We start from the raw sequence: 144,179 nt of genomic DNA, 5'->3' as shown, positions 1-144,179 counted from the left end.
TGAGCTGTGCTCCTTTGCCGGGGGCAATGTGCTCTTATTTTTTGAATTTCCAGCTTTTCTGCCCTGCTTTTTCCCCATCTTTGTGGTTTTATCTGCCTCTGGTCTTTGATGATGATGGTGACGTACCGATGGGGTTTTGGTGTAGGTGTCCTTCCTGTTTGATAGTTTTCCTTCTAACAGTCAGGACCCTCAGCTGTAGGTCTGTTGGAGATTGCTTGAGGTCCACTCCAGACCCTTTTTGCCTGGGTGTCAGCAGCAGAGGCTGCAGAAGATAGAATATTGCTGAACAGCGAGTTTACCTGTCTGATTCTTGCTTTGGAGGCTTCCTCTCAGGGTTGTACTCCACCCTGTGAGGTGTGGGGTGTCAGACTGCCCCTAGTGGGGGATGTCTCCCAGTTAGGCTACTCAGGTCAGGGACCCACTTGAGCAGGCAGTCTGTCCCTTCTCAGATCTCAACCTCTGTGTTGGGAGATCCACTGCTCTCTTCAAAGCTGTCAGACAGAGTCGTTTGCATCTGCAGAGGTTTCTGCTGCTTTTGTTTATTGTGCCCTGTCCCCAGAGGTGGAGTCTACAGAGACAGGCAGGACTCCTTGAGCTGCTGTGAGCTCCACCCAGTCGAGCTTCCCAGCTGCTTTTTTTACCTACTTAAGCCTCAGCAATGGCGGGCGCCCCTCCCCGAGCCTTGCCGCGAGATCGCAAACTGCTGTGCTAGCAATGAGGGAGGCTCCATGGGCGTGGGACCCTCCCGGCCAGGAGTGGGATATAATCTCCTGGTGTGCCTGTTTGCTTAAAGCGCAGTATTGGGGTGGGAGTTACCCGATTTTCCAGGTGTTGTGTGTCTCAGTTCCCCTGGCTAGGAAAAGGGATTCCCTTTCCCCTTGCACTTCCCAGGTGAAGCGATGCCTCGCCCTGCTTCAGCTCTAGCTGGTCTGGCTGCAGCAGCTGACCAGCACCGATTGTCTGGCACTCCCTAGTGAGACCCAGTACCTCAGTTGAAAATGCAGAAATCACCGGTCTTCTGTGTCACTCGCGCTGGGAGTTGGAGACTGGAGCTGTTCCTATTCGGCCATCTTGCTCTGCCCTCCTGAAATTACTTTTGTCAAGGTCATCAATGGCTTTCACATGGCTCAATACAATGGTCAATTTTTAATCCCTCATTTTGAACTATCAGCAGCATTTGGCATAGTTGATAAGTGAGTTCTTCTCACTTCACTTACATCGCGTGGCTCCCAGGACACTGCACTCTCCTATTTTCTCCATCCTCACTAGCTCTTCCTCTTCTCCCAGACCTGTTTAAATGGGAGTGACCCAGGACTCAGTCCCTGTTCTTCTACTCATCTCTATCTACACTTCCCTGGTGATATCTCCCAGTCCAATAGCTATAGAAAACATTTTTATGTTAACAATTTCTATATTCGTGTCTGCAGGCCAGATCTGCATCCTAAACTCCAGTCTGATATATACAACTGCCTACTCAGCACCTCCATTCAGATGTCTTATAGACATCTCAAACATAAAATGTCACAGACTAAACTACTAATCTTTTTTCCGAAACCCACTCCTCCCACAGCCTTCCCCTTCTCAATTGATGGCAACTCCATTATCCATATGGTCATGTCAAAAATATTGATATCATCCTTAATTCCTCCCTTTCTTTTACAGTACACATCCAATCCATCAGGAAATTATTTTGGCTGCACTCAAAATGCATCCAAAATTCAACCACTTATCATCTCCATTTGTATGCATAAAGTCTAATCCACCATCATATCTCATCTGGATAACTGGAGTAGTTTTTGGCAGGTCTCTCTACTTCAGCTCTTGCTCCCTAGTTTTTGTATTCTCAACATAGAACATAAAGTGATTATTTTAAAAATATAAGTCAAGTCATGGTGCTCCTCTACTCAAAGTCCTGCAAAGGCACCTTATTCTCCTCAGAGTTAGAGTCAAAGTTCCTAAAAGGCCCCACATTTTCTGGCTCACCATCATTTCTCTAACCCATCTATCTACTCTCTTCCTCACTCACTCTGCCCCATCCATGGCCTCCTTACTATTCCTAAAGACCAATGACACTATGAAGAAACTGCATCAACTGGTGTGCAAAATAACCAGATAGCATCATGACGACGGGATCAAATTCACACATAACAATATTAACTTTAAATGTAAATGGGCTAAATGCCCCAATTAAAGGACACGGACTGGCAAACTGGATAAAAGGTCTAGAAGCATTGGTGTGTTGTATTCAGGAAACACATCCCACATGCAAAGACACACATAGGTTCAAAATAAATGGATGGAGGAAAATTTACCAAGCAAATGGAAAGCAAAAAACGCAGGGGTTACAATCCTAGTCTCTGACAAAACAGACTTGAAACCAACAAAGATCAGAAAAGACAAAGAAAGGCATTACATAATGATAAAGGGATAAATTCAACAAGAAAAGCTAACTATTCTAAATATATATCCACCAATACAGGAGCACCCAGATTCATAAAACAAGTTCTTAGAGACCTACAAAGAGACTTATACTCCCACACAATAATAGTGGGAGACATTAACACTCCACTGTCAATATTAGATTTATCAACGAGAGAGAAAATTAACAAGGATATTCAGGACTTGAACTCAGCTCTGGATCAAGTGGACCTAATAGGTATCCACAGAACTCCATCTCAAATCAACAGCATATACATTCTTCTCAGTGCTGCATGGCACTTATTCAAAAATCGACCAGATAATCGGAAGTAAAACACTCCTCAGCAAATGCAAAAGAACTGAAATCATAACAAACAGTCTCTTAGGCTAGAGTGCAATCAAATTAGAACTCAGGATTAAGAAACTCACTCAAAACCACACAACTACATGGAAATTGAACAACCTGCTCCTGAATGACTCTGGGTAAATAATGAAATTAAGGCAGAAATCAAGAAGCTCTTTGAAACCAACTTGAACAAAGAGACAACATACCAGAATCTCTGGGACACAACTAAAATTTCCCAAAAGAGGGAAATTTCTAGCACTAAATGTCCATGTCAGAAAGCTAGAAAGATCTCAGATCGATACCTTAACATTACAACTCAAAGAGCTGGAGAAGCAAGAGCAAAAAAACCCCAGAGCTAGCAGAAGACAAAAATAACTAAGATCAGAGCAGAACTGAAGGAGATAGAGTCACAAAAAACCATTCAAAAAATCAATGATTCCAGGAGCTGGTTTTTTTGGGGGGAAAAAACACAGATAGACCACTAGCTAGACAAATAAAGAAGAAAAGAGAGAAGAATCAAATAGACACAACAAAAGAATGATGAAGGGGTATCACTACTGTGACAGAGAAATACGATCTACCATCATAGAATACTATAAACACCTCTATGCAAATAAACTAGAAAATCTAGAAGAAATGGATAAATTCCTGGAGACATACTCTCTCTCAAGATTAAATCAGGAATAAGTTGAATCTCTGAATAGTTCAATAAAAAGTTCTGTAGTTGAGCCAGTAATTCATAACCTACCAACCGAAAAAAAAACCCCAGGACCAGACACATTCACAGCAGAATTCTACAAGAGGCACAAAGAGGAGCTGGTACCATTCCTTCTGAAACTATCCCAAACAATTGAAAAGGAGGGACTCCTCCCTGACTCATTTTATGAAGCCAGCATCATTGTGATACCAAAACCTGGCAGAGACACAACAAAGAAACAAAACTTCAGGCCAATATCCCTGATGAACATTGATGCAAAAATCCTCAATAAAATACTGGCAAACCGAATCCAGCAGCATACCAAAAAGATTATCCACCATGACCAAGTGGGCTTCATCTCCAAAGTGCAAGGCTGGTTCAATATATGCAAATCAATAAATGTAATCCATCAGATAAACAGAATCAATGGAAAAAAAACACAGTATTATCTCAATAGATGCAGAAAAGACTTTTGATAAAATTAAACATCCCTTCATGTTGGAAACTCTCAATAAACTAAGTATTGATAAAACATATCTCAAAAAAATAAGAGCTGTTTATGACAAACCCACAGCCAATATCATACTGAATGGTCAAAAGCTGAAAGCATTCCCTTTGAAAACTGGCACAAGACAAGGATGTCCTCTCTCACCATTCCTATTTAACATAGTATTGGAAGTTCTGACCAGGGCAATCAGGCAAGATAAAGAAATAAGGGTATTCAAATAGGAAGAAAGGAAGTCAAATTGTCTCTCTTTGCAGATGAAATGATTCTATATTTAGAAAACCCATCGTCTCAGCTCCAAAACTCCTTAGACTGATAAGCAATATCAGCAAAGTCAAAATCAATGTGCAAAAATCACAATAAATCAGTGTGCAAAAATCACAAGCATTCCTATACACCAACAATAAACAAGCAGAGAGCCAAATCATGAATGAACTCCCATTCACAACTGGTACAAAGAGAATAAAGTACCTAGGAATAAAGCTAACAAGGGAAGTGAATGACCTCTTCAAGAGAACTACAAACCACTGCTCAAGGAAATAAGAGAAGACACAAACAAATGGAAAAACAGTCCATCCTCATGGATAGGAAGAATCAATATCGTGAAAATGGCCATACTACCCAAAGTAATTTATAAATTCAGTGTTATTCCCATCAAACTACCATTGACATTCTTCACAGAATTAGAAAAAACCTAGTTTAAATTTCATTTGGAACAAAAAAAAAAGAGCCCTATAGCCAAGACAATCCTAAGCAAAAAGAACAAAGCTGGAGGCATCATGCTACCTGACTGCAAACTATACTACAAGGCTACAGTAACCAAAACAGCATGGTCCTGGTACCAAAACAGACATATAGACCAATGGAACAGAGTAGAAAACTGAGAAATAACACCACACATCTACAACCATCTGATCTTCAACAAACCTGACAAAAACAAGAAATGGGGAAAGGATTCTGGGAAAACTGACTAGTCTTATTCAGAAAACTGAAACTAGCCCCCTTCCTTACACCTTATACAAAAATTAACTCAAGATGGATTAAAGACTTAAATGTGAAACCCAAAACCCTAAAAACCCTTGAAGAAAACCTAGGTAATACCATTCAGGACATAGGCATGGGCAAAGATTTCATGACAAAAATGCCAAAAGCAATTGCAACAAAAGCAAGAGTTGACAAATGGGATCTAATTAAACGGAAGAGCTTCTGCACAGCAAAAGAATCTATCAGCAGAGTGAACAGGCAACCTACAGAATGGGAGAAAAATTTTGCAATCTACCCTTCTGACAAAGGTCTAATCCCCATAATCTTCAAGGAACTTAAACAAACTTACAAGAAAAAAACAACCCCATCTAAAAGTGGGCAAAGAACATGAACAGACACTTCCCAAAAGAAGACATTTTTGTGGCCAACAAACATATGAAAAAAAAGCTCAACATCACTGATCATTTGAGAAATGCAAATCAAAACCACAATGAGATACCATCTCACGCCAGTCAGAATAGCAGAATGGTGATTATTAAAAACTCAAGAAACAAGAGATGTTGGCGAGGCTGTGGGGAACTGGGAAAGCTTTTACACTGTTGGTGGGAATGTAAATTAGTTCAACTATTGTGGAAGACGTTGTGGCAATTCCTGAAGGGTTTAGAACCAGAAATACTATTTGACCCAGCAATCACATTACTGGGTATATACCCAAAGGAATATAAATCATTCTACTGTAAAGACACATGCACATGTATGTTTATTGCAGCCCTATTTACAATAGCAAAGACATGCAATTAACCCAAATGCCCATCAATGATAGACTGGATAAAGAAAATGTGGTACATATATACCATGGAATATTATGTAGCCATAAAAATGAATGAGACAATGTACTTTGCAGAGACATGGATGAAGCTGGAAGGCATTATCCTCAGCAAACTAACGCAGGAAAAGAAAACCAAACACCGCATGTTCTCACTCATAAGTGGGAGTTGAACAATGAGAACACATGGACTCAGAGAGGGGAACAACACACATAGGGGCCGGTTGGGGAGTGGAGGTCGAGGGAAGGGAACCTGGATGGTGGGTTAATAGGTGCAGCGATGTCTGATCCCTCTGGAAACAGTGCTCTTTCCAGGATAACCACTTGTTTAAGTTCTCTTAATATCTTAAAGGCTCAAATTTCACAGTTTTAATGAGACCTACCTGAATCTATTTAATATTGCCACCTGCCAACCCTGTTTCTTCCATCCCCTCACCCTACTTTGCTATTTCATTTCAGCAGTAAATGTTCCACTATTAAAACATAAGATTCATGAGGGCAAAGATCTCTGTTTTGTTCACCTATCCCATGTACCAAAGACTGTGCACACAGTGCAGATTTGTTAAATGAATTATTTTCTGGTGATATTGCATTACAAATTACATTATACTATGCACAATTTCTACAACTTGCTTTTTTCACCCAATGTTATGATGACTTAGATTTAGCCATGTTTTACTGTTACACATAGAAGCACATTTATTTTAATTTCTATATAATATTCCATTATATGAATACACCATAGTTTACTTATATATTCTCATTCTTGTGAACACTTTCACTGCTTCTATTTTTTTGTGTTACAAACAGTGCTATAATTAATATTCTCGCAATTTCTTCCTATTAGTCTATAAACATGCCTCATAAAAGGGACATTTCTAGATTACAGAATATGTGCATCTTCAATCTATCTAGATGTGAATTGCCAAATAGCTTTTCACAGTAATTGCACTAATTTATACTCATATTAGCTGCGGTGAGCAGTTCGTCTTTTCCTGCATTCTTGCCAATATCCAGTTTTTCCAGACTTCTTTTTGCCAATCTAATGGGTAAAAATTAGCATCACTTTAGTATTTTTTGTTTGTTTGTTTGTTTGTTTGTCTTTTGAGATAGAGTCTCACTCTGTCACCCAAGCTGGAGGGCACTTGCACACTTTCTGCTCACTGCAACTTCCTGGGCTCAAGCAATTCTCCTGCCTCAGCTTCCTCAGTAGCTGGGACTACAGGCGCATGCCACCACGCCTGGCTAATTTTTGTATTTTTAGTAGAGATGGGATTTCATCATGTTGGCCAGACTGATCTCGAACTCTTGACCTCAAGTGATCTGCCCAACTCAGCCTCCCAAAGTGCTGGGATTACAGGCGAGAGCCACCACACCCGGTCCTCCCTAGTGTTTGAATCTGCATTTCCCAGATTATGTCATGAGAGTGAACATCTATAGATTTTGTGGCTCTACATAATTCCTCTTCTCTTAACAGCCTTTCAATATATTTTGCCCCCTTCTTTTTAAGTTTCTTGTCTTTATGGTATTGCTTCTTATGGGCTTCTTATGTATTCTGTATTCTAATTATTTGCATGTAATACGTTTTGCAAAAAATATTCTCCAAATCCATTGCTGGTCTTTGTTTATGTATTGCATGTACATTTTGTTGGTTTATAATAAGTATAACTGGAATAAACTTGTTTGCAGAAAAAAAAATTTGATTTCTGATCTGCATGCAGGTACCTCAGTTGATGAAAGCCATATATAAAAAATGTACCCTACTAAACAGTTTTTTAAAACATTTTACTTAAGTAAAATACATATATGGAAAAGTAGATATACTTAAAAGTGTATCTTGAATGTTCGCAAAGCGAGGACACTCATATAACCAGCCCCCAGATCAAGACACAGAACATGATTAGCCCCCAGAAGCCTCTTTTGTGCTGCCTACCAATCACTATTCCCAAGAATGATAACCACTCTTCTGAGTATTAGTTTTGCTTCTTTCATGCTTTAAATAAATGGAATCCTTCAGTATATATTCCTCTTTGTCTGGCTTCTTTTGATCACCATTAAGCTTGTGAGATTCATCCATATTGTCACATGCATTTGCAGCATGTCTGTTCTCCTTTCTGTACCACATCTTAGTGCATAAATATACCACAATGTATTCAATCTACTGTTGATGGGTGTTTAGGTTACTTCTGGTTTTGAACTATTATAAATAATACTGTTATGAGCATAATTATGCATATATTTTCATGCACATGAGCATTTTTTGAATATATACTGAGGAATTGATCGGCATAGGGTACACATATGTTCAGTTTTAGTAGATGTGGCCTATTAGTTTTCTAAAAAGTTTGTATCAATAGATTCTGGACTTCTAATTTTAACTGTTTCTTATATCTGTTTTTGTAACAGATTTATTGAGATATAATTCACATACCATACAATTCAAATATTTAAAGTATACATTTCAGTTTTTTGGTATATTCACAAACTTGTGTAACCATCACCACAATTGATTTTAAAATAATTTTATCACCCCAAAGAGAAATCCCATAGACTCCAACTATAGTTCTTCAGTGTTCCAACCCCTCATCCCTGGGTGACCACTTAGATGCTTTCCATATTTATAGATTTGCCTATTCTTGGTATTTTATGCAAATGGAATCATATAACATGTGGTCTATTATGACTAACTATTAATGCTTAGCATAATGTTTTCTAAGTTTCATCTATGTTTTAGTATATCTCAGTACTTCATTTCTCATTAAGGTCAAATAATAACCCATGTATTGCAATGGTGTGTACTGCATTGTATTTATCCATTTGATCTCAGGTTTAGGCACCAAAAAATATCAATAGACATTCGACTTATTTCCACCTTTTGGCTACTATAAATAATGTAACTATTAACATTCCTGTAAAAGTATTTTTGTACGTCAATGTTTTTATTTATTTTCAGTACATGCCCAGAATTGGGATCTGGGGGTCAATTCATAACTACATTCAGCTTTTTTAGGAACCGCTAAACTGTTTCACAAAGTGGAAATGACTGCACCACTTTTTATTCTCCCTATCGGTCTATGAGGGTTACAATTTCTCACATCTTGAACAACACTTTTTATTATCTGACTATATGATCTTAGCCATCCTTTTCTGTGTAAAGTAGTATCTCAATATGATTTTTATGCCTTTAATAATGATGTTGAGAAAGCTAGTGAGGGTACTAATGATGTTGAATGCGTTTTCATTTGCTTATTCGTTATTTGTATATCTTCTTTGAAGAAATGTCTATTCAGATCCTTTGCCCATTTTTAATTAAATTAGCTGTCTTCTTACTATTGAGTTATGAGTTATTTGTATATTCTAGATATAAGTCCCTTACCAGATATATGGCTTGTAAATATTTTTCTCATTTTGTGGGTTGACTTTTCACTTGCTTGATAGTGTCTTTTGACTCAAAAAGTTTTAAAACTAGACAAAGTCCAGTTTATCATTTTTCCTTAGTTTCTTGGACTTTTCATGTCATATATAAGACTCCATGACTAAATTCAGGATCACAAAGGTCTGTCCCTATGTTTTCTTCTAGAATTATATAGTTTTAGCTCTTATATAAGGGTATTTGATACATTTTGAGTTCACTTTTGCCTACGTATTAGGTAAGAGTCCAACTTCATTCTTTCGTATGTGACTATCAAGTTGCTTCAACACTACCCATTAAAAAGACTGTTTTTCGTTGACAGTGGGGTGTTGAAGTCTCCCATTATTATTGTATGGGAGTCTAAGTCTCTTTGTAAGTCTCTAAGGACTTGCTTTATGAATCTGGGTGCTCCTGTATTGGGTGCATATATATTTAGGATAGTTAGCTCTTCCTGTTGAATTGATCCTTTTACCATTATGTAATGGCCTTCTTTGTCTCTTTTGATCTTTGATGGTTTAAAGTCTGTTTTATCAGAGACTAGGATTGCAACCCCTGCTTTTTTTTGTTCTCCATTTGCTTGGTAGATCTTCCTCCATCCCTTTATTTTGAGCCTATGTATGTCTCTGCATGTGAAATGGGTCTCCTGAATACAGCAGACTGATTAGAATGGCAATCATTAAAAAGTCAGGAAACAACAGGTGCTGGAGAGGATGTGGAGAAATAGGAACACTTTTACACTGTTGGTGGGATTGTAAACTAGTTCAACCATTATGGAAAACAGTATGGCGATTCCTCAAGGATCTAGAACTAGAAGTACCATATGACTCAGCCATCCCAATACTGGGTATATACCCAAAGGATTATAAATCATGCTGCTATAAAGACACATGCACACGTATGTTTATTGCGGCACTATTCACAATAACAAAGACTTGGAATCAACCCAAATGTCCATCAGTGACAGACTGGATTAAGAAAATGTGGCACATATACACCACGGAATACTATGCAGCCATAAAAAAGGATGAGTTTGTGTCCTTTGTAGGGACATGGATGCAGCTGGAAACCATCATTCTCAGCAAGATATCGCAAGAACAGAAAACCAAACACTGCATGTTCTCACTCATAGGTGGGAACTGAACAATGAGATTACTTGGACTTGGGAAGGGGAACATCACACACCGGGGCCTATCATGGGGAGGGGTGGGGGGGAGGGATTGCATTGGGAGTTATACCTGATGTAAATGACGAGTTGATTGGTGCTGACGAGTTGATGGGTGCAGCACACCAACATGGCACAAGTATACATATGTAACAAACCTGCATGTTGTGCACATGTACCCTAGAACTTAAAGTATGATAATAAAAAAAAGACTGTTTTTCACATTCAAAAGCTAGCAGAAGGCAAGAAATAACTAAGATCACAGCAGAACTGAAAGAGATAGAGACACAAAAAAACCCTCCAAAAAAATCAATGAATCCAGGAGCTGGTTTTTTGAAAAGATCAACAAAATTGATAGACCACTAGCAAGACTAATAAAGAAGAAAAGAGAGAAGAATCAAATAGACGCAATAGAAAATGATAAAGGGGATATCAACACCGACCCCACAGAAATACAAACTACCATCAGAGAATACTATAAACACCTCTACGCAAATAAACTAGAAAACCTAGAAGAAATGGATAATTTCCTGGACACTTACACTCTCCCAAGACTAAACCAGGAAGAAGTTGAATCCCTGAATAGACCAATAGTAGGCTCTGAAATTGAGGCAATAATTAATAGCCTACCAACCAAAAGAAGTCCAGGACCAGACGGATTCACAGCCAAATTCCACCAGGGGTACAAGGAGGAGTTGGTACCATTCCTTCTGAAACTATTCCAATCAATAGAAAAAGAGGGAATCCTCCCTAACTCATTTTATGAGGCCAACATCATCCTGATACCAAAGCCTGACAGAAATACAATAAAAAAAGAGAATTTTAGACCAATATTCGTGATGAACATCAATCCAGAAATCCTCAGTAAAATACTGGACAACCGAATCCAGCAGCACATGAAAAAGCTTATCCACCACGATCAAGTGGGCTTCATCCCTGGGATGCAAGGCTGGTTCAACATACGCAAATCAATAAACATAATCCAGCATATAAACAGAACCAAAGACAAAAACCACATGATTATCTCAATAGATGCAGAAAAGGCCTTTGACAAAATTCAACAGCCCTTCATGCGAAAAACGCTCAATAAATTCGGCATTGATGGAACATATCTCAAAATACTAAGAGCTATTTATGACAAACCCACAGCCAATATCATACTGAATGGGCAAAAACTGGAAGCATTCCCTTTGAAAACTGGCACAAGACAGGGATGCCTTCTCTCACCACTCCTATTCAACATAGTGTTGGAAGTTCTGGCTAGGGCAATCAGGCAAGAGAAAGAAATCAAGGGTACTCAGTTAGGAAAAGAAGTCAAATTGTCCCTGTTTGCAGATGACATGATTGTATATTTAGAAAACCCCATTGTCTCAGCCCAAAATCTCCTTAAGCTGATAAGCAACTTCAGCAAAGTCTCAGGATACAAAATCTATGTTCAAAAATCACAAGCATTCTTATATACCAGTAACAGACAAACAGAGAGCCGAATCATGAATGAACTCCCCTTCACAATAGCTTCAAAGAGAATAAAATACCTAGGAATCCAACTTACAAGGGATGTAAAGGACCTCTTCAAGGAGAACTACAAACCACTGCTCAGTGAAATAAAAGAAGACACAAACAAATGGAAGAACATACCATGCTCATGGATAGGAAGAATCAATATTGTGAAAATGGCCATACTGCCCAAGGTAATTTATAGATTCAATGCCATCCCCATTAAGCAACCAATGACTTTCTTCACAGAATTGGAAAAAACTGCTTTAAAGTACATATGGAACCAAAAAAGACCCTTCATTGCCAAGACAATCCTAAGCCAAAAGAACAAAGCTGGAGGCATCACACTACCTGACTTCAAACTATACTACAAGGCTACAGTAACCAAAACAGCATGGTACTGGTACTAAAACAGAGATATAGACCAACGGAACAGAACAGAGCCCTCAGAAATAATACCACACATCTACAGCCATCTGATCTTTGACAAACCTGACAAAAACAAGAAATGGGGAAAGGATTCCCTATTTAATAAATGGTGCTGGGAAAATTGGCTAGCCATAAGCAGAAAGTTGAAACTGGATCCTTTCCTTACTCCTTATACGAAAATTAATTCAAGATGGATTAGAGACTTAAATGTTAGACCTAAAACCATAAAAACCCTAGAAGAAAACCTAGGTAATACCATTCAGGACATAGGTATGGGCAAGGACTTCATGTCTAAAACACCAAAAGCAACAGCAACAAAAGCCAAAATTGACAAGTAGGATCTAATGAAACTAAAGAGCTTGTGCACAGCAAAAGAAACTACCATCAGAGTGAACAGGCAACCTACAGAATGGGAGAAAATTTTTGCAATCTACTCATCTGACAAAGGGCTAATATCCAGAACCTATAAAGAATTCAATCAAATTTACTAGAAAAAAACAAACAACCCCATCAAAAATTGGGGAAAGAATATGAACAGACATTTCTCAAAAGAAGACATTCATACAGCCAACAGACACAGAAAAAAATGCTCATCATCACTCGCTATCAGAGAAATGCAAATTAAAACCAGAATGAGATACCATCTCACACCAGTTAGAATGGCAATCATTAAAAAATCAGTAAACAACAGGTGCTGGAGAGGATGTGGAGAAATAGGAACACTTTTACACTGTTGGTGGGACTGTAAACTAGTTCAACCATTGTGGAAAACAGCGTGGCGATTTCTCAAGGATCTAGAACTAGAAATCCCATTTGACCCAGCCATCCCATTGCTGGGGATATACCCAAAGGATTATAAGACATGCTGTTATAAAGATACATGCACACATATGTTTATTGTGGCACTATTCACAATAGTAAAGACTTGGAATCAACCCAAATGTCCATCAGTGACAGACTGGATTAAGAAAATGTGACACATATACATCATGGAATACTATGCAGCCATAAAAAAGGATGAGTTTGTGTCCTTTGTAGGGACATGGATGCAGCTGGAAACCATCATTCTCAGCAAACTATCACAAGAACAGAAAACCAAATACCACATGTTCTCACTCATAGGTGGGAATTGAACAATGAGATCACTTGGACACAGGAAGGGGAGCATCACACACCAGGTCCTATTGTGGGGAGCGGGGAGGGGGGAGGGATAGCATTAGGAGATATACCTAATGTAAATGACGAGTTAATGGGTGCAGCACACCAACGTGGCACATGTATACATATGTAACAAACCTGCACGTTGTGCACATGTACCCTAGAACTTAAAGTATAATAAAAATATATATATATACTTCTCTTAAAAAAAAAAAAAAGACTGTTTTTCCCCCATTGAATGTGCTTAGCCCCTTTGTCAAAAATCAGTAAAGACTTTCAATTTTCTGTTCAACATATAAGGAGCTATATTCTTCCCATCCTCACAATACGACAAAAGTAGAACAAGCTGAAAATCAACAACTCTTCCTAGAGCCATCAGAGAATTGAGGTCACAGTGCAAACCACTGCCTGAAAAATGGGAGAGACAGGTGAACACAGGGAATCAATGCTTATCAGAGTAGAAACCAAGAAATAAAAGTGAGTCATTGAATTGTGTGCCTGGGTAGGAAAACTTTGACTACAATTGATAGGTTGCTGGAAGCTCAGTTGAGAGCAACCAAGAGGCCCAGTCATAGGGGAGCCCCCACATGTTAATGAGTTTTCCTTTCAGGTGCCTCACTGGGATCTCAGATGGCAGATCAGAGAAAAATTCCCTAATGATTTCAGCAAGAGGAAAGGAAGAGTAACTGTGTTGAAATACACCTAGTATATTCTATTTTTGTTAATAAAAGCCTTCCTTTGTGGGAAACTATTTTACCAGAGTGTATCTTGAATATTACCAGAGTCTAACCTACCTGGGGAAAGGGAAATACCTCACTACAGTCTCTTTTAGCCTTTAATGTAGGGTACCAAGAAATAAACTCCTTTGAGGTCCCATTTAGAATTTCTATCTCACTAATAGGTGAAGAGAGGAAACTAATAAACACATTTGAAGATCACAGCTTTATAACGCAGGAGCCACATCAGTAGGGCTCCTGTGTTATAACAGGGAAAGAATAGAAAGAAATCTATATCTCAGACTTTATTTAAGAAAAAGTATTTAGGGAAACTCAAAGACAATAAAACGTATAAAAATAGGGACACAAAAGGAAATTTTAGCATATTACACCTATCACTGCAGCAAAGAGTAAACATAGTCCAACTCCTAGCCAGATAAACAGAAAAGCTCATACTAAAGGCCTATTTACCTCAGTTCTTTTTACCCATGTCTGGCTTTCAACAACAATTACAAGGCATACCAAAAGACAAAAGACGCAGTTTGAAGAGAGAGAGAGCAAAAATTGAAACAAGACTTAGATATGGCAGAGATTTTGGAATGATCAAACCAGGCATTTAAAATAAGTATGCTTGATATACTAATGGTTCTAATGGGAAAAGTGGACAGCATGGAAGATCAGAAGAGTAACATAAGTATAGAGATGAAAACTCTAAGAAATGTTTTTTAAATGCTAGAAATGAAAAACACTGTAACTGAAATAAAGAATGCCTTTGATTGACTCGTTAGTAGAGTGGACACAGATAAGGAAAGAATCAGTGAGACTGAAGATAGGTCAATAGAAATTTCTGAAACAAAAATGAAAAAAATTAGAAAATAAACAGAAGAAAGAACACAAGATCTGTGGGACAATTACAAAAAGTTTAACATATGCATAATGGGCGTACCAGAAGGAAAAGAAATAATAAAGGAAAATAAGAAATATTTGAAAGGATAATGTCTGACAGTTTTTCAAAATTCGTTACAAAAACCAAACCATGGATTCAAGAAGTTCAGATATTACCAAGCAGAATAAATAATTTTTAAAGTATCCACACCTAGGTATATTGTCCTCAGGTTGCAGAAAATTAAAAACAGAGAAAATCTTGAATGTAACCAGAGGGGGAAAAAATCTATAGAAAATCAAGGATACTAATTACATAGGATGTCTCTTCAGGAACCATGCAAACAAGAAGGGAGTGGAGTGGAATACTTAAGTTGAAAGAAAACCCACACCAACATAAAATTCTGTATTCAAGTCAAGGCTATTAAACTTCCAAAATGAAGGAGAAAGACTTTCTCAGATAAGCCAAAAAAAAAAAAAAAAAAAAAAAAAGAGGGAATTTGTTGCCAGTAGAACTGCCTTGCAAGAAACGTTAAAAGAACTTGATAAAAGGAAAACTATATTGTTCAAAAACTTGATCTGCATGAATAAAAGAAGAACATTAGAGAATGAATAAAGGTAAAATAAAATATTTTAATTTTCTTATTTGATTTAAATGGCAACAATGTATTCAGCGATTACAATTTATGGGTAAGTGAAATTAGTGACATCAGTGTTATAAAGAATAGGATTGAGGAATTGGGAATACTCTGTTATAAGCTACTTGCACTATCTATGAAGCAGTATACTGTTTTTTTGAAAGTGGACTTGAATTAGTTGTGAATGTATATTACAAACTCTAGGATTACCACTTAAAAAGTTTTTAAAAAGAAGCATTATTGATATGTAAAGAGAGGAGAGAAAAAGAATTTATATAAAATGCTTACATAAAAGCAAATAATGCAGGAAAAGAGTGTAAGACAAAAAAAGAAACAAGAAGGGCAAGTATAAAAAGAGTAAAAATAGGGTAGATATTAATTCAACTATTCATATGTGATCATCAAGAAACACACTTTGTCTAGGACAAGCATAGATTGAAAATGAGGTGGGCAGAGCAACATGGCAGAATAGAAGCCTACACCATTTATCCCCACACTAGAACACCAACTTTAACAACTATCTACACGCAGAAAAGCATAGTCGCAAGAACCAAAAATCAGGTAAGCAATTACAGCACCTGGTTTTAACTTCATATCGATAAAAGAGGCACTGAAGAGGGCAGCAGAGACAGTTTGCTGCCTCCCTCATACCCAGCACCAGGTGTGCAGTGCCAAGAGGGAATCTGTACACTTTGGGTAGGAAGAGTGCAGCAACTGGGGGACTGTAAATTGAGCTCAGTGCTGCCCTGTCATAGAGCAGAATAAAGCCATACTGGTCTAAGCCAGCACACAAAGTAAGCATTTGGACCAGACTTAGCCAGAGGAGAATTGCCTGTCCCAGCAGCTAGAACTTGAGTTTCTTGGCAAGCCTCGTCACTGCAAGTTGAAGAGCTCTGGGTTCCTAGGCAAACTTGAAATGCAGTCTAGGACACAAGGACTGCAATTCTTAGGAAATTCTTAGTGCTAGGTTGGTCTTAAAGCTAGTGAACTAGGGTGGCATGTGACCTAGGGAGACACCAGCTGGTATGGCTTAAGGGAGTACTTGCACCATCCCTCCCCCAACCCCAGGTAGTACAGCTTGCAGCAATGAAAGTGAGTCCTTTCTTCTGCTTAAGGAGAGGAGAGGGAAGAGAAAAGAGGACTTTGTGACTTTGGCTTGCATCTTGAATATCACTTCAGCCACAGTAGTATAGGGCACCATGCAGAGTTGAGACCTCTATTCCAGGCCCTGGCTCCTGGATGACAATTCTAGCACACACTGGCAAAATGGGAACCCACTGCTTTGAAGGGAAGGACCCAATCCTGGCAGGATGCATCACTTGCTAACTAAGGAGCCCTTGGGCCCTTAATAACCAGCAGTGATACCCATGGAGTACACTGTGGGCCTTGGGCTCTGAGATGTGCTGGCTTCAGGGATGACCCAGAACATTCCCAGCTGTGGTGGCTATGGTGAAAGACCCCTTCTATTTGAGAAAAGTAAAAAGGTAAAAAAAAAAAAAGGGGGGGGAAGTAAAGGGGACTTTGTCTTGCACCTTAGGTACCAGCTTGGCCACAGTAGGGTAGAACAACAAGGAAGTTCTTGGGGTCACCAAGTCCAGGCCTAGGCTTTTAAACAGCATTTCTGAACTTGCCCTGGGCCAGAAGGGAGCCCACTGTTCTGAAGGGTGAGCCCAGTCCTGGCAGCATTTTCTATATGCTGACAGAAGAGACATTGGGCTTTACGTGAACATCACCAGTAGCCTGGCAGAGCCCCTGTGGACCAGTGGTGGTGGCCACAGGAAGAGGCTCTACTGACTGTGGAAAGGGGAGGGAAGAGCAAGGAGGATTTGGTATTGAAGTGTGAGTGCCAGCTTAGCCACGTAAAATACAACATCATGTCAACTGCTAAGGTTTTTGACTCCTATCCCTGGATCCCAGACAGCATCTCTGGAAATGCTCGGGGCATGGGGGAAGTTGCCACCCTAAAAGGAAGGGCCCTGGGAAAGACCTCAGTGCTGTGCTGGATTCAGATCTGACCCAGCACAATCCCAGTGGTGGTGGCCACAGTGGTGCTTGCATCACCACAGTCCCAGGTCTAGGTAGCTCAGCACAGAGAGGGAGACTCGGTTTGGAATAAAGTAAGGAAAAAGAACAAGAGTTTCTGCCTGGTGTAATACAGAGAACTTTTCCAAATCATATCCAAGTCTACCAACACAGTACCTCTATGAGTCTGAAATAAACACAGTATTATTTGACTCTAGGCCCAAGTCTCTTTGAATACCCGGAAAGCCTTCCCAAGAAGGATGGGCATGAATAAGCCCAGATTGTGAAGAATACAATAAATGCCTAACTCTCCAATACCCGGACACAGATGAACATCTACAAGCATCAACATCATCTAGGGAAATATAGCCTCACTAAGTGAACTAAATAAGGTACCAGGAACTAATCCTGAAGAATGAGAGATATATGACCTTTCCGAGAATGTAAAATAGCTGTTTTGAGGAAACTAAAAAAACTCAAGACACAGAGAAAGAATTCAAAATTCTATAAGGTAAATTCAGCAAAGAGACTGAAATAGTTAAAAAGAATCAAGCAGAAATCCTAGAATTGAAAAATTCAACTGGCATATTGAAGAATGCCTTTAATAGTAGAATGGAACAAGCAGAAGAAAGAATTAGTCAGCTTGAAGACAGGCTATTTGAAAATACACAGTCAGAGGAGACAAAAGGAACGAGAATGAAATACAATGAACTGTGTCTAAAAGATCTAGAAAATAGCTCCAAAAGGGCAATTCTGAGTTACTGGCCTTAAAGAGGAGGCAGAGAAATAGATGGGGTAGAATGTTTATTCAAAGGGATAACAATGGAGAACTTCCCAAATCAACATTCAGAAAGAATATCAACATTCAAGAACATCAAGCAGATTTAACCATAAGAAGACTATCTCAAGGTACTTAACAATCAAACTCCCCAAAATCAAGGATACAGAAAGGATCATAAAGGAAGCAAGAGAAAAAAATAGTAATAAAAATAAATAACATACAATGGAGCTCCAATATGTCTGGCAGCAGACTTTTCAGTGGAAACCTTAAATGCCATGAGAGAGTGGCATGACATATTTAAAGTGCTGAAGGAAAATAACTTTTACCCTAGAATAGTATGTCTGGCAAAAATAGCCTACAAACATGAAGGAGAAATAATGACCTTCCAAGACAAACAAAAGCTGAGGGAATTCATCAACACCAAACTTGTCCTACAAGAAATTCTGAGGGCATTCTTCAATGTGAAAGAAAAGGATGTTAATGAGCAAGAGGAAATCATCTGAAGGTACAAAACTCACTGGTAATAGTAAGCGCACAGAATATCATAACACTGTAACTGCGGTGTGTAAACTATTCAAGTAGAAAGATTAAATGATGAACCAATCAAAAATAATAAATACAGGCTGGGTGCAGTGGCTCACGCCTGTAATCCCAGCACTTTGGGAGGCCAAGACAGGCGGATCACGAGGTCAGGAGACCAAGACCATCCTGGCTAACACGGTGAAACCCCATCTCTACTGAAAATAAAAAAAAAAAAATTTAAAAAAATTAGCCGGACGTGCTGGTGGGTGCCTGTAGTCCCAGCTACTCGGGAGGCTGAGGCAGGAGAATGGTGTGAACCTGGGAGGTGGAGCTTGCAGTGATCCGAGATCATGCCACTGTACTCCAGCCTGGACGACAGAGTGAGACTGTCTCAATAATAATAATAATAACAATAATAATAAATACAACAGCTTTTCAAGATGTAGACAGTACAATAAGACATAAAGGAAAAAAAAAAGTTAAAAAGCCAGGGGATGAAGTTAAAGTGTAGAGTTTTACTGCATGTTTTTACTCATAAGAGGGAGTTGAACAGTGAGAATGCATGAACACAGGGAGGGGAACATCACACACTGGTGCCTGTCAGGGGGTGAGGGGCAGGGGAGGGATAGCATTAGGACAAATATGTAATGCATGCGGGGCTTAAAACCTGGATGACGAGTTGATGGGTGCAGCAAACCACCATGGCACATGTATACCTATGTAACAAACCTGAACGTTCTGCACATGTATCTCAAAACTTAAAGTATAATTTAAAAAAAAAAAAAAACCGGCCAGGCGCGGTGGCTCATGCTTGTAATCCCAGCACTTTGGGAGGCCAAGGCGGGCAGATCACCTGAGGTCAGGAGTTTGAGACCAGCCTAGCCAATGTGGTGAAACCCTCTCTCTACTAAAAATACAAAATTAGCCTGGCATGGTGGCGGGTGCCTGTAATCCCAGCTACTCGGGAGGCTGAGGCAGGAGAATCACTTGAACCTGGGAGGCAGAGGTTGCAGTGAGCCAAGATTGCACCATTGCACTCTAGCTTGGGCAAGAAGGAAACTCCATCTCCAAAAAAACAAAACAAAACAAAACAAAAAACAACTGCAAAATAAATAAATCAATAAAGAGTAGAGTTTTTGTTAGTTTTCTTTTTACATGTTTGTTTGTGTGTTTATGCAATCAGTGTTATCAGAAGTTTAAAATAGTGGGTAGTGTGATTGGATTTGCAAGCCTCATGATAAGTTCAAGTTGAAAAACATAAAACATACACCAAAAATGGAAAAAATTAAAGCTTACCCTCAGAGAAAAACACCTTCACTAAAAGGAAAATGGGAACAAAGGAAAGAAGGAAGACAAGACTGTAAAACAACCAGAAAAACAAATAACAAAATGGCAGGAGTAAGTCCCTACTTATCAATAACAACATTAAATGTAAATGGACTAAACTCACCAATCAAAAGACATAGAGTGGCTGAATGGATGAAAAAAAAAAACAGAACTATTACATGCTTCGCCTATAAAGACACACATAGGCTAGAAATAAAGGGGTGGAAAAAGATATTCCATGCCAATGGAAACCAAAAAAAGAGCAGGAGTAGCTATACTTATATCAGACAAAATGCATTTCTAGACAAAAACTGTAAGGAGAGACAAAGTCATTATGTAATGATGGAATCAGTTTAGCAAGAGGATATAATTGCAGATATGCATGCACCCAACAACGGAGCACTCAGATATATAAAGCAAATGCTATTAAAGCTAAAGACAGAGATAGGCCCCAGTAAAATAATAGCTGGAGACCTCAACACTCCACTTTCAGCATTGGACAGATATTCCAGACATAAAATTAACAAAGAAACAACTGACTTAATCTGCAGTATAGAACAAATAAACCCACTAGATATTTACATAACATTTCATCTAACAGCTGCAGAATACACATTCTTCTACTTAGCACATGGATCATTCTCAAGAATAGACCATATGTTAGGTCACAAAATAAGTCTTAACACATTCAAGAAATGGAAATAATGTCAAGCATCTTCTTTAATCACTATAGAATAAGACTAGAAATCAATAACAAGATGAATTTTGGAAATGATACAAACACATGGAAATTAAGCAATACGTTCCAGAATGACCAGTGGATCAATGAAAAAAATTAAGAAGGAAATTGAAAAATTTCTTGAAACAAATGATAATGGAAACACAACATACTAAAACCTATGTGATACAGCAAAAGCAGTACTAAGAGGGGAATGGATAGCTATAAATGCCTACATCAAAAAAGAAGAAAACCTTCAAATAAATACCTAATGATGCACTTAAAGAACTAGAAAAGCAAGAGCAAACCAAATGCAAAATTAGGAGATGAAAACAAATAATAAGAATTAGAACAGAAATAAATGAATTTGAAATGATGAAAATACAAAAGATCAATGAAAATGCAAAAGATCAACAAAACAAAAAGGTGGTTTTTTTAAAACTTAAAATTGACAAACCTTTAGCCAGACTCATGAAGAAACAAAGGGAGAAGACCCAAATAAATAAAATTGGAGATGAAAAGGGAGTCATTACAACCAATGTCACAGAAATTCAAAGAATCATTAGTGGCTGCTATGAACAACAATATGCCAATAAATTTGAAAATCTAAAAGAGATGGATAATTTTCTTGACATGCAGTAAAGTAAGACTGAACCATGAGCAAATCCAAAACCTGAACATATTAATCACAAGTAACAAGATTGAACCCATAATGAAAATATTCCTAGCAAAGAAAAGCCCATGACCCAATGGCTTCACTGCTGAATTCTACCAAACATTTAGAGAAGAACTAATACCAATCCTACTCAAAATGTTCCAAAAAATAGAGGCAGAAGGAATAATTTCAAGCTCATTCTATTAGGCCAGTGTTACCCTGATACCAAACCCAGACAAAGACACATTACAGAAAGAAAACTACAGGCCAATTGCCTCTATGAATATTGATGCAAAAATCTTCAACAAAATACTAGCAAACAGAATTGAACTATATTTCAAAAAGATCTTTTATCATGACCCAGTGGGATTTATCCCAGGAATGCAAAAATTGTTCCAAAAATGTAAATCAATCAATGTGATACCTTATATCAACAGAAAAAAGGACAAAAACATGTAATCATGACAATGGGTGCTGAAAAAGCATTTAGTAAAGTTCAACACCCCTTCATGATTAAAAAAAAAAAACCCTCAAAAAACTAGGGATAGAAGGAACACAGCTTAATAATAAAAGCCATATACAACAGACTCACAACTAGTATCATACTGAATGGGAAAAAACTGAAAGCCTTTCCCCTAAGATCTAGACTTGACAAGGATGTCCGATGTCAACACTGTTATTTGACATAGCGCTGTGAGTCCTAGCTAGAGAAATCAGACATGACAAAGATATAAAGGCATCCAAATTGGAAATGAAGAAGTCAAATTATCCTTATTTATAGAGGATATGATCTATATTTGTAAAATCCGAAAGACTCCACAAGAAAACTATTAGAACTGATCAACAAATTCAGTAAAGTTGCAGGATACAAAATCAACACACTAAAATCAGTAGCATGCGAGCAATTTGAAAAAGAAGTTTAAAAAGTAATCCCATTTATAATAACCACACATAAAATTAAATACCTAGGAATTGACCAAAGAAGTAAAAGATCATTATGATGAAAACTCAGTTTTTATCTGCAAATGTCTTTATTTCTCCTTCATATTTGAAGGATATTTTTGCCAGATATACTATTCTAGGGTAAAAATTATTATCCTTTTGAATAAACTTTCTATCCCTATCTCTTTCTCTACCTCCTCTTTAAAGCTAACATCTCTTTCTCTACCTACTCTTTAAGCCCAATAACTCTTAGATTTGCCCTTTTCATGCTATTTTCTAGATCCTGTAGGCATGCTTCATTGTTTTGTATTGTTTTTCTTCTGTCACTTGTGACTATGTATTTTGAAATAGACTGTCTTCAGGCTCACTAATTCTTGTGATCAATTCTGCTATTAAAGCGTTCTTCAGCATGCAGCTCCAAAATTTCTACCTGATTCTTTTTAATTACTTCAATGTCTTCGTTAAATTTATCTGATAGAATTTTGAATTCCTTCTCTGTGGTATCCTGAATTTCATTAAGTTTCCTCAAAACAGCTATTTCAACTTCTCTGTCTGAAAGGTCACACATCTCTGTTTTTCCAAGATTGGTCCCTGGTGCCTTATTTAGTTTGTTTGGTGAGGTTATGTTTCCCTGGCTGCTCTTGATGCTTGTTGATGTTGGTTGGTTTTTGGACATGGAAAAGTTAGGTATTTATTGTACTCTTCACAATCTGGGGAAGGCTTTCCAGGTATTTTAAGGGACTTAGGCCCCAAGCTCTGTAACACTGTGGTTCTTGCAGACTCGCGGAAGTAACACCTGTTGGTCTTCGTTAAGATTTGGAAGAATTCCCTGGATTACCAGGCAGAGACTCTTGTTCTCTTTCTTTTTGTTCTCCCAACAATCAGTCAATCAGTCTCTCTCTCTCTCTCTCTCTCTCTCTCTCCCCCCCCTTCCCCCCACCCAACCCATCGCCTGGAGCTGGGGGCGGGGTGACACAAGCACCCCTGTGGCCATCACCACGGAAACTGCCCTGAGTCAGACCTGAAGCTAGCACAGCAAGTGGGTCTCTCCCAAGGCAAGCTGTACCAACTACCTGGCTACCACCTGTGTTTGCTCAAGGCTCTAGAGTTCTACCATCAGTAGATGGCAAAGCCAGCCAGGCCTGTGTCCTACCCTTCAGGGTGATGAGTTCCCCAACGCCCCATGTGGATCCAGAGATGCTGTGTGATTTTGGATTTTTGTGAAGGTGCTTTTTTGTGTGCAGATAGTTGTAAAGTTTGACATTCCTGCAAGGGGAATGATCAGTGGAGCCTTCTATTCTGCCATCTTGCTCCATCCTCCAATTTCTTTTTGTTTTCTGGGGTTTTGTTTGTTTTGTTTTTTTGTTTTTACTTAGTATATATAACCTTAAATATTTAATATAATATACTTATTTTGTTGACTATGTATTACCTGTCTCCCAACTACTCCCCACCCCCATCCCAGAATGTACATTCTCAGTGACGTTTCCCAAGAATCTAGAACAGTATTTGGCACCAAGTGTGTGCTCAATTCTTAGTGGAAAGCATTAAGAATAAATTAAAAAGACAAAAAGTAAGGATAACACAAAACTCTGTTACTGAGGTTCAAATATCTGGAAGCTTAAAAAATACATACAAATATATATTTAGTAAAACAAGTTTTAAGAAAAACAGAAAAACAAGAGTAGTAAGTCCTTAACAAAGTTTTTAGTTGACTCTGGCTCCCTGTAGGTATTTCTAGTCAATTTTATTAAGTTCATTTTATTTTTATATGTCTACTGAGATTTGTCTATTACATTGTGAAAATAGTAAAAGCAAACTAGAGGGATAGAAAAAAAATATCATGAGGAGTTAAGTTGACCTAACATAAATAAATTTCGATAACTATATAATTAGAGAAATTAACAAGAAAATGACACTGTAGTCTCATATATGGTGTAAAGTAAGTCCAATACTATACTTTAAAAGACCAGAAAGATAATAACATTTCAAAAAATCTGTAAAAGTCTGAAGCACATATTATATTACTAAGTGGTAAGTGAAGACTCCTCATTTTATTCTTGTAAGTGGTTGCATCAGTCAGGATTCTCCAGAGAAATAGAACCAGTATATATTTTCAAAGAATATATATTTTCAAAGTATTTTTAATTTAAATTTATTTGAAAGAATTGGCTTATGCAATTGTGGGGGCTGGCAAGTTTGAAGTTCATAGAGCAGGCCAACAGGCTCATACAGGAGCTGATACAGTCTTGCATCAGAATCTTACTTTATCTGGGAAACCTCGGTTGTTGCTCATGAAGCCTTTCAGCTGGTTAGATGAAGCCCACTCATATTATTGAAAGTAATCTCCTTTACTTAAAGCCAACTGATTGCAACTGCTGACCACATCTACAAAAAAACCTACACAGCAATGCCTAGATTGCTGTTTGATTAAATAACTGAGTATTATAGCCTAGCCAAGTTGACACATCACAATGACTAAAATGCTCTCATCAAGAACTTTCTCTGAAGCATCATGTCAATTCCCGGGCAAACTTCTACTCAGATCTGCCCCAATGACTTTCAATGCACATATTGCCACACACTACCCTTTCAATTCTATAAATATTCATTGAATATCTACCATGTGGTAGCCACTACAGGAATATCTGTCCCCAAGGAGCTCCAGAAATTTGTTTTGTGTGTAGTAACTTTATTTGACATATCAGTAACACTTACTACTTTCAAGTGAATAAGTCAGCTTTCAAAGGATGCATCTGAGTAAGCTACTGAAAAAGTTTTACTAACAAGATTTAATAGGTTATTTGTCTATCATATCATTTAGTGTCCAGCATTAAGAGTCACTTTGTAGTCTCAAAAGTTTCCTCTACTGTGTTGATTGAAAATTTAAAGACAACTTCATCATAATGAGGACACACCATCTTCTTTATATTCTGGCCTCTTGTATGATTTATATTCCGTATCTTTTAAGTCCACCCAGTTCTGTCTGCACCTACCTTTCTTATTTTTAATACACTTTTACTACACTAGTTGGTCTTTTCTAAAAATCATAAAGTGGGATCAAAATAAGGAATTTGCATCACATAAAAGCTAGAATGTAATGGGGATGGTGTGAACTCATTATGTTGACCAATTGTAATAGCATTTTCTTTTTGGCTTATGTTACTGAAGTTGCATTGTAAGAAACAATTAGAATTCTTAGAATATTACAATTGTTGAAGTGAGAATACTTGCAATAAACTTTGTGGCTACTCTGTTCCTGCATAATTTCTGTGCTGGCAGTCAGATATTTTTGATCCTGCAACTGTGGTCCAAACTTAGGTTTAGGGTCATTGTCAGGCCACCTTTATTGTTAGTCCTCTCCTATCCTTGACCAAGTTAATTGAGCTTTTTGTCTTCCAAGTCTCAGAAATTGGCCACAGTCTTACTTCTCCATATTTTCCCCATTCTGTCATGCTGCTTAGGATTAAATTCCTTCATGAACAAGTTTCCTCCAGCTTCTTGCCAATCATCTCACGTCTGGTCTCATGTCTGAGCTACAGTTCCCTGGTGTTAGATCTCCCTTTATCTGACAGCTGACTTTCCTGGATCTTTGTCTCCTACCTGAAGCCAGAGCCACACAAAGTCTCCTCCCTAGAGGTGGGTTCTGTCTACTGAGCAGAATCCATTCTTCGCTCTTCACAAACTGACTCTTTTCTTCAGAGATTGTGGCAAAGAAGCGTCCCTGATTGCCGACTACATCCATCCCTTTGCCATGCCCTAACTATAAATCAGAGCTATTTATATAACTGCAAGTAAAAGGCAAAGATAACTTCGAAAAATATGTATTTCTTTATTGGTTTCTTTAAATTTGGCATATTATTTTATAAAAGAAATGCATGTGCCTATCAAATATGGTGAAAAGTGAACATCTCATCTTCTCTCTCCTCTGATCTCACTCCTTGGAGAAACTACAGGTAACAGTCTGTCTATCAGCAGTGGTATTCAGCCCCTGCTGCATCTTAGTATCACCTGAGGAGTTTTTCAAAATGCTGATATCTGTTCTCCACTCAGTGATCTGTTGCTAAATGTTTACCAACCAGAGCTGCAGGCTGGGAGGCTGAGTTGTAGTATTTGCTGATTTCCATGGCATAAATACTGTTTCCATGGCCAATTTCAACATACCAATGTGAGATAGTAAAGTCAATCAGTGCAAAATTCCTGAAGATTTTATGATCAAGCCTCATGATCCCGTATAAGTTGGCTTCAGCAGACCACCACCTCCACCCTCATCCCGTTCCATAATAATTAAATCAGAATCTCTGAGGATCTGTTCAAGGTAAGTTTGTCTCACACAGAGCCCTTGTAAAGTAGTGTTTGGCCGCTGGGTTTGTAACCTGTTTCTATCATTTAATAGTGGTATAATGTTGGGAAACTTACTGTGCCTCAATTTTCTTCATCTGTAACATGGGAGTATTAATTATGTCTACTTTATAGGATAATTCTGAGGATTAAAAGAATTCATGTAAGACACTTAGGAGAGTGCCCGGCATATTAGCAATTTTTACTCTCTCTTAACTCAATTTATTCATATCAGCTAGACTTCTTTGAGAGGACTGTCCAAACTTGACTCTAGCTACAATTTTTAGTGTTAATTTTTGCGTGTGTTAAGTTATCCAAAAGAACTCAGGAGTTCTGTGCTGGAAAAAATTAAAGATGACTTAGATTGAGAATTTAGACTGAGTACAAATAAGAATTTTAATTAAAACCACAACTCAAATTCATAGAATGGTATATTTCGTTCCTTACACCATAGGGTAAAGAGGGTTAGTGAACATTTGATTAGGGAGAAACATTTCCTTTTCACCAATGTTGCGACCCTAGGTAAAAGAAGCCAAAAACATACTCTTCTGAAGATGTTTCACTCCATGAACTAAATACAGGTTTGGTCATAAATAATTACCCTGAAATGAACTTCTGAAAGACAGATTAAGCACTCAGATTCACTGTTCATATCATCAAAAAGCTTAATCTCTGAAAATAAAACCTCTAAAATAATAAATAAAAAATAAAAAGCTCTATTCACTTTTAATAAACAAATTTTAGAACCTGAAATCACCTTGGAGATCATTCTCTACTGAATTAAAAGTGAAGGACTTGCTGCTAATTAGATCTGATGTATAAGCAAATTCAGAACAATCCCATGGCATTTTCTCAAATATTCTTAGGCTCTCAGTTATTCTCTCCATCAACTGAGCTTTGATTTTTTTTTTAATGCTCAAAGTTCCTGCTAACCACACTTTACCAGGACCCTTAGAACAATAGGAGACTTAGTAAACAAGAAAATAAAGGAAAAATAATAGAAGGTTATTTCTAAATAACATAATTGGACAAGCTTGGAAATGCCCTCCTGCAGCAACAGAGCTTACGAGATAATATGTAGGATTCAACTCCAGAGCAACTTGATCTAATTTATAATGATCTAGTTTGTATAAATAATCCACATTCCCACAGCTCTTCTAGATTAAACAATGTTTATAGTGGAAAGAGTAGGATAAAATTACTGTGTAGGCTAGTTTACAGAGTAGCAATTATGCTCTCAGACTTGGATATTTTAGTCTGTGGTTTTCTTTAAAAGTGCTTTTAAATTTGTATATGATGCAAAGTATCAGGGAGTAGAAGGAGGAGAACCAGCATTTTTTCCCATATATGTCTGTGTCTATTTCTGGACTTTCTATTCTGTTCCTTTTATTTATTTATCTTTGCCAATATCCAAACTGCCTTGATTACTACAGCTTTTAATAAGTCTTAGGTAATACTTGTCCTCCAATTTCATTCTTTCTTTAATAAATTTGTTTTGGTGAATCTAGGTGCTTTGTGTTTCCACATTAATTTTTAAAATTTTTTATTATACTTTAAGTTCTGGGATACATGTGCAGAACGTGCAGGTTACATAGGCATAGACGTGCCATGGTGGTTTGCTACACCCATCAACCCATCATCTACCTTAGGTATTTCTCCTAATGTTATCCCTCCCCCAGGCCCCCACTCCCTGATAGGCCCCAGTGTGCGATGTTCCCCTCCCTATGTCCACATGTTCTCATTGTTCAACTCCTGCTTATGAGTGAGAACATGCGGTGTTTGGTTTTCTGTTCTTGTGTTAGTTTGCTGATGGTTTCCAGCTTCATCCATGTCCCCTCAAAGGACATGAACTCATCCTTTTTTATGGCTGCATAGTATTCCATGGTGTATATATGCCACATTTTCTTTATCCAGTGTATCATTGATGAGCATTTGGGTTGGTTCCAAGTCTTTGCTATTGTGAACAGTACTGCAATAAACATACATGTGCATGTTTCTTTATAGTAAAATGGTTTATAATCCTTTGGGTATATACCCAGTAATGGGATTGCTGGGTCAAATGGTATTTCTGGTTCTAGATCCTTGAGGAACCGCCACACTGTCTTCCAGAGTGGTTGAACTAATTTACACTCCCACCAATAGTATAAAAGCATTCCTATTTCTCCACATCCTCTCCAGCATCTGTTGTTTCCTGACTTTCTAATGATTGCCATTCTAACTGGCATAAGATGGTATCTCATTGTGGTTTTGATTTGCATTTCTCTAATGATCAGTGATGATGAACCTTTTTTCATATGTTTTTTGGCTGCATAAATGTCTTCTTTTGAGAAATGTTTGTTCATGTCCTTCACCACTTTTTGATGGGGTTGTTTTTTTCTTGTAAATTTGTTTAAGTCTTTTTGAATATTAGTCATTTGTCAGATAGATAGATTGCAAAAATTTTCTGCCATTCTGTATGTTTCCTGTTCACTCTAATGATAGTTTCTTTTGCTGTGCAGAAGCTCTTTAGTTTAATTAGATCCCATTTGTCAATTTTGGCTTTTGTTTCCATTGCTTTTGAGAACAAGCATTTTTTAAAGTTGTTATTTCACACAGAGTACTATGGGTAGCAGTTTCCATAGGCTGTCCTATGAAGTCTCATGACAACTACAGAAGTTACGTTTTTTTGTTTGTTTTTTATTTTTGATGCAACTGAGTAATTTTTATTGCAACTGGAAGACAATACTTCACAGAAACTTATGGTAGGTCTGGGGAAAAGTGTTATTTACAAAAAAATGATGAAATAGTTTGTCTTTGGCAATATGATTACATACAAAGAATGCAAAATGCAGGTATGCATGCCTTCCAAGCAACACCATCAAGTTCCTAGAGTTTGGCTGATTGTGCCTGCCTCCATATTGTTTCTTTAGGTTCACACGAACATAATTGAACATCACATTCTTTCTCTTTTATGGTTCTCCCTTTCTATTCATGATATTGGCATGAATATCAGAAAAAAATGGCTTTTGAAAAAGTATTACTCTCCTAAATTAATTTGGCCTTGTAGGTCTATTGGCCAGCCAAGGTCAGATGACCCTAAGCATCAATAGTAAGCCTCTTGGTCTTCTCATTGCTTTATCACTTTTTTTTTCTGTAAAACAAAACAAAACTCAGAAATGTTACAGAATCAGAGTATTAAAAAATGTACAAGTGTATGTGCTTCCCAGACACACACGGATACATTTTTCCTCCACATTTTCATCATGGCAGTATTAAGTAGTGAGTGTGAATGGCACAGCATGAAACTGGTTACTGAATCAGCTATGAGCTCAGATGGCCTCCACATACATACGCAAGAAATGTTGCCTGTTTAAATAACTGAGAGTGTGCTAAATCTCATCTAATAAAAGGAGGAGGGGATTGGGGAACTCAGACCACAGTCATGTAAACCTAAGGGTTGGGCCTGAATGACGATTACTTTGCACACGTGCCTTCTAGGTGCTGAATGGTTGTTCCGGTGGCATTGACTTTGATCTTGCAGATTCAGCCACAGGTTTCTGATAAGCTTGAGGAAGCAATGGTAATTTTAGCTTTTTCGGTTTTGTCTTCAGATGATGAAAAGCTTTTGTAAAACAGCTGAGTGTCAATATGAGTTATATGGCTTCAATCTCCTTTAAAAATAAAATTCTTAAGGGTCCAAAACAAAGAAGATTAGACAAATTTAGGAGATATACCTAATGTAAATGGCGAGTTAATGGGTGCAGCACACCAACATGGCACATGTATACATATGTAACAAACCTGCACGTTGTACACATGTACCCTAGAACTTAAAGTATAATAAAAAAAAAGGGGGGGGGAGGAAAGAAAAAAAAAGAAAACCAAACCAAAAACAAAACAAGAAAAAAGAAAAAAAAAAGCTGATGTTGCCACAAATCATTCGAAATCTCCTGACATGCTGAAACCAAATGGCCGTAAGTTCAAAACAAATCAGTGACTTGTTTTTAATTTTTTTATGGTTTCCTTTTGCTCTTTCTGCCCCTTTGCCGTCTGATTGGTGATGTTATTCAAACAGGATCGGATCTCTGCTAAGTGCAGGAGCCACCCGGCCCTTCTTTCATCTCCTCATCTTCGCCCTGGTGGGGGTCCGTGGGGGGAGGGGTGATTTTCAGTGCATCTCTTTTTGAGGGGCAGTGTGTCGCTGGGGACTTTCCTGGACTTAGCAAAGTCCTGGCGTTTCTTGTGCTGGGATGCATACCCGCTGTCCCCCAGAGCATCCTTGGGCTCCTTCTGGCTGTGTTTCCTGTCTTCCTCTTCCCTGTCACTGTGGCTCTCGTGGCTCTGGAAGCTCCCCTCGCTGCCCTCATTGCCCTCTTGCCTCTCCGTGCTGGCAAACTTGCAGTGGTCGTCGACCAAGGAGGAGGAAGGGATGGAGTCGCTGGTGGGCGACGTGCTCCAGGCGTTGGAGGATTTGGCATTGCTGTAGTTGTGATCCTCCTTGGGGTCTCCGCTGACCACCGAGAAACCACACGATGGCTCGCTCTCAGTCTGCATCCTCTCCGCTAACCACCGAGGAGCCACATGATGGCTCGCTCTCAGTCCGCATCCGGCAACTGGTGATGCCATTCCTTATGACAACCGTCATCTCAATGGGACTGATTGGCAGCTGCCACCCACCGGGAAACAGTCCTCTCAGCTCAGGACCCGCGCTCTGATTTGTATCGCTCCTGGAGGAAAACCTGCTTGTATCTCAGGGGGAGTATCATGGCCCTGGTAGCATCAATGTCAGGATCTTGAGAAGGGATCCATTTATCTTGAAGAAGGTACTGCCCGGCCAGACAGGTGGACCTGATGTGCTTTGATATGCCTGAGGACAGGTGGGAGGTGTATTGAGCACGTGTGGGTATGGGTGTGGGTGATAAGGTGTCTTTTTCAAAGCCTGAGTCAGATTTTGTCTATACTCTGGGTCTATGCACCACAACGACCCTTTCCCAATACTCTGACTCCTCTCTTTGTCCACTTTCTTAAAATACTTATTCAATGACAAATTGTGTCTCACTGAGTATTTCCACGCAGTAGGTGCATTTGCAAAATACGGAAAATGTTCCGAGATCCAGTTGTAAATATTTTTCACTGGCAGGCTCTTGGTTGAAGAGTCCTCGATGACCATAAATATGAGGCAGCTAAAGGAGTAAGGGGGGGGTTGCAGTTGGGGTTCTACCTGGCATCGTAGGGCATATCAGAGTGGGTGGGGACGCGGACTGTCATCGTCCAGGTCCTGGACCCGGCTGATACTCTTGAGGATTGACTCCCCAAAGCTCTTCAGCAAGTTCTTGCTCTCATGCAACCAGCTTAGGTTGGTCAGCTCTTCATCTTCCATGGTCCCTACTTTCAATAGGATGTCAGGCAGAGAAAAGTCGAGGTCATCGTCTTTCTAAAAGGCCTTGGAGAAACCGCTGCCCCAGTAACACTGACTCAGTCCACCGCAGACACTAACTCCTGAGCTTTCTGGCATCTTACTGGGAGGCACGACGGGACCCATTTACATGAAGTCTCCTGAGTCGGAATGGGTCCAGGAAACCGAGGTCAGCATTGCTTCCGTCACAGAAAGGACAGAGGGGCCTCCATAATCACGAGAATGCTGGTCTTCTAGGGGCTTCGATCACCTGCCCCCGCGCTGCTTCTCGTGGCCGCATTGCGGGGATGCGGCGACGCTGGACTCGCGTGTGGCCCAGTCGCCGGATCGCGCAGTCTCCCAGCCGAGCTGCTGCCGGAACCCCGGCTCCTGTGCCCGGAGCCCACCTGGGCCAGAAGTTAGCTTTTTTCATTCACTAAAGGTTTAGGATTAATAGTTTGTGAAACTGTTTTACACATTTTAGGGTGACTCCAAAATTCTTCACCAATATTAGACACACGCTGCTTATGAAAATGCAAAATAGATGCAGTTTTTCTACAAGATCATTATAAGCTTATGCATTTGCCTGGCACATACTTCTGTAATTTCCACTGAGAGTGAAAATCATCAAATCTTACTCATCTTTGCATCTCTCACTAAGCATTATAGCCGGACACAGAGAGGTGCCCATTAAATGTCTGTTTACAAAATAACAGACATCAAAGGAAAGCTTTAGATCTGGAATAACTAAAAATATTCTGACATTATTTGGTATATGTTAAATAGTTCATAATAAAATTTATTATAATTTAAATAGTGCATAATAGCATTTTAAAAATCCATGCAACAAGAATGTCTCATATGATGAATTCCTAGAAATGATGCTGCAAGTTCAGAGGTCTGTAAATTATGTAAAATGTAAGTGGTGAATATTTTTCAAACAAATGTATATTGTGAAATTCAAATATTATAAACTGTTTAATTTACAAAACAAAATATAATGAAGAAAGCCATCATGATTACTTCCTTAACTCAGCAATGGCAGCAATATTCTTAATCTTCATTACTACACACAAACACACTCATGTAGTAATATGTGTTGCTCATCCTATGTACCAGTGGAATACAGGATAAGGGATGTGGCCTACCTAAGGTGCTGTAAAGAGAAATGGGTCTGTTTCTTACTCTAGTGCTCTCTCCAACAGATTAACACCTATTTATTCTTCTGAACACCTTTCCTAATTAGCCTCCAGAGAAATCAGTAGACATTACTTTTGTTGACATTCCCAGTCTTCTTAAAACAATTAAAGAATGGAGCAGGGAAATGAGCACATCAATGAGATCACTCTGTTATTATCTAACTCTTCTTCCCCAGAAGCTATTGTCTTCGAATTTGCACAACAACAAAGTTTGCTGGCTGGATGACCTGTCTAACATTATAAAGAAGGCCCCCAAAGTCAAGATCCTGAACCTCTCTAAAAGTGAGATGAGAAGAAAGGGCCAGATCAAATTTGGGTTGAGGGAAAATGGTAGTGCATATCAGGATGATAACAAGAAATAGGATCCCCAGCAGACACAGGCCAGCTCCTGGAAATGCCCTCACTGGCCAGACCACCCACTCTTGCTCTTCTTTTTCTCCTAGGAGCAGCTTGCGCAAGTACTTCAAGGATAGCGGAAATATAAAAATGCTCAAGTTTGTGATGGGGAAGACTGGGCAAGGTAAGGGGGTGTGATGGGAATAATCACAGGGGCCAAGGACCAGGGTGTGGCAGCACCCCCAACCCCAAATCCTTGCTTCTCTTCTCTACAGACCTGCGGGGGCAGTTGCTGAAGCACACAAAACATGACATTGTAGACTCCCTCAGTGTGTTGTCTGAAACTCAACATGACATCAGCTCCTTCCTGGTGGACATATGATACCAGAAGGCGAGCACCTGCTTCCTCCCTTGGACAGACCCAGAGAGCCAGAGGTGGGTAGGAGGTTAAGGGGGATCTTGAGCACCAGAGCTCTTCCCTTTCAGAAATAGATGCTCTACTTTTCCGTCTATGGTGTGTTGAAAGAAGGTGAGTGTCTGTAGAGTCCCCTCCCCAAATCCCCCACTGCTCCCTCCCCCTGGCTGGGCTCCCTCTCAGAACTCTCCCAGCTTCCCTGACCCCTTTTGTTCCCTTCCTATTCACCCTGTGTTCTTCTGTTCCCACTGTACTCCCAAAGAATTACCTGTCTTATTTCTAAGTCATAAATTTAATAAAAGTTTAGAAATACTTGCTATATTGCCAAAAGAAAAAATATTAAAATCTGAAAAGCTGGAAGAATATATTTGCAACGGTATTGCAGACTTTGTGTTAATATCCCTGTGCTAAAGGACTTTGCTTACCAGGAGAAAGTGTAACAAATATCAACAGTTAATTTCCCTGAAAAGCAAAATGATTCTATAATAAACATCTGCATCCAAACCACATTTGGTAAAGAAATGAGAATTAAAGGATGTCACAGTATGTGAAAAAATCAGTTTGCAGAAAATTATGTGACTTCAAATTCTTAAAAGAATATATATGTATAGTGTGTGTGTATATATATATATATGTATGTTTGTTACTTACAAATATTTTAAGGTAGGTAAACATCTGCCTTGCATATCTAGAAAGTGTGCACCAGATTGGTAAATAGACTACAGTGAATATCTTTAGGTCATCGTGAGGTGATCATATTGATAGAAGGTGCAGAATGACTTTATTTTCAAAATATACATTTTGTAGTGTTGAATATTTATAATTAGGCAAACTTCAGGGACAGCAAGGAGCTGGTGATTCTGCAAATAAGTTTTCTCCTCTTCCATAAAGAAATACAATGTAATGCATTGGACAGAGACTGAATAGCTGAGTTCTCTGTTTGTAACAAGTACCTGGGTCCGAGGCCCTGTGATTGTAGCTAACCAATTCTGCAAGAGTATCTCCCTTGGAAACCGCTCCCTGGGGGTTAGACTGGTAGTGAACTTAGGGGGCAGTAAGAAAAGTAAGTTCAGTCTCGTCTAGCCCCCAGAGGTCTCCTCTCTATGCCTTTGAAGAAGGGACTTCCTGTAAGGACTCCATCTTGTCCACTAACAAAGTTGCTTGGGACTTGCTCTCACCTTCTTGTGCTGCCCTCCCCAAACTTCTGCAAACCCCGAGCTCTAGACCACACAGATTCCCTTTAAGAGAGCCCTGTGAGGACATTGGTGAAAGGTCACTGCCTTAAGGACACACCATGGGTGAGTTGGTCAGCATAAAGCCTTGGCTTTAGGTTCCCACAGGGCAGGAGGGACTGAGCCCCCTCCCCACCTCCATTCCAACCCACATGACACCTAGCGGACTCTCCTTTAAATGGGAAGTAGCAAGAGCCAAGGCTGACTGTTTCCCACTCTCTTGAGGTCTTGGACCTAGTGGGTCCTGACACATCCATCCTGGCACCACATGGAAAACTTCCCCTCCTGTGGTTATGGTAATGGCTGAGCCGAGATGTTCCCCTGGTTAGGGGAAAGGTCTGAGTCATGTGATCCTCTCTGGTCCAGGATTTGGGGAGTGAGGATTGTCACCTGAGGTGAGGGATATTGGAAAATAACATTCTTGAGATTTATACTAGGGGTGGAGGAGGGGCAGGGAACCCCCCCAATAACCTCAAATTTTCAGCAGCCATTCAAAGTAGATTGTATTACCACTATAGCGTTTTTGAGGCTTGTTTTATAGGTCAGCATATAATCTGTTCTGAAATGTTGCATGTGTTGTCATATGCAGTGTTCTTTCTGTTAAGTAAATTTTGTTCATTTGTTTGTTTTTTGAGACGGAGTCTCGATCTGTGGCCCAGCCTGGATTGCAGTGGCGGGATCTCGGCTCACTGCAAGCTCCGCCTCCCAGGTTCACGCCATTCTCCTGCTTCAGCCTCCTGAGTAGCTGGGACTACAGACGCCCGCCACCACGCCCGGCTAATTTTTTTTTTTTTTTTTTTTTTTTTTTTTTTTTTTTTTGGTATTTTTAGTAGAGACGGGGTTTCACTGTGTTAGCTAGGATGGTCTCGATCTCCTGACCTCGTGATCCGCCCGCCTTGGCCTCCCAAAGTGCTGGGATTACAGGCGTGAGCCACCGCGCCCAGCCTCTGTTAAGTAAATTTTGTTAGTCATGTTTTTTAAATCTTCACCTAATGGATTTTGTGGCTGTTTTATCTGTCATTCAGTGAAGTATATTTAAGTTTCCTACTGAGAATGTGGATTTGTCCATTTCTTCATTTACTTCTGTCAGTTTTTACTGTGCATTTTTTTCTCCATTTACTTCCATCAGTTTATTGCCATGTGTATTTTGGCTTTGCACTAAAAAGTACATACAAATTTGTTTTATTAACATCTTTATGTTGAACTGAACCATTTGTCATTACAAAATATCCCTTCTTCTAGTAATGTTTTACTGAAAGTATATTTTTTCTCTTATGAATAGTTATAACAGCTTTCATTTTGGTCAGTGTTTTAATGGTACATTTTTTGCCATTTTTTTTCAAATGTCCTGTGTTTTGTTTTACGTATGTTCCTATTAAGGAGCATTTGATTGAATTAATTTTTAATTGAGTCTTATGATCTCTGCTTTTTTATTTGAAACCTTCAGTACATTACATTTAACATAATTCCACATATAATCTGGCTTAAATATAACATTTTCCTGTTTGCTTTACATCTATTTTCCTATTCTAATGTTCTCTTTTCCTTTGTAAAATTTAAAATTATTTTTAAATTATTAATTTTTGCCTCATTTGGATTGATAATGTGACGTTCTTCTGTCATTTTTGTAGTCTACCTTTCGGATTACAACATCCATTCTTGCCTCTAATGTACGTTAGTTCTTTTACATATCCTTGGACAACACAGGTACCTTCCAATATTTTAACTATTATAATACCCCTCCTAGTATATTGGTGTGCATTTTTAATTATATACATTTATATATTTAAATTCCTTTTAAAAATTATTTTTAATTATTATCTTAAGTTCTGGGCTACACGTGCAGGATGTGCAGGTTTGTTACATAGTTCGATGTGTACCATGGTGGTTTGCTGCACAGATCAACCCATCACCTAGGTATTAAGCCCAGCATGCATTAGCTATTTTTCCCAATGCTCTCCCTCCCCTAATCCCACCGCTCCGACAGGCCCCAGTGTGTGTTGTTCCCCTCCCTCAACAAACTAATGCAGGAACAGAAAACCAAACACTGCATGTTCTCACTTATAAGTGAGAGCTGAACGAGAACACATATTTAAATTCTTTAAAGACATTATCATTGTGTTATATAGTCAGTATTCATTTAGATTTTCCTACGTATTTGCCAATGTAATTATTCTTCATTCCTTCTTGTAGTTACGTGCCTCAATCTGGGTTCATATTTCTTTGGCCTGAGGATGAATCTTTAGTTTTGACTGGTGACAAATTTGCTTAGCTTTTGTTTGCATTAAAATGTCACAAGTAGGGCCGGGCGCGGTGGCTCACGCTTGTAATCCCAGCACTTTGGGAGGCCAAGACAGGTGGATCACTTGAGGTCAGGAGTTCGAGAACAGCCTGGCCAACATGGTGAAACTTTGTCTCTACTAAAAATACAAAAATAAGCTCAGCGTGATGGTGTACACCTGTAATCCCAGCTACTCAGGAGACTGAGGCAGGAGAAGCACTTAAACCCAGGAGGCAGAGGTTGCAGTGAGCCACGATCGTGCCATTTCATTCCAGCCTGGGCAACAAGAGTGAGACTCCAGCTGAAAAAAAAAAAAAAAGTCACAAGTAGCCTGGAAAACATGGCAAAACCCTATCTCGACAAACAAAAATTAGCTAGGCATGGTGCATGCCTGTAGTCCAGCTACTCTAGAGACTAAGGTCCTGAGTCCAGGAAGCGGAGGTTGCAGTGAGCCAACACCATGTCACTGCACTCCAGCCTGGGCAGCGACAGAGTGAGACCTGTCTCAAAAAAAAAAAAAAAAGTCAGAAGTGTGAAAAAAAAATCACTTAAAGTGCTTTTTTCTATTTTCTCACTCCACAACAACCATCAGCACAGAAGACTTCTGTGATCAAATGTGTGGGGGAGTTTTCCCCACCAACAAGCAAGCAATCAGCTTTATAGTAAACACCTGCTGTGTGTCCGCTAATTTAATTTTGATAGCATCAAAATTAAATTAGGTTACCTGGAGATAGCATCAGATTCCACAGGTTGGGGGCTCAGTCCCCAAGACTGGCCCCCTCCTTCAGACACCACCCATCGGAAGTCTGGGGCTCCAGAACTTCTGACTGATCGCCTTCAAGTTGGAGTTCCTATGACCCTCTTTTTGAATGTGATTAATTTGCTAGAATGGCTCACAGAACTCAGGGAAACACTTACATTTACCAGCTTATTATAAAGAATATTGCAAATAATGCAGACAAATAGATGTATGGGGCAAGGTAGCGGGAAGAGATGTGGAGCTTCTATGCCCTCTCCAGGTGTGCCACCCTCCAGGAACTTTCATGTGTTCATCCATCAAGAAGCTCTCTGAACTCTGTCCTTTGACTTTTTATGTAGGATTTTTATGTATGCATGACTGATTAATGCATTGGCCATTGGTGACTGACTTACCCTTCAGTCCCTTGAAAGTCCCAGCCCTTCAATACTGCCTTGCTCTTTCCAGTGACCATCCCCAATCCTGAAGCTACCTAGGGACTGCCAGTCTAGCATACAAAAAGACTTCACTTTGGAGTTTATAAAAATTTTAGGAGCTGTATGCCAGGAAACAGGGTTGAAGATCTAATATATGTTTTGCAATATCACAGATGTTTATTTAACTTCCATTTTTGTATCTTCCAAAAAAACCGGAAATTAAATAAACACACAATTCTAGGCCTACGGCTATTATACTTTAGCACTCTGGATATATAACATTACTTTCTTCAAGCTACATTATTTCTGTTTAAAAATTACATGTCGATCCAGTCTTATTTTGGCTCATTTGAAGATAACCCATTGTTTTGATTTTACTTTGAACATTTGCTTTTTTCTTTGGATTTCAACAGCTGTACTATGATGGACCTGGGTTTGGTTTTCCTCATGCCCCACTGTACTTGAAATATACATTGCTTCTTGCATCTGTGACTTGGTATCTTTTGTTACTTTTTGAAACCTTGAAATACTGCTTTTGCACTACTCTCTTTTCTTCCTTCTAGAACTCCAGTTAAACATGTTTGGTGTATTCACTGTATCTCCTTTAATTTTGCCCCATGTCTTTTTGTATTCTTCATAATTTTGCATCTTCATACTTCATTCTGGATATTTTCTTCAGATCCTTCTTTCCAAACCTCCTTGTTGTTCAAGGAGATGTAAAAGAACTAATATGCATTAGACTGGTAAGGCAAGAATGTACATTGTAATCTGAAGGGTAAAGACCACAAAAGTATATCTGTTATGTTATGCTGCTAATCACAAAATTGTTCTTAATTACAGTTATTGCATTTATGAATTCTAGAAATTCTGTTCATTTTAATATATTTTCCAATTCTTGGCTGAAATACTTAATCTTTTATATTCTTGACAATAATGCCATTATCTGATTATCTGGATTTTATGTGTTTTTTATTGTCCTTTTTATTTTTTATTTTTTGCTTGCTTGGTTTTTAATCATGTCATTTTTATCTCCTTCTAGATTTTTTTTCTGGGAACTATATATAATAAATTGTAGATTTATTTATTTCGGTCTTAGGATGAAGTTGTCTTGCTCCAGGGAAGTTTTTTTTTCTGTCAACTTGCTACATTGCAAGGAAAACCCCAAATCTCTTTAATCTCATTGATGATTGAGATGATTAATTTGGACTTCAGTCCCTTGGACGGTGGTCTATTTCTAGTTTACCCGTATTTACCTGACATAGCTCTTAGAGGTTCCTATCTAAGCCTGAGTGGTTTGCCAAGGTCCCCTCTCCTTGACATACCCAACTTCATATTTTATGCTCTTAGCTCTATGACTCTGTGGGAATTTGGTACAAATTCACAGCATTTTAGCATCTTACCTATATCCTCAGGAATCATCAACTGCTGCTAGAAAAAAATCAGCCCCCAGGATTGGGATTACATTCTGAGTTTCCTTTTTTCCCCTGGTATTTCCCCCATAGCATCTTATTATATCATTAGCTTTTTGATGCCTTTAAATAACTTTTAATTTTAAATTATTTTCCACACTTTTCTAGTTGTTCTCAGTTGGAAGTTTGGTGCAACTTAACTAGTCTCTCTTTCCTGGAAGAAAAACTCGGTTTATTTTTTCAAATGCTGAGTTTGGCATAGTTCTTATTATCCTCATTATCATCTTCTTTACTGTGTCTTCTCTCTAATGTTTGGAAGACAATGTCACAGGAATGGGAAAACAAATGTAATGTGCTTTCCATGAAGTTTTCCAGATGGACATATATGGCTAGCATGGATTCAGTATATCAGAAGTTTTTCTCATTTTATTGTATTGCCATTGCTCATCCTCATCTTATGCTTCCATCCTTGAGTGTTTGCCTCTTGTTTATGAGACTGTCAGGTCTCTTTCAGCCTTCAACTACTCTCTGATATCTCAGCCACTCCCCTGATAATAAATTCTAGATCCTTCTCTTCCCGCCATCCTCCTGACTAATTATGAATATATACATTGAGGGAATGTTTTTCAAAATATAAACTTTAAAAAGGGCAATTGTTTTATCAACATATACACATTTTCAAAATGGTTGGTGAACTGGTGAGAATATAAGCTCATTCACTCACTCTTGATTAACATGCAGATAAGTATAAATGTATATTTTAAATGCCACTTCTAAAAATCTCTTAAATTTGAAAGCATTCATGTTTTGACCAAAGTAATCCACTTGTAGAATTATTGCAGGAAAAACTGTAAACAAATAATAGAATGTATATATAATCCTATTCTTCACAGCATTGTTTATAGTAGCAAAACTTTGGAAAGATTTATTAAAATTTGAAATTTTATTAGTAGATTAAACTTGTGACAGATTTTTTTTTTTTTTTTTTTTTTTGAGACGGAGTTTCGCTCTTGTTACCCAAGCTGTGATCTCGGCTCACTGCAGCCTCCACTTTCTGGGTTCAAGCGATTCGCCTGCCCTAGCCTCCAGTGTAGCTGATATTACAGCCATGCGCCACCATGCCAGTCTAATTTTGTATTTTTAGTAGAGACAGGGTTTCTCCGTGTTGGTCAGGCTGCTCTTGAACTCCCAACCTCAGGTGATCCACCCTCCTCGACCTCCTAAAGTGCTGGGATTATAGGCATGAGCTACCGTGCCCGACCTGTGACAAATTTTAACTATAATAATAATCGAATGCATAAATTATATTAAAGTCAGAAATTGTTATTTAGATATTTTAGAGAATATGAAAAAGGTAAACTTTGAACTAATCCTATTTATTCTTTCCTGAGCTTTCAGCTCAATGAGATTCAACCATCAGTTCTTGCTCTGGTAAACAGGTGACCTTAGCTTTAATTTCCACAATGTCTTTAAAGGAAAGCATATTAATTTGATAAATAATAAAAATCAATTAAGTATTATTTCTGAACATGCAATGATGTAAAATGTTAACTGAAAGAGTAAGTTACAGATATTTTTACAATATGATTGCAGTTTGAAAATATATCTGTGTATATATAACATATTCAATAGCATACAAGCATACAGCAGCAAACATATTCACTTATCACCTCTCTCTCTGTTTCTATCTCTCAGTCTCTCTGTCTTTCTCCCCTTTCTCAAATTATTTGTTAAAGAAACTGGGTCTTTTGTCATACATTTGGTTCATTGCCTATCCACAATGATGAAGTCCTAAATTGCTGCTGAGGCCTGATCAGATTCAGGTTTAATGTTTGGCAAGAATATTTCATAGGTGGTACCCATAACAAAGTACATGATATCTGGTTATTTCCCTTTTTGTGATTTTTACAAGGCATTAATGATCACTGTATAAATTCTTTATTTAATTAGAAGTTTTTGAATGACGATAGTCAAATTCTATCTTGCCTTCTTCATATATTAGCTAGAATATTCCTATAAAAATAAAATTTCATCAACAATTGGCTATCTTTATGTACAGCTTGCACAGGAAAGGCAAAAATAAATATTTGATTCTTCCCTTTTATTTACAAATTTTCATAAATATAAGTTGGTTTCCTGGCATTCTACAAATGTCATCAATAAGGATCTTCTTGGTTGCTGTTTTTGAGTATCATTATGAACTCATGGCTTTTTAACATATTGATGGGATTCAAACCCTTGTTATAAGATTTTTGAGCAGGGGAATGAGAAGATTTGACTTATGCTTCAAAAAAATCACTCTCCCTGCTATGATGAAAATGTACGGTGAGGGAGCAAGTGTAAAAGCAGAGGGACAAGTTGGAAAGCAGTGTAATCCAGGAGATAGATGTTGGTGACCTCGCCAGGGTAGTAGCAATGGAGGGAATGAAAAGGGGCCAGACTCTGGATATATTTTAAAGGTAGAGTCAAGAGACTTTCCTGATCAATTGGATGTGAAATATGAGAAAAAGAGAGCACTCCAAGCTATCATCAAATTTTGGGGACCGAACATTTCTGGATCAAATGCTCTAACCCACATTTAATTTCACTTCCAGGGCCATACAGGGAAAGTTCCAAAGGTTGTGAGTAACAAGACTGTCTTGACCATGGGTCACACAGTGAAAACAATGACTTTTCAGAGGAGTTCATCTGAGGCCTGGTCATAATAAGTATATTGTAAAGTGATCAGGACTGAATAGAATGTTTACTCGCAAGTATGTCCTGAGATAACATGGAGTAATTAATATATAATACATATAAAATACAAACTTATGGACGGGCACAGTGGTTCATGTCTGTAATCCCAGCACTTTGGGAGACCGAGGCAGGCAAATTTCTTGAGCTCAGGAGTTTGAAACCAGCCTGGGCAACATGGTGAGACCCCATGTTTACCAAAAATTTAAAAAAAAAAAAAGCCTAGCATGGTGGTGTGCACCTGTGGTCCCAGCTACTTGGGAAGCTGAGGTGGGAGGATTCAGTGGAGCTCAGGGGGTGGAGGTTGTAGTGAGCCAAGGTCATGCCTCTGCACTCCAGCCTAGGTGACAGTGTGAGACCCTGTCTCAAAAAAAAAAAAAAAAAAAAAAATATATATATATATATATATATGTGTGTGTATATATATATATATATAAAAAATAAAATACAAACCTAGAGAATCTTAAATTTAAATGCTAAAAGGAAGTTGGCTTCACATAGTCTAATTTCCTTAATCCCCACCTCCAAAACCACTAGCATTACTGTTGTTTCAGTTGAATGTGATAAAAATAAAATATCCTTTGTGAATACGCTTATGGGAAAGATAATTGATACTATCTTGTAGATGTAAATTAAACTTCCAAATCTTGCCACATGGTGAATTGAACATGTTGGTGGGGAATACGGAGGGTGAACAAGGAAATTCCTAGGAGTAAATACAGTGTGAAATATAACTGAAACACTTTATAAGCATTCCTGAGTCCACAATTATTTGATAAAGTAGACTTGCTAGCAAAGAAAACCAATAGAAACAAAAAGAATATTACATAATGATAAAAGGATCAATCCACCAGGAAGACAGAATGATCCTACTTGTGTACACACCCAAACAGCAGAGGCTCAAAATACATGAAAGAAAAACTGATGGAGCTGAAATAGCCAAGTCCACAGTTATCATTGGGGCATTCAACATCCCACTCTTAGCAATTGATAGAATTACTATATAGAAAATCTACAAGGTTATAGAAGATCTGAATAGTATAATCAATACAATAACCAGATCTACATGACATATATAGAACATTTTACCCAACAACAGCAGAGTACACTATTTTTCCACATGTCTTGTAACATTCATGATAGACCATGTTCACAGACATAGCCCATGTCCTGGGCCATCAAACAAACCTCAATAAATTTAAAAGAATGAAAGTCATACAGAGTATTCTCTCTGATGACAGAAAAATCGCTAAACACTTGGAAACTATAGTTGACACCATTTCTGATCATTGTTCAGCTCCTTGTTATAGAAGAGTGGAGGTTAGAAGCATTGTCTTCTCAGCTGAAAGGCATTTTAGGCTCAGCAAAAAGAAAGCTCACTCTGTGTATTTCCAGAAGAGTATTGTTGAGGTCAAGGCTGGAGGCAGAGAGACAGTTTAGCAGGATGATGCATCAATCCATCCTGTCATGAAAGCTTGCACTAGAAAAGACAGTACAGCTTGCTGATTGTTAATAAAATCAATTTGGTGGCTGATTGCATTTGGGAAGTGTGAGAGAGGTTGCCTATCAGGTTTTGGTGAGGTTGTTAGACTACAATGGCATAACAGAAGGCAACATTTGGATCCTTCCTGGGGTTTGGTTGATGTCCACTCTAATCCATGAACATTCACACTCTGTTCTCTATAAATCATGCTCCATTTTCCAAATAGTTCCACACGGTTACCTCCTCCTTTAAGATCTCTTCCCTAATTATGTCATTTGTGAGAAAAGGCTCTCCTATCTGGACAGGTAGAGGAGTTTGCTTTCTGGGGTTTGTGTGACTGCTCTATTAGGGCAGGTTGGCACTTTGCTTGCCTTACTATTATGTTAGGCCAAGAAATGGTACATGGTATATGACCACTGATTTGTCTTCGAACTTTTATTTTTGTTCCTAATTTCAGAACAGAGTGATGGTAGCAGCTCTCCTCAAGGAGAAAATAAAGGTGGAGATTCTTCCCAGGGGAATTTTGGAAAGGAGAACTTTCATGATGAACATGATGGGTATGAGCTCCCACCTCCCCACCTTCAGAAGGAAGATGAAAATGTAGAGGTGGGGGATATCCACGAGGACCCCCAAATAAGAAAGTAAGTGACCAGGCAGGCTGGTTTGCACATAGCAGCCCCTGGGACTTTGTAATTCTTTCACTCTCTGTAGTTTTATTTTTCCTCTCCTTGAAAAACTGAAGAATGCTAGAAAGTGAAGTAATGGCTGAGAAATCCTAATTGCAGACCTGGTTTTAAGTGAGTTGAGGGTGTATGAAAAACTGTGTCACATTTCTATGCATTTCTATACATTTATAGACATATATTTTTATCCATTTCCCTACAGCAACCCCTCTACCTTACAACCCAATAGTAGGAGTGTGGAATGCCGTAGTGAATACCAAGATAGAATTCCTCCAGAGAGAGAAGTGGAGAAGAACACACAGAATGGAGACCTGGGGACCTGGTTCAAGGTCACAGTGAGTGTCCTGAGAAAATGCAAAAGTTGTGCAGGAAAGGTGGGTCAGGGAGAGTTGTGTTAATCACACGTAGAAATACTAGATATTTTTCTGAGGACGGGGGCAGTTAACATCTAAGCACAGGTTCAGAAAAACAATGTAAAGGGAACAGGCTGACTGCAAGAGGACACAAGAGGTTGTCTAAATGCAAAGGTGGAAACTACTGCCAAGAAGATGGAGCAGCTCTCCACAAGATGCCTCATGGCTCAAGCTAAGTGCAGCAGTGTTGAGTTTCTGGAGTTCTTGTCAGAGGTGCAGGCTGGATCTTCCATAGGTAGAATCTCCTAGCACCTTAAAAAAAAAAAAAAAAAAAAAAGGATCATTTAGAACATCTGAATTTTATTATCTGGGAGGTACATTTGGAATAGAGAGAAAAGGACAACTAGGAAATCCATGTCTGGCAAAAAAAAAAAAAAAAAAGGTTGAAATCATGTTAATGGTCCCTATCTTAGAAGTCTTTTAAAGCTCCATTAGAAGGTTAGAATAAAACACTTAGTTGGATTATTTTCCAGACTTAATTCCATGTTGTCTCTCTTCTATCCTATCCCTTCTTCTCACCATTAGATTCCCTATGGGATAAAGTATGATAAGACTTGGATAGTGAATTCAATCCAGAGCCATTGCAATGTCCCCTTCACTCCAGTCGCTGTAAGAGAAGATGGTGAAGCCAGATGAGTGGGCACAAGGGAGGGGGAGACGCCTGACTCAGCAGGAGCCAATGACCTCTGACACTATTGCTCTTGCCTTTATTCCCTGTAGTTCCACTACAACAAAAATCAGGCCCACTTCTTTGTTCAGGATGTTAGTGCTGCCTGTGCATTAAAGAAAGTCAACTGCAAGATTCATGATGAGAAAAACCAAAAGGTATATGTCAACAACACTCCCTATATGTAGTCTCTGGGAAGGAGGACAGGCCAGGGGCTAGTCTTTGTCTTTTTGAGATTAGAGGTCCTGGTGCTTACCTTGCCTTGCCTTCTTGCAGGTGTTTGTTTTTGTCAATCTTTCTACTAAACCCCAGTCTATGCAGAAAATGTTGAAACCAAAAGAGATGGCACAGCTACAGGTAATACATACTCAAGGCACCTCTTCTTCCCCTGCACCTATATTTCCCTGTCATGACCACCACACCACCAGAGCCTCAGAGCTGCTTTCTTCGTCTCTGTCTCTGCAGTTGACCCTGAACAAACGATATGATGTCTCCCAGCAAGCTCTTGATCTCCAGAGGCTCCGCTTTGACCCAGGTATGGCTGACAGCAGCAATTCTAGGGCAAGTAGGGGAAGAACAGTCCGCCTGGGAGGGAGATTTATATGGATGGCAACTTTGGGAGGGGTTGGTGCTGGTGCTGATCCAGTCAGGCCCCTCAAAGCCTTCTGCTTCCCTTCTCTTGGCTTCCTGGAGACTTGGTGAAACATCATATTGATATAATCCTGAATCGAAGAAACTGCATGGCTGCCACTCTGAAGATCATTGAAAGGAATTTCCCTGAGGTGAAGCCTTAGGCCCAGTGCTAGTATTTAATTAGAGGGGTGGAAGAGATGGGGTGAAAGGCAGATTTGTCTCCAAGCCTCGAGATAGTATCCATCACTCTAACTGTTCTTACCCAATAGCTATTATCTTTGAACTTGTGTGACAACAAACTGCACCAGCTAGATGGCCTGCCTGACATTATAGAGAAGGCTCCCAAAGTCAAGACCCTGAACCTCTCCAAAAATAAGGTGAGAAGGGGGAGCCAGAACAACTTTGGATGGAGGGTGGATGGCAGTACACACCAGGATAATGGCAACAAGCAGGCAGAGGTACCTGTGGGTGACTGTGAGAGCTGGGGGAATTCGGGACCCACGGTCCCAGGTGTCTCTCTTTCCCTGGCCCTCCTTCTCCAGTTTCCTCCCCATCTTTCTTAGCTGAAGTCAGCATGGGAGTTGGGCAAGGTGAAAGGGCTTAAGCTCGAAGAGCTATGGCTAGAAGGGAACCCCTTGTGCAGCACCTTCTCGGACCAGTCCGCCTATGTAAGGTCAGTGGCAACCCCTGTCGCCCTTCCTGGGCACCTTTGCTACCTGGGTGACTGAGCTGTGTCTGAAAGTGCCCTTCTGTGGGAAGGAGCGGCCTTGGTCCTCTGGGAGAACCACAGACCTCCCCTCCTACTCTCTCTCTCTCCCCTCTCTCTGTGTTACTCACTCATCTGTGCTTAGAGGTCTCCTTTCCTTCCTCTGACATGCTCCCCTTTTCACCTGCTCTGGGGTGTGTTTCCCCCAGCGTGCCCTCCGTAAGTGTGCTCCAGGAAGCGGGGCTCTCCCACCTCCCCAGGACCAGCAGTATTGAGATGCTGGTGCCCTGGACCGAGAAGACTCCTTTAGTCCAGGGCCTCATGCTGAGACAGGCCTTCCTGCCTCCATGCTGAGATGGGGCTTCCCTCCCCTGTCCCAAGAGGGGTTCTCCTCTTGCTCCAAAAATGTCCCCCCACCTGTCCTGGGCTGACATTGGGGCTTCCCTGCTTCATACTGAGGGCCGAGGCCCTGGGTGGCTGCTGTCATGTCATCTCTTCCTCTGGCCCAATGCCAGGAACTGGGCCCTCCTTGAGGAGAAACCTGGGTTTCCTGAGTCAAGGGACCAGAAGCGGGCCACGTTCCTGAGGCAGAAGTGGAAGGCAGAGGGCCGAGGAGGTTGAGGAGACAGAAGGACAGACCTCTCAGGGCACTGCCCCTCCTTCCCTCCACACTTCACATCGTCCTGCCTGGGCCCTCAGAGGAGCCCTGGGTAGCCTGAGACAGGTAGCATTTCTCAGTCAAGGTGCCAGCACAGAGGGGCACAGGAGTCAGGGACCATCAGAAGAGAATGCAGTGGTTGGGAGAGTGGGTCCCCAGACTCTGAACCCCATGCTGAGCTGGGGCCTGACCCTTCACTCCTCCTGGGAGAAGGTCTCCTGTCCCCGTGGCTGCTCTGTTTCCCATGCGCAGCTCAGACTGAGCTCACACAGGTGAGAAAGGCTCCAGCTGCACCCAGTGGGCCCCAGCCCAACAGGTGCATGTTTTCCTTTCCTGCCTCGGTCCCCAGGGCCAGCTGGGGGCAATGAGGGAAAGGGCTGCAGCAGGGGAGCCCTTTTCTCCTCTATACCTCCCTGAACTCCACCTCCACAGTAGAGCATCTTTCCCTTCCCTTTACTTTGCATCCTGTTTCTCCCTTGTCTCTCCTCTCCTACGTCTCACCTGTCTCTCCCTCCCCTGCCTTCACCCCATTTCTGTTGTCATCCCCCTGCCTTACCCTTCCTGTCTCCTGAGCCCAGCCTCACTCAGCTACCTATCCCAGCATCCTGGGCATCCCTAAGGGCTGACCTGGTCTTGGCCAGGGCCAGGCCAGGCAGATTGATGGACAGCCAGTGGGGTAGCAGAGCCCTGCGCTCCCACTCCATTTCCTGCTCCCTGCGGAGCCTTCTGTCGGGATTTGGACAAAGGGGAGGGAGGGAGGGGGATGAAACCCTGGAGCTCCCAATGCTGCTTCTTGTGGCACTGGAGAAGAGAGTCGGGGCAGTCTAGGTGGAAGCTAACCAGGAGGAAGGAGAGGGAGGAGAGTCAGAGGGGGAGGCAGAGGGGGAGGGAAAGGGAGAGGGAGAGGGAGAGAGGCTGTGCAACTCTGAATTGTCAATCACTTCATTCTATTTTTTGTTATGGACAGTACCATCCGGGAATATTTCCCCAAGTTGTTACGCCTGGTAAGTATTCACTGTCATCATTGTCTCCTCTTACTCAAGTACATGACCTCCATGCCTGCCCTCAAGTCCTTTGACTGTTGCCTAGATTACATGTTTGTATCCAACCCTCATCCACTTTAGAGGCATAGATTCCTGAAAAAGACAAGAATATTCTCCCTGGAATAAAATGTCCTTGAATACACACAGGCACTCACACTCACTAATTCACACAAAAGTTGCATCTAATAATACAGATGCTTCCAAGACCCACTGTTGAAGACTCCAACTGTTGTCTTGCTGATAGAATTTTGAGGGGGCAATTTCACGCCTCACCTCTAACCCTTTTTCCCTCCGGGCCTGTTCATCTCCTTGCTCATCCAACTCTACCTCCCTGGTATGCACTGCTGACTGCCTCTTTCCTTGCTCAGGATGGCCAGGAGTTAGGATCTCCAATTATAATTGGCATTGAAGCCCCTGAGATACTAAAACCTTGTAAGGTAAGGAGGGACCAGATTTGAGATATTGTAAGGGACGTTTTTTAAACCACATAGTTTCAAGATGTCTTTTGATTCCAGGAAAGCTATAAAGGATCTGAGACCATAAAGAGTCTGGTACTTCAGTTCCTGCTTCAGTAAGTACCCCAGAATCCTAAGGCAGTGGAAGGCTGAGACAAGACAGGCCACCCAAGAAAATGTCTATTCATGGATTTAGGAAGTCTTCAAGTTTCATTTGGGGGCCCAGGCCACAGAGATAGCCTATCCCCACTGCTCTTTCACAGGTATTACTTGATCTATGACTCTGAAGATCGAAAGGGTCTCCTCAGTGTTTACCATGACAAGGCCTGCTTCTCCCTGACCATTACCCTCAACCCTGAGGACCCAGAACCGTGAGTGTCACAGCTCTGACTCTGGTCTGGGGCCATGTGGCTCCCCCGAAAAGGCCAGTTCCTGGAAATGTCTGCACTACCCAGACCACTCACTCCTGTTCCTCCTCTTCTCCTAGGAGCAGCTTGGAAAAATACTTCAAGGATAGCAGGAATATAAAGAATATCAAGGACCCTCGTGAGTGTGTGATGGGGGAAGATCAGCATGGGAAATGGGGTGGAAAGTCAATAATAGGGTACAGGGTATAGGGTGTGGCAGCCCTCAATGCTTCTCTTTCTCACACAGGCCTGAGGGTTCAGTTGCTGAAGCACACAAAACGTGAGATTGTGGACTCCCTCAGTGTATTGCCCAGAACTCAGCATGACCTTAACTCCTATGTGGTAGATTTGTGCATCCAGACGGTGAGCACCTGCTTCCTCCCTCAGTCAGGCCCAGAGAGCTGGAGTAGGTAGGAAGTAGGTAGGTGGGTAGGAGGATCATGAAGGCTCTAGTTTTTTCTTCTTCCCTTTCAGGAAAGGATGCTCTTCTTTTCTGTCAATGGAGTATTTAAGGAAGGTGAGTGTCTATAGAGTCTTCTCTCCACATCACTCATTACTCCCTTCCCCAGGCTGGGCTTACTCCAATAACGCTCTCAGCTTCCCAGGTTGCTCTTCTCCCCTCCCCTTGCATTCTTCCTCTCCATTTGTGTTCTTCCTCTCCTGGCAACTTTCTGTTATCTTTGTGTTCTTTCCTTTTTGTTCCCTTCCCTTTGTGTTCTTCCTCTCCCCCAATTTTGTTCCCAAACATCATTACTTCCTGACCTACATCCATACCTGTCTGCACCTGCACCGCTCAGGTGTTAGGGACACAGTCTGTAGAGTTTGATGGTTCTCATCCCAGGTTGTTACTTTGTGAACTTGGAACATTGTCCTGTTACCTAACCCCTCAGTTTCCTCATTTGCAAAATGGGGTTGGTAAGCTCATCTCCTGGGCAACCGTGTAAAATGAATCAAGCGAACTTATGTTTGTCAAGAGACCTGACACATGTTATGGGGTTCTATCCCTGGGAGCTAATTGTTCCTATTGTTGCCCTCTCAGTCCCTGAAACCCCCTCCTGACTCTCAATGAAAAGTTGTCCCAGCCTGGCTCCCTTCAGGGTGCAAAAAGATTATCTCCCTGACTGGAGAACCCTGTATGAATTTGTAAAGCATATGCAACTGTAAGGAGGTATCATTGTTTGTTGTTTTTAAAGTGGAAGGAGAGTCTCCAGGTTCTGTTCTTGCCTTCACCCGAACTTTCATCTTGACTTCTTTCAGCAATTCCAAGTAAGTGCTGTGTTGTGGGTGGGAGTACCCATCCTGTCCTGGAGCCAGTGGTGTGGTAATGTGGTGGTGCAGTCCTCAGGATGTTCTCAGTACCATGGAAAGCCAACTGGTAGATCCAAGGAGAGGTCTAGATTATGAGAATACCAGATTCTCTTCTTGGCCACAATACTTACTAATTAGCTGTGTATCTTTTTGTCCAGTTATAAGACTTCTCTGTGAAACAGTCCTTTTCTGAAAATGGGATGTCTACTTCTTTTGTAAAATGTAAATGCATTGGGGTTAAATCTACAAATCTAAGGAAACTGGTAGACAATCTCTCCAAAGGTTGACTCTGCAGCAGGGGTAAAGCCTACCAGCCAAGGAATCTGAAAGGTGGGCAGAGTAGCGGCTTGGAAGGAATCTGGTTCCTCAGTGGCAGTGGAAGTAGGATTATTGTTGAAAGTGTGGGGTTGTCCATTTTTCCAGTTGTCTGAGAGCTTATATTTCCTTCAGTCTGTATATTGTGAATGACAAGCTGATTGTGAGGAATGCCAGCATGAAGGAGACCCAGAGTGCCTTCTCCATCCCAGTGCCTGCACCTTCCTCCAACTCCTTGCCTACCCTCTCCCAGGAGCAGCAGGAAATGGTGGAGACTGTCTCCATCGAGTCTGGGATGAAACTTGAGCAGTCTCAGAAGTGAGTGCTGGGAGTCTTTCAGGATAGATGTGAGCTGGGAAGAGTGGGGAGTGAAAAACGGAAACTTTCAGTTAATTTGTAAAAATAACTATTTAGATGTTGTGTTTCCAAAAATGAGTGGGCTCCTAAAGTATATACATTAATTGTGATAATGAAATTAATTTTTAAACAATATAGAGTTCAGATCACATGACATGATCTTGTATATATAAAATCCTATGGAAACCACTTAAAAACCCGTTAAAATTAATAAACAAGTTCTGCATTGTTTCAGGATACAAAATTAATATACAAAAACCAATTGTATTATTATATACCTGTAATGAACAATAAGCAAATACAATTAAGAAAACAGTTCCACGTACAAAAGCATAAAAATAACATAGGAACAAATTTAACAACAAAAAAATCCAAAACATTTACTTCGAAATCTACAATACATTATAGAAAGAAATTAAGGAAGACCTAAATAAATGGGATGATATCCCATGTCCCTGGATTGGAAGAATTAATATTGTTAAAATGTCAATACTCCCCAAATTTATATATAGATTCAATGCAAATGCAATCCATATCAAAATCTCAGCTAGCTTCTTTGTAGAAATTAAGAGGTTAACCCTAACATTTAAATGAAAATACAATGAATGCAGAATAAAAAATAATTTTGAAAAAGAACAAAGTTGGAGGACCCACTACAAAGTTACTGTAGTCTTACTACAAAGCTACAGTAATCAATCCATACTGAGTGATACAGACCTAAGAATAGACGTATAGATCAATGTAATAAAATGAGAGTCCAAAATAAACCAGAATCCTTACCTTTATGGTCAATTGTTTTTCTACCAGAGCGCCAAGAAAAAAAGTCAATGGGTAAAGAAAGAATAGCCTTTTCAACAACTGGTGCAGGCACAACTGGATATCCACTCACAAACAATGAATTTGTACCCCGTCATATGCCATATACAATAATAAATCAGAATAGCCAAAGGCCTAAAAGTTAGAGCTAAAACTATAGAAATCTTAGAAGGAAACAAAAGAGTGAATCTTTGTGACCTTGAATTAGACAATGGTTTCTGGCATATAACAAAACACACATACACACACAAAATTAGATAAAGTGGACTTTTCAAAATTTAAAACTCGTTTTGCATCAAAAGGCACTATCAATAAAGTGAAAAGACAACCCAAGAATCAGAGAAAATATGTGCATTATTATATATCTGATAAGGGACTTGTATTCACAATATATAAAGAACTCTTGGAACTCAACCATAAAAATGAAAATAACCCAGTTAAAATCTAAACCACACTGAGGTATCACTTCACACACAGCAAGATGGCTACCATTTTTTGAAACTGAAATAACAAGTGTTGATAGGAGGAAAGCAATAGGGAGAGCTGTGTTAAAAGATACAAAATTACAGTTACATAGGAGGAATAAGTTCTAGTGTTTTACAACATTGTAGGATGACTATAGCTAACAATAATATGTAGTTTCAAATAGCTAGAAGGAGGATATTAAATGTTCCCAACACAAAGGTAAATATTTAAGATGATGGATATGCTAGTTACATTCATCTGCTCACTGTACATTGCATGTATCAAAGCATCATTATGTACCCCATAAATATGTATAATTATTATGTCAATTAAAAAATTTTTTTAATGTTGACAAAGCTATGGATAAATTGGAACCCTCATACATTGCTGGTAAGAATGGAAAATGATGCAGCCACTATGGAAAATAGTTTAGCAGTTCTTCAAAATGGTAAATATGGAATTACTATATGACACAGCAATTACACAAAGAGTGATGAAAACTTGTGTTCACACAAAAACTTGAAAATGAATGTTTATTGCAGCATTATTCATAATAGTCAAAAAGTGGAAACAATCCAAATATTCATCAATTTATGAAGATAAATGTGATATAACTACATAATGAAATATTACTTGGCAATAAAATAGAATGAAGTTGTGATACATGCTATAACATGGATGACCCTCGAAAATATTATGCTAAGTGAAAACAGTCAATCACAAAAGACTACATATTGTATGAGGTCGTTTATATAAAATGCCCCAAATAGGCAAATCCATAGAGACAGAAAACAGATGAATGGTAACCAGGGTCTGGGCAAAAAGGGGAATGAGGAGTGACTGCTAACAGGTAAGGAGTATTTTTTTTAAGGTGGTGGAAATGTTTTGGGTAGATGAAATTGTAATGGTTACACAATCTTGTAAATATACCAGAAAAATCACTGAATTGTACACCTTAAAATGGTGAATCCTGTCTTATACCACAATTTTAAAATTGGAGGATAATTTTTAGTTTTGAATTTCTATTCGTTATTGAACATCTTTTTTTTGTCAATATGTATTAAGCCCTTGTTCATTTGAACAACCCGATTTTTCTGCTTTGTATTCTAGTGGGCAAGAATGTCAGCAACAGGCATTTTGGTTTTCCCTAGGCCTTTATTCATTGTTACAATAGTGCTCATATTGGTACATGTGTCCCAGCAAAAAGTAGCATAGATGAAGGAGTGGTATTGCATAGTCAGTGTGTTGAAGATCACCTGTTCTTCTCCCACCCCAGGTGCCTTCAGGACAGTGAGTAGAACTACACCAAAGCTGACCAGGTTTTCACTATGCTCCAGGTGAGATCTGGGAATCAAGTGGGTAAAACGTGGATGTTTCCTGTATTTCAGAAAGGCCAGAAAATTGAGGCCAGGTGGTCTGGGTATGGAACCCAGGGCATCTGGCTCTTTGGACGTCCCAACTCCTTTTCTTTAGTTCCTCTAGACCGAGAGCAAGATCCCAGTGGAGGCCTTCAAGCAAATCCCCTAAAAGGAGCCCTTTGATGTCTTCTTTGTCTTCATTCACATCCTCTTTGTTTCCTCTTTTTACCAGCCTAACTAAGGCCATGCCCAGGACTGGGGTTGGCGGCCTGGCTCACCAGAAAGCCAAAGTTAACTTGCAGGCGAGGTAACATAACCACTCGAAGAACCAGTTGTTCTGTGTATTCGCCCCACTCATGATCACCATTTATTTTCATAATAAAGAGTGATGTTACACATTGTACACTGCATGTCCTGGATTGCTCTTCCCCTGCCCCAACCATGAGCCAGCAGGGCCAGGACTGAAAGACCCTGCATCCCTGTTCATTCCTGGCTGGTTGTAGGAGATACATCAATCAGGCTTGCATTCATAGGTAATTTGTCAGTAAATCCTGATGAGAAAGGGCACACGCTCCTTCCAGAGATGGGCCTTGGCCATGAGAGACAGTGGGACTCTGTCAGATGCTCAACCTGGAGCCCAACAGAAGCGGGCATGTTACCTGGCACAACGGGGGCTTCCATCCACCGTCCCGACCCATCCCTTTCCTGAAGGTGCACTATGCGAGGAGGAGTCTCAGGTTAGCATGTGCAGGGGGAGGGAAGATTCAGTCCATCTGCCCAGCTCATTCCTCAGAGAGCTTACACCGGGTGCTCCATGTCCATGTTCTTGAATGGGTTTAGCCACTTGTTTTCACTTCTAAGCAAACAGCAGCAGCACAGAATCTCAGGTTACGGTCATTTCGGTAGGAAATTTCTCAACAACTGGCATTTAGCAGTTCTGAATTGCAGGCAAGAGTTGAATGGGACATTTGCACAATTTATTTTCCACACTTCTGTAATACTTGCACGTTAGACAATCAGCAGGTACACTTTTCGAAATTAAAATAATAGTGGTACGACGTTTTCAAGTCACAATCCTATAGATTATTACACAGGAGAGGTACCACGAGTTTACAAATTATGCCTCCACTTTTGTGTTTGGCATATGTTATTTCCTATCAGTTGCCACTTCCCTACCACTTGCCACTTTTCAATTCTTTATGTACATGTACATTCAGGAGCCATATGTTGGAGTGTTAATCTCTTAAAACTAGGAACTAAGGGGATAGTTGCAATCACATAAAGAATAATGCCAACTTTGTTCTTCCCTGTAGTGCCTCAATACTCAAAGACAAGCTCCTGTACCTCTCTAAGCCTTGGTCCTCTCACCTAGGGAGCAGAGACCACACTGTGCACTTCTCAGCCTCATCGTGGGGACTACAGATGGTCTCACATGTTACTTATCAACCACAGTGTCTGTTCAGGCACTCAGAGCTCAGAGCTGCCTGGGTTCCTTTGTGTGCAGGAATCATGGAACCCATCACATGGCCCCTCTACTTCCTCTCTGTACACCATCAGGCTTCCACAGCCTTGACCTCCTTTTCTAGCCAGCTCAGACCCCGTGGTCTTCCAGTCTCTCATCCTCCTGCCAGTTCCCACAATTCCTTGTGGTCTCATGCTCCTGAGCAAATGCTAACCCTAAAGTCTTCTTCATCACATACAACTGTATACCCAAAGTCACAGTTTCTAAGTAGCAGAATTGAGATGTGAAACTAGACAGTGGGGCCTCAAAGTCTTGAGTATGGAATAGCTGCACACTCATTTAACCACCAGTCTTTTATTTTAATCTCCAAAACATCATGTTGCATGAGCATTAGTGCTATTCTCATTTAAAAGAAGATAAAAATTAGGCCCAGAGGAGTAACATAGTTAATACAACTCAGGATTTTGGTATGCAGTCACTCACCTGGGCGACCCTCAACTCTAACATAGATCCATACTCAATGTAAAAATATAGTTAGACCTGAAGAAGTCAGCACAAGGGAAATGACTCAACCATTTTCCTCTGGTCATGGATAGATGTGCTCTTGGAACACCCCTTTTCTTACTCCAATCTTTAGTTCGTGTGTACACTCTCTCCATTTTTAGACACAATAAGAAAACTGTGGATTTGATGTTCAACTATAGGGTGAAGCAGCAGAGACAAGAAAGAACATAGAATGAAATGAAGGTTTCCAGGGGAACATATATTAATTTACAAGATTAATTATGTTCCTATGGTTTTTCACATTTTATTTAAGTATTAATGCTCTCTATCTCTCTCACTAACCTCCCGTTCCTTGATCTCTCTAATTTTCTCCCACTTTCAGACCTTCTAGCACTTTCTTTCCCTTCCAAACTTGATTGCAGGCTCCATAATTTCATGCACAATTGAGGCAAAATCCTCAACTTCCTTGCAGTGTCAGCAGGGTCACTAAATTTTATTCATGATAATAGCCTGGGAATCAGAAATTGGTAAATGCACACTGGTGCCACGGACAGTATTTCTATAGTTAACTGCTTTCCGTTGAATTGAAACTATTAAAGTTCAAAAGATATATTCTACCCCCTTTGCAAAACAACCAAAAATTAATGGCAAGTGAAAAATTGGAAAAGTATTTGTAACGTATTTTAGTGAGAGAAGATTAATATACTGGACATATAAATAAATCTGACTTAGCTGAAAGAGTGATGTCTATGGCCAGCTATTATATATTTCAAAGAAATATTAAACTAATTCAAATATATACACATTTTAAAGTATATATAAAAAGCAAGAGATAAATACATGAAAAAGCAAATTTCAGAATATACATATAATAAAATCCAACTGATTAAAAAGAATACATATTTACATATTAACATACATATATGAATTTCATTGTTTGAAAATCATAGTAATAATAGATATTTACTTCTAGTGCTTTGTTCATGGTTTCTACAACTCTTCAGTAATACCTCTTACTTTCCTCTATTAGAAAGTATTTTCCTGTTAAATAAGGTATCAAAAGCATCAATCACAAGAAATAGAGAAAAAAATATTAGGAACAACTTGTATTTGTATGTTCTAAACTAAAATGGAACACTTTATTATCAATATTTTAATAGATAAATCTTTCAAATAAAAATACATATACTATACACAAATATATATGGGAAATATAAACTTAGTTTTCAAGAGTGGACATCTTGGGACTTGGGACATCTTGGGGCAACACAAGGGACCCTTGTAGTGATGAAACTTCTGTATCTTTATCAATATCAATACATTGCTTGTAATATGTATTAAAGTTTTGCAAGATATTAACTTTGAGGGAACCTATGTAAATACCATAAGAGATTGCTCTGCATTATTGATTACAACTGCAGAATCTACAATTATCTCAAAATAAAATGCTTAATTAAAAAAATGAAGGGGAAATAAACATGTTTGCAGTTTTTTTAAAAAAGCATAGACATCTTGTGGGAATGGGATAGGAAGGAGATAACATGGTAATTTTCTTCTATAAATACATGTCTATTGTATTAGGGGTTATATTTAGAATAAATAATGAATTTTGAAATCTGCAAAAGTAACATTATATTTTGATAACACTGGATACCCCTGCTTGCAAATCACATCCCTAAAGTAATGTTAATCATATATTTTTTAATTTAAAAAGAAGATTGCAAAAAGCTTTTCAGATTATGTATCTGTGTTTATGAATTATGTATATAGCTCATTGTGTATAATCCCATATAAATCCATAATACCCATAACATTATAGAAAGTTAATGTTAAGAAGGTTGAATACATAACACTTAATTAGATGACCTCATTTTCTCCTTACAATAATCCTAATAAGGTAATGTCCGTAATCACCCCTCACTGACAATAAACCCATTCTTTGTACTTATCATGTTTTTGAATTGCAATATCATTTTAGAAATATATGTACATATGTGTTTCTGTATCTATGTATCTCTGTCTAACTATTTATCTACTTATCTATCTATCTATCCACTCTCCTAATAAAGTTCCCATTTGCTGCTTACCTACTATGACAAAGGTCAGAGCAAAGAGGTCACGGTCATGAGTGACCACAAGGCCAGTGGCTACAATGGCATGGCCCACACGACCAAGCTATGGATGTGAGGCAGTCACCCTCCTAAAGCCACCAGGACTAGCTGTACATCATCTAGAGATCAGTCTAGAGTATTTACCTTCTAGCAAGAAGCAAATGAAGATACAGAGAAAAAACCCTGAATTTTAGAAGCCTTTGTTTTCTCCAGCGCCATTGCCCCTTTCCTCCCCGCCTCCACAATACAACTACCCATGTACCCAAAGCATCATGATAGAGAATGGTTCGGTGAAGGGGAAGGTTAACCTAAGATACTGTGAGTATTCTCAACAGGACAGACAGAATGCTGAACTAAGCAAAGCCAGATGTAGGTGGAGCCAATTAAGATGATCAAACCAGTTAAAGAGACAACGGCCCTACATATTTTTTGCACACTGGAATACATGTTGAGCAAATTTGAGTCACCGCTCAGATAAGGCCATAAATTTTTCTCCTTATCCTCAACTTAGTGCTAAATATATGAGTACATCATACTCTTCCCAGTATGCCCTTTTCTTGTAGCCACCTGAAGTAACAGGATAGAAATCCACCTAAAATCAGATTCAGATGTCAAGACTGATAATGCCACACACACAGCAAGAGGGTATGAGAAGATTTATTACTAACATAATGAGCCTTCTCAGGAGGGCACGGTGGGCCTCCCAAACTAGTCTAAAAACAGCTTGAGAGACCAAGAATAGGAGACTGACTTGAGATTTGTGTGTTGTTTAAGGGGTAGGGCCAGGGTGAGAGTTCCTGTGCACAATCAGGTGCTTGCATGGTTTGAATCTCTTACTGGTGCTGAAGGACAGAGCACCTAGACTTTCTTATAAGCTTACCTGGTGTGGGGCAGAAGGAAAAGATGCATGACTGAGGTTTAAAAGCTGTCAGCAAATACTTTAAAAAAGAGTTAGACTCTTTATTATATACTTCCACGTGGAAATTTACTTTAGAAAACATCATTCATGACAAGATTCTCCTGTAGAAATCCCAGGCATGTGTAATAGTGCTTTACACAAGTGCAAAGAGCCAAGCCTCACTTACAGCAACCCTGTCTTCAGCCTTAACTCACTACCACAGTCTAGTGTCTCTGGTTTCCTCTGGATCAATATGGTTTTCTCTAGATATTCACTGGTTCCTGATGGAAGACTAACACTCTAGACATCTCTCTGAACTGGTGACTACTGAGGTACAACTGGTCTTGTTTTTGTTTTTGTTTTCTGTGCAGGTAACTGCTTGTGCCTGTTGACCAGACTATTCACCTCTGGCCTTAAGACTCTAACAACTGCAGCCTCTTTTCCCCGGACCCAGGACTCTTACCTCAGTACAGTATTGTAGTAGGTTCTCAGTGAATGATTACATATATATACACACATATATATGTACACACATATATACACATATATAAAAAGAAATGAGTTATCTCTCACTAGAAAGATTAAGAATAATATCTATCAGAATTACAGTAAGGAGAAAATAGAGAAAGTTTGTTTTGACACATAGTAGGCCTTCAATACATGTTAGTTTTTTTACTCCTCTCTTCTGAAAATGAGGTGATGTTCACATAAATAGCATAACACTCAGGGACCGCAGGGAAATGTAAACACAAAAAGTGAAGTGTACATACTATTATATATTGTATGAGTTTTGGTGCTCTTTTGGAGTGCTATGATATGTTACCTGATGGAGGTGAGAAGAGGGATGGATATTTGGACCATTTATTTTTATTATTTCATAAACATTCCCATCTATTATTCTGTCTTTATATTTAACATAAGAAGTGCACATTTCCATCGAAGTTGAAAAATAACGGTTCACAATCCCTGAATATGCAAAATTCAGTCAAAATGTCTGCACCATTGCGTACAAGAAATAGTAAGTTATCGGTTAATAGTTTGCCGATAATAAGTTATTGGCAAAACTGTTGCATGTGTCTATTAAATGATAAAACAGAACAGTCAGTTTATAGCTTACCTTGGGATTCTGAAGTGGCATTGGCATAAATCTGTATTAAATTGACCTTTTAAAATTGTCATAACTTTCCTTGTAATAAAAGGTGTCTAGCACCACCATGAGTGTACTGAAGCTGGAAAAAAATGGTGAGAAGGCACAAGGTTTCAATTTATAGAGACCACCCTTGGGTATAAACAGAGGCCTGTAACGGACAGCCTACTAGGTAATCAGAGGAAGCCTGAGACAAAGACTGTGGCTGAACTCTGTACTAAAGGACAGTCTATTGGAAACAATTCATTTCCATATGCACAGGGCTGCCTGTGTAGACATAAGACCAAGGAACAAGGGGGATTTGAGATGTCTCAGAAGATTTCTGTTTTGACAAAATGATTCAAAGACCAAAAAGCACCTGCATGCCTTGAATCTATGAAAGACCTATGGGAACTTTACTCAGTCACATCCCCAGAAAATGAGAGCAATGTGACCAGAACATATCTGTGATATCTGCCTAACTCCACGTGGGGAATGTGATTAGACTGGTCAATGGAGACACAAGACACTGATAGGACTTCTTTTAGAAAGAAGAACATGTAAATAAAAAAGTCACTCCATGCGGTTTAAGGTAAATTTAAGATGTTCTTCCTCACACCTTCTCCTAAGATGTTTACAATCAAATCATTCTTCAAGTGTTTTAACAATTAGTAACTGTTTGTAGATATGGACCATTTTGTTTAGACCAAGGAGATGAGATTACCCATGCATATATTTGGGTCATTAAGTAGAATGTTGAAATAGGTGAAAGAAAATATTTTTGTTTGTTTGTGTTGTTTAAGCTCATTCCTGGTCACTGCAGCAGGAGCCAAGAGAAATGGAGAAAGCAGAAGAGCCTTTCCCTTTATTCTTGAGTTAATCTATACACCACAGATATCCTTTGCCAGGTGTTCCAGACGGTCCCAGGAATATCTGTCAATGTTGAGTAGGACTGTTTTACTTTTATTGGAGGTCTTGACATAAAGGTTCTGGAATTCAAAACTGCTATGGAAGTATGATTTCTCCTATACAGAAGCTTATGTTTATTGACAAGGACCTGGATTTAGCAAACAAGGGAAAAAGTACAAGAGCGCAGCCATGAAGTACACAAAGCAGAAAGAATTGCACATTCATGTGTGTGTGCATGTGCACACATACACACAGTCAACCAATTTTACGTTTGAAAATTGATCAGGTGATAATGAAAAGTGATTATTCAAATTTACATTGAAAACCAACATTATATGCCAGAGACTTCACCTGTATCAGGCATGTATAATGCTTTCAAAATTCTGTCTCAGTTGCTTCCCATGATTACAAAATATTTATATCTGTTCTACAAAATACCTTCCAAAATAAATATTTTTTTAGGCCGGGCGCGGTGGCTCAAGCCTGTAATCCCAGCACTTTGGGAGGCCGAGACGGGCGGATCACGAGGTCAGGAGATCGAGACCATCCTGGCTAACACGGTGAAACCCCGTCTCTACTAAAAAAAATACAAAAAACTAGCCGGGCGAGGTGGCGGGCGCCTGTAGTCCCAGCTACTCCGGAGGCTGAGGCAGGAGAATGGCGTAAACCCGGGAGGCGGAGCTTGCAGTGAGCTGAGATCCGGCCACTGCAGTCCAGCCCGGGCTACAGAGCAAGACTCCGTCTCAAAAAAAAAAAATAAATAAATAAATAAATAAATATTTTTTTGAGTAAGAAACTATATCGCATTTTCTTCTCTCTCTCTATTCAACCACAAGATATCCAATATTAACAGTTTGATGTGTATGCTCATGACAAATCTATAAATCTATATTTTATTCATATCTATAGCTATGTCTATATCTATTATAGATAAATATATAATGCATATGTAAGCATATTCACATACTACTGTGTATCTTGATATTTTCAATTCTATGTCATTTTTCTCATTTGCATTTCTTTAATCACTAGGACATTTGGATATATTTTCATATGTTTGATTATAATTTAAGGTTCTTTTGTAAGTAGTATACATATGATCTTTTATTCTCTCCATTGAAATTATGAATACAAGTATTAGGTTGGTACAAAAGTAATTGTGGTTTTTGCCATTAAAGGTAATATATTAGCCACATACCTACAGTATACATTATAAATATAATCTGCCAATGTTCCCTATATATCAACTTGTTTCCCACACAGAAGCTCTTCCTAAGCTTTCCTTTCGCTTTCTAATTAGGAACATTATATGGCTCATTGCGAAACAATCGACCCTTGTACTGGAGAGTATTGACCTCTGCCTGACCATCTCGATCATAAATAAGGAGATTGGCTGGGCATGGTGGCTCAAGTCTGTAATCCCAGCAGTATGGGAGGCCGAGGCGAGTGGATCACTTGAATCCAGGAGTTCAAGACCAGTCTGGCCAACATGGGGAAACTCCGTCTCTACTAAAAATACAAAAATTAACTGGGCATGGTGGTGCATGCCTGTAATCCCAGCTACTCGGGAGGCCAAGGCAGGAGAATTGCTGGAACCCAGGAGGTGGAGGTTGCAGTGAGCAGAGATCGTGCCACTGCACTCCAGCCTAAGCAACAGAGTGAGACTGTCTTAAAAAAAATGTATATAGAGATATAGATATATAGATAACCGAGGCATTTTTTATTAGTTTCATTTTTCTGCATTCTCTTCATCTCCTAGTTTAAGATTGGATTAGTTTCACTTACCATGTTCTTGAGGTTCATCCATGTTATAGCATGTATACATATTTTTACCGCTGAATAGCATTTCATTATGTGACATACCGCATTTGCTTATTCATTTACCAGTTAATAGATATTTGGATTGTTTCCAATGTGGAAGCATAATTATGCTGTTGTAAACATTCATGTAAGAGTCTTTGGGTGGGCATAAGTTTTCATTTTTCTTGGGTAGATTCCTAATAGTGGTATTGTTGGAACATATAATAAATTTATATTTAACTTTTATCTTTTCAAAATTTCTAAGTATAAAAAACTTCATAATAAAACTAGTATCTAGTTATCTTTGGATTTTTTAGAACTTTCCAATGAAGTTAAGGTTATTCACATTTGTTAACGTGTTCTAATTTATCTTTAGTAAATTGTTTTTTCACATCCTTTCTCTACTGCAGACTTCATATTTTAATTATCAATCTATATTAGCTGTTTATGCTGATCATTTTTATTGTTTTTCTCAGTTTTTTGCCTCTTAAATTTGCTTCTATTTATGACATTAGACAGTAATTTTAAAGAAATGAGAATATTTATTTTTGTGGATTTTTTCACTTTTTATCTTATAAATTATTTGTTCCTGTAAAGTTTGATAATATTCACTGTTATTTAATCATAGACATTTATCAATTACATTATAAAATTTTAACTCTTAAATTTAATTGCTATGTGTTTAGTAAAATGTCATAAGCCAAGGGTTACAAACAGAAGTCCTCACGTCCTAAAAATAATTGCCCAGAATCATTTATGGAATAATTATGTATTTTAATATTTGAATATGATAAGTCTCTTCAAATAATTTTTTTTACATTTTACTTGTTAAATTGTTTTCCAAAGTGGCTGCACAAATTTGTATTCCATCCAGTAATATATAAAGTTTCTAGTTTCTCCATAACCTCATATTTGTTATTGTCTGTCTTTAGGTTATAGCCATTTTAGTGGGCGGGGAGTTAAATCTCATTTTTGTTTTAATTTGCATTTCCCTAATGTTTAATGATGTTGAATATCTTTTAACCATATCTTCTTTCATTAAATGCTTATTCAAATCTTTTGCCCTTTTTATTTTTATTATTTGCCTTCATGTTATTCAGCTGTAGACAATCTTTTAATATTATCAATATTTCATTAGATATATGATTTGCAAACATTTTATCCCAATGTGGGATATGTCTTTCATTTCCTTAATAGTATTTTTGAAGTGTAAAATTTTTTATTTTGATGAAGTACAATTTATCATATTTTTAAATGGATTATGCTTTTGCTGTTATTCCTAAGAAATCTTCGCTTAACTCGAGGTTAAGATTTTCTCCTATATTTTATTCTAAAAGTTTTATACTTTTAGTTTGTACATTTAGGTCTATGATCCATTTTGAGGTCATTATTGTGCATAATTTGCAAGGGAAGGGTGTAAGTTTATCTTTTTACATGTGGAATTTCTATTATGCCGGCATCATTTATTTTAAAAATATATAATTTTTAAATGTCCTGGCACTATTATTAAAATTAATTGACCATAAGTGCAGAAGTTTATTTGTGAACTTTCAATTCTGATCCATTGATATACATATCTGTGCTTATGCCAGTACCATACTGACATAACTATAGCATTATAATAAGTTTTGAAATAAGGAAGTGTAAGTCCTTCAACTTTGCTCTTCTTTTTCAAGATTGTTTTGGCTATTTTGGGACCTTTGCCCTGCCATATAAATTTTAGTATCAGCTTGTCAGATTTTCTTTTCTTTTTTTTTTTTTTCCAGAAACACCTGCTGAAATTTTGATAGGGATTGTATTGGATCTGTAAATCAATTTGGGGAATATTGCCATGTCTTTTGATTCATGAGCATGAGCTGTCTGTATTCACCTGTCTCTCCAGTTTTGGGGCCAAGCATTTGTCCTGTGACCTAAATTCTCTGATGGATATGAGCAAAGTTGTTGATTTTTCAGTTTTTTTCACCCCTTTTCCTTGTTATAAGGACAAGAGTGATGACCTTCAAGCTCTTTATCTGTCAGACCAGAAAACAGAAGTCTAAATTAACACTAACTTAGTTCCAGGAAAATATAAAAACTTTGCTTCAATATATATCCATTCTTCTGCCCCTCCTTTGTGTTATTATTATCATATATATTACATTGATGTGTACTATAAGCCCCCAAAATATAGTGTTATAATGATTGCCCTATATAATCTTGCATCTGTAGAGAAGTTGAGAGTAAAAATATCTTTATCTTTTTTTACATTAACCTACACATTTATTCTTTTCATTACTCTTCATTTCTTCCTGTAGATCCTAATTACCATCTGTTGTCACTTCTTTTTTCCAATATAGTGCCATTACTTCCCCTTCCTTTGTGTTATCATTGTAATAAATATAACGTCTTTCATGTTATAAAGCTATCAATACAGCTTTATAATTATTATTTTATGCAATTGTGTGTTAAGTCATTTAAAAGGAAAGAAATAGGCTGAATCCAGATTTTGGCTCTTGTGAATAGTGCTGCAATAAACATGGGAATGCAGATACCTTTTTGATATATTGATTTCCTTTCTTTTGGATATATCAAGCAGTGGGATTGCTGGATCATATGGAATTTTCATTTTTAGTTATTTGAGGAACTTCTATACTGTTCTCCATAGTAGCTACACTAATTTACATTCCCACCAACAATGTGTGAGGGTTCTCCTTTCTCCACATCATCACCAGCACCTGTTATTATCTATTTTTTTGATAAAATACATTTTAACTAGAGTGAGATATCTCATTGTAGTTTTTATTTTAATTTCTCTGATGATTAGAGATGTTGAGCATTTTATATACCTGTTGGCCATTTGTACCTATCAAAGGAAGAATGGGTTAAAACATGTGGTTTGTATAGCCAATGGAATATTCTTCAGTCATAAAAAAAGAATGAAATACTGTCATTTCCAGAAACATGGATGGAACTGGAGGTCATTATGCTAAGTGAAACAAGCCAAGCACAGAAAAACACATTGATTGTTCTCACTTATATGTGGAAGCTAAAAAATGATCTCATGAAGATAGAGAGTAGATTGGTGGTTACCAGAGACAGGGAAGGATAGGAAGGAAGGGAGATGAAGAGAAGTTGATCAATGGATGCAGATACATGATTTGATACATGTAATAAGACCTAGGGTTTGATCAGTAGGGTAACTATAGTTTACAATAACCTATTGTACATTCCAAAATAGTTAGAAGAAAGTAATTAAAATGTTTTTAATGTAAAGACAAATATTTAAGGTGATAGATATCCCAAGTACACTGATTTGATCTTTGCAAATTATACGAATGTATTGCTATCACATGTACCTTCAAACTATGTGTATCTATTAGCATCAATGAAAATTTTTTTAAGAAGAAGAGAGAAATAATACATATATATACCGTTACATTTACCTATGTAATTATCTTTACCAGTGCTCATTATTTCATTGTATAGGTTCATATTAGCATTTGGTGTTACTTCATTTTAGCCCGCAAAAATTTCCTTAGTCTTTCTTGTAAAGACAGGGCTACTAGCAATGAATTCTTTCAGTCTTTGTTTACCTGGGAATATCTTTTTTCACACTCTCACTTTTGAAGTTTGGTTTTACTATTAGGTTGATGCAAAAGTAATTGCAGTTTTTTACTTTTAATATTCATTACTTTTAATGGCAAAAAACGCAATTACTTTTGCACCAGCCTAATAGATATGCAATTTTGGCTTGACTTTTTTTTCTTTCTTTCTGCGCCTTGACAGTCATACCTTTGTTTTCTGGCCTCCATTATTTCTGATGACAAATCAGCTATAATATTATTGTGACTTTCTTGTATTTGATGATTCCATTTTGTCTCACTGCCTTGCAGGTTTGCTGTCTTTGGTTTTCAACAGTTTGTGATGTGCTAACATCTCTTACTCTTTATTCTATACTCTTTATTCTATTTACAGTTAGTTGAGATTCTTAGATATTTAGATTAGCGTTTTTCATCCAACTTGGGATGTTTGGGGAAATCATTTCTTCAAATATGTTTTAACAGATTCATTTCAATATAACTCACATACCATACAACTCATCCATTTAAAATGTATAATGCAATAGATTTTAGTATCTTCACAGAATTATGCATCAATCACCACAACCAATTCTACAATATTTTAGTCACCACTAAAAGAAACCATACTCCTCTTTAACTGTCACCCCAATCTCCCCATACCTTTAAGCTCTAGGCAATCACTAATATACATTTTGTCTGTATAGATTTGCCTATTATGGACATTTCACATAAGTGAAATTATATAAAATATATGGTTATTTGTGACTGGGTTCTTAAAGTTAGCATGTTTTCAAGATTCATCCATGTTGGAGCATGTATCAGTACTTCATTTATTGCTGAATGATAGTCCATTGTATGAATATACCACCTTTATCCGTTCATAAGTTGGTGGACATTCAACTTGTTTTAAATTTTTGGCTATTATGAATAATGTTGCTATGAAAATTCATGCACAAGTTTTTGTGTGGATATGTTTTCACTTCTGTGTACATGATTAGAAGTGGAATTGCTGGATTATATGATAACGCTATGTTTAACAATTTGAATACCTGCTAGACCATTTTCAAACTTGGCTGCACCATTTTATATCCCCACCAGCAAAGTATGAAGTTTGCAGTTTCTCCACATCCTTGCCAACACTTACTATTTTTATTATAGACATCCTAGTGGGTATGAAGTTGTATCTTATTGTGGTATTGATTTGTATTTCCTAATGGTTAGTGATACTGAGTATCTTTTCATCTGCTTATTGGCCATTTGTATATCTTCTTTGGAAAAATGTCTATCCAGTTCCTTTGTCCATTTTGAATTCAGTTGTCTTATAACTTTTGAGTTGTAAGAGTTTATTTATATATTCCATATACAATTTCCTTTTAATACATATGATTTGCAAAAATAGTCTCCAATTCTGTGGGTTGCCTTTTCACCTTGATGGTATTCTTTGAAGCATAAAGCTTTTATTCTGATGAATGCAATTTATGTACCTTTTATTTTGTTACTTATATTTTTGTTGTCATAAAAAATAAACCATTTCTTAATTCAAAGCCACAAAGATGACTTTTGTTTCCTTCTAAGACTTTTAGAGTTTATCTCTTACTTTTAGATCTTTGATCATTTTGAATTAATTTATATATATGTATATATATTTGAGACAGAGCCTTGCTCTGTGGCCCAGGCTGGAGTGCAGTGGCACAATCTGGGCTCACTGCAACCTCCACCTCCCGGGTTCAAGCAATTCTCCTGCCTCGGCCTCCCGACTAGCTGGGATTACAGGCACGCACCACCACGCCCCATTAATTTTTGTATTTTTAGTACAGATGGGGTTTCGCCATGTTGGCCAGGGTGGTCTCCAACTCCTGACCTCAGATAATCCACCCACCTCGGCCTCCCAATGTGCTGGGATTACAGGTGTGAGCTACTGCACCCGGCCAATTTTTGTATATTTCCATGTGGACAGTCAGTTATCCCTACACCATTTGAAGACAACACACCAATTTCCTCCACTAAATGGTATTGGCACTCTTTTCTCATATCAGAGAACCATAAATACATAGGTTTATTTCTGGATTCTCAATTGTACTCCAACAGACATTTATATGTCTATCTTTTTACCAATATCACCATCGTGATACATGTAGCTTTGTAGTAAGTTTTAAAATTGGGAAATTGAATTTCTCCAACTTTTTATTTTCCATGATTGTTTTGGCTATTCTGAATCCATGCATTTTATTTGGATTTTAGAATGAACTTGTCGTTTTCGGAAAAGAAGTGAAGTGGTATTTTGATACGGGTTGTGTGGAATCTGTAGATAAAATTGGGGCATAATGACATCTTAATAATATTCTGTCTTCAGATCCATGAACAGGAAATTTTCTCTCATTTGTTTAGATTTCATTTTATTTTTTTTCAATGATATTTTGTAGTTTTAAGTATATAAGTTATCTATTATTGGTTAAATTTATCTCCAAATATTTTATTCTTCATGGTATTATAAATGGAATTGTTTTATAAATTGTATTTTCAGAGTGTTCATCACAAGTGTATAGAAATGAATTTATGTTTGCATATTTATCTTGTATATTACCACCCTGTTGAACTTGTTTATTAGTTCTAATAGTTCGACTCACCCTATGGGGCCTGTTTATGGATTCCAATGGGGAAGGAATGGCTGAAATCTCTTGAATGATACTGATGTTTACCTCTTGAGTGTATGGCCTCCAGTGCCCAGAGAACAGAAGTACTCAGACCCTGCTTACTTGCAGCTGCCCACATCCCATGAGGATGTGGGTACTCACTCACAGACTAAACTGAGCAGTCACCTTCATTCATTCATAACCACATGCTGAAAGACAAGAATGTGCCATGCTGTGTGCCAGGTAGCAGGACAATGCCTACATTAGCTCTAAGGCTCAGCCAGCCCCTATTTCTCTGTCTCATATTTAAAGGGTTGTGAAGAGGACTTACTCCAGTCACAGAGATTTCCTTCCTAGGAAAGCTGCCCCATTGGGGCCACACCAATACTGGATGACCTGCTTCCATCTCTGCTCATCAAGATCTGTTGATAAGTTCAAACTGTAGAGAGGGCCCCTCAGAGAGGATACTTCCCAGTGTCACATCCCCATAATGGCTGGCCAAAACTTCTCCTCAGCTTCTTTGTATGATCCTCTCTTCCATACTCTCTGCACACTCCTTTCCCTGGGTCTAATACATCACCCAAGATCCCCAATATTAACTTACCCTCAGAGAATATAAACATAATTTATGTACACAGCCACGTGTGTGATTACACATTGAAGCAGAGATTCCAAAGAACTATGTATAATGTATTTTGGGCAAAATAAATGACCTCGAAAAGCATGGAAGGAGAAAGTAACATAATACTTTTTCTTCCCATATTACTTGAAATAATATTGCTCTTTATGACAGTCCTATATTAATTTTGTCCCACCACATACATACATTTTCCAGACCATGGGAATTTTTGAGACATTTTTTGTAAAGCCACAGTTTTTCTTTTTAAAAAAAAAAAAAAGAAGAAGAAAAACAGAATTATTCAATGTTTTGGTGTCTTAAACCTCTTCTCTTGTTTTGTGAGAGGATAATGATTCCTGTCTTCAAGAGGAGGCAAGTTCTTGGAGTGATTCACAATCACCAGTAGAACTTGATAGCCTTGTCAATGAAAACAGTCAAACAATCATAATTTTTTCACAGGGATAAATGAATGAATGGATAGATATTATCCCAGGCATCCCAGTTTGAAAACGTCATTTCTAAATGGCTTGTTAGCATCTGAATAGCAAATTCTGTGTGAATAGAACAAGATTGAGCTTGGTCAAGAATTCTGGATGATAGCAAAATGAATACCTAGAAAAAGTAGCAAAACCCTCATTCACGGATATGTGTCTATGGCATAAGGGAATTATCTCCACAATGTCTTTGGCCAGCAGCCACAGTTCTATCTGATAGTCAGATCTAAACTCTGCAGAAATACTACATGTAAAAAAGAAATATGTAAAAGATATTGATAGTGAGTATTAAATTTTGCCTAAGCTTGTCAAAGCAGTCTGTGTTGTGATACAACTCACTGAGCTGATGAAAGGAGTTGAGGCTACAAAGGAGGGGAAAAGCCTCTGAATAATCTCTGGTAGGATACAGAGATAAAACAAATGAAAGTAAAGAGCAAGTATTAACACACAAGGAGAGTGCTCTGGTTGAGAATATGACTCCAGAATGCAGGCAAAAACTCGCTGGTAGATAGGAGTCCATGAGACTTTAGAGTCAGAGAAAATTTAAGGGGAGTATATAATTTTCAGAGGGACAGGTTCAATTAATTGTAAACAATTTCCTTTGAAATCCTACTAATGAAGGTTTAGGAAACTGAACATCAACTTATCTTTACTACTCTCAGTGCTCCTGGTTCTTCTCTGCCACCATGAATGACTGGCAGATACGCGGGCACATTTCTTCTAACATTTGTGCCAATTCATTGCGTAAAGGAACTATGTAGCATCCTGTAGAAACCAGTGTGTTCCTTCTTCAATTGGTCCTACACCAGGATGACCTCAGACCCCTGTAGTGTCCCATCAGCTATCTCTGAGCCCTGTCTATTCACCTGAGAGGACCCCAGTCTTCACTCCAGTCATACTAGATTCCCTCTCCCTTCCACCCATCCAGCCTCCATAAGTCCTATCCATTGTTCTGGGTACAGCTCCTCTTCAAGGAGACTCTGACATCTCCAGTGAGGCTTCCCTTCTCCTTTATACATTAATGTAGTTTTACAGAGGTCATCATAACTTCCACACAGACCTAGACCTTGTTCAGTGGTTATCTTGATATTTCACAGCACATAGGCCACAAAGGATGTTGAGTGACCACATAAATGCTCATTTATGAGTCAGAATCATTGATTCTGGTGATCACAATATCTCTGGGACAGAGGTTCTGTGGTGCAGTGGTTAAGAGTACTGGCCCTAAAGCCATGTCATACTGTTCATGTCATCATGTTCAAATCCAAGATGTGGCCCTCACTAACTTAACAACTCTATTGATGATGAAAATAATGATGGTGTAGGTGAAATCCTGCTCCCTGTACCAAGAGGCCTAGGTGTTGGGGGTCATGGGTAATGACTAGTCCCTGAGGTGCTGTGTCATTCAGGCAGAAACACAGTTTGTTGACATAGAAAAACTGAAGTAAGGGGTAGGGTATTAAAACTTTTAGAAATACTATATTCTAGGTATTATACATTTTTAATCTCCCTTGATCCTACCATTTTTATTACCATGACTCATATCAAGTGTTAGAAGTGACTTTCCTCAGAGAAAAAATAATGTGAATTACTTTTCAGGAACTCAAGTCCTGGAAATACTAAACATCCCAATATTTTTCTATCCTATCATGTGGATAGACTTTCAATGTCCTCAAGTATATTGTTTGTATTTTCTCTTAAATAGTGAACTATACTACATTTTAAAATTAAAAAACTATAAAATTTGAAATGTTTTGTGTATAGTGATACATGTACATATACATATGGCTTTATATACATATAACTACATATTAATGTCTTTGGTATAGCTTTCTCTCTATATAGCATATACAAATTGTGCATAAATAGCATATACATTATTTATAAGTGCATATATATATACACACACACACATATACATACATACACACACACACATATACATACATACACACACAAAAAGAGGTGTAGGAAATTATTTATGACCTATATTGAAGACATAGGGTTAATATGCTTGGCATATAAAGATCTCTTAACAAATAGAGAAATTGGCAAATAGGAACAACAGAAAGCACAAAGAACTATGTAAATATACAATAAACATTTGAAAATGTGCTCAACCAAATCAAATGGCAAATAAAAATCCAGAGATATCATAATAAGGAAAACAGGTAAGGTAATATATTACATACAGGGTAATCACAATTTTGCAAAGAAATGTATTTTATGTGTATATACATTGGAGTGTTTTGATATATGAGAATACATTACAGAAAGAGAAATCTGAAGAATATGCACCAAGTGATTAATTGTGAATGGATAATGAAGTACCTAAAATTACTACTAAAAATTGCTAATATGTGTTGGATCTTTCAGCTCTCAAGCAATGCTGTGAGGTGTATTTAGAGAAAGCATTCAGTCACTTTTCTTATTGGTAGAATGTAAGATTAGAAGTATGAGTATTCCTTTAACAACAAAAATCAACTTGAATCTCCAATGGGCTTTCCGGCTAAAAGCTGAAGGCCAAGTAAAAACCTTGGAGCTAGGGCATTTTTTTTTTTTAATCTCCCTGCTTCAACTTACTGTTCATAGCGCGTGCCACCCAAAAAAGATAAACGAAGCCTGGTGCTAATAAAATACTTAGGTTATTCTCTGATATCCTCATTTTTTAAGGTGTATATAAGATACCTTTTCTCCTTTGGATCTTTCAAATGTCTGAAGTGTTCCTAAGATAATTACGTAAGTCATAAAACAGCAGTTATTGTGAAAATGAATGATGATTTTAAAATTATATCCATTGATAGACATACTTCGGCAGTAAGATCATTAAGTCTTCTTAAACGTGTACTAAGTTCAGGCTATATAAATTCAAATTGTAACTATGATAGGTCACATTTTTTAGTGTTTACAAGAGCCTAGCAGTGTTCAAGGACTTTGTCTGGGTTGTGTTTTATTTAGTCTTTACAACAACAACCCTATAAAGGAGATATACTTATTTTCCTCATTCTACACAAGTGGCAATCCAGGCACACAAAGGTTAAGTAACCTGGCCAAAGCACCTAACACCATTCCTCTCGTAATAGCTGAAGAAGTTTTAAAATACACTGACTCCAGATAGTTTATTTTTTAAGCTCCCAAAGGACAATGTACTTTTTTGTTTTATTTTTTCCCTTCCAAATTTTACACAAAATGAAATTGACATGAAGTAAGTGACTCAATGGCAGCCAACTAGTGAGTAGATGGTACTGAAATTTGAAGGCAATCAGTCTGTTAAGAAAATGTGATTTTTTTAATAACATCAGTCCATGAGGTTTGAAGTTGAGCAAAGCCCTCCATACCTTACATCAGTGAGCATTTTAATTTTAAAAGCAGTGATAATTATAATACAGCACACTATTTATAAGACAACTGGGCTGTTGAAGATGCCCTGGACTATTGATAATTATTTCTGCAAAAGGGAAAACAACAGGCACAGAAATAGATTGGAGATAGCCTATAGAGGATGGGGAGAAGGATTGACTTCTAAGAGACATGAGGAAATTTGGTGGGGGGAGGCAGGTGATGGAAATGTTCTGTATGTTGATTGTGGTGGTGAAGTTATACTAGGCATACGTTTGTACAAACCCACAGAACTGTACACCTAAGTGATGGTATTAGGAGGTGGGGCCTTCGGGAGGTGATGTGACTCATAACTGGGATTAGTGCCTTCATAAGAGAGGCCCCAAAGAAACCCCTTGCCCCTTCCACCATGTGAGGTTACAGCAAAAAAGGCAGTCATCAATGAAACAGGAAAACACAATCATCAATAAGCCTGTCACAGAACACACCACGGCATGAAGATATGCCATAATTTATTTAATCTGATCAATTTTTAGATTGATAAATATTTAGATTATTTTCAATCTTTTATTATTTAAAAGAAATTTTCAGTGAATATTCTTGTATCCACCGTATTTTGCAATGTGCAAATATTACTTCAGGGTAGATTCTTAAAGTGCAATTTCTGGTCTATGGCTACGTGCATTTGTGTACTGATAATTGCCACAAATAATCATCACAGACGGTATAACAATTTGCATTTCCACTAACAACATACAGTAGTGCCAGTTTTCCAACCCTTTCTCCAATAAAATTTGTCAAAAGTTTTGTTGTTAATCTGATAGATGAGAAATAATATACCATTATAATTATATTTTGCATTTGCTATTATTAGTGAGATTAAACATTTTCTCAAATGTTTAAAACATACTGATGTGTCTTTTTGTGAAGAGTCTGTTCATATACTTGCATATTATTCCACTGGATCATTGTTCATTGGTCTTTATGAATTCATAGGTGTTTGCTAATATATTGAAGAACTTAATAATGCATAGTTGTGAATATGAATAGAAGACAGAAAAAGAAAAAGAAACCACTAATATTAATCAAAATTAAATGTATCCCCCAAAATTTTCATTACAAATATGAGATAATAAGATATCCCAGGCTTCTTTCTAAAATATATTTTAAAACATCCTTATTCCCTTCCTCCATTAAAATCAGAGCTGCTCCTGTATGGCTGACTCTGATCTAAGCCCTGGGGTTACAGGCAGCAGAGACAAAGACACACCTGTGAATTAGCATTGATCTGCAAAAAACGGAAGGTACCGGTGGAATTCTCATGACTCAGTAGCCCCTCACCTCCTTCAACCCTTGACTGACTGTATTGTTTACTATGTGCTGAAGATACATTGCTGAACAAGACGGAAAAAAAAGGGGCCCTTCATTCAGGCAACTTCCAGTTTAACAACCCAAACTCCCCACCGCTTCGAAGGGAGAGTAAAATATTTTATATACTCAGAGGAAAAGAGCACATGCATTCATTAGGAAGGGTGCAGGGCTCAGAGAAAAGGTGCAGTTGAGGAGAGCACCTGGGATCTGCGATCTGCCTTGAGGAAGGGCACCAACAGTGGTCCCCTCTCCTGACAGAAAAGTGGAAGAGGTGCTAAGACCATCCTTACCTGGTGCCATCAGAGAGGGAGGACTGTTATGACTTCCTGTGGATCCTTACAGGGAAAAGCCCTCTTTTGGGGGCAACTGTGGGGATGGCACAATGCCACTGTGAGCCACCATTTGAAATGAGAAAAAGCGGTGTGGCAGAAAGAATGAGTCTGGTGCAGACCAGTGATTAGTTTCCTAGGATTAGAGGTCTATGTCTACCTTCTTTTAGAAGAGGGGCAGCGGTGAGGCCATGATGAAAGCCCTTGCCCCAGAGTTCACTCAAGAGCAGGTGTTCCTTCTTCCCTGGCATGGCTCCATGAAGCAGGGAAGGAAACGCACAGGAGGACCACCCTAGAGCCCCGGGCCTGTCTGGCCTGAAATTGCCTCTCCTCCCTAGCCCACAGTCCCGATGCTCCTTCTACTTCACTGGGCTTTTGGGGGCAGAAAATGTGGTTGGTAATGCCTCGAAGGAGCCCACAAAATGAGGAGGGAGTTGGCTCACCAGTACAAGGTATTTTGGTGTTAATCCTATTCCATGAGTACAGAGTTGTTTTTCTCAAGCCTATGCTCAGGCCCTGAATATTTAGGTGGGGAAAATACTGTGAGAATGGAACACATACACACTGGGGTAGTTTGGCATTAATGTCATCTCTCTGCTTTCCCTACATCCCTATCCCACTTTATCTTTGACTATTGCAATGCAAGACATATGCTGGGCAATAACGGTGAAAAGACTCAGGTAAGAGGAACAGAAAAAAGATGAAAGGATGTTTGATACTGATCTGCAAGTCAGGCTGCATCAGCTTTCCAGCGGCCTCGTCAGGACCTTGACCATATTGTGTAGAAAATTAAGGGCTGTAAATTTCCCTCCTAACAATGCTTTAGCTGCATCCAAGATTCTGGTATGTTGTCTCTTTGTTCTCATTAGTTTCAAAGAACTTGATTTCTCCCTTAATTCAATTATTTACCCAGGAGTCATTCGGGAGCAGGTTGTTCGATTTCCATGTAGTTGTGTGGTTTTGAGGGAGTTTCTTAATCTTGAGTTTGAATTTGATTGCACTGTGGTCTGAGAGACTGTTATGATTTCAGTCCCTTTGCATTTGAAGAGGAGTATTTTACTTCCAATGTGTACTTCCATGTGATCAATTTTAGAGTAAGTGCCACATGGCACCGAGAAGAATGTATATTCTGTTGTTTTGGGGTGAGAGTTCTGAAGATGTCTGTCAGTTCCACTTGATCCAGAGCTAAGTTCAAGTCCTAAATATCCTTGTTAATTTCTGTCTCGTTGATCTGTCTAATTGGAGGTTCTGGCCAGGGCAATCAGGCAAGAGAAAGAAATAAACCAGGTATTGAAGGAACATATCTCAAAATAATAAGAACCATTTATGACAAACCTACAGCCAACATCACACTGAATGGGCAAAAGCTGGAAGCATTCCCCTTGAAAACCGGCACAAGACAAGGATGCCCTCTCCCATCACTCCTACTCAACATAGTATTGGAAGTTCTGGCTAGGGAAATCAGGTAAGAGAAATAAATAAAGGATATTGAAATAGGAAGAGAGAAGTCAAATTGTCTGTGTTTGCAGATGACATGATCCTATATCTAGAAAACCCCACTGTCTCCACCCAAAAGCTCCTTAAGCTGATAAGCAACTTCAGCAGAGTCTCAGAATACAAAGTCAGTGTGCCAAAGTCACATACATTCCTATACACCAACAACAGACAAGCAGAGAGCCATATCATGAATGAACTCCCATTCACAATTGGTACAGAGAAAATAAAATAACTAGGAATACAGCTAACAAGGGAAATAAAGGACCCCTTCAAGGAGAACTACAAACCACTGCTCAAGGAAATCAGAGAGGAAACAAGCAGATAGAAAAACATTCCATGCTCATGGATAGGAAGAATCAATATCATGAAAATGGCCATACTGCCCAAAGTAATTTATAGATTCAGTGCTACTCCCATCAAACTACCATTGACATTTCTCACAGAATTAGAAGAAACTTTTAAAATTCATGCAGAACCAAAAAAGAGTTCATATAGCCAAGACAATCCTAAGTAAAAAGAACAAACCTGGAGGCATCACACTACCTGACTTCAAACTATACTACAAGGCTACAGTGACCAAAACTGCATGGTTCTGGTACAAAAACAGACACACAGACCAGTCGAACAGAATAGAGAACTCAGAAATAAGACTGCACATATACAGCTATCTGATCTTCGATAAACCTGATAAAAACAAGCAATGCAGAAAGGATTACCTATTTAATAAATGGTGTTGGGAAAACTGGCTAGCCATATGTAGAAAACTGAAACTTGACCCCTTGCTTACACTTTATACAAAATTTAACTCAAGATGGATTAAAGACTTAAATGTAAAACCCAAAACTAAAAACTCTGGAAGAAAATTTAGGCAATACCATTCAGGACATAGGCACGGGCAAAGATTTCATGACGAAATTGCCAAAAGCAATTGCAACAAAAGCAAAATTTGACAAATGGGATCTAATTAAACTAAAGAGCTTCTGCACAGAAAAACTATCATCAGAGTGAACAGGTAACCTACAGAAGAGAAAATTTTTGCAGTCTATCTATCTGACAAAGGTCTAATATCCAGAATCTACAAGGAACTTAAATTTACAAGAACAAAACAACCCCATTAAAAAGTGGGCAAAGGACATGAACAGACACTTCTCAAAAGAAGACATTTATGCGGCCAACAAACACATGGAAAAAAGCTCAACATCACTGATCATTAGAGAAATGCAAATCAAAATCACAATGAGATACCATCTCACACCGGTCAGAATGGCAATTATTGAAAAGTTAAGAAACAAGAGATGCTGGCAAAGTTGCATAGAAATGGGAACGCTTTTACACTGTTGGTGGGAATGTAAATGAGTTCAACCATTGTGGAAGACGGTGTGGCAATTCCTCAAAGATCTAGAACCAGAAATACCATTTGACCCAGCAATCCCATTACTGGGCATATACCAAAGGAATATAAATCATTCTATTACAAAGATACATGCACACGTATATTCATTGCTACACTATTCACAATAGCAAAGATATGGAATCAACCCAAATGCCCATCAATGATAGGATTAAGAAAATGTGGTACACATACACGATGAAATATCATGCAGCCATAATAAAGGATGAGATCATGTCCTTTGTAGGGACATGGATGGAGCTGGAAGCCATTATCCTCAGCAAACTAATGCAGCTACAGAAAAACACATACTGCATGTTCTCACTTATAAGTGGAAGCTGAACAATGAGAACACATGGACACAGGGAGGGGAACAACACACACTGGGACCTGTCAGGGGGTGGGGTGGGGGGAGGGAAAGCCTTAGGAAAAATAGCTAATGCATGCCAGGCTTAATACCTAGGTCATAGGTTGATTGGTGCAGCAAGCCACTATGGCACACGTTTGCCTATTTAACAAAGTGCACATCCTGCACATGTATCCCAGAACTTAAAAAAAAAAGAAAAGAAAACGAAAATTAAGGGCTGGGAGGGGGGACTCGAAGGAACACAAAGTTTGCGGAATCGATTAGTACGTATTCTCCTATCTTAGTCTTGACTCTCTTTGCCGACTTCCCTACCTTGGGCCCCACCCCGAGACCGCCCATTTCAGTGGGCCTCTGTGTTGGGAGAGATGAACTTCTAAAGACTGGAACACTTCCTCCTGTCGGCCAGAAGAGATTTCCTGACACCACAGCTGGAAACCCGTGTGCATTTCAGTTCAGGAAAGAATGGTAGGCTTGCTGCGGGAAGCTCCCGCAAAAGGGAAACTAATACAGAAACACTCTGGTATTTGTATGCCTCTCTTGTTCCAGCGCCGTTTCCCTATATCCGGAACTCGCCCCTGCGCATTCCAATACCTGGAGCGGCCACAGGGTACAGGAACCGGAGCCCGCCTACAGAAAGAGTCGCGGCGCTAGACAAAGCCTGATATCACTCCGCTTCCATAAGCCGGATCCCCATAAACTACGCTCTAGCTCCTCCCACTGCCGATGTGGGTAACCCGGACGAGGAAGAACCTCGTCTGCGGAGGAAAAGGTAGATGTTAAATGGGAACTACGCTCGAGGTTCTGAGGAGCCCTGGGAACAGGAAGGAGAAAAGAATACCAAAATTGACAACAGTTTGCCAATCGCAGTCTTTAATCTGATAAAGCGGTTATCTCGTCTTGAGTCCCAGGTGCCGGGTCAGTACCCATACACAGCCGCCGCCATTGCCTCGAGTCCTTGTGTCTGTCTGTTCCTGCTGCTGTATGACACAGCACCTCGAGGCAAGGAAACGAGAAAACTGCCTCTGATCCAAGCAGAGAAGGTCGGTGAGAAAGTGGGCATTGCTTGGGGGTGGATGTGGCTATCAGAGGTGAACACTGGTTACGCGACCTGGTCATGGGGGGGCGGGCGGTGAGGAGAGAGAGACGGGTAATAGGAATGGCACACAACAAGAAAAAAAAAAATGATCTGCCTTTTGCTAGCTTGATTTCCATACACTCGGTTCACCTCAGACCATGTTTGGGAAGAAAAAGGTTGCAGCTTCTAGCAGGGAAAAGGCAGACTAGATAAGAGGAAGAGAGGGCTGCTTCCATAGGCGAGGACAGTTGTCTGGGGAGCCCTGAGAGAGAGAGAGAATGTAAAAAGAGGTTGTAAATGTTTGATAATCAAGGCTCTGTATTCGAAAAGGGCCTCATGTCTTGGTTACTGGTTTGACCGTTAATAACCACGTCTCTCTCTGTCTTTCATTTGTTCTTTGGGTGTGTATGTGTAGATCTGTTCCTAAGTTTGCAGCACTCCATGTTTCTGTACAGATCTGTAGGGGACAGCAGACCACAAGGGGAGAGGAGAAGGAAAAGAAAATTGGCATGGTTTTTACAGAGTGGGCAGTACTTGGAGGCAGTACTTGGAGGTTGTAGATGGCTAAGATTAGAGTAGGCAGGAGTGTAAGGGAGCCTCCAGAACTCTCTGCCAGCTTTCCTAACATGTCCTCCCTTACCCGCATTATGTTACAGAAAATGATAGGCTTTGGGAGAGAGAAAGGAAACATAGGAACCCAGATAAAATATGGAAATAAATACTTTTCATTTTTTTCCCAGCCTCCGTGGTTTGTCTAGGCATTTCATCCCTGCTGACACCACTACTACTACCCTGTAGGGATGTTTGAGTTGTCTCTGTATAGGAATTGTCAGACTTTGAGAATAGAGCAGAGGGGCTTGAAGATTTAGTAGTGGGAGAAAAAGGGGAGATAGAAAATGTTTGCCGAACAGGTATCTGTATCCAGAAAGAATCTGTGCCCTGGGTGCTGGTCTCTACCAAAGACAACCTCAACTGTCTCCTGTGTCTTCATTTATTGGTCTCTGTTTTTGTGAATCCCTGTAGGTAGATCTGTCCCCAGGTCTGTGGAACTGTCAGTTGTGAAGTTTTGTAAAATGGTCACCCAACTTAAAACTAGGAAATTACAAAGAAGAGAAAATTGCCCTGTATCTGTTAAGGTTGGTGTAAAGGTACAGGGACGGGAGCAACTTTGACTAGAGAATTCCATCTCTTCTGTTTTGTCATTTTACCAGTTATGCCCATCTGCCCCACCCCCTGCTGCTGCTGATTTAGTTGGGAGTCTTGGTAAGTTGTGGGGATACAGAATACTAAGACCTGCCTTTCTCACTCTCCACTTGCTTGTCCTGCTCTCATGCTTAAGCCTAGTCCAATCTGAATGAGGGACATTCTAAGGCAATCACTGAAGAGGAAGATGGTGGGCAATAGGGAGGAGAAGGAGAAGTAGCCCTGAAACAAAGCAGTGGGGGAGAGGGGACTAGGAGGAGGGAAACACTAGACAAAATGTATCTGGAAAGGCAAGAATCGGGGCCAGGGACCAAGGTCTGTCACCAGGAGATCAGTTTCCACATTCTCCTGTTTGTTTATTTGTCCATAGGTCTGCCTGTAGATCTGCTGTAGGGCTTGTCACCATTGGAAGCAAGGTAAGGAGGAGAAAGTTACTCCAGATCAGTGCAGGTTGGTATGAGTATGGGGATTGCCTGGGTAGACCTGTAGGATGGAGTAGTGGAGAGCTGCTTGGCTCCAGCAGGGGTCAAGAACCACTAAAGGGATTCCTCAGCTTCTCCTCCAGTTTTCCTATTCCTTATGCTCTTGTTTGGTGACTGGAAAGAAGGTTGATAGCACTTGGAAGTGTAGGGAGTGGGTGAAATGAAGGGAGAGAGAGTTCGCTAATTACCTACCTCTCCCACCAAGCACTGAATCTCCATATTCTCCTGTCTCCCTGTGCTAATCAGCATGAGGAGAAAAAAATTGAAAGAGACTCAAAGCCCCATTTCCTTCCTCCACCCCTAGGTCCTACTTCAGTGGCAGATCTGGTGGCCTTGGAGTGGCTGAAGACCACCACCCTCTACAGGGCTGGGCCCATGCACAGCCATCCTTCCCTACCTTGAGTGAGCTTCCTCTGCATGTTTTCTATATCACTGGCAGAGCCTGTAGTTGGAAAGGGGACAGAGTGACTACTGGACTTTGTATGAAAACACCAACCGGGACAGACCTTCAGTCAAGGCTGAGACAGGGGTGGGGGTATATAACTTGTCCTTACCTTAAACTTGGAACATGGTTGACTCTGGGACAGAAGCAAGGGCTAGAGGAAAGGCTGAGGCTGGCCTGCAAGATGGAATCAGTGGTCCTGCCACTGCTAGAGTGAATGGTAAAACCCAGGCCAAGGCAGTGGCTGAGGCAGAACTGAAAACAGAATCAGTGACCCAGGCCAAAGCTGGTGATGGAGCAATGACCAGGATGCATAAAGTGACCTACAGGGAGGCTATGGCTGTGACAAGGGAAGTGAGCAAGATGGAAGATACAACTAAGAGTAGAGTCATGGTTGAGACTAAGACAAAACCCCTGGCAGAACGCAGTATAGTGCCACAAACCAAGTCAAAGGCCATGCCTATGTCTGGGGTCAGTGCTGTAACCAAATCTGAAGTCAAGGTTGTTGCTGTCATTGAGGCAAATATTAGGTCCTATGCCAAGTCACATGATAAGGCCAATACTGGGTCCAGATCTGACAGAAGGGAAGAGGCCAGCATTGGGATGAAATCCAGTGATGAGGATGAAGAAAATATATGCTCCTGGTTCTGGACTGGAGAAGAGTCTAGTGTAGGTTCTTGGTTCTGGCCTGAAGAAGAAACCTCTCTTCAAGTTTATAAGCCCCTACCTAAGATCCAGGAAAAGCCCAAGCCCGCACACAAACCCACACTTACTATAAAACAAAAGGCAATAGCATGGTCAAGGGCCAGGTATATTGTCCTAGTTCCAATTGAGGGAGGGGAGCAATCCTTGCCTCCAGAAGGAAACTGGACCCTGGTTGAGACTTTGATTGAAACTCCTCTGGGGATTCGACCTTTGACCAAGATCCCACCTTATCATGGGCCTTATTACCAGACCTTAACTGAGATAAAAAAAGAGATTAGGCAAAGGGAAAAGTATGGGCCTAATCCGAAGGCCTGCCACTGCAAATCACGTGGCTTTAGTTTAGAGCCTAAAGAGTTTGATAAACTTGTTGCCCTCCTTAAGTTAACCAAGGATCCTTTCATTCATGAAATAGCTACAATGATAATGGGTATCAGTCCTGCTTATCCATTTACTCAAGATATAATTCATGATGTAGGTATTACTGTTATGATTGAAAACTTGGTTAATAATGCCAATGTTAAAGAACACCCTAGAGCTTTAAGTATAGTGGATGATAGCTCTGAGTCTTCTGAAGAACCAAAATCAGGGGAATCCTATATACATCAAGTTTGTAAAGGCATAGTCTCTTGCCCCTTGAACTCCCCTGTGCAGCTGGCTGGACTGAAATTACTAGGGCACTTGAGTGTAAAATTTGACGATCACTATGTGATTACCAGTTATATTCCAGATTTTCTCACCCTGTTAAACAAGGGAAGTGTCAAAACCAAGTTTTATGTTTTAAAAGTGTTTTCGTGTTTGTCTAAAAATTGTGCCAATACAAGAGAATTGATCAGTGCCAAAGTACTGTCATCATTGGTTGCACCCTTTAACAAGCATGAGTCAAAGGCCAATATTCTTAATATTATTGAAATATTTGAGAATATAAATTTTCAGTTCAAAACAAAGGTGAAGCTATTTACCAAGGAAAAGTTCACTAAATCTGAGCTTATTTCAATATTCCAGGAAGCAAAACAGTTTGGTCGGAAACTCCAAGACTTAGCAGAGCACAGTGATCCTGAAGTGAGAGATAAAGTCATAAGATTAATACTCAAACTCTGAATACCCCTCTGTTCTCATAAAGCCTCAAACAGTTTTTTGGAGTTGCAATATGAAACCAATGCATATTATAATTATAAATTCAATACTCATGTTTTCCATGTTGATTGAGGGAGGCAATTTTATGGATACCAATTAATCTTGAGATCCTGAACATGTGCTGATTTTTATTGTGCTATATAATATAAATTGAGATATTTTTAGTATTTCTGCAACGTGACCTAATAATGAATCTATTCATCCTGAGTAAGCTATACTTCTGTGCTTTATATTGATATAAGTGTATTCTTTTGAGATTTTATTTACATGTTATTAATAAAGTTGCATGCTAAAACTGGTGAAAATATTGTCCTAGTTCTTCAGTTGAAATCTAGTCTTGGGGGATAAAGCACAGAGAGCATAAAGATGATGAAGAACACTGCCTGTGTGTCTGTAGTGGGGCACAAACAAAACAAGTTCACATTGACAGATTATTTAGTTTCAACATACTCAAGGAGTAGAATCACTCTATGCATGAAGACAGGACTGTGCTATTAGCTGTCTGTAGGCTCCTACTGATAGGGCTTCAGATGAGGAATGAAGCCCTATCTGGGCAACTCTGGGGAAGGGAGTAAGGAGGAACCACAGATGCTTTCACTGTAGTCTCAGTTCCAGAACTTGTGCTCAGGTTTTCACATAAAATGTCTCATCAGCATGCCTTGAAGCTTTTTAACCCCAAGAGGATTCCTGGTTCTCACCCCTATTCAGTAAGCCGTGGACAGCTGCACAGGAAGTGTGGTTCTGAAGGGACCCAGCCCCACTGTGCCTTCAACAGCTCCCTCCCTATCCAGGGGTATCAGATTTACTGCTTCATCTGCGATTCTCTCCCCCTGAAGTCCTGGGCCTCAGAGGAGAGTCTTTCTGGGGATTACCCACTGAAACTGCTTCATAGATAATCTCGTCTGTCTCATCCTGGTGACTGTTTACTCCTTGCCTTTGTTTTCTGGCCAATGTTTGGACTTGGTGATTTGTATCACAGTTGGTAGCAGCCCCTTGTTTGTGCTGATTCTTTTTGGTCAGAGCTCAGCTCTATGTATGGTATAGCCACAGGATACCGAATTCCTTTAGAAATGAGTAGTTAGGGAGAAATTAATTCTCATAAAACCCACTGTTCTGTGTATTTGCATAGTTTATAGAACTGAAGCCATGTTGTCTATACTAAGCTTGTCCTGTTTATTCTTAACAAAAGCTAGGTTCTCTGCAAGGGTTTGTGGAATAGAATGACAATGTATAGTTTAGGATTTTGGGGTCACCTCTGCCTCTTCTACCCCCTGCCTCTTTTACTGTTAATTTACTGCCCAGAATTGGGAAATATAAATATTAGGATCAATATACAAATGGTGGTCTTTCTGTTGACCTTCCTCTCCTAACTTTTTATGCATTTAAGGGAAGGTCTGAAGTGGAAAATCTCAATATGGTGTAATGGATCCCTACTTTTAATAGCTATCTCTGGTTTAATTTCTACTAGGATCAAGTGTGAATCTATTTGCCGTGCGTCTAAAAGTTTAAATGAAGCACAATTAGCTACACTTGTGCATTAAGAGAAACAAGCAAGGTAGTTTTTTTGCAATGTGAAACTTCAATTTAGATGATTTTTGAAGTTCTTTATAACATCTTTTAATCCACAGAACTCCTGTAGCCTGTAATACCAGCTGTGGGTACTACTCTCAGTGTTGGAGATCATCAAAATACAATTGGACCAGACCCTTTGGAAATAATTCTGTGTCTCAAATGCCCTGTGGAGCACACACTTAATCAGTTGATGGCTATGGAATTTTCCAACATCAGCTAAAGAGAAGGGTGAGTGTGGGGTGTGTATGTATTTGTGTCAAAGCACAAAGTTGATGGTCTCTCCTTGGATGGGAATTGTGGGATGCGAAGTCATCTCCTAGATTGTTCATGAGGTGTCATCTGTTGATGGACACTTAGGTTGTTTCCATCTTTTGGCTGTTATGGATATTGCTGCAGTGAACATTGGAGTACAAGTGTCTGTTTGAGTCCCTGATTTAAATTCTTTTGGGTATATACCTAGATGTGGAATTGCTGGGTTGTATGATATGTTTAGCTTTTTGAGGAATTGCCAAGCTGTTTTCCACAGTGCCTGTACCATTTTACATTCCCATCAGCAATATGCAAGGGTTCCAATTTATCCACATTCTTGCTGACACTTGTTATTTTCCATTATTTTTTAAATAGCCATCTTAGTAGGTGTGAAGTGGTATATCATTGTGGTTTTAATTTGCATTTCCAGAAGTCTTATGATGTTGAGCATCTTTTCATATGCTTATTGGCCATTTGTGTATATTTTTTGGAGTAATGTATGTTTAAGTTCTTTGCTCATTTTTAATTGTGTTTTTGGTTATTGTTGCATTATAGGAGTTTTAAAATATATGTGTTCTGGATACATGCCCCTTATTAGCTATATGATTTGCAAATATTTTCTCCTGTTCTGTAGGTTTTTTCACTTTTGATGATGTCATTTGATGTGCAAAAGTTTTTAATTTCAATGAAGCCCAGTTTATCTATTTTTTCTTTTGTTGCTGATGCTTTTGGTGTCATATCTAAGAATTCATCGCCAAATTCAAGGTCACAAAGAGACCCCTGTGTTTTCTTCTAAAAGTTTTATAGTTTTAAACATCAGAGTAATTAGTGTGTCTATCACCTCAAACATTGATCATTTCTTTATTTTGGGAGCATTCAAAATCTTTTCTCGCTATTTGAAAATATACAATTATTTATTGTTAATTATGTCACCCTACGTTGCTATAGATCATTAGAACTTATTCCTCCTATCTTGCTGCAATTTTGTATCTGTTAGCCAACCTTTCCCTCCCCATTCCTTTCCCTATATTCTCTTAACTTTTAATCGAAAAAAAAAAAAAAAACCACAGTTACTTTTGTACCATCCTAATAGTAACCACTATTCTATACTCTACTTCTATGAGATGAGCTTTTTTAGCTTCCACATGTGAATGATAATATGTGGTATTTATCTTTCTGTGCCTGGCTTATTTCACATAGTGTCCCCCAGGTTCATCCATGTTTTCACCAATGACAGGATTTATTTCATTGTTATGGCTGAATGGTGGTCTGTTGTGTATATGTTTTTTTATCCTTGCATCTGTTTATGGGTACTTATGTTGATTCCATATCTTGGCTATTGTGAATAGTGCTGCGATAAACATGAGAGTGCAGATATCTCTTTGATATACTGATACCCTTTCTTTTTGATACATACCCAGCAGTAAGATTGCTGGATCATATGGTAGTTCTATTTTTAGTTTATTGAGAAATCTCCATGCTGTTTTCCATAATGGCTCTACTAATTTACATTCCCATCAACAATGTATAAGAGTTCCATTTTCTCTACATCCATACCAGCATTTGTTTTTTTTTTTTTTTTTTTTTTTTTTTTTTTTTTTGTCTTTTTGACAATAGCCATCTGGGGTGAGATATCTCATTGTGGTTTTGATTTGCATTTCCCTGATGATTAGTGATGTTGAGTGTTTTTTCATATAATTTTTGGCCACTTGTATGTCTTCTTTTGAGAAATGCCTATTCAGATCATTTGCCAATTTTTAAATTGAATTATTTGTGTTTTTGTTGTTTAGTTGTTTGAGTTCCTTGTGTAGTCATGTTCTACACAATGTTTCAGTCAATGATGGACTGCATGTATGACAGTGGTCCCATAAGAATATAATACCAAATTTTTGCTGTACCTTTTATATGATTAGATACATGAATATTTACCACTGTCTTACAGTTGCCTGCATTATTCCATACAATAACATTCTATATAGGTGTGCAGCCTAGGAGCAATAGGCTACACTATGCAGCATAGGTATGTAGTAGGCTACACCATCTAGGTATTTGTAAGTAGTACTTTTCTTCTTCTAAGTAGAAGAGCTTTCTTGTTCTTCTACTTTTAGAAGAGCTTAAGAAAATCTGCATCTATGATAGTCTCATGATGATGAAAATGCCTAAGGACACATTTCTTAGAATTTATCCCCATAGTTAAGCAATACATGACTATATATTCTGGATATATAGTCCCTTGTCAGATGAAATAGTTTGCAAATATTTTCTCCCATTCTGTAGATTGTCTCTTCACTCTCTGATTGTTTCTTTTGCTGTGCAGAAGCTTTTTAGTTTGATATAATCCCATTTGTCTATTTTTGCTATTTTGCCTGTGCTTTTGAGGTCTTATCCATAAAATCTTTGCCCAGACCAATGTCCTGAAGCATTTCTCCTATGTTTTCTTTTTCTAGTAGTTTCATAGTTAGATTTAGGTGTATAATCCATTTTGAGTTGTGCTAGGAAACCTAGATAACCATATACGGAAGAATGAAACTAGACCTCTGTATCTCATCAAGTACTGCAGAATTTTGATTACAGTAGTTTTGTAGTACATTTTGAAATCAGGAAATGTATGTGCTCCAACTTTGTTCTTCTGCTTCAAGATTGTTTTTGTTTTTCTGAGTCCCTTTCCATTCCATGTCAATTTTAGAGTCAGCTTTTCCACTGATACAAAAAAGTCTTTGGAATTTCAGATTGGAATTTTGCTTGGGGGTATTGCCCTCTTTATAATATTTAGTTTCCAATCTGTAAACACACAATGCCCTTCCATTTATTTTGGTCTTTGACTTCTTTTAGCAATAGTTTATAGTTTTAGGTATGTAAGTTGTTCACCTCCTTAGTTAAATTTATTCCTAGGTATTTCATTCTTTTGTATGCTATTGTAAATGGAATTATTTTCTTTCTTTTTCAGATTGTTCATTGCTGGTGTATAGAAACATAACTGATATGTGTGTGTGTTGATTTTGTCACCTGCAACTTTGCTGAATTTATTCACTCTAGTAGCTTTTTTGTGGATTCTTTTGAAATTTCTCTCTATAGGGTCATGTCATCCACAAATAGAAATACTTTATCTTCTTTTCTCTTATGCGGTTACCATGTATTTCTTTTTCCAGTCTAATTGCTCTGGTTGTAACTTGAATAACAGTGCTGAAAATGGGCATGCTTGTCTTGTTCCTGATCTTCCCTTACTATTGAATATGATATTAGCTGTGGGATTTTTGTAAATGTCTTTTATCGTGGTAAGGAAGTTCCTTTCTCTGCCTAATTTTACGAGTGTTTTTTAAAGGGTATCAGGTTTTATCAGATATCTTTTTTGTATCAACAGAGGTGATCATGTGCAGACTTTTTTGTTCTATTCAAGTGGTATGTTACGTCGTTTGACTCTCTTATGTTGACCACCCTTGCATTTCTAGGATAAATCCCACTTGATCATGGTATATAATCTTTTTAATATGCTGTTGGATTTGTTGTGCTGGGATTTTGTTGATAGTTTTTGCATCTGTATTCATAAGGGATATTGGTATGTAATGTTTCCTTGTGATGTCTTCATCTGGTTTTGGTATCAGAGTAATGCTGACTCCGTAGAATTAGTTAGAAGATGTTCCCCCTTCTACTTTTTGGAAGAGCTTGAGAAGGATTGTTGTTGACTCAAAGTCTTTATGTTTGTTGGAATTGTCTAGTGAAACCATCTGGTCCTGGAATTCTCTTTTTGGGGAAGTTTTTGATTACTGGTCCAATTTCCTCACTATTTATGGGTCAGTTGAGATTTTCTATTCAGTTCAGTGTCTTTTCTATTCAGATTTGGAGTCAGTTTATATAATTTACATGTGTTTTTAAGAATGTGTTGATTTCATCTAAGTTATCTAATTTGTTGGTGTATAAATGTTCATTGTGTACTTTTAACCTTTCAAAATTTCTGTGTGGCTGGTAATAATGTTCCCCCTTTCTGGTTTTAGATATTTGTGTCTTCTTTTTTGTCTCTAGCTAAAAGATTGTCAATTTTCTTTATCTTTTTGAAGAACCAACTTTTGGTTTCATTGATTCTTTCTACTGTTTTTCCATTCTCTATTTTGTTTATTTCTACTCAAATCTTTATTTTTTCCTTCCTTCAGTTAGCTATGGGTTTCGTTTGCTCTTCTTTTTCTAGTTCCTCAAGGTGTAAAGTTAGGTAATTGATTTGAGATCTTTCTTATTTTTTAATGTAGGTGTTTATAGTATAAACTTCTCTCTGACTACTGCTTTTGCTGCATCCCATAAGTTTAGTTATGCTGTTTTTGTTTTTATTCATTTCTGAGTATTTTCTGATTTTCCTTGTGATTTCTTCTTTGACCCATTGGTTATTTAAGAGTGTGTGGTGTTTAATCTCCATATGTATGTGAATTTTTTATTTTTCTTTCTGGCGTTGATTCCTAGCTTCATCCATTGTCAGTGAAGATATTTCATATGATATCAGTCTTATAAAGTTCATTGAGACTTATTTTAGAAGAATGTGTTTTTGCTATTGTTTGGTTCAGAGTTCTATATATGTCTGTTAGGCCTAGTTGATGTGTACCACTGTTCAAGTCCTGTATCTCTTTATTGATCTCGAGTCTAGATGCTCTGTTCATTTTTAAGTATGGGGTTTGAAGTTTCCTACTATTATTATAAAACTATATATTTTTTCTCTTCATTTCTGTCAGTGTTTGCTTCTTCTTAGGGACTTTCGCTTTCCTGCTTATTTACATTCTCCTATATTTTAACCCCACTATTTTTATAGGTTTCTCCATATCTGCATGGAACATATACTCATTTTTACCTCGGGAGGAAAAATATCCTTTTCCCAACACTAAACTTACACTTTTCCAGTTATCTTTCTCTCTACCCTTTCAGAATAATCAAGTTTTCCGCATTTGTTGTTCCTGCTTTCTTATCTCCTACCCAGTCCTCACACAATTGCAATCTAGTTTCTTTCTCCACTACTCGACTAAAACTCTGCCACAGTGTCACCAAAGCCTCCATATTCCCTAAAAAAAGCAATTTAATTTTTTAAAAATTTTATGTATATGTGCTGTTATGGAATAATAATGTTTTTCCCCCACTTTTGATGTATCCTTACATGTAGTGAAATCTTTATTAGAATAACATCTCTGACTTTTCTGTATCCCCACCCTTACTCTTACCCTTCTCTCTTCCCTTTCTTGTTCCGCAGAGGACTGTGTCCCTCTTTGCTGTGTCTTGGGCCATAGGCATTTTTTTTTGTTTTAGTGGACACTAGAAATCTCCTTACAAAGGGATTATATCATCTGATGCTTCCTCAGTATATCAGTCCCTCATTCCCCACATACTCACCAGCAGTACTACCTGCATATTTAAACATATCTACCAATCTGATAATGAAAATGGTATCTCTTTGTTTTATGTTTTTACTAATGTTGAAGACAATAAATAAGCTCTCTAAACTCACAGAAAAGAATCAAATTGGAAATACAAATTAAAATCAAATACAAATACAAATCAATTTGTAAGCAGCAAAATGCTTATTAGAAAGATTTTGGAGGCTGAAGAATTGTCTGAAGAGAAAAGCATTTTTTCTTTGCCTGAACTTAATATTCAAAATTCCTGATATGCAAATAGAAGTCATCTCATAGCACTAACAAACTTGAGTTTACTATTATAAGAACTTTTATTCTTTTAGCTGTTTCAAATATGTTGAGACACTTCAGATAATTATAAGTTATTGATAATTAGCATGATAATAAACAATGATTCAAAACTTCAACACTAAGATTACTAAGCTCTTCTTGAAGGAAGTTTCTATTCAAAATGTGTAAAAGCTTAAATCATCTTGGTGGTGGTAAGAACAGTTTAGACAATCATCTTTGTACTGTGTAAAATAAAATCTGACAGCTTATTTTGTAAAATATAGTTAACACATTTTTGTTAATGTTCATTCACAACTAATGATGTTTTTTGTTTTTGTGTTTTTTCTCATGGAGTCTTGCTCTGTCACCCAGGCTGGAGTAACAGTGGTGTGATCTTGGCTCACTGCAGTCTCTGCCTCCTGGGTTCAAGCGATTTTCCTGCCTCAACCTCCAGAGTAGCTGGGACTACAGGCGTGCACCACCATGCCCGGCTAATTTTTGTATTTTTCGTAGAGATGGGGTCTCACCATATTGGTCAGGCTGGTCTTGAACTCCTGACCTTGTGATCCACCTACCTCAGCTTCCCAGAATGCTGGGATTACAGGCATGAGCCACCACACCTGGCAGTGTCTTCTTATTACTGACCTAGTTGAATACCTGAAGTTGTGGGAACAGGCTCTGTAAAGTATGAAATTCTATTTTCTTAGCTAAGAAATCTTTTTTCTCTCTAACATGATATTTATAGGATTTTCAAACATGTCTAGATCTCACTGGTGTTAATGTTTTTGGGGGAATTGATTTATTTACCAGAGAAGAAAGTTAGACACACTGAAATATATGATCCAAAATGAAAAGTGAGAAAATGGTTGTGTATGCAAACATATGATCTGATCTCCTATGTTAGAACTCCATTCTGTGCTACAGCAAATCCCATAATCTGATTGCACTAAAGTGACCCTAAGCAGTATATATATTTATATATATGTTTAATTAAGAATTCTATGTCAATATTGTTTGTTCTCTAGTGGGGATTTATTTCATTGAGATAACATAATTGAAGTAATTTTATGCTCTTCAAAGCACCTTAGATGATAAACCCTAGCCCAGAGCTGAAGATTCATCCCTCAGTGAGACAATGACTAAGTACACAAAAAGGTTGTGCTTCTAGAGCAGGGCTCTCTTATCATCTTTCAATTCCTTAAACAGATAATAATTTATTTTGAGTAAAAAGTTTTGGTTAAACAGAAACTTAAGTGAATATTACCCCTTAGTATGTAAATCCCAAGTGAATAAGAAGCAAGAGAAAATGGCTCAAAGGTTTTCCCTTTTTGAGACTCCTGTTAATGTAATTTTTCTAGTATACCAAAAATTATGGTATTTAATGTTTAAATAACTTTACCAATCAATAAAAAGACCAGTAACACAATTAAAAACTAGACAAAGGACTTTAATTGACATATATCCAAAGAAGATATACAAATGACCAATAAGCACATGAAAAGATGCTCAAAGAAATTTGGTCTTTAAAATTTGGTCTTTAAAGAAATGCAAATCAAAACCATAGCTACACCACTCCACACTCACTAGTATGTCTATACTTTTTTAATGGAACCTAAGTATTGGCAAGGATGTGGAGAAATTGGAACTCTTGTACATTGCTTGTGGGAATATAAAATGGTAAAGCCACTGTGGAAAATAATTTGATAGTTTTTCAAGTGTATCACTTTCATTCACTTCTCGTTTCCTTTTTTTTTTTTTTTTTTGTGGTATTTTTTTCCAGGTTTTTTTTCCCTCAGTGGTTACTCTGGGTGTTACAATTAATATCTTAACTATACAATACCCAAGTTTAAATTAGTACCAACTTAGTTTCAATGATATAGAAAATTCTGCTCCTTTATAATTGCATCTCCCATGTTATTGTCACAAATTCAATCTTTATATACTGTGTGTCTATTAACAGATTTATAGTTATAGTTTTATGCATTTGGCTTTTAAAACATACAGGGAAAAAAAACCAGAAGTAAAACACCAAAAATGCAATAATACTGGCTTTTTGAAAAACTGACCTTGTATTTTACAGTAGTTTTAGGTTTACAGAAAAATTGAGCAGAAAGTACATACAGAAAGCTCCCATATATTACTTTTCTCCCATACCCCATCTCTGCCACCCAGTGCCCACAGGTTCCCATATTATTAGCATCTTGTATTAGCATGGTACTTTTTTTTACAATCGATAAATGAATACTGCTACATTATTATTAACTAAAGTCCCTAGTATATTTTAAGGTCTGTCCATAAGTTGTACATTTCATTTTTTTAAACCATTATAGTAAAATACACATGACATGAAATTTGCCATTTTAACCACTTTTAACTGTCCAATTTGGTGGAGTTAAGTGCATTCACGTTGCTGTACAACTATCACCACTATTGATCTCCAGAAGTTTTGCATCATTCCAAATTAAAATTATACATGTTAAAAAATAACTCCTTGTTATTTCCTCCCATCAGCCCCTGGGAAGCACTATCCTACTTTCTTTCTCTACTAAGTCTTTCATGCACTTTGAGTTAATTTTTGTATATTGAGTAAGGTAAGGTCCAACTTTTTTTGTGTTTGTGTATGGTTATCCAGTTGTCCCAGCACCATTTTTTGAAAACACTGTCCTTCTCCAAGTAAATGCTCTTGGTAGCTTTGTCAAAAATCATTTGAACATATTCTTGAGAGTTTATTTCTGGGCTCTCTATTCCATTGGTTTATATGTCTGTCTTTTTTCAAGTACCATACTGTTTAGATTACTTTAGTTATATATAGTAAGTTTTGAAACCAGGAGGCATTAGTCCTCTGACTTTGTTCTTCTTTTCCAAGGCTGTTTTATCTATTCATTGTCCTTTGAGATTCCGTATGAACTTTAGGATAGTTTTTTCTATTTGTGCAAAACACATCATTGGGATTCTGATAGGGATTACATGGAAGCTTATAGATTGCTTTGGATTGTATTGAAAACAACATTAAGTCTTCTGATTAAATAGTATATCTTTTCTGGTGTTCAGTGTATAAGTCTTTGGCTTCCTTAGTTAGGCATATTTTTAAGTATTTTATTTTTTTGATTCTATAGTAAATGAAATAGTTTTTTTTTAATTTCCCTATCAGATTGTACATTGTTAGTATACAAAATACACCACATTTTTGTTTGTTGATTTTGTATCCTGCACTTTTGCTGAAATTGTTTATTAGCTTTAACCATTTCTGGGGGAAATATTTGGGGTTTTCCATGTATATAATCATGCCATCTGTAAACATAGATATTTTTTTCCATTCCAACTTATATGCCTTTTATTTATTTCTCTTTTTTTTTTTTTCTTGGACTAATTGCTTTGGCTAGAACTTTAAATACTATGTTGAATAGAAGTGGAAAAACGGACTTCTTGTCTTGTTGCTGATATTATGGGAAAAGCTTTCAGTCTTTCACCATTGGATATGTTGTTAGCTCTGGGCTTTTCATGTATGTCCTTTGTTTTGTTGAGGAGTTGAGGAGGTTTCCTTTTATTTCTAGGTTGTTGAGTGTTATTTTTTTCATGAAGGATTGTTGAATTTTTCTAAAATGCTATTTCTACATGAATTGAGATGATGATGTGGTTTTTTTTTCTTTTAATTCTGTTAATAGGGTATAGTATATCATTTGATTTTTGTATGTTAAACCATCCTTACATTCCAGGCATAAGTCCCTCTTGGTCCTTGATATGGTTTGGCTCTGTGTCCTCACCCAAATCTCATCTCCAATTGTAATCACCATGTGTGGAGGGAGGGACCTGTAATCCTCACCTGTTGAGGGAGGGAAGTGATTGGATTATGGGGGTGGTTTCCCCCATGTGGTTCTCATGATAGTTAGTTAATTCTCACAAGATCTAATGGTTTTATAAATGATAGTTTTCCCTGCACGCTCTCTCACCTGCTGCCATGTAAGATGTGCCTGCCTCTCCTACTGCCATGATTGAAAGTTTCCTGAGGCCTCCCCAAGCATGCAGAACTGTGAGTCAATGAAATTTTTCTTTTATAAATTACCTAGTCTCAGGTAGTGTATTTATAGCAGTGTGAGAATGGACTAATACAGTAAATTGGTATTAGAGTGTGGGGCACCATAGAGAGTGGGGCACTGCTATAAAGATACTTGAAAATGCGGAGGCAACTTTGGAACTGGGTAATGGGCATAGGTTGGAACAGTTTGGAGGACTCAGAAGACAACAGAAAGACGTAGGAAAGTTTGGAACTTCCTAGGGACCTGTTGAATGGTTTTGTCCCAAATGCTGATACTGATATGGACAATGAAGTCCAGGCTGAAGTCGTGTCAGATGAAGATGAGAAAATTCTTGGGAGCCGGAGCAAAGATCGATCTTGTTATGCTTTAGCAAAGAGACTGGCAGCATTTTGCTCTTGACCTAGAGATCTGTAGAACTTTGAACTTTAGGGAGATGATCTGAAATTGGAATTTATGTTTAAAAGGGAAGTAGAGCATAAAAGTTTGGAAAATTTGCAGCCTGATGATGCAATAGAAAAGAAAACCCATTTTCTCAGAAGAAATTCAAGCTGGCTGTGGGAATTTGCATAAGTAAGGAGGAGCCAAATGGTAATCACCAAAACAATTGGGAAAATATCTCCAGAGCATGTAAGCGATCTTGGTATCAGTCCCTCCCATCACAGGCCTGGAGGCCTAAGAGAGAAAAATGGGCTGGGCTCAGGGCACCCCTGCTCTGTGCAGCCTCAGAACTTGGTGCCCTGTGTCCTAGCTGCTTCAACTCCAGCTGTGGCTAAAAGGGGCCAAGGTAGAGCTCAGGCTGTTGCTTCAGAGGGTGCAAGCCCCAAGCTTTGGTGGCCTCCACATGGTGTTGGGCCTGTGGGTGCACAGAAGGCAAGAATTGCAGTTTGGGAACCTCTGCCTAGGTTTCAGAGGATGTATGGAAATGCCTGGATGTCTAAGCAGAAGTCTGCTGGAAGGGTGGAACCCTCATGGAGAACCTCTGCTAGGGCAGTGTGGAAGGGAAATGTGGGGTTGGAGCCCGCACACAGAGTCCCCACTGGGGTACCACTGCCTTATGGAGGTGTGAGGAGAGGGCCACCATCCTCCAGACCCCAGAATGATGGATCCACTGATACCTTGCACTGTGCACCTGGAAAAGTCACAGTCAACACCAGCCTGTGAAAGCAGCCACGAGTGGGGCTGTACCCTGCAAAGCCACAGGGTCAGAGCTGCCCAGAGCCATTGGAGCCCACCTCTTGCATCAGCATAACCCGGATGTGAGACATTAAGTCAAAGGAGATCATTTTGGAGCTTTAAGATTTAATGACTGCCCTGCTGGATTTTGGACTTGGATGGGGCCTGTAGCCCCTTCATTTTGGCCAATTTCTCCTCTTTGGAACAGGAGCATTTACTCAATGCCTATACCTCCATTGTATCTAGGAAGTAACTAACTTACTTTTGATTTTAAAGGCTTGTTGACAAAAGGGCCTTGCCTTGTCTCAAATGAGACTTTGGACTGTGGACTTCTGAGTTAATGCCTAAGTGAGTTAAGACTTTGGGGGACTGTTGTGAAGACATGATTGTGTTTTGAAGTGTGAAAAGTCATGAGATTTGGGAGGGGTTGGGATGGAATGATATGGTTTGGCTCTGTGTCCCCACCCAAATCTCATCTCAAATTGTAATCCCCACGTGTTGAGGGAGGGACCTGTAATCCCCACCTGTTGAGGGAGGGAAGTGATTAGATTATGGGGGCGGTTTCCCCCATGCTGTTGGCATGACAGTGAGTGAATTCTCACAAGATTTGATGGTTTTATAAATGGTGGTTTTTCCTGCATACTCCCTCTCACCTGCAGCCATGTGAGATGTGCTTGCTTCCTCTACCACTATGATTGTAAGTTTCCTAAGGCCTCCCCAGCCGTGCAGAGCTGTGAGTCAATTAAACCTCTTTCCTTTATAAATTACCCAGTCTCAGGTAGTATCTTTATAGCAGTGTGAGAACAGACTAATGCAGCCATGGAGTATAATTTTTTAAATATGCTGCTGAATTTGGTTTCCTAGTATTTTCTTGAGAATTTTGCATAAATATTCATAATAGATATTGGTTTATGGTTTTTTTTTTTTCTTATAGTACCTTTGACTTTGGTATCAAGCTAATAGGAAGTAGCCCCTCCTCTTTCCTTATTTTTTAAAGAGCTTGAAAAAGATTCCTGTTAATTCTTAATTCTCCTTTAAATATTTAGCAAAATTTACTAGTGAAATGATCGGGTCCAGTGTTTTCTTTGTTGGGAGGTTTTTTGATTACTGATTTGATATCCTCACTAGTTATAGATCTATTCAGACTTTCTATTACTTAATTATTCAGTTTTGGTAAATTGTATGTTTCTAGGAATGCATCTATTTCATCTAGGTTATCCAGTGTTTTGGCATGCTGTTGTTCATAGTACTCATACTCTTTTTTTGTTTCTATAAAGTGGTAATACTATTTCTGCTTTCATTTCTGGTTTTATTAATTTGAGTTTTCCATCATTTAAAGTCAATCTAGCTAAAGGTTTGTCATTAAAAAATATTTTCGAGTGCTGACTTTTGATCTTACTAATTTTCCTTGTTGTTTTCTCCTCCATATTTATCTCCATTCTAGTGTTTATTATCTTCTTTCTTCTGGCTCTAGGCCTAGTTTGTCGTTCTCTTTCTGATTCCTTAAGGTGTATAGTTGTTGATTTGAAGTTTTCTTCTTTTTTTTTTTTTTTGATGGAGTCTTGCTCTGCCGCCCAGGCTGGAGTGCAGTGGCACAATCTCGGCTCACTGCAACCTCCATCTCCTGGGTTTAAGCTATTCTCCTGCCTCAGCCGCCCAAGTTGCTGGGACTACAGGCATGGGCATGCATCACCACACCAGGCTAATTTTTGTATTTTTAGTAGAGATGGTGTTCCACCATGTTGGCCAGGCTGGTCTCAAACTCCTGACCTCAAATCATTTGCCTACCTCGGCCCCCCAAAATGCTGGGATTACAGGCCTAAGTCACCTTGCGCAGCCTGAAATTTTCTTATCTTTTTACCCTAATGCTTATTATCTCCTTATTACCTTCAATTTCACTGAGTTCTGCTCTTTTATGATTTCTTTGTTCTGCTCAATTTGGATTTAATATTCTCTTCTTGTTTTGGTTTTTAAAGATGACATACTAGATAATGTTATTGATACTTCTTTTTTCTGATATATCTATTCAATCATATAAATTTATTGTTAAGCACTGCTTTATTTGCATGCCGCAAATTTTGATGTTATATTTTCATTTTGATGTAAACTACTTTGAAATTTTTCTGTTGGTAGTTCTTCTTTGATTTATTTTTCAGAAATGTGTTGTTTAATCTTCAAATATTTTGGATTTGCCAGCTACATTTCTATTATTTTCTTGTTTAATTCCATTATGGTCCAAGAACATACACTGACTAATCTGCTCTTTTAAATTTGTTAAGGTATTTTTTGTGGCTCACAGTATGGTCCATCTTGGTGTCTGTTCCATGTGATCTTTAGAAGAATGTAAATTCTAGTTTTAGATGAAATATTCTACAGATGTCAATTAGAACCAGTTAATTGTTGGTGCTATTCAGTACAGCTGTGTCCTTACTGCTTTTCTGCCTAGTGGATCTTTCAGTTACTGATAGTGTTGAAATCTCAAATTATCATAGTGGATTTGCCGGGTTTTTTTGTTATGCTATCACATTTTGCCTCCAATATTTTGATACTCTGTCTTTAGGAACATATATAGTAAGAGCTGTTATGTCTTCTTTGATGTTTGACCCATTCATTATTATTGAAGTCTGCTTTTTTCTTTTGATTCTTTTGATTAGTGTTTGCATCTTATGTCTTAGTCTCCTTTACTTTCAAGCTATCTGTGTCTTTATATAGTGGATTGTTATTGACAACATATAGTTGGGTCTTGATTTTTTTACATTCACCCCTAAAGTCTGTCTTTTAATAGGAATATTCAGACAATTCATATTTAAAGTGATTATTGACATATTTGGATAAATGTTCAACACATTTGCAACTATTTTATGTCTGTTGCCATGTTCTTAGTGTTGTATTTTGTATTCCACTTTGTTTCTGCCTTCTCTGGTTTTAATTGAGCATTTAAAAAAATTATTCCATTTATTCTTTTCTCTTAGTGCATTTATTTTACAAGCTGAGTATCCCTGTTTTGAAAATTCAAAATCTAAAATGCTCCAAACTCAAACTTTTTGATCACCAATGGGACTTTAAAAGAAAATACTCATTGGATTTTGGATCTCAAATTTTTTGGATTAGGGATGCCAAACTAATACAATAAGTATAATGCAGATATTCCAAAATCTGAAAGAAAAAAACAAAAGCTGGAATCTTAAACTTTTCTGGCCCCAAGCATTTCGGAGAAGAGATACTCAGCCTGTATTTCTTTTCACAATTTTCTTAGTGATTGCTCTAGGGTTTGTCATATACATTAGCAACTACTCTAAATCCAGTTTCACTTAACACTATACTGGTTCATGGGTAGTTCACATACCTCATGACAAGGTGTTACCAATTCTTCTCTCTCATCCTTTCTAACGTTGTTGTCATTATTTCAAATATCCATAAGCCGTAATCACTGAATACATTGTTTCTATTGTTATTTTGAACAAATTATTGTCTATTAGATCAATTAGAAATAAGAAAAATCGGCCGGGCGCAGTGGCTCACGCCTGTAATCCCAGCACTTTGGGAGGCCGAGGCAGGTGGATCACAAGGTCAGGAGATCGAGACCATCCTGGCTAACACAGTGAAACCCCATCTCTACTAAAAATACAAAAAATTAGCTGGGCGTGGTGGCAGGCGCCTGTAGTCCCAGCTACTCAGGAGGCTGAGGCAGGAGAATGGCGTGAACCCAGGAGGCAGAGCTTTCAGTGAACTGAGATTGCACCACTGCACTCCAGCCTAGGTGACAGAGCGAGACTCCGTCTCAAAAAAAAAAAAAAAAAAAAAAAAAGAAATAAGAAAAATATGGTTGACCACTGAACAACACAGGTTTGAACTGCACAGGTCCACTTATATGCAGATTTTCTTCTGCCTCTGCCACCCCAAGACAGCAAGACCAGCCCTCTTCCTCCTTCTTGGCCTACTCAATGTGTAGATGATAAGGATGAAGAACTTTATGATGGTCCACCTCCACTTAAAGAATAGTAAATATACTTTCTCTTCCTTGTGATTTTCTTAATAGCATTTTCTTTTCTCTAGCTTACTTTGTTGTAAGAATATAATATATAATACATATAAGATACAAATATGTGTTAATAAACTGTTTATCAGTAAGATTTCTAATCAACAGTAGGCTATTAATAGTCAAGTTTTTGGGAAGTTAAAAATTATGTATGGATTTTTGACTGTGCAGTGGGGTCAGCACCCCTAACCCCTGTGTTGTTCAAGGGTCAACTGTAAAATATTTGTAAATTTCATTTATCCCTTCTTTTTAAAGCACTTCTAGGAGACTGCCAGGAAACAAATCCAGCAGGTTTATTGTTTCATTTATGAAATTAAATCCTCATTTGAATGTCCCAAATCAAATGATCTTTAAATACAAAGACTATCACAACCAGAGTTAAAATTTTTTACATAGAACTTATTGAAGTAGTTAATCATGGAAGTTAATCATAATCATATTTTCAGATAAAGTGGGTGGCTCTTAAAAGTGACTTTGAGTTGGGTAGAATTATTGCTGAAAAAGCTTTATGCTCTCTCTCTCTACAAATGTGGCATGTAAGCTCGATGTTCTTGGGCATGATAGTCACTCAGAGTGGATGACACACAGATTGATGTCCTCAAAGAGCACCACGAGGTAGGCCTCTCACAGTTCCTGCAGCTGCTGAGCTTTGGAAGTGCAGGTTGGTCTTGAAGTTCTGTGCGATCTTGTGCACGAGATCCTGGAATGGCAGCTTGCGGATCAGCAGCTCAGTTGACTTCTGGTAGCAGCGGATCTTATGCAGGGCCACTGTGCCAAACTGGTAGCTGTAGGGCTTATTTATGCTTCTAGTGCTGGAGCACTCTTGCAGGCTACCTTGGTGGCCAGATGTTTACATGGCAGTTTACCGCCCGTAGACTTGTGTGTAGTCTCCTTGATGTGGGCCATTTCAGATTATCCAAAGAAAAAACTGCAGATTTGGTCTCAATTTTTGTTTGTCTGAGAATCTTTATTTTTCTACACTTTAGAAGGATTATTTTGTTGCATATAGTGTATCAGATTGGTGTGTTTTTTTACTATAACATTTTAGATATTTCTCTCCACTCTCTTCCCGATGGCATGGTTTCTGAAGATAAGTTCAACCTAATTCTTAGCCTTGCTCTTCTGTAAGTAAGGCATTTTTTTTCTTTTGGCTTCTTTGAAGATTTTATCTTTGTCTTTCATTTTCTGCAGCTTGAGTATGATATGTCTATGTGTAGATTTTTTGGTTAAATTCTGCTTAGTGTTCTCTTAGCTTCTTGGATTTGTAGTTTGGCATCTGCTATGGTTTGAATGTTCCCTCCAAAATTCATGTTGAAATTTTATTGCAAATGTAATACTGTTGGGAATTGGGACCTTTAAGAGGTAGTTGTGAGGTCTTCACCATCATGAGTGGATTAATGCCATTATGGAGGGTGTGGGTTAGTTATTGCAGGAGTTAGGCCCTCTTTTTTTCTTTGTCTCACATGCTGACTTGACCTTCCATAATGTTATGATGCAGCAAGAAGACCTTCACCAGATTCAGCCTTTTTATCTTGGACTTCTCAGCCTCCAGAACCATGAGCCAAATAAATCCCTTTTCTTTACAAATTACTCAGTCTGTGGTAGTCTGTTATAGCAGCAGAAAACAGACCAAGACAGCATCTGTCATTCAGTTTGCAAAAGTTTCAGCCATTATTACTTCAGGTGGTTGTTTCTTTCTTTCTTCCCCTTCTGGTATCACCATTATCTGTGTGTTACAACTTTTGTAATTGTTCCGTAATTCTTGAATATTCTTTTCTGTGTTTTTCCTTTTTATTTGTCTATTTATTTTATTTATTCCTTCCTTTTTGTTCTTGTCAGTTTGAGGACTTTCTATTGATATACTTTGAAGCTCACCAATTCTTCCCTTGACTGTCCAATCCACTGATGAAAGAATCCTTTAGAGGTATTCTTGATTTCATTTACAGTGCTTTAAATTTCTAGCATTTACTTTTGAGTATTTCATAGAATTTTCTTTTGTTTTTTGTCTAACTTTTAGGTTCAGTGGTACAAGTACAGGTTTATTATATAGGTTTATTGTATAGGTGTATTATCTGTACACGTGCACCACAGGGGTTTGGTGTACAGATAATTTTGTCACCCATGCACTAAGCATAGAACCCAGTAGGTAATTTTTTTATTATCTCCCCCTTCTTACCCTCAACCCTCAAGTAGGGCCCCATGTCTGTTGTTCCCTGCTTTGTGTTTATGTATTCTTGTCATTTAGCTCCCTCTTATAAGTTAGAACATGCGATATTTGATTTTCTGTTCCTGCATTAGTTTGCTAAGGATAATAGTCTGTAGCTCTGTCAATTTGCTGCAGAGGACACAATCTCATTCATTCCTATGGCTGCATAGTATTCCCTGGTATGTATTTACCACATTTTCTTTATCCAGTATACCACTGATGGGCATTTAGATTGACTCCATGTCTTTGCTTATTGTGAATAGTGCTGCAACGAATAAATGCGTGCATGTGTCTTTATGGTAGAACAATTTATATTCCTTTGGGTGTATACTCAGTAATGGGATTGTTGGGTCAAATGGTCATTCTGTTTTTAGTTTTTTGAGGAATCACCACAGTGCTTTCCACAATGGCTGAACTGATTTACACTCCCACCAGCAGTGTATAAGTGTTCCCTTTACTGTGCAGCCTTGCCAGCATGTTATATATTGATTTTTAAATAATAGCCATTCTGACTGGTGTGAGATGGTATCTCATTGTGGTTTTGATTTGCATTTCTCTAGTGATTCATGATGTTGAGCATTTTTTCATGTGCTTGTTGGCCACATGTATGTTGTCTTTTGAAAAGTGTCTGTTCATGTCCTTCACCCACTTTTTAATGGGGTTGTTTGTTTTTTGCTTGTAAATTTGTTTAAGTTCCTTATAGATGCTGGATATTAGACCATTGTCAGATGCATAGTTTGCTGATATTTTCTCCCATTTTATAGGTTGTCTGTTTACTCTGCTGATAGTTTCTTTTGCTTGCAGAAGCTCTTTAGTTAACTTAGTTCTCATTTATCAATTTTTGCTTTTGTTGCAATTGCTTTTGGCGTCTTTGTCATGAAATCTTTGCCCGTTTCTGTGTCCAGAATGGTATTGCCTAGGTTATCTTCCGGGATTTTTATAGTTTTAGGTCTTACATTTAAGTCTTCAATCAACCTTGAGTTGATTTTTGTATATGATGTAAGGGAGGGGTCCAGTTTCAACTTTCTGCATATGGCTAGCCAGTTATCTTAGCACTATTTATTGAATAGGAAGTCCTTTTCCCATTGCATGTTTTTGTCAGTTTTGTTGAAGATCAGATAATTGTAGGTGTGTGGCATTATTTCTGGGCTCTCTATTCTATTTCATTGGGCTTTCTGTTTTTGTACCAGTACCATGCTGTTTTGGTTATTGTAGCCCTGTAGTATAGTTTGAAGTTGGATAACTTGATGCCTTCAGCCGTATTCTTTTTTCTTAGGATTGCCTTTGCTATTCAAGCTCTTTTTTGGTTCCATATGAATTTTAAAATAGTTTTTGTCTAGTTCTGTGAAGAATCTCAATGGTAGTTAAATAGTAATAGCATTGAATCTGTAAATTTCTTTGGGCCTTATGGCCATTTTAACAATATTGATTCTATCTATGAGCATGGAGTTTTTTACCATTTGTTTGTGGCATCTCTGATTTCTTTGAGTAGTGTTTTGTAATTCTCATTGTAGAGATCTTTCACCTCTCTGGTTAGGTGTATTCCCAGGTATTTTATTCTTTTTGTGGTCATTGTGAGTGGAATTACATTCCTGGTTTGGCTCTGAGCTTGGATGTTGTTGGTATACAGGAATGCTGCTGGTTTTCCTATGTTGATTTTGTATACTGAAACTGCTAAAGTTGTTTTATCAGCTCAAGGAGCTTTTGGTCTGAGATGATAAGGTTTTCTAGATACAGAATTATGTTGTCTGCAAAAAGGGGTAGTTTGACTTCCTCTCGTCCTATTTGGATGCCTTTTATTTCTTATTCTTGTCTGATTGCTTTGGCCAGAACTTCCAATACCATATTGAATAAGAGTGTTGAGAGAGGGCATCCTTACCTTGTGCCGATTTTCAAGGGGAATGCTTTCAGCTTTTGCCCATTCACTGTAATGTTGGCTGTGGGTTTGTCACAGATGGCTTTTATCATTTTGCAGTTTGGTTCTTCAATGCCTATTATTTGAAGGTTTCTAACATGAAGAGGTGTTGAATTTTATCAAAAACCTTTTCTGCATCTATTGATAAAATCATGTGGTTTTTGTCTTTAGTTTTGTCTATGTGATGAATCGCATTTGTTGATTAGCATATGTTGAACCAACCTTGCATCCCAGGAATAAAGCCTACTGGATTATGATGGATTAGGTTTTTTATGTGCTGATGTTTGCTAGTATTTTGTTGAGGATTTTTGCAGCTGTGTTCATCGGGGATATTGACCTGAAGTTTTCTCTTTTTTGTTGTGTCTCTGCCACTTTTTTGTATCAGGATGATGCTGGTCTCATAGAATGAGTTGGGAAGGAATCTCTCCTTCTCAGTTGTTTTGGAATAGTTTCAGTAGGAATGGTACCAGCTCTTTGTACATCTGATAGAATTTGGCTGTGAATCAGTCTGGTCCCAGGCTTTTGTTGGTTGGTAGGCTGTTTATTACTGATTCAGTTTCAGAGCTCATCATTGGTCTGTTCAGGGATTCAGTTTCTTCCTGGTTCAGTCCTGCAAAAATGTATGTGTTCAAGACTTTACCCATTTCCTCTGGATTTTCTAGTTTTTTGTGCGTAGAGGTGTTCATGATAGTCTCTGATGGTTATTTGTATTTCTTTGGGGTTAGCGGTAACATCTCCTTTGTCATTTCTAATTGTTTGAATCATCTCTCTTTTCTTCTTTATGAGTCTAGCTAGCAGTCTATCTGTCTTACTGATTTTTTGAAAGAAGCAACTCCCGGATTCATTGGTTATTTTTTATGATTCTTCATGTCTCAGTCTGCTTCAGTTCACCTCTCATTTTGGCTATTCCTTATCTTCTGCTAGTTTTGTGGTTGGTTTGCTCTTGCTTCTCTATTTCTTCTAGTTATGATCTTAGGTTGTTAACTTGAGATTTTCCTAAGTTTTTGATGTGGGCATTTTGTGCTATAAATTTCCCTCTTAACACTGCCTTAGCTGTGTCTCAAAGTTCTGGTGTGTTGTATCATTGTTCTCATTAGTTTCAAGGAACTTCTTTACCCAGAAGTCATTATTTACCCAAAAGTCATTCAGAAGCAGGTGGTTTAATATCCACGTAAATGAATGGTTTTGAGCAATTTTCTTTGTATTGAAGACTATTTTAATTTTGCTGTGGTCTGTAAGTATGGTTGATATGATTTCAGGTTTTTTCAATTTGCTAAGGATTGTTTTATGTTCAATTGTGTGGTCAAATTGAAAGCATTTGGCATGTGGCAATAAGAATAATGTATATTCTGCTGTTTTTGGATGGAGAGTTCTGCAGATGTCTATTAGGTCCATTTGGTCAAGTGCTAAGTGCAGGTCCTGAATACCTTTGTTAATTGTCTGCCTTGATGATATGATACTGTCAGTAGGGTGTTGAAGTCTCCCACTATTATTGTGTGGGAATCTAAGTCTCTTTGTAGGTCTCTAAGAACTGTTTTAGTGCATCTGGGTGCTCCTGTGTTGCATATATTTAGGATAGTTAGGTCTTCATGTTGAATTGAACCCTTTACCATTATGGGTTCCAAAAAAGACTTTGTCTTTTTTATTTTTGTTGATTTAATGTTTGTTTTGTCTGAAATTAGGATTGTAACTCCTGCTTTTTTCTGTTCTCCATTTGCTTGGTAGATTTTTCTCCATTCCTTTGTTTTGAGCTTATGCGTGTCATTACATGTGAGGTGGGTCTTTTGAAGTCAGCATACCATTGGGTCTTGCTTCTTTATCCAACTTGCCACTCTGTGCCTTTTAATTGAGGGCATTTAACCTGTTTACATTCAAGTTTAATATTGATATGTGTGGATTTGATCCTGTCATCATGATGTTAGCTGGTTATTATGCAGACTTGTTTGTGTGATTGCTTTATAGTGTCACTGGTCTGTGTACTTAAAAGTATTTTTGCAGTGGCTGGTAACAGCCTTTCCTTTTCATAGTTAGTGCTTTTTTCAGGAGCTCTTGTAAGGCAGGTCTGGTGGTAATGAATTCTCTCAGCCCTTACTTGTCTGAAAAGGATCTTATTTCTCCTTCACCTAGTAAGCTTAGTTTGGCCAGATATAAAATTCTGGGTTGGAATTTCTTTTCTTTGAGAATGTTGAATATAGTTCTCAATCTCTTCTGGTATGAAGGGTTTCTGTTAAGAGGTTCACTCTTAGCCTGATGTGGTTCCCTTTTTAGGTGACCTGCTCTTTCTCACTAGCTGCCTTTAACATTTTTTTATTTCATTTCAATCTTGGAGAATCTGATGATTATCTGTCTTGGGGATGATCTTCTTGTGTAGAATCTTGCAAGGGTTCTCTGCATTTCCTGAATTTGAATACTGGTCTCTTTAGCGAGTTTGGGGAAGTTTTCATGGATGATATGCTGAAATATGTTTTCTAGGTTGCTTGCTTTTTCCCCATCTCTTTCAGGGATGTCAGTGATCTCTCTAGATTTGGTCTCTTTACATAATCTTGTATTTCTTGTAGATTTTATGTTTTCCTTTCAATTCTTTTGTCTTTATTTTTGTTTGATTGTCTTATTTCGGGGAGCCAGTCTTCAAGCTCTGAGATTCTTTCCTCACCTTGTTCTCTTCTGCTGTTAATACTTGTGATTTGACTGCATTATGAAATTCTTGTAGTGTGTTTCTCAGCTCTTATCAGGTCAGTTTGGTTCTTTTTTATACTGACTATTTTGTCTATAAGCACTTGTATATCCTTTCTTGTGATGCTTTGCTTCCTTGGATTGGGTTTCAGTGTTATCCTAAATCTTGATGTTCTTCATTCCTATTCATATTCTGAATTCTATTTCTGTTTTTTCAGCTCTCTCTCAGTTAAGAACCCTTGCTGGAGAACTAGTGTGGGCAGTCATTTGGAGGAAAGAAGACACTTTGGCCTTTTGAGTTACCAGAGTTCTTGCACTGTTTTTTTTCTCATCTGTGGGTGTGGGTGTTCCTTTAACTGTGGTGTAAATTGAGTACAGTCAGTAGACTTCTTTTCTGGATGTTTTCAGAGGGCTGTGGCTTTATGCAAGGACTTTATTTGTAACTGAATTCTTGTCTTTGGTTTCGCAGGGGAGTATGTTCGCAAAGTATTTTTGGTGTTGAAGTTTTGGGGTATGATCTAGTATGTGGCACTTATGCATAATGGTCAGTAGGTAGGCTCTTGCTTAGTCATGTGGCTCCTATGTATTTCTCTATGGTTGCAGCTGTGTCCCTCTCAATGCTCTGAAAATATTGGCTCCTCTCCCACTTGAGTGCTGGCTGCAGATCTCAACTTAGCACTCCCAAGCTGTACACTGTGCCTCTGGGGTGATCTCAGGCTTCATGTTCCCTCCCCACTTTGGAGACGGCAGAAGGAGGGACCTTAGCTGTGGTTGTAGCCTAGGGTCTTTCACTTGTCTCCTGGGGTGCTACCCCAGAGACATGTAGAGCCGTGATCAATCAATGTGATTGGCCCGGGATGGGAAGGCTGTACTTACGTGGGCCCAACCTGGAGGGGCCCTGCCTGATGATGAGCAAGAGGGGTGGGTGGGACCTGTGGGAGACAGACTGGCCTCCTCTCTTTAAAGCAACTGCAGCTTGCTGGAGGTGTGGATAAAGCACTCAGGGTCTTTACTCCTTCCCCAGTTTGAGGGCAGTAAGAGCAGTTCCACTGCAGAGGCAGTGGCAGAGGGGCTTTTGGTTGCCCCTAGGAGTTCTACCTCCAAGAAACACAGAACTGCTGCCACTGGGAGTGTTCAGCCAGGGAGGGGCTAGATAAGCTGCACTGCTGTCCTGAGGTAGGGGCTCTACTTGCAGGGGAGCAGGGTATTGCGGGCTCACAGGGAGGAGAGACTGGGCTCCTGTCCGTGTGGTGACTGTGGTGTGCTGTAAGCTTGCGTGAAGCCCTCGAGTTCTTTGTTTCTTTCCCCGACTAAGGGTAGCATGGGCAGAACTGCTACTGTGGCAGTGGCAGAGGGGCTGTTGGTTGCCTCCAGGAACCTCTTCCAAGGAAAACTCAGAGCCACTACCAGTGGGTATGATCAGCAGTGAGTAGGGCAGCTGTTCTGGAGTTGTGAGCCTGGGGCCCTGCCTGGTGAAGAGAGGGGGATGAAGACGCCCAAGGAAGAGGAACTGGACTCCCTTCCATATGGTGGCTGCAGTGTGCTGGAGGTGCCAACACAACAACTAGGCCCTTTGTTCCTTCCCCAGTCTAAGGATAGTTAGGGCAGTACCGCTGCAGCTGCAGTGGTGGAAGCGTTTTGAATTGACTCTGGAATTTCCTACTTGGAGAAATGCTGAGCCATCTGTAATTGAAGTGTTCAGGTCGGTGCAGGGTAGTTCTGCTGGAGTCCCAGGTCGGGAGGCCTTGCCCAGTGAGAAGTGACGACAGATACCTGCATGGGGAACAATGTAACCACTTTTCCATGGGGTAGCTGCACTGTGCTGAGGGTCTGCACCAGTCCCTAGTTACTGTGGACTCGTGAGAGCTTGAAGGTAGCAAAGGCAAGGGCTGCAAGAGAGCAAACATGTTGGCTTGCTCCTCCTTCTTTGAGCTCTGTCCCAGGGATCTGCAGAGCTGCCACCAGCGTGAGAACCCCAGCGAGGGGGTGGCTGGAGTCCCAGGTTGGGAGGTCCTGCCTAGTGGGAAGAAACGTGATTGGAGACCCACATAGAAAACAGTATGGCTGCTTTTTGTAGGGCGGCCACACTGTGCTGGGAGTCTGTGCCACACCCTAGTTGCCTGGGACTCTCCAGAGCCTGAAGGCTGCGAGATTGCAAAGATGGCAGCCCACCCTTCCCTCTGGCAGCTCTATCCCTGGGAGGTGAGGAGCTGTTACAGGCCCAAGAGCCCTAGTAGGGGGTGACTAAAGTCCCAGACCAGTGTGTCTTAGCCTGTGAGGCTTGCAGACGTTCATTGTTCAGTGCCCTGGATTCAGCACCTTTCTTCGAGGTGTATAAGAGAGCCTTACCTCCCCCCACTTTTTTTTTTTTTTGAGACAGAGTCTAGCTCTGTCCCCCAGGCTGGAGTGCAGTGGTGCAGTCTCGGCTCACTGCAAGCTCCACCTCCCGAGTTCATGCCATTCTTCTGCCTCAGCCTCCCAAGTAGCTGGGACTACAGGCGCCCGCCACCACGCCGGGCTAATTTTTTGTATTTTTAGTAGAGACAGGGTTTCACCGTGTTAGCCAGGATGGTCTTGATCTCCTGACCTCGTGATCCACCCGCCTCAGCCTCCCAAAGTGCTGGGATTACAGGCGTGAGCCACCGTGCCTGGCTTACCTCCCCCTTTACCAGAGCTGCAGCTACTAATACCAGGATGCCTGGGGATTCAAGGCTCCTGGGACTCTGCATGTATGTGAGTGTGGCTCTGCCCAGTCCCCTCATAACTCTTGTCTGTCAGTCCAGAGGCCCTGGTGGAGTGGGCTCACAGGGGGGTCTCCTGATCCTAGAGGTCCAATGATCCATGGAAGAAGTGTAGATTCCTAAGGTTTCTCACTCACTCACCATTTCCCATGGAGGGGGAACCTCCCAGATGGATAGAGGTCCTGTCTTACTCCTCTCTATTCTTTGTGGGTTGTTTCCTTAAACACTACATCTTCAACTGAAACATGCAGGTGAACATATTTTCACCTGCATGTTTCAGTTGAAGATGTAGTGTTTAATTGCTACTGTTTCTTCTCTTTGTGAGTGTGGCATACACTAGCTACTTCTAGTCAACCATCTTGTCCTTCCCCCTCATTCTTCATAGGGTTTTCAGACCTCTCTGTTCATATTACTTATTTGTTCTTAAATGTTGTCCTTTTTTTTTTTCCACTAGAGCCCTTATCATACTAGTCTGATAGTTCCAAAAATTTCTGCCATATCTGTCAGGTTCTGATGCTTACTTTGACTCTTGAGACTGTATTTTGCGATTTAACATGCCTTCTAATTTTTTGTTCAAAGCTAGACATGATATATTAGGCAGCAGAACTCAGAAAAATAGGCCTTAAGTGTGAGGCTTTATGTTTATCATCTAAGAATCAGGCTATATTCAATATTTGTTGTAGCTATAGATGTCAAACTCAAATTTATTCTGCTATCCCTGCTTTTTCCTATTCTTTTGTCTTTGGGTTCCCAGGAGATTACTTTTTATATAGGGTCTGATACTTAACAGTTGTTCCAGCTGTAATTCCCTGTTATTAGACATTAGCCTGACTGATGTAGTGGTAAGCAGTGGGTACAAGGGGGATATATTCTATTATCTTGTGATTAAGTCTTAGTCTTTTAGTGACCCTGTGCTGTGACCTTCACAAGTTTTTCTCAGTTTTTTCTTCCCACTAAGTGTTTCAGGAATCCTAGAGGGGGATGAATTGGTTATTTTCCTTACCCTGCATCAGGCTAATGGGTACTGGAGCTGGGTATTTCCCTTCTTTACAGTCGGATAGGCATTGATAAAACCCAATTCAGTTGGGTTCTGGTAAAATAGTTTCCCTTTAGGGAAGCAGGAATTGTTAAGGAGAACAGAATACTCTGGGCATATTTCAAATGGTTACTCCCCCCTCACCCCCGCCCCCACTGCCAAACCCTGTCTTCTTACTAGAAACATGAGGGGATTTTATTTATTTTAATTTTTATTATCATTTTTTACCAGTCTTTATATTGAGAACCTGTCAGGGCTCCTGGAGACAAAACTCACAAGGATTTCGGAGCCTCTCTGAGAGGAACCCCCAGAGGTTTTAACTGTAAAGCTAGTCCACATTGAGCCTTCTACTACTGGGTCTAGCAGTGGGCTTCTGCTCCTGAGATTCTGATCTCAGTAAGCTGTGGTTTTCAGGAACCACATTTTTTCTCAATTTTGGGGGCAGTGGCTTGTCCTGTGACATCAGTTCTCTGGTGGATCTAAGAAGAGCTGTTAATTTTCAGTTTGTTCAGCTTTTTTCTTACACTAACAATGAGAGTAATGACTTCAATCACTTTACATTTCAGACTGGAAATCAGAAGTCTCTGTTTTATTGATTTTTTGAGTTTTCATTTATGCTACTGAACATGTCTTGTTAGAGGTAATCTTGCTTATAAGTTCCTTAACTGTAGTGCCATGTAGGAGTCATAATGTCATCCTTAGAAAAAACAAGTTTGAGAACAGTTTTCTTTCTTTGTATTCCTTATCAATGAAAGGTACAACAGAAGCACTGCCCAATATAATTTTAGCTCTTATATTTATGCCTTTCATATATTTGGAGTTAATTTTTATATATGGCATGAGGTAGGAGACCAAGTTCATTCTTTGGCATGTAGCTTTCTAGTTGTTCCAGCCATATTTTTTGAGGATATTCTTTCACATTTTATGATCTTGGCACCATTGTTGAACTTCAGTTGTCCATAGATGTGTTTATTTCTGACCAGTCACTTCCATTCTGTTAATCTACATATCTGTCCTTATCTCCCTGTTTTGTTTATTGTAGCTTTGTAGTATGCTTTAAAATTGGGAATTGTGAGTTCTCCAACTTTTTTTTTTTCAAGATTGTTTTGGCTATTTGAAGTCCCTTGCAATTCCATGTGAATTTTAGTATCTGCTTTTCCATTTCTGCAAAACGGGGCTTTGTAATTTTGATAGTGATTACACTTGTCCTTAAAGTTTTAAGCAAGAACTGTATAACCTCTGTTCAGTTTGATTGTGAGGCTTTTTTAAATTTAGCAGGTTACATTGTGAATGATATAATTTCATAAGCAAAGTCCCCTTTTGCCATGTAAGGTAACATATTGACAGATTCCAGGGATTAGAAAATTGACATGTTGTGGGGGCTGATACATTATTTAGTTTACTGTACTACTTACCGTAAAGGCAGTGGTCATAGAATCAAGCAAGTTATATATGGGTAAATAAATGTGGTAAAATAGGCTATCCATATTTTGCAGAAGCTGAAATTCTGGTGATAAACACAAGGTAGAGACTTAAAATTTTACTGCTTTCATAGACTCTGTGTATCAGTGATTCGCAACCACCGTATATGTTAGTTGGAAATAATTCATCTTTATTAATCCTCGCGGGGAGAAATTCTGTTAATTAGATGTTTGGGAAATGCTATTATAGTTTGCTGTACAAAGAATACTAGCAGTTATAACATCTCTTACAAAACACTGATAATAATATATTTATTTTCCCATACCTACTTAAAAATTACAAATAGCATTTTCCTAGAATAAAGGGTCTAGGAAGGAGACAGGAAAAGAGGGGGCTATTGCTACTTTCCAAAGGACTCAGTAGACATTAGGGAACATATTTAAGCAGTCAGTATATTTGTAGAAAGCTTGTTAAGTTTTTTTTCTACCCATTTTGTTTCTGTATGCCAGTTTTATCACAAAATAATACTTATGAGTTCACCCTTCCTTTCTGAGCAATAAACAAGCTTAAGGTATCTAAGCCTTGAAAATTGGCCTTGGTACTGTTCTCTAAATTTGAAGTAATCTCCTTGTTCTTCATCAGGATCTTGCCAGCTGTTGTCTTATAGCCTTAGGATTTGGGACACACAGCAGCGAGTTTAGGGCTGAGTGAGTATGGACTGAATTTGTGATATGCTCAGTATCAATATATCCAGCAATTTCCCAAGTAATTCCCTAAAGAAGAGTTCTAGTATACCTTCCTACTCCTAAAAATCAGACTGCTTTTCCTATTTTCCTGTTGTTGTAACAAAGTACCATAAATTTGATTGCTTAAAACAACATATATTTATTATGTTACCATTCTAGATGCCAGAAGTTCAAATTTAGTCTTGCTGGGCTAAAGTGAAGGTGTTGGCAGGGCTGGTTCCTTCTGGAGGCTGTGAGAGGAGAATTCGTTTTCTTGCCTTTTTTCAGCTTCTGCCTGTGTTCCTTGACTTATAATCTCTTTCTCACATCATTTCAGCCTTTAATTTTATTGTCCCATCTCTTTTTGTCTTTGACCTTCTTGCTTCCCTCTTTTAACGACTCTGCTTATATTAGGACTAACTGCATAATCGAAGATAGCCTTCCCATCTCAAGATCCTTAACTTAATTATATGAGCCTAGTCCCTTTTTGCCATGTAAGGTAACATATTGGCATGTTCCATGGATTAGAAAATGGAATATTGGGGAGAGGGATACATTATTTAGTCTATTATACAACTTACAGTAAAGGCAGTGGTCACAGAATCAAGCAAGTTATAGATAGGTAAATAAATGTGGTAAAATAGGCTATTCGTTGAGTTTTGGGCATTATATAGATATCTTTAACACGCTTGCTTCTAGTTATTGGCATTTTACCATCTATGAATTCACATGGGTATATCATAATAAGGGGAAAATTGGTGAGTGTCAAACACTCCAGATTTCCTTACCAAAAGGGAGTTGTGAAATTGGACAGTTCTGTAAATTTTACCTAACAAGTGAATTAAAAAGTAACTTGGTAACCTGTCTTGTGGTAGAGTTCCTGTAAATGTGATAGGAGTTCGTTTGAATACTCTCTTTACCATGTTAGTCTTCTGTTATGGGCTGAATCCTGTCCACCCCAAAATTCTCATGTTTAAGCACTAATCTCAAGTACTTCCGAATGTGACTATGTTTGGAGATAGGGCCTTTAAAGGGGCAATTAAGTTAAAATGACACCATTAGGGTGGGTTCTAATTCAATCTGATTGGTGTCTTTATAAGAACTGGAAATTTGGACACATAGAGAAATACCGGAGGTGCACATGCACAGAGGAAACAGCATGTGAGGACACAGCAAGATGGTGGTCATTTGTAAACCAGGGAAAGGAGGCCTCAGGACAAATTAAACCTGCCAAAATCTTGATCTTGGATTTCCAGTCTCCAAAACTATGGGAAAATAAATTTATGTCATTTAAGTCACCCAGCCCGTGGTATTTTGTTGTGGCAGCACTAACAAATTAAAACATCCTCAAACGTTTATGTATTTGTTTAGCATTTTACATCAGATTGAAAAAAAGGGAAGCCTTATGTTTATGGTAAAGGTATAGCGTTTCATAGAAGTTTCTTTAGACTTTCACACTTTATAAATCCTATCAAAGCTAGAGCACTTTTCCAGTATTATGTTCACTTCCAGTGTGGCAGTGTGTATATTAGCTTACTACCTGCTTTAGATGGCAAAATAGAAAATTAAATATAGAGAGTACCCAGAAATAAATTTACACATTTATACTTTGTTGATTTTTGACAAAGGTTCCAAGAATACACAATGAGGGAAGAACAATCTTTTCAATAAATAGTGTTGGAAAAACTGGATATCCACATGTAGAAGAATGAAATTAGACCCTTATCTTACAACATATATAAAAATCAACTCAAAATGGATTGAAGACTTAAACATTAGACCTGACACTGTAAAACTACTAGAACGAAAAATAAGAGGAAAACTCCATGATGTAGGTCTGGGCATTTATTTTTTGGTTATGAACCCAAAAGCACAGGGAACAAAAGCAAAAATAAACAAGTGGGATTACTTCAAACTAAAAAGCTTCTGCACAGCTAAGGAAACAATTAACAGAGTGAAGAGACAGTCTACAGAATGGGAGAGAATATTTGCAAACCATGTATTTGATAAGGGGTTAATAGCAAAAATACATAAGGAGCTCAACTCAATAGCAAGAAAACAATAACCTGATTTTTAAAATGGCAAAGGACCTGAATAGACATTTCTCAAAAGAAGACATACAAATGACCAACAGATATCTGAAAAAATGCTCTACATCACTAATCATCAGGGAAATGCAAGTTAAAATCACAGTGCAATATCACTCAAAACTGTTAGAATGGCTATTAATGAAAAGATGAAAGATAACAAGTGTCAATGAAAATGTGGAGAAAAGAGAACTGTTGTACACTCTAGAAATATAAACTAGTACAGCCGTCATTGGAAAACTGTATGGAGATTCCTAAAAAAAAACTTAGAACTACCATGTGATCCAGCAATTCCACTTGTTGGTATATGTACAGAACAACTGAAATCAATATGTACTGTATATATATCTGTACTCTGTATTCATTGCAGTATTTTCCTCAATAGCCACAATGTGGAATCATCCTAAGTGTCCATCAGTAGATGAATGGATAATGAAATTATGGTATATATACACAATGGAATACCACTTAGCCTTTAAAAGAAGGAAATTCTGTCACTTGTGACAATATGGATTAACTTGGAAGACATTATGTTTGGTGAAAATAGCCAGGCACAGAAAGACAAATACTCCATGATCTTACTTATATATAGAATCTGAAAAAGTTGAACTCATAGCAGTAGAAAGTAGAATGATGGTTACCAGAGGATGGGAGTGAGAACAGGAATGGGGATGTGTTGGTCAAAGGGTACAAAGTTTCGGACTGACAGGAGGAGTAAGTTTTTGACATCTATTGCACAGTATTACAATTATAGTTAATTATGAATTGCATATTTCAAAATTGTTGAGAGTACATTTCGAATCTTCTCACCAAAAATGGTATGTAAGGTGATGGCTATGTTAATTAGCTAAATTTGTTCCATCATGCATACGTATTTCAAAACAACATGTTGTATATGATAAATGTATACAATTTTTGTGAATTACAAAAATAAAAACAAAACCAAAATTAAATTTGAAATGTGCATTCAAAGTAAACCTAGAATGAACTGAACTTACTACAAACAAAAATCTCCACCTCTCTCTTTCTCCCCTCATTCCTATTTTAATTAAATTATAGTCAGTAATTTAGGGAAGAGTGGGAAGGTAGCTGTAAACCAATTTGAATTAAAACTTTAAAAAACCTACTGGGTGAGACACTTTCCAGCCAAAAATATTGTCTCCAACAAAATAATTTTTCTAAGTATTTTTATGGGGGTGCTTCTTTGTTTGATTGGTCAGTGATAGATGCTTATAAAAGCATAATGTCTTTTCCCAGATTTTAAAGTATAGTGTAAACTGATATGATTTATATAACCAACAAAAAACTGTGTGTTCCAGGGGTCTTTATGTTTTCAACAAATTGAACAATCTGTTTTGTCCCAAGCACTGTTTCTAGTTTCTGGGAATACAACATAGAATAAAACAAAACATCATCCTCATGGAGCTTACATTTAGGGATGAGGGAAACAGATAATAAGAAATTAAATATATAAATATGTAATTTTAAGTAGTTGTGAATGCTACAGAGAAAAATAAAACAGGGTATGAGGGTGTTGGAAGGAGGGATACTATTTTAGATGGGATAGTCAGAGAAGTTCATTCTGAGCAAATACCTGAATGAAGTGACGGAGCAAGTCATGAGGTTATCTAACAGATAAATATTCTAGGCTTTGGGAACAACAAATGCAGTGGTCCTTAGGTAGGAATGTGTTTGACTTGCTCAAAAAGCAGCAAGAAGGCTAGTGTGGCTAAAATGGAGGAAGCAAGGGGAGAATGATCAGAGACGATTTTAAAATGGTAGCCAGGGGGCCAGATCATGTAACATATTGTAGGCCATGGAAAGAAGTTTGGATTCTAAGTCTTACAGAAAGCCACTAGAAGGTTTTGACAAGGGGAGCTGGAGAGCTGTGAGATATATATACACACACACATATATCAGACAGTATATGTGTATGTGTGTGTGTGTATATATATATATAGATAGAGAGATAGATATAGAGATAGAGAGAGATAGTCTTGCTCTGTCACCCAGGCTGGAGCACAGTGGCATGGTCACGGCTAAGTGCAACCTCTGCCTCCCAGGTTCAGGCAATTCTCGTGCCTCAGCCTCCCAAGTAACTGGGACTACAGGCATGCACTACCACACACAGCTAATGTTTGTGTTTTTAATAGAGACGAGGTCTCACTGTGTCTCCCAGGTTGATCTCAAACTGCTAGCTTCAAATGATCCAACTGCCTCAGCTTCTCAAAGTTCTAGGATTACAGGTGTGAGCCACCATGCCTGGCCATGACTTATATTTTTAAATAGTAATCCTGCCTACTGTGTAGAGAATGGACTCTAGAGAAACAAGAATTGAGGCAAGAAGGATAACTAGTACCTATAAAACAATTGCAGTGGTCCAGGTAACAGGTGATAATGATTTGGAATAAGATCTCAGCTGTGGAAATGGTAGTAAGTGTCCATCTTTGAAATATATTTAGTGGGTAGATTCAGTGGATGTTGTAGATGAATCAAATATAGAATAAGAGAAAAAGAGGAATTGATTCTGATGCTGAGCAGCTCAGTGAATAAAGATATCACTTACTGCATTTCAGATGCCTTTTAGACATCCATGTAGAGATGGAAAGTAAGCAGTTGGAGATATAAGTTTGGGACTTTGGAGATAGGTCCAGACTGGAGGTAGAAATTTGAAAAACATTAAGGTATAGGTGGTACATAAAGCCAAGAGGCTGGATGAGATGACTAAAAGATGTAGATAGTGTGAGTAGTAAGAGAGGAAGTCCAAAGATTGAGCTTTGGCAAGGATGCCCTCTCTCACCACTCCAATTCAACATAGTATTAGAAGTCCTATCCAGAGCGATCAGGCAAGAGACAGAAATAAAGGGCATCCAAAATAGGAAGAGAGAAAGTCAAACTATCTCTTTTTGCAGACGACATGATTCTATATCTAGAAAACCCCATAGTCTTGGCCCCAAATTTTCTTTAGCTAATAAACAACTTCAGCAAATTTCAGGATACAAAATCAATGTACAAAAATCACTAGCATTCCTATACAACAACAACAGCCAAACTGAGAGCCAAATCAGGAAGGCAATCTCATTTAGAATTGCCACAAAAAGAACAAAATATGTAAGAATATAGCTAACCAGAGAAGTGAAAGATCTCTACAATGAGAACACTGCTCAAAGAAATCAGAGATGACACAAACAAATGGAAAAACATTCCATGCTCATGGATAGGAAGAGTCAATATCATTAAAATGGCTATTTTGCCCAAGGCAATTTACAGATTCAGTGTTATTCCTATGAAACTACCAATGGCATGTTTTACAGAACTAGAAAAGAACTATTTTAAAATTCATATGAAACCAAAGAAGAGTCCGAATAGCAAAGGCAATCCTAAGCAAGACGAATAAAGCTGGAGGCATCACACTACCTGACTTCAAACTATACAGGCTACAGTAACCAAAACAGCACGGTACTGGTACAAGAACAGACACATAGAGCAATGGAACAAAGTAGAGAGCCCAGAAATAAGACTGTACACCTATGGCCATCTGATTTTCGACAAACCTGACAAAAACAAGCAATGGGGAAAAGACTCCCTAGTCAATAAGTGGTGGTGGGATAACTGGCTAGCCATATGCAGAAAATTTAAGCTGGACCCCTTACTTACATCATATACAAAAATCAACTCAAGATGGATAGAAGACTTAAATGTAAAACCCAAAACTATAAAAACCCTGGAAGACAACCTAGGTAATACCAATCTGGACATAGGAACAGGCAAAGATTTCATGATGAAGAGGTCAAAAGCAATTGCAGCAAAAGCAAAAATTGACAAGTGGAATTTAATTAAACTTAAGAGCTTCTGCACAGAGAAAGTAACTGTCAATGGAGTAAACAGACAAACTATAGAATGGGAGAAAATATTTGCAAAGCATTCATCTGACAAAGGTCCAATATCTAGTATCTATGAGGAACTTAAACAAATTTACAAGAGGAAAACAACCCTATTCAAAATTGGGCAAAAGACTTGAACAGACAGTTTTTAAAAGAAGACATACATGCAACCAACAAGCATATGAAAAAAGGATTAGTATCACTGATTATTAGAGAAATGCAAATCAAAACCACAATGAGATACCATCTCACGCCAGTCAGAATGGCTCTTATTAAAAAGTCAAAAAATAACATGCTGGCAAGATTGTGGAAGAAAAGGAACATTTATACACTGTTTGTGGAACCACTGTGGAAAGCAGTATGGCAATTCCTCAAAAAAAAAAGCGGAACTACCATTTGACCCAGCAATCCCATCACTGGGTATATACCCAGAGGAGTATAAATCATTCTACTCTGAAGTCACATGAACGCGAATGTTCATTGCAGCACTATTCACAGTGGCAAAGACATGGAATCAACCTAAATGCCCATCAATGAGAGACCAGATAAAGAAAATGTGGTACATATACACAATGGAAAACTATGCGGCCACTAAAAGAATTAGATCATGTCTTTTGTAGGAACATGGATGGAACTGGAGGCTATCATCCTTAGCATACTTATACAAGGACAGAAAACCAAATACTGCATGTTCTCACTTATAAATGGGAGCTAAATGATAAGAACTTATGAACACAAAGAAGGAAACAACAGACACTGGGGTCTACTTGAGAATTGAGGGTGGGAGGAAAGAGAGGATCAGGAAAAGTAATAGGTACTGGGCTTAATACCTGGGTGATGAAATAATCTGTACAACAAACTCCCCTGACATGAGTTTACCTATGTAACATAACAAATCTTCACATGTGCCCCCGAACCTAAAAGTTAAAAAAAGATTAGGCTTTGCGGCATTTCAAAGTTGAGATACAGGAGATTATAATAAATCATCAAAAGCAAAAGTTAATAAGGTGCAGTCAAGGAGTAGCCAGTAAGGTAGGAGAAAAACCAGGAACATATAGTATGTTGGAAGCCAAGTCAAGAAGATGTTTCACAGAGGAGGGAGTGATCAACCCTGTCTAACACTACTGGTAGGCAAATGACCAAATATCCTTTAGTTTCCCAGGACAGTCCTGGTTTATGCCTGTTTTACAGGAATAATTGTTAATAAGACTCTTTTTTACTCTTAGAAGTGCCCTGATTTGGATGATAAATTATGTGCTCACTACCATGATAGGTCCACAAGAGGATTGAGAATTGAGTATTGGATTTGGCAACATGGAGATCATTGGAAGTCTTGAGGAAAGCAGTTTCAGTGGAGCATTCAACTTCACTGGATTGTAGGATAAAATGAATCCAATGAATCCAACTTCATTGGATTGTAGGATAAAAGACTGCAGTGGTTTGAAGGGAAAAAGAGGAGACAGTGTCTGGTAACAATTGACAACTATTTTGAGGGGTTCTACAGCAAAACATGTCAGAGAATTGGGGCATTAGCTCTGGAATGATATAGGTACAGGGAGAATTTTGTTTTTCAAGATAGGGAATAGTACAGCATGTTTTCATGCTGATGAGAATATTCCAGGAGAGAGGAAAATTTGTGTAGACTAGTTTTTAAAGAGCAGTTTAAGGTTCACAAAAAAAAATGGGAGGAAGGAACAAAGCTATCCCATGTATTTCCTGCCCCCAACCATGCATAGTCTCACCCATTGCCAACATTCCCCACAACAGTGGTTCCATGTGCTAAAATTGATGAACCTACATTGACACATCATTATCACCCAAACTCCACTGTTCACATTAGGGTTCGCTCTTGGTGTTGTATGTTCTATGGATTTGGAAAAATATATAATGTCATGTATCTATCATTATATTATAATACAGAGTATTTTCACTAGCCCAAAAATCCTCTGTGCTCAGCCTATTCATTCCTCCCTCCCCACTAACCTTGGCAACCGCTGATCCTTTTACCCTTTCCATAGTTTTGCTGTTACATCAAATATAGTTGGAATAAAACAGTATGTAGCCTTTTTAGACTGGTTTATTTCACTTACTAATATGCATCAAAATTTCTTCCATGTGTTTTCATGGCTTGGTTGCTCATTTCTTTTGTGTGCTGCATAATATTCCATTGTCTGGATGTACCGCAGTATATTTATCCATTCACCTACTGAAGGACATCTTTGATGTCTCCATGTTTGACAATTATGCATAAAGCTGCTAGACACATCAACGTGCAGGTTTTGGTGTGGATGTGTTTTCAATTTATCTGGGTAAATACCAAGGAGAGCAATTACTGAATTGTATGCTAAGTACATTTAGTTTTGTAAGAAACTGCTAAATTGCCCTCCAAATTAGCTCTACAATTTTGTATTCCACCAGCAATGAATGACACTTCCTGTTGCCTCATATCCTCACCAGTATTTGGCACTGTAAGTGTTTGGATTTTGGCCATCCTAATAGTTGTGTATTGGTATCTCATTGTTTTTATAATTAGCATTTACCTAATGATATATGATGTGGAATGTCTTTTCATATGTTCATATGCCATCTGTTTATCTTCTTAAGTGAGGATATATCTGTTAAGGTATATCTGTTTTTTTTTTTTTTTTTGAGACGGAGTCTGGCTCTGTCACCCAGGCTGGAGTGCAGTGGCCGGATCTCTGCTCACCGCAAGCTCCTCCTCCCGGGTTTACGCCATTCTCCTGCCTCAGCCTCCGGAGTAGCTGGGACTACAGGCGCCCGCCACCTCGCCCGGCTAGTTTTTTGTACTTTTTAGTAGAGATGGGGTTTCACCGTGTTACCCAGGATGGTCTTGATCTCCTGACCTCGTGATCCGCCCGTCTCGGCCTCCCAAAGTGCTGGGATTACAGGCTTGAGCCACCGCGCCCGGCCTGTTAAGGTATATCTGTTAAGATAGCTGGCCTGTTTTTAAATTGTGGTGTTTGTTTTCTTATTGTTGATTTTAAGAGTTCTTTGTATATTTTGGTTAACAATACTTTAACCAGATATGTCTTTTGTAAGCATTTTCTCCAGTCTGTGGCCTCAGCCTCTTGACAGCATGTTTTGCAGACCAGAAATGTTTAATTGTAATGAAGTACAGCTTATTAATTCTTTATTTAAAAAAAAACCTTGCTTTTTATGTTTTTTAGTAATACATAGTATTTTTACATATTATGGGGTACATGTAATGTTTTGTTACATGCATAGAATGTGTAATTATCAAGTCAAGGTATTTAGGGTATCCATCGCCTCTAGTATTTGTCATTTCTATGCATTGGAAATATTTCAAGTTCTCTTTTCTAGCTTTTTTGACATATATAATATATAGTTGTTAACTATAGTCACCCTATTATGCTATTGAACATTAGAACTTATTCCTTCTATCTAACTGTATGTTTGTACCCATTAAATAACCTCTCTCCTTCACCCTTCATACACGCATCTTTTTTCATGGATCATTGCCTTTAGTAGTGTGTCTATGTCATCACCAAACCAGGGTCATCCAGATTTTATCTTATGTGATTTTCTAGGAGATATACTTTATATTTAAGACTGTGATCTATTTTTAGTTAATTTTTGAAAGGTATAAGGTATGTATCTAGATTAATTTTTTTGCATGTGTATGTCCAGTTGTTCCAGCATAATTTATCAGAAAAACTATCCTTTCTCCATTGTATTGCCTTTGCTCCTTTGTCAAAGATCAGTTGACTATATTTATATGGATCTATTTCTGGGCTCTCTGTTCTGTTGCATTGCTCTCTATCTGTTGTCCTTCCTTTCACTGGTACCATACTGTCTTTGATTACTATAGCTTTGCAGTTAGTCTTGAAGTCACAAAAGCATGGGATCCCCCATTAGTGGATCTTCCTGGAATTTTTAACTCTCAGATTTGTACACACCTAGCCTTCAGCAATTTGTGAATTACAGTTCAGATTTTCCTACCCTAGCACTGGTTCCCAAAGAGGTTTCTGTTAAAGTATGTTGTGATTCTCTCCATCTATGACTTTCTCTTCCAATTTTTGGGATAGAGGTTTGCCTTGTGTTCTCACTTCTCTTACAGATCTAGGAATAATGGTTGATTTTTCAGTTTGTTCAACTTTTTACTTGTTAGGATAGAGTAGTGACTTCCAAGCTTCATGTAGAACTGGACAACAGAAATTGAGAGGGAAATTTTTATGACAGAAGAGAGAAGAAAATTGCTGGAACAATGACCTTGAATAGAGGAGATGGGATATCATCTGGTAAGCAAATAGAGAAGCTGGCTTTAGATAAGAGCCTGGGCAATTCATTCACAGAATAGTAGAAAAGGCAGAATTTATGTGCATAGATGCAAGTGGTATAATAGATATAGTGATAGGAGTTTATAAAAGTTACCTTCTAATTGCTATTTTTTTCAATGAAATAAGAACCAAAGTCATCAACTCAAAGCGAGTAATATGTAGGAGGTGATTATTGTTTGAGGAGAGAGGAGAATGTGTGATATCTTTTGTTAATTAGGGTAAAATATAATACAAAATTTGCCATTTTAACCATTTTAAGTGGACAATTGAGTGTCATTAATTACATTCACACTGTTGTACATCTGTCACCACTATCTTCTTCTAAAACTTTTTATCACCTCTTATAGTTTGAGTTGTGCCCCTACAAAAGATATGTTGGAATCCTATCCCTTAATATTAATGTGACCTTATTTGGATATAGGATCTTTATAAAAGTATTCAAATTAACATGAGATAATTAGGCTGGAATTCTAATCCAATATGGTTAGTCTGGCTCTGTCACCTTATGAAAAGGGGAAATTTGGACACAGAGGCAAGCACACAGGGAGAGTGCCAAATGAAGATGAAGAAAAAGATCAGAGTGATACAAAGAAGTCAAAGAACACTAAAGATTGCAAACAAACCACCAGAAGCTAGGAGAAAGGCCTGACACAAATCCTTCTCATGTGCCTTCAGAGGGAGCGTGGGCCTGCAGACACCTTGATCTCAGACTTCTACCCTATGGAACTGTGCAAAAATAAATGTCTGTTGTTTAAGCCATTCAGTTTGTGTTACAGCAGCCCAAGGAAATGAATACATCATTCTAAATAGAAACTTTTTAATAATTAAGTATTTTCCTCTCCTCGGAGCACTTGGTAACTTCTACTTTCTATCTCTATTAATTTGCCTATTCTAGCTATATCAAATGAGTGAAATAATACAATAGTTGTCTTTTTGTGTCTGGTTTCTTTTACTTTGCATAATGTTTTCAAGGTTCATTCATGTTGTAGCATGTATCTGAACTTCATTCTTTTTCTGGCTGAAAATGTTATTATGTGTATCACATTTTGTGTGTCTGTTCATCACTTGATGGATATTTGGATAGATTTAAGTCATTTGTCTTTTGTGAATAGGGCTATTAATATTATGAACACTTGAGTACAAGTTTTTGTTTAAATACCTCTTTTCTTTTTTCTTGGATATATTATCTAGGTGAAGAATGGCAAGATCATATGGTAATTCTATTTAGCTTTTTGAGGAACTGCCAAACCGTTTCCACAATGACTGCACAGTTATACATTTCCAGTAGAGTTCCAGTTTCTCCATATTCTCACCAATGCTTGTTTTTCTGTTTTTTAAAATTATACTAATCATAGGAGGTGTAAAGCAGTGTTTCAGTTTGGTTTTGATTTGCATTTCCCTAATGATTAATGATGTTGAGAATCCTTTCACGTGCATATTGACCATTTTTATGTCATTTTGGGAAAATATTTATTCAAGTTTTTGCCCATTTTAGGTTGGGTTGTCTCTTTTTGCTGTTGAGTTGTAGGAGTTCTTTATATTTTCTGAATATTAAACCCTCATCAGATAAATTATTTGCAAATGTTTTCTCCCATTCTGTTAATTTTCTTAGTGTTGTCTTTTGATGCACATTGTAAATGTTTTTTTAAATCAATTTCCATTTTCTTATTTTTATTATTATTATACTTTAAGTTCTGGGATACATGTGCAGAGCATGCAGGTTTGTTACATAGGTATACACGTGCCATGGTGGTTTGCTGCACCCATCAACCTGTCATCTACATTAGGCATTTCTCCTAATGCTATCCCTCCCCTAGCCCCGCAACCCCTGACAGGCCCCAGTGTGTGACGTTCCCCTCCCTGTGTCCATGTGTTCCCATTGTTCAACTCCCACTTGAGTGAGAACATGCAGTGTTTGGTTTTCTGTTCCTGTGTTAGTTTGCTGAGAATGATGGTTTCCAACTTCATCCATGTCCCTGCAAAGGACATGAACTCATCCTTTGTTATGGCTGCATAGTATTCCATGGTGTATGTGTGCCAAATTTTATTTATCCAGTCAATCATTGATGGGCATTTGGGTTGGTTACAAGTCTTTGCTATTGTGAATGGTGCCACAATAAACATACGTGTGCATGTGTCTTTATAGTAGAATTTTTTTTTAATCCCTTGGGTATATACTCAGTAATGGGATTGCTGGGTCAAATGGTATTTCTAGTTCTAGATCCTTGAGGAATCGCCACACTATCTTCCACAATGGTTGAACTAATTTACACTCCCACCAGCAGTGTAAAAGCGTTCCTATTTCTCCACATCCTTTCCAGCATCTGTTGTTTCCTGACTTTTTAATGATTGCCATTGTAACTGGCGTGAGATGGTATCTCATTGTGGTTTTGATTTGCATATCTCTAATGACCAGTGATGATGAGCTTTTTTTTCATATGCTTTCTTATGTTTGTTGGCCACATAAATGTCTTCTTTTGAGAAGTGTCTGTTCATATCCTTTGCCCACTTTTTGATGGGGTTGTTCTTTTTCTTGTAAGTTTGTTTAAGTTCTTTGTAGGTTCTGGATATTAGCCCTTTTTCAGATGGATAGATTGCAAAAATTTTCTCCCATTCTGTAGGCTGCCTGTTCACTCTGATGGTAGTTTCTTTTGCTGTGCAGAAGCTCTTTAGTTTAATTAGATCCCATTTGTCAATTTTGGCTTTTGTTGCTGTTGATTTTGGTGTTTTAGCCATGGGTGAAATTTTTTGATGAAGTCCATTTAATCTGTTTTTTTTCTTTCTTTTCTTAATCTTGCTTTTGGTATTATATCCAAGAAACCATTGCCAAATCTAAGGTCATGAAGGTTTACCCCTATGTATTTGAATTAGTCCGCTCTCACACTGCTATGAAGAAACACCCAAGACTGGTTAATTTATAAAGGAAAGAGGTTTAATTGACTTACAGTTTCCCACTGCTGAGGAGGCCTCAGGAAACTTACAATCATGGCAGAAAGCAAAGGAGAAGCAGGCATCTTCTTCACAGGGTGGCAGTACGGAGTTAGTGCAAGCAGGGTAAATGCCAGACACTTATAAAACCACCAGATCTTGTGAGGCTCACTCATTATCACGAGAACAGCATGGGGGAAGCTGCCCTCGTGATCTTATTACCACCACCTGGTCCTGCCCTTGACACATGAGGATTATGGGGATTACACAGGTTACAATTCACGATGAGATTTTGGGTGGGGACACAGCCAAACCATATCACTATTCTAAGAGTGTGATAATTTTAGCTCTTATATTTTGTCTTTAATCTATTTGGAATTAAATATTACATACAGTATGAAAAGGAGTCTAGCTTCATATTTTTTATTTCAGCCAAATATTCATCATATTACATAATCATGTAAGTTATATGCAATAAAATCTTCTCCCTTCCATGGTATGATACCTGAATAGACTAACCAAGTCCCCAAAATAGATAGGAAGAAAAATATTGTATCCACTGGAACTGCAAGATGAACAGTATGTAGCCTTCTTACAAAGGTTTTTTTTTTACTTAGTAATATGAATTTAAGTTTCATCCAGATCTTTTCATGGCTTGATAGCTCATTTATTTTTAGTGGTGGATGATATTCAATTGTCTGGATATACCGCAGTTTATCTATTAATCTAGTAGAGGACATCTTGGTTACTTCCAATTATTGGCAATTATAAATAAAGCCGCTAGAAACATCCATGTGCAAGTTTTTGTGTGGACATACATTTTCAGCTCACTTGCGTGAATACCAAGGAGTTCCATTTCTGTATTATTTGCTAAGAATATATTTAGTTTTCTAAGAAACCATGACCATCTTCTGAAGTGGCTATATCATGTTGCATTCCTACTAGCACTAAATAAGTTTCTGTTGCTCTACCTCCTTTCCAGCACTTAGTGGTGTCGGTGTCCTATGTGTTGACTATTGTATTAAGTGTATAATGGTATGTCACTGTTGTTTTAATTTGCATTTTCCCGATGACGTATAATGTGGAGCATCTTTTCATATGTTTATTTGCCATCTGTATATCTTCTTAGGTGAGGTGTCTGTTAAGGTCATTAGCCCATTTTTTAATCTTGTTGTTAGTTTTCTTATTGTTTGGTTTTAAGAGTTCTTCATATATTATAGATAACAGTTGTTTATCACATATGTCTTTTGCAAATATTTTGTCCTGGTTTGTGGCTTATCTTCTCATTACCTTAACAGTGTCTTTCTCAGAGTAGAAGTTTTTACTTTTAATGAAGTCCCGCTAACCAATACCTTATTTCATGAATCATACCTTTGGTATTATATTTAGAGAATTATCACCATATACAAGGTAATCTAGACTTTTAGAAAATGTAACCATCTAGGCGCTGTATTTTGCATTTTGCTTTTAGTTCTGTTATCCATTTTGAGTTAATTTTTGTGAAATGTGTAGTCTGTGTCTAGATTTTTTTTTTGCATGTGGGTGTTCAGTTGTTTCAGCATAATTTATTGAAAAGACTCTCTTTTCTCTATTGCATTGCCTTTGCTCCTTTGTTAAAGATCAGTTGGCCATATTTACATGGGTCTATTTCTGGGCTCTCTGTTCTGTTGCATTTATTTGCCTGTCCTTTTGTTGATAACACACTGTTTTGATTACTATAGCTTTATAGTAATTTTTAAAGTTGAGTAGTGTTGGTCCAACTTTGTTCTTCTCCAATAGTGTGTCAGCTATTATGGGCCTTTTGCCTCTCCATATAAACTTTAGAATCAGTTTGTCAGTAGCTACAAAATAACTTCCTGCAATTTTGGTTGGGATTGCACTGAATTTCTAGATCAAATTTGGAAGAATTAATATCTTGACAATATTGAATCCTCCTATCCATGTACATGGAATATCTCTGCATTTATTTAGTTATTTTATTTCCTTCATCAGTGTTTCATAGTTTCACTCCTATAGATATTGTGCATATTCTGCTAGATTTATACCTAAGTGTTTCATTTTTAGGTGCTAATGTAAATGTTATCATTTTTAAATTACAAATTCTACTTTTTCATTGCTTGTATTTAGGAAAGTCATTTTAAAAATATATTAATCTTGTATCCTGCAACCTTGCCATAATTACTTATCAGTTCCAGAAGTTTTTTTGTTGTTGTCACTTCTTTCATATTTTGTACATACACAATCATTTCATCTGCACATGAAAACAGTTTTCTTTCTTCCAGTCAGTATAACTTTAATTTCTTTTTCTTGTCTTTACTGCATTAGCTAGGATTTCCATTATGACATAGAAAAGCAGTGGTGAAAGGGAAAATATCTGCCTCATTCCTGATCTTACTGATAAACCAAGTTTCTCACCATTAAGTATGATATTAGCTGTAGGTTTTTGGTAAATGTCCTGTATCAAGTTGAGGAAGTTCTCCTCTATTTTTAGTTTGCTGAGACAACTTTATTCTTTTATCTGTGGATATCCAGTTCTCTCACTACCATCACCACATGTAGAAAAAGCACAAGATTTTTAATAAATGGTGATTGAGTCCTGTATTAGTTTGTTTTCACGCTGCTGATAAAGATGTACCCAAAACTGGGAACAAAAAGAGGTTTAATTGACTTACAGTTCCACATGGCTTGGGAGGCCTCAGAATTATGGCAGGAGGTAAAAGGCACTTCTTACATGGCGGCAGCAAGAGAAAAATTAGGAAGAAACAAAATCATCAGAAACCCCTGATAAGCCCGTAAGATTTCATGAGTCTTATTCACTATCACAAGAATAGCACAGGAGAGACCACCCCCCTGATTCAATTACCTCCTCCTGGGTCCTAACCACAACACATGGGAATTCTGGGAGATACAATTTGAGTTGAGATTTTGGTGGGGACAAGGCCAAACCATATCATTCTGCCCCTGGCCCCTCCAAATCTCATGTCCTCACATTTTAAAACCAATTATGGCTTCCCAACAATCCCCCAAAGTCTTAACTCATTTCAGCATCAACCCAAAAGTCCACAGTCCAAAGTCTCGTGAGACAAGGTGAGTCCTTTCTGCCTATGAGCTTGTAAAATCAAAACCAGTCTAGTTTCTTCCTGGATACAATGGGGGTGCAGGTAGTGGGGTAAGTACAACCATTCCAAATGGGAGAAATTGGCCAAAAAGAAGGGGTTACAGGGCCCATGCAAGTCCGAAATCCAGTGGGGCAGTCAAATTTTAAAGCTTCAAAATGATCTCCTTCAACTCTAGATCTCACATCCAGGTCATGCTGATGCAAGAAGTGGGTTCCCACAGTCTTGGGCAGCTCTGCCCTGTGGCTTTGCAGGGTACAGCCTCCCTCCTAGCTGCTTTCATGGGTTGGCATTGTCTGTGGCTTTTCCATGTACACGGTGCAAGCTGTCAGTGGATCTACCATTCTGGGGTCTGGAGGATGGTGGCGTCTTCTCACAGCTCCACTAGGTGGTGCCTAAGTAGGGACTCTGTGTGAGTGTTCTGACCCCACATTTCCCTTCTGCACTGCCCTAGCAGAGGTTCTCCATAAGGGCCCCGCCCCTGTAGCAAACTTTTACCTGGGCATCCAGGCATTTCTTACATTCTGAAATCTAGGCAGAGATTCCCAAACCTCAGTTCTTGACTTCTGTACACCTGTATGCTCAACACCACGTGGAAACTGCCAAGGCTTGGGGCTTCCACCCTCTGAAGCCACAGCCCAAGCTGTATGTTGGCCCCTTTTGACCACAGCTGGAGCAGCTGGGACACAGGGCACCAAGTGCCCAGGCTGTATACAGCATGGGAACCCTGTGCCCAGCCCACAAGAACAGTTTTTTCCTCCTGGGCCTCCGGGCCTGTGATTGGAGGGACTGCCGGGAAGTTCTCTGACATGGCCTGGAGACATTTTCCCCTTGGTCTTGGGGATTAACATTAGGCTCCTTGCTACTTATGCAGATTTCTGCAGCCGGCTTGAATTTCTCCCCAGAAAATGGGTTTTTATTTCTTATTACATAGTCAGGCTGCAAACTTTCCAAACTTTTATGTTCTGCTTCTCTTATAAAACTGAATGCCTTTAACAGCACCCAAGTTACCTCTTGAATGCTTTGCTGCTTAGAAATTTAATCCACCAGATACCTTAAATTATCTCTCTGAAGTTCAAAGTTCCACAGATCTCTATGGCAGGGGCAAAATGCTGCCAGTCTCTTTGCCAAAACATAACAAGAGTCACCTTTGCTCCAGTTCCCAACAAGTCCCTCATCTCCATCTGAGACCATCTCTGCCTGAATTTTATTGTCCATATCGCTATCAACATTTTGGGCAAAGCCATTCAACAAGTCTCTAGGAAGTTCCAAACTTTCCCACATTTTCCTGTCTTCTTCTGAGCCCTGTTCCAACCTCTGCCTGTTACCCAGTTTCAAAGTCAGTTTCACATTTTGGGGTGTCTTTTGAGCAACACCCCACTCTACTGGTACCAATTTACTGTATTAGTTTGTTTTCGCGCTGCTGATAAATGCATATCTGAGACTGGGAAGAAAAAGAGGTTTAATTGGACTTACAGTTCCACATGACTGGGGAGGCCTCAGAATCATGGCAGGAGGTAAAAGGCACTTCTAACATGGCAGTGACAATATAAAAATAAGGAAGAAGCACAAATAGAAACCCCTGATAAACCCATCAGATTTTGTGAGACTTATTCACTATCATGAGAAGAGCATGGGAGAGACCAGCCCCCATGATTCAATTACCTCCCCCTAGGTCCCTCCCACAACACGTGGGAATTCTGGGAGGTACAATTTGAGTGGAGATTTGGGTGGGGACACAGTCAAACCATATCAAGTCCCATCAATGGAATGTGAGTGGAAATGATGTGAGCATTTCTTCACCATGGATTTTAAGAAGGAAATGAACTACTTCTATTCTCCTTTTTCTCATTTGCTGGCTAGATGCAGGCTGTGATGAGGCCTTATCATGATGAGGCAGGAAGTGATGGTTAGTTAATGAGAAACAACAACAAAAGGTAGTGTAGATTTCTCATTACTTTTTCTATTATAGAAAGCAACTTGACATTCCATTAATTTCTAATATTTATTGACATTGTGGAAATTCAGGTTTTCTTCTCCCTGTAAAGCTAATTAGCTCTCCTTGCCAGCTCCTATAGTTCTAAAAATCCTCAAGGGGTATTTCCCATGTCCTGAATTTTTGGGGTTTTCCTGTGATTCTTCCAGTTGTTGCTGCCCTTCTAAGCTGTATTGCCAGACACTTAAGGTCCTCTAACTGTTCTAATTTTCCTAACCCCGCCTATACACAGGTTTTTCATGATGTCAGAGCTGAGTAGTAGTCAAAAGTTTAAATCCATGTTGGGAGGATATTTTCCTCTCTTTAGGTTATGCTTCATTAATGGGATCTGCACACTGGAGTGTTACAGAGTTTACTAAAAGACAATTATTTCCTGGATATGTATAAACCTGCCTTTGCTATGATAGATATACAGTTGAGGGTTTCTGTTGGAACAGGCACAAATAGGAGTTCTATAATAATTTCAGCGTTGCTATTAGACTAGCTATACTTCCCTACTGGCAAGGCATTGTTCATGGGCCAGGGTCCTTGTGCCTGACTTGGTTTTTCTTCAAGATTAATTCTCTTGAAGTAGACCCCATCCCAAATATGACCTGAAAATATTCTTCGGTCAGGCCTCCCCACCAGTTCTGCAAATGTACCCTGTCTCAGATAGTAGAGGCAGGCTGAGATCTTTCCCATAGCATTTTCAGGCTACACTGAAAATAGACATCTGTTGGGCCAATTTCACCATATAGTTCACCAGACCCACCTCAGCCTAGTTATTCCTGACTACAGGGGACTTTAATTTCTGTGTACAACCTTTGAAACTTTGGGATAGAAGGAGATACATTATAAGAAAACACAGGGTTTGGCTCAGCCTTGGCCAAAAGAGAAGTCTCAGAAGGAAGCTTTGCTTGAGGCCCATAAAGGATGGTATAGAGGCAAATAAAACTAAATAGGCAAAAACAAGTCCGTGACCATGGTAATTGAGACAGACAAGAGGAGAACAGGCAAGTGATAGGCTGGTGTGCAAGTTCATGAGCATGCGTGAGGGTGGTGGGTGGGATTTGGAAGAAAACAGTGAGTATGATGAGTGAGCACAGCTGCATCTGTATCATGGACTTAATGCTTATAGATTATTTGGCTCTGACATTTAGATTTCAGAGGTAAGTCATTACACAGGTGCTAGTGTAGGCACTGAGGAGTAGAAAGATGACTGTTGGAATTTATTGAACTGGAATCAATTATAGAAGGAAATAAATAGTGCTTAGCAGTCAGAATATCTTATTTCAATCTTCTATTTGCTCAAAGGTTTTAAAAATAATCTATTTGATACATACCCATACAAAGCTAACACATGAAAAGCTTAAAGTAGGGCCTTTATCACTTCAATACATACTAACCAATACAAGACGATGTTTTCTAAGAGTACTGACAACAAATTGTCCAACACACATTTTAAAGTTTCACACAGTAAAATTTGTCAGCTTTTGGTAGAACCATTCATCTGTCAGTAAATATCTTGGAATAAAGATCCTAGCACCTCCAGAATTACCACAGAAGCTTGCACAAGTGTGATTTTGTACATACTTATAAAACAGTGAAGGGGATTGGTGGCTGTATTGGTGAGATAAGCTCTAAAGTATTTCTCAGAGACTGAAGCACAGGTAAAGAAAGGCAATGGGAATAGAATTCATCAGGATGGTGAGTGTATTCTGTTCCTACTTCTGCTGTTGTTACCAACCAACACAGTGGGTAGGTTCAGTCATTTGACATCAACCCCATGACCACAGCAAGGATTTAGTAAGGGGATTTATTACTTGTAACAAAGTAATGAGAACACTAGGGATACTTCCCAAAACAGTGTCTCCCTGAGACGGGGGCTGGGTCAGGTTTTCTTTCTTTTTCTTTTTCTTTTTCTTTTTTTTTTTTTTATGAGAGGAAGCCTCCCTCTGTCAGCCTGACAGGCTGGAGTGCAGTGGCGTGATCTCGATCTCGGCTCACTGCAAGCTCCGCCTCCCAGGTTCACGCTATTCTTCTGCCTCAGCCTCCCGAGTAGCTGGGACTATAGGCGTCCACCACTGCGCCCGGCTAATTTTTTTGTATTTTTTAGTAGAGACGCGGTTTCACCGTGATCTCAATCTCCTGATCTCGTGATCCGTCCACCTCGGCCTCCCAAAGTGCTGAGATTACAGGCGTGAGCCACTGTGCCCGGCCTTAAAGGTTTTCATAAACATAGGGTATTAAGGGTATATCCTGGTGGCTTTTGATCTTACAATGAGGTGATGCTGAGAGGCATGATCTGACTGGTTCCTGCCATGCAGTGTCCATTTCTTAATTCAGCCCTGCTCCTAATTCCAAACACTAACATTCTCCCTCTGATTGCATGCTTGGTTCATCTGGGGATGCTCACATAACATGATCTGAGGGTCCCTGGCAACTGAAAGACAATGCACAACTTTGTTATATAAAAGTTAAACTAGATAGGTCTTGGACTGCTACCCTGTAACCAGTTACCATACATGGAATGGCTTAAAATAATACCAATTTATTATTATCTTACAGTCCTGGAGGTTGGAAATCTGCAAAGGGCTTCAGCACACTAAAATCAAGATGTTGCCAGAGGAGCTATCGCTCTGGGATTTCTAGGGAAGAATCTGTTTCTTTGTCTTTTCCAGGTTCTGGAGACAGCCTGTATTTCTTGGATCTTGGCTTCCTTCCATCTTCAAAGCCAACAATGACTAGTGTAGACTTTCTCATGCTGCTTCAATCTAACATGGAGTCCCTGCCTTCCACATCTAAAGTACCCTTTCAATTACATTGGCCAATCCAGTATAATCTTAAATTAAACTCAGCTGAATAGCAATCTTAATGATCCTTGGTCAGGTAATAGAAAATGGTACATGTTCTGGAGAACAGGACGTGGACATCTTTAGGGGACCGTTACCTGCCAAACACAATGAGGGTAGCGTCTAAATGAGTTTTCAAATGGACAGCAGTAACAACATCGACTTGGTGTTTAACCACATTGCTCTGTCTGTCCCATGCAGGAAGCAGGGAAAGGAGGGGCTCAAGAGTAGAGGACGGATGTGGGGGTGAAAGAAGAGGATTCAAAAGGAGCCAGGTTGCTTTGTCTCAGGGAGGGGGGGTGCACAGTGAGATTCTCTCCTGAGAATGACTGCTTAAACAATAGGTAGTTGTGGAAGGTGGCTGAGATCCAAGCTGGTTCGAATACCAGCCACGTTTCCACAGTGCCAAGTATCATGGCAAGAGAAGACTTGACAGGGAACCGAAGAGGAGCCAGGGCCATCCCTACCTGGTGCCATCAAAGAGAAAGGGCTATTATGACCTCCTGCGGGTCCTGACAGGGAAAGGCCCTCTTTTGGGGGCAACTGTGGAGACGGTGCAATGCCAACGTGAGCCACTATTTGAAATGAGAAAAAGCGGTGTGGCAGAAAGAAATGAGTCTGGTGCAGACCAGTGGTTGGTTTCCTAGGGTCAGAGGTCTAGGTCTACCTTCTTTTAGAAGAGAGGCAGTGGTGAGGCCTTGATGGGAGCCCCCTGCCCCGGAGTTCACTTAAGAGCAGGTGTACCTTCCTCCCCTGCGTGACTCCATGAAGCTGAGAAAGAAACGCACAGGACGACCACCCTAGAGCCCCGGGTCTGTCTGGCCTGAAATCGCCTCTCCCCTCCCACACTGCAGTACTGACACCCCCTCTCCCATTAGCGTCCAGGAAGGAGGGTGAGCAGACTATGGAGAGGGAGAGGGCAAACACCCAGCAGTCCTTGTAGGAGGGCGGTTGGGGCGGGGGTGCAGACACACCAAGGAGCGGTTTGATATCCATCCGCTGCTCCCTCCAGCGCAGCTCTTCCCGACCTCGCGATCCTGTCCCCTGCCCGGGCCCGCAGCCGCCCGCCTGTGCCATATATTATAGCAGCGCCAGAAATGTGGTGGTGGTCGCCACGTTAGGGTCCGCGGGGGCCTCCTGAGGCACCCTGGTGCCAATCCGCAGGGCCAGGCTGGGGCTCGTCGTGGCCCCGCCCACCTCTGGGTTGGAACTAAGGTGGTTGTGAGGGGGCGTCGAGCACTTTCGCGCCGTATCCTTCCGCCCCCCTCCCGACACCCTTGCGGCGAGCGGTTCTTGCCGCATCCTGCGCAGCCCCTGCCCAGTTTGGTGCAGAGGCGTGGGGGGCGGGACTCGTTTTTGCCATTCGGATCGCTGGGAAAGCGGTGGGAATCCAGCTGAGGAGCCGCCAGAGGAGAGCTGAAGAGAGGAGGGGGAGGCCGACGACCTGGGCTCTGGGCCTCTGAAGGCAAGTTGGGGTGCGTGAGGTGGGGGGCCGTGGTGTGGGGGTAGTCCGCCAGGGAGGATCGGCTGGCAACCTGCCCCCACCCCCCCCGGACCCTGACAGCCTGGCAAGGAGGAGACGATCCGGTCGGAGCCGGGCGCCGGAGAGAGGTGCGCAGTGCCCGAGATCCCTGCTATGGGGAGGCCCTGACTGGTGCGGGCCAGGCCGGGCCAAGGGCTGAGGGGCTGGCTCCAGAGGAGCTGTCAGATCGTCTGGAGGAGAACCGCGCTGACCGCTTCCTGGCCAGCTTTGCGGGCGCCTGCGCGCCGCCCTCGACGGTTTCTATACCTGGAGAGGGCCGTGGGGGAGGCTCCTTCGGGAGAAATGGCCAAACGGCCCGGGGAGGCAATTGTGGGGGCGCCTGGGGAGGCCCTCGTGGCCGGCGTCCCAGCTCTGTGCCCAGCCTATGGGAGGTGGGCCGCGTTCGCTGCTCCGGGCCCTGATTCGGGAAAGGGGCCTGTGGGGCCGCGTATCCTGGGTGCTGTCCCTTCCCACAGGCTCCAGGTTGAGGCCAAAGTCTTCTGTCTGCGCGGTAGGTCTGGCGTATTCTGACAGGACACAGTGAGCATCTGTAGAGGAGAGGCTTGAGATAAAGGAGGAGCACGAGTATTGCCTGGATTTCTGGAGGTGTGTGGGGATGTGGGGTGGGCGCCAAACACTGGAGAACCGAATCGGGGTCGGGGACTGCGACCAGAGCAGGTCAGGCATCCAGGAGCACCTCCTAATCTTCCCCTCTCTGATGGTGTTCCAGGCGCTTCCCCCACCTTTCATTCCTGCCTGCCTCCCCCACAGTCCTAAACTGGGGACTTGAAGGGTGAGCTTTGGAGGTAGGGATGATGAGGGAGACATACTGACAAGTACCAACTCACAACCTGTTTTCTAGAATATGCGGCGCCCTTCCCCCATTTTATGCTGCGCAGAGCAAGGGGATGTGGCGCACCTAGTGGTGAATCCTCAGAATTGGAGAAGGAAGTAATGAGAAGAGTATGACGTCAGGAGAAGGAGTTATCTCTAGAACCTTGAAGCAGGGCCTAAACAAAATCAGAATATTCCACTAGCAAAACCCCGAATGTTGAAAGACAGATATCAATAATATGGGGATTCTTATCCTTGGCGTTGGTTTCTCTACCAAGGGCTCTACTGCCACCCCTCATTTCCTGACTGTCTTCCTTTTTCATCTGTTTGTCCATAGGCCTGCTTTAAGGCTGGCCAGTTCTGCAAGAAAGGCAAGGAGGAGGAGACTGGCTCACAGCTCTGGAGGTTGGTGAGAAGGGGGAGGGGTCAGTTCAGGGGACAGTTGGAGAAAGAGAGCGTGGCAGGTGGCTTTGAGCCCAGTGGGTGCAGACTCACTTCTACTCTGCTGGGTTTGCACAGTGTCAGCATCCTTTTTATTTCTTGCAGGAGACACGAGATAGGTGTAGGTTGGGTTGTGACTCAGTAAAGACCTGAGAGCAGGGACCAGGACTCAGGAAACAATAGATACATTGAACCCTTGAATGGGAAGAGAGATATTTGTCACAGGGGCCAGAGTGCCTGCCTATCTACCATTCTCCATTCTCTCCTGTATGTTTACTTGTCTGTAGGACCCCCTTCTGTCAGCTGTGGGGCTTGACACCACTTGAACAAGAAAAGGAGGGGGAAACTGCACCACATCAGTGAAGGTTGGTATGAGAGCGGGTATACTTTTGGGTGGGGTGGTGGAGACCAGCATGGGTCCAGGAGTGATTAGGGTCCAATCTGGGGGCTTCTCAGCCCCTCCCATTGCCAACACACTTTCCCACCATTGTTGGACCTGTTTTGTAGCAGGCAGCTGGTCCAGAGAGACTTTCTCAAAGCCCAGCTGTCCCACCTAGCATTCAACATCAGTCTCACTGCACATGGGGTGACACAACTGGAAGAGACTCAAAGCCCCATTTCATTCTCTCTCCCTAGATCCACCTCCAGTGGCTGCTCTGCTGGTGGTGGAGTTGCTGCTGACAACCACCCTCAACGGGTCTGCACCCATCCAGGAAATATCTGTCTTCCTCAAGCTTGGTTGTGCCTGTTCTACACACTATTTGTATTATTGAATTATTGACTGAGACTGTGTTTGGGAAGGAGGCTGAGTGACTACTGGACTGGATATTGACTGTAACTCTTGTTTCCAAGCTTATATCCTCAATCACCTAAATATCAGAGTGTGAAGAAACAAACCTGTGACAGATCTGTGGTTGAAGTTTAGACTGGGGGAGGAGTATATTACTGGACTTTCTTTGTAACTTGTACCATGACTGGGGCAGAGATTGAGTCTGGTGCCCAGGTCAAGCCTGAAAAGAAGCCTGGGGAAGAGGTTGTAGGTGGGGCTGAGATAGAGAATGATGTCCCTCTGGTTGTCAGACCCAAGGTTAGGACCCAGGCCCAGATAATGCCTGGGGCAAGGCCCAAGGATAAGTCCAAGGTTATACCTGGAGCAAGCACCAAAGTTGAGACAAGTGCAGTGGGTGGGGCACGTCCTAAGAGTAAGGCCAAGGCAATACCTGTTTCACGATTTAAGGAAGAAGCCCAGATGTGGGCTCAGCCCAGGTTTGGTCCTGAAAGATTGTCTAAGACAGAGAGAAACTCCCAGACCAATATCATAGCCTCTCCACTTGTCAGTACTGATTCTGTGTTGGTTGCTAAAACAAAGTACCTGTCTGAGGATAGAGAACTGGTTAATACAGACACTGAGAGCTTTCCTGGAAGGAAGGCCCATTACCAAGCAGGATTCCAACCTTCCTTTAGGTCAAAGGAGGAGACCAATATGGGGTCCTGGTGCTGTCCTAGGCCTACCTCCAAACAAGAAGTCTCTCCTAATTCTGATTTCAAATGGGTGGACAAATCTTCTGTGAGTTCCTTGTTCTGGAGTGGAGATGAGGTCACTGCAAAATTTCATCCTGGGAATAGGGTAAAAGACAGTGCCAGATCCAGGCACATGGCCAGTCAAGAGGCTAATACCATGTCTAGGTCCCAAACTAACCAGGAGCTCTATATTTCATCTAGTTCTGGTTCTGAGGATGAGTCTGTAAAGACACCCTGGTTCTGGGCCAGAGATAAAACCAACACCTGGTCTGGGCCCAGGGAAGATCCCAATAGCAGGTCCAGGTTTAGGGCTAAGAAAGAAGTCTATGTTGAATCCAGTTCTGGGTCTGAGCATGAAGGCCATTTGGAATCTTGGTTTGGGGCTGGAGAGGAGGCCAAATTCAGGTACAAAATGAGAGCCGGGAAGGAGACCAATAACAGGGCCAGGCATAGGGCCAAACGAGAAGCTTGCATTGATTTCATGCCTGGGTCTATAGATGTAATTAAAAGAGAGTCCTGTTTCTGGCCTGAAGAAAATGCTAGTACCTTTTCAAGGCCCATGATCAAGAAAGAGGCTAGGGCCAGAGCAATGGCAAAGGAAGAGGCTAAAACGAAGGCCCGAGCCAGGGCCAAGCAAGAAGCCAAGTCAGAGGAGGAAGCCCTCATTGGGACCTGGTTCTGGGCTACAGATGAGTCCAGCATGGCAGATGAAGCCAGCATCGAGTCCAGTCTACAAGTGGAGGATGAGTCCATAATTGGGAGTTGGTTCTGGACTGAAGAAGAGGCCAGTATGGGGACTGGGGCTAGCAGTAAATCCAGACCGAGGACTGATGGAGAGCCTATTGGTGATTCCTTATTTGGGATTGGGGAAAAGACCGGTATGAAAACTGGGGCTGAGACCACCTCTGAATGTATACTAGCAGCTGATGATGAACAGGTCATTATTGGTTCCTGGTTCTGGGCTGGTGAAGAGGTCAACCAAGAGGCTGAGGAAGAGACCATTTTTGGGTCTTGGTTCTGGGTCACTGATGCAGCCAGTGTGGAATCTGGTGTTGGGGTCAGCTGTGAGTCCAGGTCAAGGTCTGAGGAAGAAGAGGTCATTGGTCCTTGGTTTTGGTCTGGAGAACAAGTTGATATAGAGGCTGGGATTGGAGAAGAGGCCAGGCCAGGAGCTGAAGAAGAGACAATATTCGGGTCCTGGTTTTGGGCTGAAAACCACACCTATATGGATTGTAGGGCTGAAGCTAGCTGTGGCACCATGCAAGGGGCTGAGGAGGAGGAGCCCATTATTGGGTCCTGGTTTTGGACCAGAGTAGAAGCTTGTGTGGAGGGTGATGTCAACAGCAAGTCTAGCCTGGAAGACGAGGAAGAGGCCATGATACCATGTTTTGGGGCCAAAGAAAAGGTCAGTATGAAGCATGGGACTGATGTCAGATGCAGATTTATGGCAGGGACTGAGGAGACCAATAATAGATCTTGCTTCTGGGCAGAAAAAGAACCCTGTATGTATCCGACCTGTGGAGGAATTTGGAAGACTAGGCCAGAGGAGGAAGAGGACATTGTCAATTCATGGTTCTGGTCCAGAAAATACACAAAGCCAGAGGCCATTATAGGGTCCTGGTTATGGGCTACAGAAGAGAGTAATATAGATGGAACTGAAGAAGAGGCCAAGTTATTGACTGAAGAGGAGACCATGATCAATTCCTGGTTCTGGAAAGATGAAGCCATTTCAGAGGCTACTGACAGAGAAGAGTCCAGGCCAGAAGCTGAGGAGGGGGACATTATTGGTTCTTGGTTCTGGGCTGGAGAAGAGGACAGACTAGAGCCAGCTGCTGAGGTTAGAGAAGAGGACAGGCTAGTAGCTGAGAAAGAAGGTATTGTTGGTTCCTGGTTTGGGGCCAGAGAAGAGACCATTAGAAGAGAGGCTGGGTCTTGCAGCAAATCCAGTCCTAAAGCTGAAGAGGAAGAAGTCATTATTGGGTCCTGGTTCTGGGAAGAAGAGGCCAGTCTGGAGGCAGTGGCAGGAGTCGGCTTTGAGTCAAAGCCAGGGACTGAGAAGGAAGAAGTCACTGTTGGGTCCTGGTTCTGGCCTGAAGAAGAAACCAGTATAGAGGCTGGATCTCAGGCAGTAGAGGAGATGGAGTCAGAGACTGAAGAGGAAACCATTTTTGGGTCCTGGTTCTGGGCTGGAAAAGAAGTCAGTGAAGAAGCAGGACCATGCTGTGTATCCAAGTCAGAGGATGATGAAGAGATGATTATTGAGTCCTGGTTCTGGTCTGGAGACAAAGCAACTAAGGAAACTGGAACTGTGGCCACCTGTGAATCCAAGCCAGAAAATGAGGAAGGGGCCATTGTTGGGTCTTGGTTTGAGGCTGAAGATGAGGTAGATAACAGGACTGACAATGGAAGCAACTGTGAGTCCAGGACATTAGCTGATGAAGATGAGGCCATAGTGGGGTCCTGGTTCTGGGCAGGAGATGAGGCCCATTTTGGATCAAATCCTAGCCCCGTGTTCAGGGCCATTTGCAGGTCTACGTGTTCGGTTGAACAGGAGCCTGATCCTTCACGCAGGCCTCAGAGTTGGGAGGAGGTTACTGTTCAGTTCAAGCCTGGTCCATGGGGTAGGGTCGGCTTCCCATCTATAAGCCCCTTTAGATTTCCAAAAGAGGCAGCGTCTTTATTCTGTGAAATGTTTGGGGGCAAACCCAGGAACGTGGTACTTAGCCCAGAAGGGGAAGATCAGGAATCTTTGCTTCAGCCTGATCAGCCTGATCCTGAGTTCCCATTTCAGTATGATCCTTCCTACCGGTCAGTCCAGGAAATTCGAGAGCATCTTAGGGCCAAAGAGAGTGCAGAGTCTGAGAGTTGGTCCTGTAGCTGCATACAATGTGAGCTGAAAATTGGTTCTGAAGAGTTTGAAGAACTCCTTTTATTAATGGACAAAATTCGGGATCCTTTTATTCATGAAATATCTAAAATTGCAATGGGTATGAGAAGTGCTTCTCAATTTACCCGAGATTTCATTCGAGATTCAGGTGTTGTCTCACTTATTGAAACCTTGCTTAATTATCCATCCTCCCGAGTTAGAACAAGGTTTTTGGAAAATATGATTCGCATGGCCCCACCTTATCCGAATCTAAACATGATTCAGACATACATATGTAAAGTGTGTGAGGAAACCCTTGCTTATAGCTTGGATTCCCCAGAACAGCTGTCTGGAATAAGGATGATTAGACATCTTACTATTACTACTGACTATCACACACTGGTTGCCAATTATATGTCTGGGTTTCTCTCCTTATTAGCTACAGGCAATACCAAAACAAGGTTTCATATTTTGAAAATGCTACTGAATTTGTCTGAAAATCTTTTAATGACAAAAGAACTACTCAGTGCTGAAGCAGTGTCAGAATTTATGGGTCTTTTTAACAGGGAAGAGACAAATGACAATATTCAAATTGTTCTTGCAATATTTGAGAATATTGGTAACAATATCAAAAAAGAAACAGTGTTCACTGATGATGATTTCAATCTTGAGCCGCTTATTTCTGCATTCCACAAAGTTGAGAAATTTGCTAAGGAACTGCAAGGCAAAACAGACAATCAAAATGACCCTGAAGGGGACCAAGAAAATTAGTAATGTTTAATTACTGACCTCAGATTGTCCTTATGTTCCTGAGTTATGATCTTTGAGTAATGCTTTGGCTTTAACAGTTGGTTCTGTGTTGCAACATATATCTTTAGTGCTGACACTAACTTTGTCCAACTCTGTCTGTAAGCTGGAGCATTTTTCTGATGCCAACTGAATATTAGAGCTGAAAACACATTTTGTTGATATTTGTCTTGTCCAGATTGTGATGTTCAGTATTTGAGCTTATAATGAACTGAGCCATCATAAATAAGCCACCCTTCTGATTGTCGTTCTACTGTATGTGTGTGTGTGTGTGTGTATGTATATATATAATTGAGTGTTGTTTGTGTTTCAATAAAGTTATATGTTAAAGTTGGCAGAAATCACCCTTCTTCTCAAACATAAATACAGACCCAATGATAACACATGAATACACATAGAGATAATTAATATATGAATAATATGTTCCTTTCAAAAGTTTTTTCTCAGATTTCAACACAAAAATTACCAGGGACTGCTATGTAGGGCATACTTCAGAGAAAAAGTAGCTACTTCGGTTGGACTCTGAAGTTTGGGAAAGAGGTTGGTGGTGTAAAAAAAAAAAAAAAAAAGCATGGAGTCGGGAAAAATTTTCCTATGGGAGTGAGGTATCCTGTTTGCCTAGAGTGAGTGAGAGGAATATATTAAACAACGTAGAGGATGACATAAGTTTTAAAGAGCTGAGAATTTGCATTTTACAGCTCAGAGCACAGGGGCTGCTTCCATACTACCTAAAGGGCAAAATAATAAGACAGGAAAGCATAGGGATTTGATTGAGTCAGGAAGACAATTTAATCATGATGGTACCATGGTAAGTGCTAAGGCAACATCATACAGCCAGTAAACATGATTATGTATAGGGTTTTAAATTAGCAAAAGCCCTGACACTTTTGATATTTCATATAATAGAGAACACTGGTGTCATACATGGAAAGTATGATCCCATTTGAAAAATAAATGTGAATTGACCAAACTCATGTGAAGTGTATATTATTTAATAATAGAATTCTACAATGATATAAAATGTATCAAAGGAATGAAGAGGTAAGAGAGACTACAATTTCAGAAGAACTGGCTTGTCAAATAAAAAGTAAAAATTATTTAAAGGACCAAATTGTAAAATTACCAAAGTTCCTGAGTTCATCCCGCATATATTTTTACATTTAAAAAGGTTGGAACATGTATCTTCAGACAGTAGCAAGAGACAGGAATAAAGTCGGTTTGGGGAGAGACTCCAGG

General features: G+C 39.3%; 2 protein-coding genes and 2 pseudogenes across 8 annotated transcripts; 3 read left to right on the top strand and 1 right to left on the bottom strand.

Moving 5' to 3' along the window:
* Positions 1-30,785: 30,785 nt before the first annotated feature.
* LOC103232392 (forkhead box protein N3-like) lies at positions 30,786-32,498 on the bottom strand (annotated as a pseudogene).
* Positions 32,499-45,495: 12,997 nt separating this feature from the next.
* On the top strand, positions 45,496-52,250 carry LOC103232389 (nuclear RNA export factor 2-like; annotated as a pseudogene).
* A 30,216-nt stretch (positions 52,251-82,466) lies between these two features.
* ARMCX5 (armadillo repeat containing X-linked 5) lies at positions 82,467-84,651 on the top strand. The gene has a single exon (XM_037988741.2). It carries the CDS (start codon positions 82,634-82,636, stop codon positions 84,308-84,310), a length of 1,677 nt encoding a protein of 558 aa, XP_037844669.1. The 5' UTR covers positions 82,467-82,633; the 3' UTR covers positions 84,311-84,651.
* Positions 84,652-86,039: 1,388 nt separating this feature from the next.
* GPRASP1 (G protein-coupled receptor associated sorting protein 1) lies at positions 86,040-143,276 on the top strand. 7 transcript variants are annotated; one of them, XM_007992350.3, is made up of 5 exons: positions 135,965-136,417; positions 136,990-137,080; positions 137,646-137,713; positions 138,037-138,114; positions 138,386-143,276. In XM_007992350.3, the coding sequence occupies exon 5, from the start codon at positions 138,720-138,722 to the stop codon at positions 142,905-142,907; it is 4,188 nt and encodes a 1,395-aa protein (XP_007990541.3). In that variant the 5' UTR covers positions 135,965-136,417; positions 136,990-137,080; positions 137,646-137,713; positions 138,037-138,114; positions 138,386-138,719; the 3' UTR covers positions 142,908-143,276. The 7 variants fall into 7 exon arrangements, with proteins under 7 accessions (XP_007990544.3, XP_007990538.3, XP_007990541.3 ...); XM_007992352.3 differs by having other exon boundaries at positions 135,965-136,563; XM_007992347.3 differs by lacking the exons at positions 135,965-136,417; positions 136,990-137,080 and adding an exon at positions 86,053-86,146.
* The last annotated feature ends 903 nt before the right edge of the window (positions 143,277-144,179 follow it).

Source organism: Chlorocebus sabaeus, chromosome X, assembly GCF_047675955.1.
Source record: "Chlorocebus sabaeus isolate Y175 chromosome X, mChlSab1.0.hap1, whole genome shotgun sequence".
NCBI lineage: Eukaryota > Metazoa > Chordata > Mammalia > Primates > Cercopithecidae > Chlorocebus > Chlorocebus sabaeus.
The sequence above is the reverse complement of the archived record's forward strand: the minus strand, read 5'-3'. Positions and strand labels throughout refer to the sequence as shown.

What these genes read in the sequence shown, in the direction of transcription:
- GPRASP1 (XM_007992353.3), top strand. Translation starts at nt 138,720, where the DNA reads ATGACTGGGGCAGAGATTGAGTCTGGTGCCCAGGTCAAGCCTGAAAAG.
- ARMCX5 (XM_037988741.2), top strand. Translation starts at nt 82,634, where the DNA reads ATGGTTGACTCTGGGACAGAAGCAAGGGCTAGAGGAAAGGCTGAGGCT.